General features: G+C 43.1%; 8 protein-coding genes across 11 annotated transcripts in view; 5 read left to right on the top strand and 3 right to left on the bottom strand.

Annotated features, from left to right (window-relative positions):
- Positions 1-7,892: 7,892 nt before the first annotated feature.
- Positions 7,893-23,836, bottom strand: cul4b (cullin 4B). The gene is made up of 21 exons (XM_055889397.1): positions 23,331-23,836; positions 22,524-22,940; positions 22,069-22,184; positions 21,417-21,520; positions 20,666-20,735; positions 20,459-20,532; positions 20,174-20,336; positions 19,656-19,745; positions 19,072-19,154; positions 18,774-18,841; positions 18,469-18,587; positions 17,870-18,062; positions 17,463-17,567; positions 17,233-17,343; positions 16,833-16,918; positions 16,544-16,642; positions 15,752-15,865; positions 14,102-14,207; positions 12,198-12,370; positions 11,364-11,516; positions 7,893-9,120 (listed from the first exon to the last, which is right to left on the bottom strand). Exons 1-21 carry the CDS (start codon positions 23,347-23,349, stop codon positions 9,025-9,027), a joined length of 2,559 nt encoding a protein of 852 aa, XP_055745372.1. The 5' UTR covers positions 23,350-23,836; the 3' UTR covers positions 7,893-9,024.
- A 71-nt stretch (positions 23,837-23,907) lies between these two features.
- Positions 23,908-39,783, top strand: mcts1 (MCTS1 re-initiation and release factor). Its single transcript, XM_055889403.1, is given in 6 exon segments — positions 23,908-24,517; positions 24,957-25,109; positions 26,262-26,359; positions 27,956-28,089; positions 32,547-32,614; positions 36,998-39,783. Coding segments are annotated over 6 exon segments (546 nt in total). The 5' UTR covers positions 23,908-24,506; the 3' UTR covers positions 37,080-39,783.
- A 23,702-nt stretch (positions 39,784-63,485) lies between these two features.
- Positions 63,486-66,550, bottom strand: c1galt1c1 (C1GALT1-specific chaperone 1). Its single transcript, XM_055889400.1, has 2 exons — positions 66,272-66,550; positions 63,486-64,953 (listed from the first exon to the last, which is right to left on the bottom strand). Exon 2 carries the CDS (start codon positions 64,929-64,931, stop codon positions 63,975-63,977), a length of 957 nt encoding a protein of 318 aa, XP_055745375.1. The 5' UTR covers positions 64,932-64,953; positions 66,272-66,550; the 3' UTR covers positions 63,486-63,974.
- Positions 66,551-73,350: 6,800 nt separating this feature from the next.
- On the top strand, positions 73,351-75,155 carry urp1 (urotensin-related peptide 1). The gene is made up of 5 exons (XM_055889404.1): positions 73,351-73,487; positions 73,949-74,080; positions 74,264-74,304; positions 74,436-74,541; positions 74,872-75,155. Exons 1-5 carry the CDS (start codon positions 73,385-73,387, stop codon positions 74,901-74,903), a joined length of 414 nt encoding a protein of 137 aa, XP_055745379.1. The 5' UTR covers positions 73,351-73,384; the 3' UTR covers positions 74,904-75,155.
- A 967-nt stretch (positions 75,156-76,122) lies between these two features.
- On the bottom strand, positions 76,123-81,439 carry clic2 (chloride intracellular channel 2). Its single transcript, XM_055889401.1, has 6 exons — positions 81,138-81,439; positions 78,928-79,037; positions 77,956-78,081; positions 77,767-77,870; positions 77,277-77,458; positions 76,123-77,008 (listed from the first exon to the last, which is right to left on the bottom strand). Exons 1-6 carry the CDS (start codon positions 81,189-81,191, stop codon positions 76,847-76,849), a joined length of 738 nt encoding a protein of 245 aa, XP_055745376.1. The 5' UTR covers positions 81,192-81,439; the 3' UTR covers positions 76,123-76,846.
- Positions 81,440-86,744: 5,305 nt separating this feature from the next.
- Positions 86,745-96,434, top strand: si:ch73-335m24.2 (protein eva-1 homolog C). 2 transcript variants are annotated; one of them, XM_055889398.1, is made up of 8 exons: positions 86,745-86,939; positions 93,259-93,461; positions 93,794-93,917; positions 94,170-94,322; positions 94,707-94,850; positions 95,033-95,110; positions 95,245-95,328; positions 95,639-96,434. In XM_055889398.1, exons 1-8 carry the CDS (start codon positions 86,828-86,830, stop codon positions 96,031-96,033), a joined length of 1,293 nt encoding a protein of 430 aa, XP_055745373.1. In that variant the 5' UTR covers positions 86,745-86,827; the 3' UTR covers positions 96,034-96,434. The 2 variants fall into 2 exon arrangements, with proteins under 2 accessions (XP_055745373.1, XP_055745374.1); XM_055889399.1 differs by lacking the exon at positions 95,245-95,328 and having other exon boundaries at positions 86,747-86,939.
- Positions 96,435-96,527: 93 nt separating this feature from the next.
- On the top strand, positions 96,528-134,222 carry ocrl (OCRL inositol polyphosphate-5-phosphatase). Of its 3 annotated transcripts, none has more exons than XM_055889395.1 (23): positions 96,528-98,419; positions 105,511-105,602; positions 106,005-106,043; positions 106,687-106,800; positions 111,885-112,121; positions 112,368-112,632; positions 113,801-113,962; positions 114,455-114,556; positions 114,965-115,079; positions 115,322-115,438; positions 116,002-116,183; positions 116,552-116,663; positions 117,053-117,162; positions 117,792-117,927; positions 118,230-118,340; positions 118,699-118,864; positions 119,493-119,728; positions 125,146-125,169; positions 131,832-131,951; positions 132,263-132,347; positions 132,870-132,997; positions 133,207-133,318; positions 133,679-134,222. In XM_055889395.1, coding segments are annotated over exons 1-23 (2,892 nt in total). In that variant the 5' UTR covers positions 96,528-98,417; the 3' UTR covers positions 133,804-134,222. The 3 variants fall into 3 exon arrangements, with proteins under 3 accessions (XP_055745370.1, XP_055745369.1, XP_055745371.1); XM_055889394.1 differs by having other exon boundaries at positions 112,365-112,632; XM_055889396.1 differs by lacking the exon at positions 125,146-125,169 and having other exon boundaries at positions 112,365-112,632.
- Positions 134,223-137,127: 2,905 nt separating this feature from the next.
- Positions 137,128-144,179, top strand: part of vimr2 (vimentin-related 2) — a 19,072-nt gene continuing 12,020 nt past the window's right edge. Inside the window, exons 1-5 of the mRNA XM_055889392.1 lie at positions 137,128-137,298; positions 138,097-138,241; positions 138,670-138,819; positions 138,989-139,108; positions 142,577-142,672. Coding sequence (XP_055745367.1) covers positions 137,183-137,298; positions 138,097-138,241; positions 138,670-138,819; positions 138,989-139,108; positions 142,577-142,672 — 627 coding nt within the window. The 5' untranslated portion in view covers positions 137,128-137,182. The remainder of the gene's footprint in view (positions 137,299-138,096; positions 138,242-138,669; positions 138,820-138,988; positions 139,109-142,576; positions 142,673-144,179) is intronic.

Raw genomic sequence — 144,179 nt, 5'->3', positions numbered from 1 at the left:
AATATCCTTGCCTGTGAAGCCCTTTTTGTTCAAAGCAATGATGACGGCACGTGTTTCCTTGCAGGTAACCATGGATGAAAGAGGAAGAACAATGATTTCAAGCACCACCCTCCTTTTGAAGCTTCCAGTCTGTTATTCGAACTCAATCAGCATGACAGAGTGATCTCCAGCCTTGTCCTTGTCAACACTCACACCTGTGTTAACGAGAGAATCACTGACATGATGTCGGCTGGTCCTTTTGTGGCAGGGCTGAAATGCAGTGGAAATGTTTTTGGGGGATTCAGTTCATTTGCATGACAAAGAGGGACTTTGCAATTAATTGCATTTCATCTGATCACTCTTCATAACATTCTGGAGTATATGCAAATTGCCATCATACAAACTGAGGCAGCAGACTTTGTGAAAATTAATATTTGTGTGATCTCAAAACTTTTGGCCACGACTATACGACTCTACTGAGTACTCCCAACACCACTTCAACATCGAAACATAGAATAGTTTTTTATTTTATTTTCTCCCCTTTTCTCCCCAATTTTCATGGTATCCAATCGCTAGTAATTACTATCTTGTCTCATCGCTACAACTCCCGTACGGGCTCGGGAGAGTCGAAGGTCGAAAGCCACGCATCCTCCGAAGCACAACCCAACCAAGCCGCACTGCTTCTTAACACAGCGCGCCTCCAACCCGGAAGCCAGCAGCACCAATGTGTCGGAGGAAACACCGTGCACCTGGCCTCTTGGTTAGCGCGCACTGTGCCCGGCCCGCCACAGGAGTCGCTGGAGCGCGATGAGACAAGGATATCCCTACCGGCCAAACCCTCCCTAACCCGGACGAAGCTAGGCCAATTGTGCGTCGCCCCACGGACCTCCCGGTCGCGGCCGGCTGCGACAGAGCCTGGGCGCGAACCCAGAGACTCTGGTGGCGCAGCTAGCACTGCGATGTAGTGCCCTAGACCACTGCGCCACCCGGGAGGCCCTATAGAATAGTTTTTGATCTATAAACCAATATGTAATTTATAAGTCTACACTGTATTTCATGGGGACCAATGGAATGGGTGGAGTAGAAAGTGCTTCTGGCTGGGTATTTAGATCATAGTCTTTTGTCTTTTCAGTTCGCTGCAGCTAGCCGACTGGAACGAGCTACAACAAACACTCAAACTGGATTGTTTTATCTCAATCTCTTCATTCAAAGACTCAATCATGGACACTCTTACTGACAGTTTTGTGATATATTGTTGTCTCTACCTTCATCCCCTTCGTGCTGTTGTCTGTGCCCAATAATGTTTGTACCATGTTTTGTGCTGCTACCATGTTATGCTGCTGCCATGTTGTTGTCATGTTGCTGCCATGCTATGTTGTTGTCTTAGGTCTCTCTTTATGTAGTGTTGTCTCTCTTGTCGTGATATGTGTTTTGTCCTATATTATAATTTTTTTTTTGACCATCCCTCGTCCCCGCAAGAGGCCTTTTGCCTTTTGGTAGGCTGTCATTGTAAATAAGATTTTTTTCTTAACTGACTTGCCTAGTTAAATAAAGGTTAAATAATACACAAAAAAACTAACAAGCGTTGACACCTCAGTTCCCATAACTTGTTTTCTTTCCACAGTGCAGTGCATTTCAAACGCTCCTTGCTTGATGCGTGCTCTGAGCGAATCCTTTGGTTCAACCTGCTTCAGCATGCTTCCACTTAGTATACCTGTCTTGGATGAAGGCCTTTTCTGTGTTAGCATTGGACCCAATACAGAACTTTCAACCTGGTAACCAAAATGCCAAATCTGCAGTAACCCAGTATTCCAGCCACTCTCTTCCGATGAACCAGTCGCTATTAAATGAAAGTTTTTGGACAGAAAACATACAACTAGCGTAGGATTCTAGGCTAACCTGGGCTCGCTCCTATGTTCGAAGATCGTCAGGAACAGGCAAAGGTGGAAGGGGCTGTGGAGCCATTATCCTAGTGGCACTTGGGGAAGGGGGGTAAGCTCTTCATGCAGAGCTAGCTAGGGCTCCGCAGCATCATCGCTGCTGGGTTTGGCGGTGGCCTCGGTGGTTTGATTTCTGATATCCATCATGGCAGTGGCAGATTATCTGGTTAAAGCTAAATTGGCCAATAACACTAACGCCTTTTACAGCTAGCTAAGGAGCTAACTAAACTCTGCAGTGATGGGGCGTGAGGCAGAGTTGAGTGAAGCAGCTTCAACTATAAACTTTAACCCGTCCTTATAAATCAAGATCAAATATTACAGGCACAGGTGTATTACGTTATTCACGTAGCCTCCCACAGATGATGTGCGTTTTATTTAAACTCAAAGGAGTCATACCTAACCACCCAGTGGCTTTCCACAGCCCCCCTACACACAAACATACACACACACACTACACGGTGTGCCCTGTCCATGGTGCTGATACAGTGCTGAGGAGATACAGATTTCATGCCAACCAGTCACTCAACCATTTTTAGCTATTTTTATATAGGGACATACAACTAAAACTGTGGTGGCACAAGTTTCAACTGAGGGGGCTAAGCCCCCTTTTGCCCACTCGCAGTGCTGAATACAAACTTAAACATGAACTCACTCATAAAAACAGCAGATCTTGGGCCTTCCGAGTGGCGCAGTGGTTTAAGGCACTGCACCGCAGTGGTAGCTGTGCCACTAGAGATCCTGGCTTGAGCCCATGCTCTGTCGCAGCCGGCCGCGACCGGGAGACCCATGGGGCGGCGCACAATTGGCCCAGCGGCGTCCGGGTTAGGGGAGGGTTTGGCCGGCCGGGATGTTCTTGTCCCATCGCGCTCTAGCGACTCCTGTGAAGGCTTGTCTGGGTCGTGTTTCAGAGGACGCACGGCTCTCGACCTTCACCTCTCCCGAGTCCGTACGGGAGTTACAGCGATGGGACAAGACTGGAACTATCAATTGGATACCATGAAATTGGGGATAAAAAGGGATAAAAAATAAAACAGCAGATTTTTGCTGTATCCTTTCACAGTCTCTCTTTGGTCATGGTTGTAAAAGCTATGAAATCTCAAGTAGGCTAGTATCACAACCAGCCTTCACAGTCTTATGTCAGAATTAGACGTTCATCCATGTTTCTCAAACATCAAATTTTGAAGTGTTTCGGGTTAAGTTTAGGCATTAATGCCGAAATCTTAAGATTAGGCATTAACTCCGAATGGTTAAGTTAAGGGTTAAGGTTTGGGAAAGCAAAAAAAAAAAAACGTTCTATCCCTGGATTCAAACTTGCAACCTTTGGAATTAGAGGCAGATGCCCGCCATCCCTGTCCACTATGCAAAACCAAACCACTGTCCACTATAGCAAAACCAAACCTACTTAAAGGTAACAGCGCTCACTGTTGCCCCCCCTAGTGGCCGATTTCCACATCATCTCCTGATGTCCTCAGACATGGATGGAAGTCGAATAGTGACTTTTCAAATTTGTCTTGCGCCATTGGCGGTAGGTGCACTTGATCCAGCTGCCATGCGCACCAAGTAGGCAAAGTCTTTCCATTTTCAACCATTTCATCTGAAGGGACAAACTCCGCCTACCTGGTGGATCCAGAGAGCTAAATCAAGTATGCCTACTGCTCTGGCCAATCCAATAGCTCAAATCACAGTACCTGCAGCTTCCGCTATCCCACAGCAAAGTAGACATCATGCAAGACTACAAATTCCTGCAAGCTCCTGCACAAAAGTGTCTCTAGCTGTCACTTTTGCTAACAGGTCTTGTTTCAATTTAAAACTTGCACAAGACAGTTCACAGAACTGTCTATTTAAAGAAATGTAGAAAATATATTCATTACTAAATTTAACTAACATTAGTTAATCCAGAGATTCTTATCTTTGCGTCGATTCGGTAGTCTCGCCCAGATCGTTATGGCATTTGTAGTTCTTTATGAAAGCCACATTAGCAGGTAATTAGCATTTAATTTGTGGGTGGTAAATACAGGTGAATATATTGATAAAAGTTACCTTGTCCGAGAGAGATTTACATGGTTATCGAATCGTCACGCCAGGGTAAGCCTACACGAAACACAGCCCTTATTTTAAGTGTTTCTAAAACTTCCCTCTGACAAATGTATGGCGGAAAAACAATTGGAACCATTTCCCTGTTTGACCGCTAGGTTTTATGGGTATTATGACTCTTCCACTGTGGGACTCTATTGGAATCGTCTAAATGCACATTATGTACTTTACCATTTAAAAGTTTGGGGTCACTTAGAAATGTCCTTCTTTTTGAAAGAAAAGCAAATTTTTTGTCCATTAAAATAACATCAAATTGATCAGAAATACTGTATAGACATTGTTAATGTTGTAAATGACTATTGTAGCTGGAAACGGCAGATCTTTTATGGAATATCTACAGAGGTGTACAGAAGCCCATTATCAGCAACCATCACTCCTGTGTTCCAATGGCACGTTGTGTTAGCTAATCCAAGTTTATCCTTTTAAAGGCTAATTGATCATAAGAAAACACTTTTGCAATTATGTTAGCACAGCTGAAAACTGTTGTACTGATTAAAGAAGCAATAAAACTGGCCTTCTTTAGACTAGTTGAGTATCTGGAGCATCAGCATTTGTGGGTTCGATTACAGGCTCAAAATGGCCACAAACAAAGAACTTTCTTCTGAAACTCGTTAGTCTATTCTTGTTCTCAGAAATGAAGGCTATTCCATGCAAGAAATTGCCAAGAAACTGAAGATCTCATACAACGCTGTGTACTACTCCCTTCACAGAACAGCGTAAACTGGCTCTAACCAGAATAGAAAGAGGAGTGGGAGTCCCCGGTGCAAAAATGAGCAAGAGGACAAGTACATTAGAGTGTCTAGTTTGAGAAACAGATGCCTCAACTGGCAGCTTCATTAAATAGTACCCGCAAAACACCAGTCTCAACGTCAACAGTGAAGAGGCAACTCCGGGATGCTGGCCTTCCAGGCAGGGTTGCAAAAAAAAAGCCATATCTCAGACTGGCCAATAAAAAGAAAAGATTAAGATAGGCAAAAGAACACAGACACTGGACAGAGGAAGTCTGCCTAGAAGGCCAGCATCCCGGAGTCACCTCTTCACTGTTGACGTCTGGAGTATAAATATACAGAACCAGTCAAAAGTTTGGACACACCTACTCAATCAAGGGTTTTTCTTTTACTATTTTCTACATTGTAGTGAAGACATCAAAACTATGAAATAACACATGGAATCATGTAGTAACCAAATGATTTATTTAGAATTCAAGGCACATTTAATCAGCATGGCTACCACAGCATTCTGCAGGGATACGCCATCCCATCTGGTTTGCGCTTAGTGGGATTATCATTTGTTTTTCAACAGGACAATGACCCAACACACCTCCAGGCTGTGTAAGGGCTATTTGACCAAGACGGAGAGCAATGGAGTCCTGCATCAGATGACCTGGCCTCCACAATCCCCCGACCTGAACACAATTGAGATGGTTTGGGATGAGTTGGACTGCAAAGTGAAGGAAAAGCAGCCAACAAGTGCTCAGCATATGTGGGAACTCCTTCAAGACTGTTGGAAAAGCATTCCAGGTGAAGCTGGTTGAGACAATGCCAAGAGTGTGCAAAGCAGTCATCAAGGCAAAGGGTGGCTACTTTGAAGAATCTAAAATATATTTTGATTTAACACTTTTTTTGGTTACTACATGATTCCATATGTGTTATTTCATAGTGTTGATGTCTTCACTATTATTCTACAACGTAGAAAATTGTAAAAATAAAGAAAAACCCTTGAATGAGTAGGTGTTTCCAAACTTTTGACAGGTACTGAATATCAACTCATCAAGAAAAGAAACGTCCCATTTTCAGGACCCTGTCTTTCAAAGATAATTCGTAAAAATCCAAAAAACTAAACAGATCTTCATTGTAAAGGGTTTAAACACGGTTTCCCATGCTTGTTCAATGAACCATAAGCAATTAATGAACATGCGCACCTGTGGAACGGTTGTTAAGACACTAACAGCTTACAGACGGTAGGCAATTAAGGTCACAGTTATGAAAACTTGGGACACTAAAGAGGCCTTTCTACTGACCCTGAAAAACACCAAAAGAAAGATGCCCAGGGTCCCTGCTCATCTGTGTGAACGTGCCATAGGCATGCTGCGTTACCTGTTGCTTGTTAGCTTCAGCTGGACACTAGTCTATATCCATATATATTATTACTTAATTTACATATTGCCCTGAGAACAGAACACTTTATACTTACACCTGGTATAGTATTAATGGGGTGTTATACAGATTATCTGTTCTATAAGACATATGTATTTCTGTTTCTGTCTAGACAATGAGAAGATTATCCATGTCATACTGCGATATGCAATGCTGGCTTAGCTTTGGCTGATGTCTATTCCACTTGTATGATGTGCATAGACTTAGAGCATGCCATTCAGGCTGTGGATTCCCCCTTCAGCTGCACGTATTGTGCTACTCTTGGCCCACACCTATGTGAAGCACAATTAGCTACGATGAAGGAGACCAATGCTAGAGGCTCTGGGAGCAGACTCAAGTGTAAACAACCCTCCTCAGTGGCGGGCCCGCCCACCAAGCAGTCCAAGGACATGAGACCTACTCTGGATGAGTTGAAGGCCCAGGCAGCCTCTTTGTCTTCGCAGCTCTGCTCTCTCAGCCCGACAGGCTCCGTTGAAGACAGGATCCTGATGCTATCTCCTTCTTTAATGGTAATGACCTAGACAAAAAGACCTCTGAGGCCAGTTCTAGGTCAGCCATGGCTCAGAGAGGGCTGAGCGTGAAGGGCCATTTTCATCAGCTGATATGCAGGAGCTCCGCTCTTGGGTTCTGAAAGCTCTGGATATTAATCCAGACCTGAAGAGCAGCCCAGGATGAGTGTACATTCCTCAGTGCCCCAAGTTTTTCAATGAACTGCGTCAAACCTTCCGGTTACTGGCCCAACGCTATAACCACTAGGCTACCTGCACTAGGCTACCTGCAGCCCTGAAGTACGAACCCCTCAGTCATCCTGATGAGTGTGGCCCCAGTATCGGCCGAGTCTTCCACACCCATCGGGTAAAGTGGGAGAAGCTTGTGGTGTCCCCTTTGGGTGCTGGACTCAGTACTAAAGAATTAACGTAGGATAGGAGAATTAGGTTAAGGTTAGCAAAAATGTTTTCTTAACCTTGCTACGAAAATCACTTTGGGCGAAGTAGTGTTCTTAGGGAATCCCATTTACTTTCTGCATCTACATCATATCGCTGACTTACTTAAAAATGTGATTTTAAACCTAACCACACTGGTAAATGTATTCCTAACCCTAACTTTAAATCAAGACAATATAACCAATTGTGACTGTGGTAACTATTGACAACCGTTCCAAATTGAATGCAATCAACACTAACCCGGTTCACCGGGGCATTAATAGACTCCCCTCCAATAAGTGACAAATTATGGAATTAATAGAAAACATGTAACCTATCATGTTCCAGCTTATTTTGTGACACACATCACCCAAACAATCCCTACTCTTTCCTCCTTGAGGAAAACACATTTAACATTACCGGTACATTGTGTGACAATCTGGATTACTTTTTGTAAAAAATATTTCCAGCTGGTAACCCAATATTATATATTGCATGCAAAACTCTCTCTCACTCTTGGGGAAATATATAAATAAGCCTTTGAGGTTAGTGAAAGAAAGGGGGGAAACATTTGTTGTACCTCTGATAATAGGAGTGTTAAAATGCTGATATTAATCTTCTATGGAATTTAAACTAGACAAATCTGTCCCGATGAGAAATCATAATTGATTCATCAAGACATTTCATCCTCTCATAATTTATTAGGATGTCAACTTTGCCTTGCATTGAGAGAAACTGCAAGAATGTCTAGGAAAATTAAGATGGGGGGGGGACGACGACATAGAAACACTGACAATTACTTTAATATGAAGCAAGAAAACAATTTATTCAGACACATGGCAAAGTCCAGTCAAGAATGATTTCTCAATAAACAAAGTATTTTTATCATTAGTGCCCAAACGCAAGGCCTGCCATAAGCCTTACAGAGAGGACTTACAAAGAATATAATGCTTGTAAATTGAGATATTATACTTGGAAACATGAGGGGTAACAGTGACTGATGTCGCTGTGCTTTTAGTAGTAGACCATCTCTAGGAGTTAAGAAAAAGACCTAAAGGCGAGGTGACTGTCAAAGTTCGTTTGCGCTTAAAATGTCAATGCATTTGTAAAGTCTTGTATATACAAAAAGCAAACATTGAAACAATCAGGGCAAAAGTGAAATGGAAAACTAAATGCATATAACATGTAAAAGTTAGTGTTTGGTTAGCAGCATTTACAACCCCTATAAGAAAAAAGTGCTCAATTTTTGGCACGTACTGTCAATTCCTCATAACATCGCCTAGCTACTTAATCGTCTCATTGATTGCTGTCGATGAACAGGAGTAGTTCGAGACTAATAGCTATGGAGAATAGTATGACTTGGCTGCAGGTGCCCACATCGGACACTGAAATCCACCACAGAAAAATAAAACCCTACTGTGAATGTTTATTCATGGGTCTCACATGCATTATTGAGACAAGCATCAGTTTTATTGTTTCGCTCTCTTCCAAGTATGGTAAGAGCAATGATATGCATTTGAACATTTGTGCATGGGATAGTACAGAGTGAATTAAAAATCAAAAGTAGTGACTTAAAAACAAGGTGCAGAACACCGATGGGGAAAGATCTACGTTTGAAAAGAAATACCACCCCCCCTCTGTAAAAAGAAAAAAAGAACTGAACATTGGTTTGTCTGTTTTTCTTCTTGTCCAAGGTAGCTAAGTCCAATTCCCACTGAGCGGCACTGAGAAAAGAATGGACGATATTCTTGTTTTAATGGGCATGCAGTCCACAGGAAAACAGGCCCCTGACAAAGTCCCGCAGAGCACTATCCATTCAGTTGTCGGTCGCTGGTTTGAAGAGGTTAACACTGACATCCAAGGGCCCGAGTGCTCAGAGAAGACTTCAGCCTGACTGGGCCACCATCCCCCCTCTTCTTCATCCCTCCCTCTTTAAGCCACATAGTTGTATTGGTTGGGGTTCTCCTTGTCGCGCTCCATGTAATCTCGGTCAATGAGAGACTCTATTCTCTTCTTTAGGTCAGCAGGCTGTTGAGAAGATGAGTGTTAGCAAACAGAAAAACATGAAACCTCAGTAACAGTCCACTATGAAGTGCTTGTGCAGTTTACATGCATCTTAATACAACGGATGGGTCTAATCCCGGATGCTGACTGGTTAAAATAGTGTTCCAGCTGATGTCTATTCCACAAGTTACCGCCGGCTAAGTCTATGACCTTGAAATGCCTATTGAGCATTCCACTGTCTCATCAGCCCAGCTAGGTAATTTATAAACTTGATCTCCACTGTAAGAAGCATCTAGACAATATCTCCCATTTGTTTTGGTTTTCAACAGCAGAGATTTGTATAAACCTTGCTGTCTCTCCGATATTTGCAACATTGTTTCAATATTGAAATTGGATCTCCAGCTGTTCCATAGTAATGAACAGGTCGGGAGTAGGAACGAGACAGACAGGCAGGTAGCTTTTCTCAGCCAGTCGAAATCATGAATTCGCATGATTTTTATGACAAATACATTTCAATAGAAAACTGGTCAAACACAAAAGCAGCCACTATGCTATTATTCTGGCTGCACTGTTTGACGTGACAATATTAGCTAGCAAGCAAGGGATAAGAACTGGCAACGGAACATTTACAACGAACAACTGGGTCGCATCCACAGATATAGAACTCAAGGCTTCACGACTATGGCAACCTAACCGATACAATGAACAAACTGCTGGCTTGAGTAGCAACCCTAGATTTGCATTGGGACTATATGTCGTGGAAGGATGAAACTGTATGAATAAATTCATCAAAATATCATTAATGAAAATATGTCAATCATTATTTCAATATATTGGTAACCCATTTTATAAAAGTAATAATGCCATCGAAGCCGGTGTTGGAGGATATTGGCACGGTTTGCGTCCCGAGACGAAACACCCGTGCCAATATATCCTCCAAACAATTACATAACACTTTACTCAGTACTTCGCTGAAGCACCTTTGGCAGTGATTATAGCCTCGAGTCTTCTTGGGTATGACGCTACAAGCTTGGCACACCTGTATTTGGGGAGTTCTCCCATTCTTCTCTGCATACCCTCTCGCTCTGTCAGGTAGGATAGGGAGTGTCGCTGCACAGCTCTGGGTGGGCCAATCAAGGAAATTCAGAGACTTGTCCAGAAGCTACTCCTGCATTGTCTTGACTGAGTGCTTAGGGTCATTATCCTGTTGGAAGGTGAACCTGTGCTCCAGTCCGAGGTCCTGAGCAGGTTTTCATCAAGGATCTCTGTACTTTGCTCCGTTCATCTTTCCCTCAATCCTTACTAGTCTCCCAGTCCCTGCCGCTGAAAAACATCCCCCCAGATAATCTTGTTTCTCATGGTCTGAGTCCTTTAAGTGCCTTTTGGCAAACTCCAAGCAGGCTGTCACGTGCCTTTTACTGAGGAGTGGCTTCCATCTGGCCATTCTACCATAAAGGCTTGATGGGTGGAGTTCTGCAGAAATGGTTGTCCTTCTGGAAGGCTCTCCCATCTCGACAGAAGACTCTGGAGCTCTGTCAGAGTGACCATTGGGTTCTTGGTCACCACCCTGACAAAGGCCCTTCTCCTCCGATTGCTTAGTTTGGCCGGGCAGTCAGCTCTAGGAAGAGTCTTGGTGGTTCCAATCTTCTTCCATTTAAGAATGATGGAGGCCACCGCATTCTTGGGGCCCTTCAATGCTGCAGAATTTTTTTGCTACCCATACCCAGATATGTGCCTCGACACAATCCTGTCTCGGAGCTCTATGGACAATTCCTTCGACCTCGTGGCTTGGTTTTTGCTCTGACATGCACTGCCAACTGTGGGACATTATAGAGACAGGTGTGTGCCTTTCCAAATCATGTCCAATCAATTGAATTAATCACAGGTGGACTCCAATCAAGTTGTAGAAACATCTCAAGGCTGATCAATGGGTCTGAATACTTATGTAAATAAGATGTCATTTATTATACATTTGCAAAAAATAAAAGGTTTTCCACTTTGTCATTATGGGGTATTGTGTGTAGATTGATTAATTGTTTTTATTTAATCAATTTTAGAATAAGGCTGTAACGTAACAAAATGTTGAAAAAGTCAAGGGGTCTGAATACTTTTCCGAATGCACTCTGTTGGACAGTCAGTTTGGGTCATCAAGATAAATAAAATACCACATTAGCAACAAAGCGTTTGGGAACCTCACCCGAGTGAATAGTTATCTGCTTGCACACAAGGTCATGTGTTTCAAACATGTTTGTTCCCCGTTTACTCACCTTGACGGGGAACTTGAGTTGGTTGTACACTTCCGACACCAAGAGATTATGGCTCAGAGTCTTCCTCATCTTCATGATCCGGACGATGGCGGCGTCGATCTGATACTGCCGGTCCTGGTAGACTCGTTCCGTGGTGCTGGCTTGCTCTTCCACCTACCAAGGACAATTCACCAAATGAATAAGTGGCTAATATTCACTTCTCCCTAGGTTTTTTTCTGCTTTATAGACGATAAAAATAAACCAGTAACCAGGTTTCCATCCACAACCTTCTTATGCGAGTAAAATGTTGGATAAACAAGGTCACGACATGGCCCCCGGAAACATAACCCACATGGCCACCCTACATCTTATCACGGAAGTCAGCCACACCAATGTGGAGGAAACACAGTTTGACTGACGGCCAAAGTCATTTTTATGTGCACTACGTCGTCACGCACAGACTTATCCACGACGACTCAATTTGATGGTAACACATCTCTGGTGGGAACATTTTATCTATGTGGATATTTGAATATTCGCATGAAAACCTGTTGCCAATTTAATGGAAACCTAACTATTGGAGGAGACTGATGAAGTGGGAACATATAGTGGAGAGTGACAGACTTGGTATTTGAACACCTGCCTCTAGAGGGCATTGGCTAGCTCTGTACCATCAGTGCTACAACTAGACTAGAACTCATATTCCTATTTGAAATGCACCAAAACTGGAACAGGTAGGGGCTACCTGGATCTGTCCAAAAAAATTAAATAAAAATAAAACTGCAGTCCAATAAAAACCTTTAAAAAAACAATTATCCTAACGAACACAACCCTGCTGTGAGTGAGAGAATTTACCGTTTCTTTCATCTGGATCTGGTTGATCTTGATCCTGAAGAGTTTGTGTTTGAAGTCATCGTTGCAGGAGAACTTGTCTCCGTCCTCCACGTCTTTGCTCTTGGGGACTTTGTGGATGACCCGTGCCTTGCCACACGCCAACGACTGCAGGGTCCGTCGCAGCTCGCCATCCTCTGCACATACACAGTGCCTTCAGAAAGTATTCATACCCTTGACTTATTCTACATTTTGTTGTGCTTCAGCCCAAATTCAAAATGGATTACAATACCACATAATGATAATGTGAAAACGTGTTTTAGGTATTTTAGCATATTTACTTGAAATACAGAAATCTCTCATTTACATAAGTATTCACTCTTCTGGGTCAATACTCTGTATAAGCACCTTTGGCAGCGATTACAGCTGTTAGTCTTTCTGGAATGTGCAATAATTGCACAATTCTTGAAGCTCTGTCAAATTGGTTGTTGACCATCTTCAGGTCTTGCCATAGATTTTCAAGTAGATTTAAGTCAAAAGTCTGACTTGGCGCGCTCAGGAACACTTACTTTCTTCTTGGTAAGCAACTCCAGTGTAGATTTGGTCTTGTGTTTTAGGTTATTGTTCTGCTGAAAGGTAAATTCATCTCCCAATGTCTAGTGGAAAGCAGACAACCAGGTTTTCCTCTAGGATTTTGCCTGTGCTTAGCTCCAATCCATTTAATTTCTATCAACAAAAAACCCCCCTCCCCAGCCCTTAACGATTACAAGCATAACCATAACATGATGCAGCCACCACTATGTTTGAAAATATGAAGAGTGATATTCAGTAATGTGTTGTATTGGATTTGCACCAAACATAAGACTGTATTCAGGACAAAATGTTATTTGCTTTTCCAATTTTTTGTTAGCAGTATTACTTTCGTGCCTTGTTACAAACAGGATGCATGTTTTGTGATATTTGTATTCTGTACAGGCTTCCTTCTTTTCACTGTGTCTTTTAGGTTAGTATTGTGGAATAACTACAATGTTGTTCATCCATCCTCAGTTTTTCTACTATGACAGGCATTAAACTCCAAATGTTTTAAAGTCCCCATTGGCCTCATGGTGAAATCTCTGAGCGGTTTCCTTCTTCTCTGGCAACTGAGTTAGGAAAGACGCCTGTATCTTTGTAGTGACCGGGTGTATTGATACACCCTCCAAAGTGTAATGCATAACTTCACCATACTCAAAAAGATAATTAAAATGTCTGCTTTTTTAAAATACATTTTTAGGTACCCTTTGTGAGGCATTGGAAAACCTCCATTGTATTTGTGGTTGAATCTGTGTTTGAAATTCATTACTCGACAGTGATCTTACAGATAATTGTAAGTGTGGGGTACAGAGATCAGGTCGTCATTCAAAAATTATGTTAAACACTATTATATGCAACTTATGTGACTTGTTTAGCACATTTTTACTCATGAACTTATTTAGGCATGCCATAACAAAGGGGTTGAAAACTTCTTGACTCTAGACATTTCAGCTTTTCATTTTTAATTAATTCGTAAGAATTTCAAAAAATATATTTCAATTTTGACATTATGGGGTATTGTGTGTAGGCCAGTGACAGAAAATCTAAATTTAATCAATTTTAAATTCAGGCTGTAACAAAAATGTATTTTTTAAAGTCAAGGGGTGTGAATACTTCCTATTGGCACTGCACGCACATCCCACTTTAGGTCAACACAAACTCAATCCAAAAGGACTTGGCAAAAGATTGTGGTTCTCACATCAAAACAAAAGATGATATTGATAATTTCTATTGTTTAAGCAAAATCTCTAAAAATAAATTGATCATCTTCAAGATGACTGGTATATTTGATCCATTATGATTTGCGTGATGACTGAGATATTCAGCAGAATGTGCTACATTGTGATCATACAAACCTATTCCTGTAGCTAGCTTGATCTCCTCCAAGGTGAGTTCCTCTCCTTCGTTGAACATGAGCAGCACTAGCGTCTGAAACAGGGACACTTGAAGCTCTTTTTTGCCCTATTTCGGAAACAACAAACAAGACAGGGATACAAAAGTTGTTGCTTTTTAATGTGGAAAAAAATTCTGCCTAAACATACTACACTGAACAAAAACAATGTAACATGTAGAGTGTTGGTACCATGTTTCATGAGCTGAAATAAAATGTTCCATACGCACAAAAACCTTATTTCGCTAACATCTTGTGCAAATTTGTTTACATCTGTTAGTGAGCATTTCTCCTTTGCCAAGATTATCCATCCAGCTGACAGGTGTGGCATATCAAGAAGCTGATTAAACAGCATGATCATTACATAGGTGCACCTTGTGCAGAGGGCAATTAAAAGGTCACTAAAATGTGCAGTTGTATCACACAACACAATGCAACAGATGTGAGATGAGGGAGCAAGCAATTGGCATGCTGACTGCAGGAATGTCCACCAGAGCTGTTTGCAGATAACCTAATGTTCTTTTCTCTACCATAAGCTGCCTCCGATGTCGTTTTAGAGAATTTGTCGGTACGTCCAACTGTTCTCAACGCAGACCACGTGTAACCACGCCTGCCCAGGACCTCCACATCCAGCTTTTTCACCTGTGGGATTGTCTGAGACCAGCTACCTGGACAGCTGATGAAACCATGGGTTTGCACAACCAAATAATTTCTACACAAACTGTCAGAAACAGTCTCAGGGAAGCTCAGCTCGTAGTCCTCACCAGGGTCTTGACCTGACCGTAGTTTGGCATCATAACGGACTTCAGTAGGCAAATGCTCACCTTCGATGGCCAGTGGCACGCTGGAGAAGTGTGCTATTCACAGATTAATCCCGTTTTCTACAGTACTAGGCAGATGGCGGATAACGTGTATGGCGTTAGGTTGGCGAGTGGTTGCTGAACCATGGCGGCCGTGGGGTTATGGTATGGGCAGGCATAAGCTACGGACAACGAACACAATTACATTTTATCGATGGCAATTTGAATGCACAGAGAACCATGACGAGATCCTGAGGCCCATTGTTGTGCCATTCATCCACTGACACCACTTCATGTTTCAGCAATATAATGCACGGCCCCATGTCGCAAGGATCTGTACACAATACCTGGAGGCTGAAAATGTCCCAGTTCTTCTATGGCCTACATACTCACCAGACATGTCACCTATTGAGCATGTTTGGGATGCTCTGGATCAACGTGTACGACAGCGTGTTCCAGTTCCCACCAATATCCAGCAACTTCGCACAGCCATTGAAAAGGAGTGGGACAATATTCCATAGGCCACAACCAGCCTGATCAACTCTATGCGGAAGAGATGTGTCGCACTTCATGAGGGAGATGTGTTGCACTTCATGAGGCAAATGGTGGTCACACCAGATACTGACTGGTTTTCTGATTCACGCCCCTACCTTTTTCTTAAGGTATCTGTGACCAACAGATGCATATTTGTATTCACAGTCACATTTCCTTATATGAACTGTAACTCAGTAAAATCTTTGAAATTGTTGTATGTTGGATTTATATTTTTGTTCAGTGTCAATGAGTGAAACATCATTCAAAAGATGGGTAGCTACCTCTTTAAATTCAGCTTTTAAAACACAATGGCCTAACGTCGACTGCCACTGTAGCTTCCTGCCGCTGTGCTTGCCCAGGTAAAATGTCTTGAAAATCTCCTGCAGTCGCACCATCTGGACAAGAGGGGCAGAAGTGTTAAACAATAAACATTGAGGACAGGGCTATAAAAAAAATGTATGACCTAGATAATAATTGAGGTGATGATTAGGCTTTGCTGTACCGTTGTTTCTGAGTGCCCTAGAGGGAAAAAAAGCGAGCACAGATTTGTTTTTTTCTTCCTATCGTGGATTGACGGGCCTCATTTTACAGGCCTTTCCAAAACCACTCGGGAGGGGGGGGGGGGGGGGCATTTGTTTACACCTCATTCAGTCATGTTGCCTCATTAGCTAGCTAGTTAACAACTTGTTAACTTCACCAATATATCCAAACATTTGGGGACACAGAAAGAAAGAGAAAAGGGATAGCTTTCTCCAGATGTCATCGCTCACAAAATTTATGTTCTTAAAGAAACAGTGTACAATTTTCCATGTCAATAGGTAGTGATTTTCCACAATATAGAAACCTAATATTCTACGACTTTGGAATTTCAATGATCTGATTTTTTTTGCATCAACATTTTTGCTTTTTATAATAAACCAATTCCTAATATAGTGTACTACTTTTGAGTCCTATGGGCCCTAGTCAAAAGTACAGTACTATAAAGGGAACAGGGTGCCACTTGGGATACCAACCAAATGTATTACATATCAGGTCATAAAACAAAAGAGCCTGAAAGGTTCGATATTTGTAACCTCTGCGGGCAGATGGACCTCCATTGGGATGTAGGTGGGCCAGTATCCCATGGTGAGGATGTTCACCGTCAGCTCAATGTTCCCAGGGATGTTTTGACACTGCATGTAATAGAGAAAAGGTAGAAAAAAAATACATAAAAATAACTTGAAATATTAGCCTGTCTACAACTACAAGCTTTACCCCCCTTACATATCTATAGCTGACTGCGTAATGTATTTGATATTGTTGCCCTACAACTGAGATATCACTACCGATGGTCTTTCCTATTCCAGAAGCATGTGTACGGACCTGTTTGAACTGCACCATGATGTCCTTGGAAAGCTCCATGTCCTTGAACATGCCTTCCAGCTTGCTGGTGAATGCTGCTCCACATTCTAAAGAAAGGACCAAGATTACAAGTTACTGGTCTCATTCAGTTGTATTTGTATAGTTTATAGTAGTAGCTAATGGCAGTGGTGTGTTCTGATGTAGACAGTGGTGGATGATTGTATGGGGCAGACCTTGGCTCAATACTATTAGAAATATTTATATTATTTTGAGCGTTTGATTGAGCCTGCCTCGAGTGTCAGACGGGTAGGGTTGGTGTTGCAATTATGGGACTATTCCATTGCATCAGTCAATCAAGCACAGCCATTTTGATAGAAAATGTATACTATTTGAGCCCAGGTCTGATGGGGAACACACTGACCATGTTTCAGTTTCGACAGCATGGACTTCTCGGCATCCACGGAGGCACTCTTTCCCACCAGCAACCTCTTGGCCAGATCTTTCTTGTAGAAGGCCTCAAAAACATCTTTGCCTATTCAAGAATCCAAAAGGGAAATATAAAAGTTCAAGTACAAAGACTGACTTCTAAGAGACCTGTCAAAGAGGAGAGAGTTAATTAGATGGTTGGCTGAATATATGGGACTACATTACCATAAATGAATCGGAAGATGATCATGATCTTGTCCAACATCTTCTCCAGCTCCTCGTCCGTCGCCTCCTTGTTACCCGCCCTAAGCTTTGAATCCACGTGTTTTGCTACAAAATATAACCATTTGTGTTGTTTTATTTAAATTTTTCGTAGTTCACTTATGAAAATTCACTTATGAAAATCTGGAAAATAAGTTTTGCTTAATAGCTTTGTAAGGTAGCTTTAAACTGACAGGAGCATAATACACACAAACATTATGAATGAAGACATGTTGAAAATGGGGAGCTCTCTTTCTGTCATTTTACGTAGTCGTGTCATAATTTCTCCCATAGCGATAGCAATAGATCTAGTTTCCTTCCTTCATGGAACCAAGATTACATTCATAAGATGATCATCATGCAATACCAACCTATGAGCTCAGCAGGTTTGTTTGGTCTCTTGTTGATGAAGGTCTCAAAAGCCTCCTTCATGGCATTGACAAACTTCTCGTTCTTTATGAAGCAGATGTCGATGATGTGGTCCACCTTGTCCTTGAAGTCCAGGAGCTCCTGTACCATGGTCTTGTCCTTCTCAGGGTTAATGACGATCGTACTTCCAAAGGCCTGTGAGAGGGTCGTAGAGGTGTCAAGGGTCACTTTTTTAAAAACTAGGCAAGTCAGTTAAGAACAAATTCTTATATACAATGACTGCCTACGCCGGGCCAAACCCGGACGACGCTGGGCCAATTGTGAGCTGCCCTACGGGACTCCCAATCATGGCCGGTTGTGATACAGCCTGGAATCGAACTAGGGTGTCTGTAGTGACGCCTCAAGCACTGAGTTGCAGTGCTTTAGACCGCCGCACCACCCGGGAGCCCCAATATACTGTACAAATTAATGATCCAATTTTTCTACTGTTTTGTACTTGGAAGGAGGTGTCCGCACACCTCAAATGTTAATTAGTAAGAGGAAATTACTGATTCGGGGGTGGAATTGCTGACCTAAAGACCATTGATCTTTTCAAGCATACCTTGATGTACTCGATCCAATGCTGTAGGAGGACTAGCACGCCCCCTCTCACGCGACTGAAAAGCTGATAGAGAAGACACAAGTCCTGGATTCTGTTCTCATCTAGCAGGTGATTCAAGCCTGGAGATGGAAAAATAGCAATTATTGTTCATGGTACTAAACAATAACAGTCCATCTTTGCTTTAAAAAAATATATATTTGATGTCCTCATGTGATGACAATAACATTGCTATTTTTACACTGTAGTCATGATTGTAAAGCAAATAAACGTCCCAGTGTGTCAAGTCGGTAGTTTCTGATATATACCTTTCTGCAGAGTTGAAGTGAGATGTTCACCCAGTAGTTGCTTCTCCACAGTGGCAATGAGAGGTTTTCTGAAGAAAATAAAAAGAGGGAGAAAATGAGGAGTCAATCGCTCTCTTTTCATCCTTTATATGTACACCGGTAGATCCTGTTGAGACCAGTGCCAAGAAGGCATCAAATCAAACATTCATTGCGTCAAATATAGAACTTAAAACAGAGGACCACAATACTCATGGGCTTTTGGAAGACTAACCCCATGTATTCTAAAAATGATCCAATCAAGTAAAAAAAAAATACTCACTGTGTGCTCTGGTCTAGATACGTGATGACTCTGTCCGCTTCCTCCTCTAAGCGTTTGTTGACGTGATGGAGATACTCTGGGACCTGAAGAGACATTAGTCATTTGTGATACGAAGCCAAACAGCAGCCTATCCTTACAGGGTGAAACAACCATCTAGTATATGTAAAATCACCTCACATATCATATCAATCCAAAATAACAAAGTAGTTCAAATCTTTTTTTTACCAGCAGCAACTATAGTAACTAAGTTGACTCAAGACTCAAAATGCAAACAGACCTAGTCCCAGATCGATTTGAGTCAAATCAAATCAAAGTTTTGATTTGCAGAAGTTATCGCAGGTGGAGTGAAATGCCTGTTTCTAGCACCAACAGTGCAGTAATATAATAGTAATGTGAAGATCATAGAAGTTGGCAAGAGAGCAATAACAGATCTTACCAACTCCTATGATCATTGTCAAGTTTGGCAGTAGTGTGTCATTTTTGGCTATACAGTACAAACAGATATGGGACCAGACTATCAAAATTCTGCCTCCAGTCAGACTCAGACAGTTAGCGGTGTTGCGCTTCCTGGAGGGATAAATCACCTCTCTCTCCTGCATCAGTCTCTGTCCCTCAGCAGCATACAGCCGATTAGTCTCCTCCAGAAAGCGCTGCTCAAAGGAGTCCTGATAAATCTGACAGGACAGGGGAGAACATTGGGTGTCATTAAAGCCATTTCTCAAGTGGCGGAGCTGAGATCACATCAACTCGAATCCAGATGCAGGTGCTGCTGATTGCATATAACAACTGACAAACACCCCTTTGCTTTGTCAGACTTGTATTTATTTCACTTTATTTAACTAGGCAAGTCAATCAAGAACAAATTCATAGACACAGCAGTGTTTGTATTACTGTATGGGAGTATTGAATGTGGAGTAGTACAATGAATTGGAGCCAAAGAACCAATTGCATGGTCCGGGATAAACCACCATTCCAATCCTTTCAGATCTACACAAGTGCATAGTGGGTAGGGGCTAAGGGGTGATTCTGGACCGGGCCAATAGAACAAGATATCCACTGAGTAGACTTTCCCCATGCCCTGTGTGAAGAGGCAGAGCCATACCTGCAGGTCAGAGAGCATGCTCAGTAGGCTCCGGAGCAGGCTGCGGTCGATGGTCTCGCCGCTGCGCTCCCTCTCGATGAGCAGCAGGATGCCGTAGATGGTCTTGCTCTGGACCTTCAGGTCGCTAATTATGTAAAACCTAAACAACTCTAGGCCCATGTCCCTGAAGAGAATAGGGGTGATATAAATAATAACCATAACCAATGACTATTTACATAATATGGCTAGAGATTACATTATCAATGTTTACTACACAGAATGTTTATTTGAGGAAGAGCAACTCACCAGATTGATGGGAGCATTGAGTTTTGTAAAACATAGGTGCGATCCAAGAACAAAAATATACTTCTAATCATGATCTGCAAAAAATATTTTACAAAAAAATAAGTATTTTAAGTAAAGAAATCATGTATACTCTCAATCATATTCATTGTAAATTCATTGAATAACACCTATAAAATTATATCCTGTCGAAGAGTCATAAAGCCATACCATTTGTCTACAGTGATCTTGCCAACAGTTGTCTATTTTCTTCAGGAAGAGGGTACTGTCCAGTACATCCGTGAGCACAGAGTCAAGGATGTAGCAGGTACATATGATTTAAAAGACATGCATTCAAGGGCCTCCTGAGTGGCGCAGGCGTCTCTACAGAGCCGGGTTCGATCCCAGGCTGTGTCACAACCGGCCGTGATCAGGAGTCCCATAGGGCGGCGCACAATTGGCCCACTGTTGTCCGGGTTTGGCCGGTGTAGGCCGTCATTGTAAATATGAATTTGTTCTTAACTGACTTGCCTAGTTAAATAAAGGTAAAAGAAAGGCTGACTTCGGTCATCAGTTGAACAGCGTTTCCTCCAACACATTGGTGCAGCTGGCTTCCGGGTTAAGCAGACAGGTGTTAAGAAGCACAGTTTGGAGGGTCATGTTTCGGAGGGCGCATGACTTGACCTTCGACTCCGGAGCCCGTTGGGGAGTTGCAGCGAAGAGACAAGATCGAAATTGGGGAGAAAATACCAACCAAAATAAACGTATAAAAAAAATGTAAAACTACAAAAAATAAACATGCATTCAATATCAAACTTTATAATGACATGATTTGAGTTCCTGTAGTTCAAATATAAAATAATTACTTCTCATAACAGCCTACATTGAGTGATCAAGGACTGAACAATGTCTAAACATATATTGAACTGTATTAAACATGTTATCTTTGTAGTACCACCTGTTTGCACACAGAAAAGGATATTCTCTGAATTGATCGATTTGTGCCTTGATGTGGTCTTCACAAACCACCCGCAGCTGTTTGTAGAGCCTGGCAGATATCTTATGGGAGCAGAGGTTCTCGACAGCCTAAACAACAAAAAGATAAGCACTATCAAGTTTATTGCATTTTAGGGCTAAAACACGGATTATCTATGCATGTCATATCCTACAGAAGACTACACTCACGTCATATAATCTAAACATCCCATAACCAAACACAGCTATTGAATAGTGCAGACATATCACGTGAATTATTGTCAAGCTCTTTCACAAGATACTGGCCTAAAGTCATGGTGAAAAAAAAAAGGAGAGATTGTTTGTTCGGACTGTGTTTAGCTTACCAACTGCTAAATCACAGGGCTTGAATAAGAAGCCAAGGTCATGAAACTCACAGGGGAGGATGAAGACTTCCCATCTGTGGCCAATCATAATAATAACCACAACCACAGGGTCATATTCATCAGGGCACAAAGCACAAAACATTTAGCAACAGAAAACGAAAACAGGCAATTATTTTTTGGACATTCCAGGTTGCACCACCCTGTTTCAGTCTGTTTTCTTCTGTTTGGTGCCTAACGAACATGACCCAGGGCTGTTCTGAAGCGAAATGAGGCAGGTGCAGAATTGTCTGGTACCTGGTAGAGTTCCTCAAGATTGTACTTGATTGAAGTGCTGTTTTGAATGGCCTCGACCGCCTCCTTTAGTTTTTGCCAGGTCTCGTGTGTGTAGTTCTCTGGCAATTTGGGTTTTTCTGTGAAGAAAATTTGCGGGAAACCGTGTGAGAATGGTCATTTTCTATTGTGTCCTTTCAACTGTACTCCAGTTAATTTAAAACATAATTAGTTTAAGACAACATATCTAACTATAACAATATTCACACAAATGAGCTGCATCATGTCAGGCATTTAAATAGTGTATCATTGTGGATTTTACAGACTCACATTCACTTTAAACTTGCATAGCTAGATTAGCCAGACTAAAGCAGATATAATTTTAGGCAAAGTAATTAGCACCATTTTAGTGGAAACTTTCACTAGAAGGGACTAATGTGAATACTGCATGCACCACTTGAATGTTTTGAATATACTACCTTTAAAGTTCTTGATTACTAGTTTCTTTGCAGCTCCAGGTTTGCTGTTGGAGAAGGTAGTGGAGCCTGCAGTTTTCGTTAGCCCGTTTGCATGATGCCCAACAACCCCAGCCAAAAAAACTGTTTTCGTGTTGTTAGAACACGATGCAGATGACGACTCCTCAGCCATTTTCACATCCAGTCCTATGAAATCTGCTGAATCTCCGAACCTCAACTTCTTCTGGATTTGTTGCGAAGTGGAGGACGAAGAGGAACTGTGGGTTTTAGGGGATGACGATATTGAATCAATGTCTTCCCTCTCAGAACGGTTTATTTTCCTCTTCTTCGAATTCGTGATACTACTGCTGTCGTTATTTACATCTGAAGCTGTTGGTCTACCCTCTTGGGTTGGCGGTGGGGGATTAGGGGAAGGTAAACCTGTTGGAAACATGAAAAAATATAGAATATAGCCAGTCTACTAATCATAAACCTCCAGGTGTGCCGTGGGTGAACGAGTCGTGTTTCCAAGCTTTATCTTGCTATATTCCAAAATATGAACCCGGTCTTTAACAAGTAGCTATGAAACATACTATAAATTGCAAACTACAGCCACACTAAGATCCTCTCATTTCTTGTTATGGTTGGTGCTAGCAGAATAAAGATGGTTGATTACTGCTTCCTCTTGTCTTGGCCTCTCTCGAATATCCACGTTGTGGAGCTGTACTTAGTTTTATCGGCAACAAATAAAGTATGTTATTTCTAGGCGAAATATGTAATGTGGTAAATGGAAATAAAATAACAACTGAAAAGTTCAGTATCAAAACGTACCTTCTACATGCGATTCCATGACCTACCGGAAGTACTTTACCCAACGTTCCTGCTGAAAAAGTGCCTATGCTAGTTAGCAAGCGTTCTTTAGCTGCTCACTGTCATTTGCCGCGAGATGGCGCCAGTGACGGTGTAAATTCATCACCGTGTGAATCTCTCAAAACACCGATTTATTTATGTCATGGTCTAATAATGTGTTTTAATGCACCCAAGGATGTTTCACTGTCTAAAGTTTAGGATATATTTTCAACGTATTGAAAGGATAGAAAAAAAGGGAACGGAAGGACACATCGTAAATATTCTGGACCTTCGGTTCGGGGGTCATTGCTAGAAGGGATTCCGCTTTTGTCAAATTAACGACAAAAGTTGACATGTTTAGCATTTTAGCTAACCCTAACTATTTCCCCTAACCTGTTACGTTCATTCTCCCGCTACGAAAAAATCTAACGAATTTAACAAAAGATTAATTAAAGATTTTTATTAACTAAATCAAGATAGACCACCACCTGTCGTTTCTAATCGGAACAAACTAAAGCATAGTGGGCAGAACAAGTGCGTCATAGTGGGCAGAACAAGCAAGGAGATGGGCTGAGCCATGCACGAGCAAGCGACATCCTACAAGCCCGTTCTAGCATACATCTGCATATTTCCGTTAGGGAACGCCTACTCTGTGAAGTGCGCGTGTGCAATAACGTCTTTGCGCTCCTTCGAAACAAAGCGTTTTTTTTTTACAAAACATAGTCTATCTACTCTGTTCATAACCGATTCTAGTTTTGGGAACAGAAAACTGTACTGAGATCAAATGTTTCATCGATGAGATTTTTTTTAGAATGTCGACCAAAGTCCATCTTCTCCCACTGGGCTTTCTCTCACTACCATATTTCCTCTCACTGTGGAAACGCTAAGGGGATTCTTCACATGCATTCAGCTGGTGAAATATCTGTTCCATCTGTGGCTGGATCCCTTCTAGCCATGACCCGGTTGGGGTTCGGCGAATGTTTGTCGCAAGTGACGTCACTTGCTGCCAATAAACTGCGAAACTGACGTGGAAGGACTATTTAATTGATAGATGAATTACATCTTATTGGATTTTTGTTTATCAAACATCAAGCAACAAAATAGATTAAAAAGACTCGTCTAGGTAGAGAAGAAACACAGTGAGCGTGACCAACGAGGATGTTTAAAAAGTAGGTGTTGTGCATGATTTCCCTAGCAAGCTAGCATCGTTACCATGGGGACCGGCCCCAATCGCAACCTCAGATGGCTAGCTAGATAGTTAAGCAGCTAAATCAAATCAGATTTCATTGGTCACATACACATATTTAGTTAGCTAAATAAGCTAGTTCCGTGTGTGCACATCAACACCCACAAATTGTGCACTATATTCAGATGTAATATTGACAGTTTGTGGTTTACGTTACAGCTGGCCATGGTAGTTAACTAAACAAATAACATTACCAAGTTTAGGCTTGCCAACTACATGACCATGTAACTAGCTTCTTGGCTAGTTAGCTAACTATTCAATGTTGTTAGTCTTCCACGTAGACTTTAAGTAAACTCTTGATCAGCTTTCAATTGAGTGAAGAGTCACACTAACATGAATGTGTTTCCATTTTCTCATTTTAGATTTGATGAGAAGGAAAATGTTTCCAACTGTATTCAGTTGAAGACCTCGGTAATCAAAGGCATCAAAAACCAGCTGTTGGACCAGTTTCCAGACATTGAGTCATGGCTCAACCATATAATTCCAAAAAAGGACCCTGTCAAAATAGTGAGATGGTAAGTCAAGAAGCAAACATTTTCTCCCCTTCTCAATTCAATTTGCTTTATTGGCATGACGTAACAATGTACATATTGCCAAAGCTTACTTTGGATATTTACTATATGAAAATAATAAGAATCAAAATTGTCAACGTGACAACAGTAACAACAATAACCAAGGGTCAAAATAACCATACATTGAACAATAACAATAAGCATACAGTAGAGGACATGTGCAGGTTGATTGGTCTGTTAGACACTGTCCCTCAACCTATGTCAAGCAGCAATGTAGTTCGCTGCCAACCCACAGCTCTGCGTCCTCCCCCAACAGGACGGGTAGCCTACTCTCATCATAGAGGTCTTTGAAACCTTGGATAAGGGTTTCAAATTTGGGGAAATGACACTCAAATAGTTTTATATTTTTCACATTTTGTCAGGAAATGCAGCTCTGTCTCAGGTTCTGCTATTGTGCAGTGGCTGCACAGCCTTTCCTCTACAGGGAGCCAGGTTTTCCTGTGTCTACCCTTCTCAATGGCAAAGCTGTGCTCACTGAGCCTGTACTTTGTCAAGGTTTTTCTAAGGTTTTGATCAGTAACCATGGTCAAATAGTTAGCCACGGTGTACTGTCGATTTAGGGCCAGATAGCACTGCATTTTGCTTAGCACTGCATTTTGCTTAGCACTGCATTTTGCTTAGCACTGCATTTTCTTAGCACTGCATCTTCTCAGTGGCTGTGTTTGAGAGCGTCAAATCCATTACACTTGCTGTACACGGTTTTAACACAGTTGCAGCCGATAGCAGTTTTCTAGTTTCCTTCTTCCATTATACACAGGTGTTTGGAGATGCTGGTTAGCTTATTAGAAACAGTTGGTCGCCTTTCTCTTCCATATGTGAAAATATGGCCATCTGGGATCAGTTTTAAAAAGGTGTATAGTAATATAACTTTTTTTTTAAAATATATTTTTTTATAGATGATATGAAAGTAAAGTTCCAAAGGTTTACAAAACCATATTGCAAGTAATAACGTTTAGACAGCGTCGGGGCTATTGTACACATAGGCCGTGTCGCATTGCGTGCTTCGGCTGAGAACCCAAGAGGTCTGCGTATTGCCCCCCTTGGGTGAACGAGAGCAACTGTTTGACGTTTTGTGTTCCATCATCCAACCCACAGCCATGAACACATTGAAATCTTGACAGTGAATGGAGAATTGCTCTTCTTCAGACAAAGAGAAGGACCGTTCTACCCAACTCTCCGACTGCTGCATAAGTGTAAGACCTCTGCTCTCTTTGATGTGCAGGTACTGTGTCTGTGATTTGAATCCATTTGAAATCAATCACTTTTTGACAGCACCCCTTTTGATTTGAATGAAACTTACCATACATATTTGCCCATAGTAGAAGTGCTCAGGAAGTGACTTAATGCCAAAATGTTAACTTAAATGGGAAAATCTGTTTTAAAGTATACTGTCAATCCTCCTTAGGAAACCTATTGATCATAGAAATATAGATGATAGAATAAACATGTTAGCAGTTGATGTTACTCTTCAATAACACAGACCCCAAAGCAAATCAAGGGGAGAAAAATTGATTTATTCAAAGAGGACAAATCATAGATGTTATGCGAGAGGTAGATGTTCATTCTCCCCTGTCCTCAGTGATTCTTCCACAGAACAAATAGACAGGATGTCATTTAATACCCCCAAACCTAGTCTGCGGTTGACCAATTAGAATTCCTTGCAGTAAAATTGGGCCAATGGCCAGATTACAATTATCCTGTTTCAGACTCGATGTGTAGACCATTTGAACCAATGAAAACTTCACACACGTAGCTATGAGTCCAGGACTGACACTCCTACACATTCTAAACAGATGAACTGAAAAACAACTATTTCCATTGATCGTTTATTCCCTATTGACCTCTAGTCCTCTGCGTTGTGTATTATCTTAAAATATTCTGACAGACATGAACACTTAAGTTGATATTTGACGGTGGGTGGACCCGCGGCCCTCTTTGTGGTAGTAATTAGAAGTTAAAATTTCAAATCAATTGACATTTCAATGGTGTACCAGCTAAATTGCAGTGGTCTGAAGGGATAAGTCCGTTCAATTAATTATATTTCTGTTTATGAAATGCACATTGTTATATTTGGTAACACATTTTCCTTGACTCCAACCCCATTCACTGCACTGAACGGATGTGGATGGGCAATGTCTACATAAGGGTGCAATTAAAAACTCTGACGAAGGCCTTGAGGCTGATACGTAATACTAGCAAGAGCAGCGTGCAGGATCCTATTTTATCTCATATTATTGTAATGACACTCACCCTGTATTCAACTGCATGTTGTGTCTCAATCGAGGGCGGACACAACCTCAGATGATGTTAGGGTAGGGTCTAAGCTACAACACATGAATATTTACAACATATGCAAATAATATATATATATTTTAAAGGGATTTTTTTTTTTTTTTTGATCATTCATGTTTAAGGAAAATGTCAATTTCTGTGATTACATTTATTTTTTAAGGCTGTTATGAAATAGTTAGACAACCTTGTTTTGTAAGCTTTTAAATGTTATCAACTGTTTATTTTCCAGTGATGAAGACATGGATGTCTCATGGTATGGTGGGGTATGCAAAATGGGTCAACTTTGAGCACCTTTATCTCCTGAATGTTTTGGCATTCAGGTCTAAAAGTCACTTTCTGACCACTTCTTCCATGGCCAAACATGTATGGAAAGTTTTGATTAAATCAAAAGGGAGGCTGTCAAAAAAGTGAATTAATTCAAATGGATTTACCCTATGTGCTTTGTGTACTTGTACTGTTTGGTAAGTTGCTCTTTGCTTTCTGTTCGTATTTTACAGAGCCCTTTATTCTTCCACACCAACAAGTAGACAAAGGGGCCCTCAAGTTTGTCGTAAGTGGAGCCAATATCATGTGCCCTGGATTGATATCCCCAGGTGCCAAACTCTACCCCTCTGCCTCAGAAACAGTAGTTGTATCCTTCCTTTGACCGATATGCTGATCATGTACAGTGCCTTGAGAAAGTATTCATACACCTTGACTTATTTCACATTTTGTGTTACAGCCTGAATTCAAAATGGATTTAAATGCTTTTTTTTCTCAAATGTTTTGAAAATGCAATGGAGAAGTATCACATTTACGTAAGTATTCATAACCCTGAGTCAATGTGAGAATCACCTTTGGCAGTGATTACACCAGGATTGTTCAATATTTGCACATTCTTTTTAAACTTATTCAAGCTTTGTCAAGTTGGTTGTTGATCATTGCTAGACACCCATTTAAGTCTTGCCATAGATTTAAGTAGATTTAAGTCAAAATTGTTATTAGGCCACTCGGGAACATTCAATGTGATCTTGGTAAGCAACTCTAGTGTATATTTGGCATTGCTTTTTAGGTTATTGTCCTGCTGAAAGGTGAATTTTGTCACCCAGTGTCTGTTGGAAAGCAGACTGAACTAGGTTTTTCTCTAGGATTTTGTGCTTAGCTGTGCTTAGCTATATTCCATTTATTTGTATCCAAAATAAATCCCTTGTCCTTGCCGATGACAAGCATACTCATAACATGATGCAGCCACCACCATGCTTGAAAATATGAGGAGTGATACTCAGTGATGTGTTGTTGGATTTGCCCCAAACATAAAACATATTGCCCTTTGTGAGTCATTGGAAAATCTCCCTGGTCTTTGTGATTGAATTTGTGTTTGAAATCCACTGCTCGACTGAGGGACCTTACAGATAATTGTATGCGTGGGGTACAGAGATGAGGTAGTCATTCAAAAAGTCATATTGCACAAAGTGAGCCCATGCAACTTTTGTGACTTGTTAAGCACATTTTCACTCCTGAACTTATTTAGGCTTGCCATAACGAAGGGGTCGAATACTTAGACTCAAGACATTTCAGTTGAAAATAAAAAACAAAAACAGAATTCCATTTTGGGGGTACATTTTAAATACAGGCTGTAACACAACAAAATGTGGAAAAAGTCAAGGGGTGTGAATACTTCCTGAAAGCACTGTTTGTTCAGTACAACGTCTTACTTGGCCCGTTTTCTACATGGACGAGCCTTTAGGATCAGGCCCCGTCCATGTAATCATATTCATTATGGTCATGATGATGCTTTCAGAAACTCAGAGTTCCAGAGTTGGAAATAGCTTACTACTAGATCGGCCCTCAATAAATCTGAGTTCCAAGTGGGGAAACTCAGACCAGAATGTTAATACCCGAGTTTACGAGTTGTGACGTTTCTTCACTTACCTTTTAACTCTCGAACCAAAAGATTGTAAAACAAAGCCATTTTCAATGCAGTTTGACCCATACAGTATAGTACAGTGTATTCAGATCCCTTCCCTTTTTCCACATTTTGTTATGTTACAGCCTTATTCTAAAATTGATTAAATACATTTCTTCTACTCAATCTACACACCCCATAATGACTAACCAAAAACAGATGTAGAATTTTTAAAACAGATGCCTTACTTGCATAAGTATTCAAGACCCTTTGCTATGAGACTAGAAATTGAGCTCAGGTGCATCCTGTTTCCATTGATCATCCTTGATCTTTCTACAACTTGATTGCAGTCCACCTGTGGTAAATTCAATTGATTGGACATGATTTGGAAAGGCACACACCTGTCTATATAAGTTCCCACAGTTGACAGTGCATTTCAGAGGACAGTGTATGTTGCATTGATCTGATCTGTAATAGACTATGACAGTATAGTGTATAGTTCGGCAGCCCGGACATCTTTGGAAAGGCTAGCTATCATACAGGGGCAAGGACTCAGAATATGTAGTGGGACATTTCGGACATCCCCAGTGGCTGCACTACAGGTGGAGATGGGGGATATGTCATTGCAGATTAGGAGACAGCAGCTGGCAATTCATTATGGGGTTAACCTACAGGGACATGGGGTGTCTCATCCTGCAAAAGGGATTTTACATGGGAACATGCGCGAAGACAGAATACGAGCTTTGGGTGGGTGGGTAATATCCAGGCGAAGGAGATGGGACTGTATAGAAGGGAGTTTAGTCCAATGGTAGCTATTCCTGTGAATCCACCATGGCTACTCCCACCTCCAGTAGTTGATCTAGAAGCGTTGGAGAGACTACAGAAAGATAGGGAGGGTGATCCATCTGATTTGTTTAAGAGACGTCTGGATACTGTGTATCAGGATTTTGTGGCCAAATACACAGATAGTTCAAAAGATCCAAAGACAGGATGTACTGGGTCAGCATTTGGAGTGAAAGAATGTGGGGTGGAAGTCAGGAAACGTATTATAGATCATCTGGCTGTATATATGGCGGAGCTGATTGCCATACTGTTGGTCTTGCAGTGGGTGGAGGAAGTCAAAGCAGATGGAGTAATTATCTGACATAATATACCTTAATTAAGTACCACCGCATATGTTCAGTTGGTCGGATTACCAGAATATAGTTCATTTCCCCCCAACTTCTGATGTTCCCAGAATCTCTATGTTAACCAAAGGGGCTTTCTAATGTCACATCAGTAGGGAAGAGGAACGGGGGAGGGGGGAAAGAGGTATTTATGACTGTCATAAACCTACCCCCAGGCCAACGTCATGACATTGATGTTGTAGTTACAATGAGCAAGGCAGAGGCAAAAAGCCTGATATGGACCGTGATGGTGCAGAGATGGCAGGAGCAGTGGAATAGAGATGCTAAGGGCAGGCATTTATTTCAAGTACAGAGGAAAGTCAAGGAGGGAAGGATGGCAGGAATGGACAGAAGAAAGGAGGATATTTTTACAAGATTAAGGGTGGGAAACAGCCAGTTGAATAAGTCCTTAAATGTGATACGAAAGCATCCAACAGTAAAGTGTGATTAATTGCCAGGAAACCGAGATGTGGAGCAGGTATTGCTACAGTGTGGGCAGTTTAGAGGGAAAGAGAGGCTGAGATCTAGTATGAGGGAGAAGGCGATACAGGAAATTAGTTTAAAGAGGTATATTGAGTAGAACGTCATTAGATATAGTCTCAGATATTTTATATTTTTTAAGAGCAACAAGGCTGGCAGGTAGGATTTAGTTTCTCCCGGTCTCTGGCCCACACTCCAGTACAGTAGGTGGCGGTAATGCACCAAAACATTTCTGCAGCATCGAAGGTCCCCAAGAACACACTTCATTCTTAAATGGAAGAAGTTTGGATCCACCAAGACTCTTCCTAGAGCTGGTCGCCCTGACAAACTGAGCAATCGGGGTTGAAGGGCCTTGGTCAGGGAGGTGACCAAGAACCTGATGGTTACTCTGACAGAGCTCCAGAGTTCCTCTGTGGAAATAGGTGAAACTTCCAGAAAGACAACCATCTATGCAGCACTCCACCAATCAGGCCGTTATGGTAGAGTGGTCAGACGGAAGCCACTCCTCAGTAAAAGGCACATGACAGCCCACTTGGAGTTTGCCAAAGGCACCTAAAGACTCTCAGACCATGAGAAACAAGATTCTCTGGTCTGATGAAACCAAGATTGAACACTTTGGCCTGAATGCCAAGCGACACGTCTTGAGGAAACCTGGCACCATCCCTACGGTGAAGCATGGTGGTGGCAGCATGCTGTGGGGATGTTTTTCAGCGGCAGGGACTGGGAGACTAGTCAGGATCGAGGGGAAAAATGAACGGAGCAAAGTACAGAGATCCTTGATGAAATCCTGCTCCCGACTAGGGCAAAGGTTCACCTTCCAACAGGACAACGACCCTAAGCACATAGCCAAGACAACGCAGGAGTGGCTTCGGGACAAGTCTCTGAATGTACTTAAGTGGCCCAGCCAGAGCCCAGACTTGAACCTGATCGAACATCTCTGGAGAGACCTGAAAATAGCTGTGCAGCGACCATCCAACCTGACAGAGCTTGAGGATCTGCAGAGAACAATGGGAGAAACTCCCCAAATACAGGTGTGCCAAGCTTGAAGCGTCATACCCAAGAAGACTTGAGGCTGTAATTGCTGCCAAAGGTGCTTCAGCAAAGTACTGAGTAAAGGGTCTGAATAATTATGTAAATGTTTATTTTTAATACATTTCAAAAAATGCCGAAACCTGTTTTTGTTTTGTCATTATGGGGTATTGTGTGTATCTTGAAAGGGGGGGGGGGGTTAATCCATTATAGAACAAGGCTGTAACATAACAAAATGTGGAAAAAATCTAGGTCTGAATATTTCCCGAATGCACTGTTTTGACACATTGTCAATGTAATCAAGCAAAGTAATTTATTAATAGCTACATTAATCTTACTGGTTGAAAAGCACTAATGCATTCATGTCTTAGTTATGACTCACCAACTGGGAGTTAACGAGTTCCTGAAAACCTTCCGAAAGCACCATTATGTCAGCCTGTAATTGTCATACACCAACATTGGTGTTTTGACACTTCCTGTTGGTATCAAGTGCATGTGAGGTGGTGTTTCCTTGACAATTGGTTTCAGGCCATAATGGCGGAGAGCAAGCAATATGCGCTTTGTGTCGGAGTCATGAAGATGTCTGCAGAAAACATGTAATTATCAAATTACTTTTCCTATTTACACCACAGAAATGTACTTGTACACATACACTAATCACCAAAAGTATGTGGACACCCCTTCAAATTAGTGGATTTGGCTATTTCAGCAACACCAGTTGCTGACAGTATCAAATCGAGCACACAGCCATGCAATCTCCATAGACAAACATTGGCAGTAAAATGACCTTACTGAAGAGCTCAGTGACTTTCAACATGGCACCGTCATAGGATGCCACCTTTCCAACAAGTCAGTTTGTCAAATTTTTGACCTTGTAGAGTGGCCCGGTCAACTGTAAGTGCTGCTGTTGTGAAGTCTAAACGTCTAGGAGCAACAACGGCTCAGCCATGAAGTGACATGCCATGAAGCGCATAAAAATTGTCTGGCCTCGATTGCAACACTCACTATCGAGTTCCAAACTGCCTCTGGAAGCAATGTCAGCAAAATAACTGTTCGTTGGGAGCTTCATAAAATGGGTTTCCATGGTCGAGCAGCCGCACACAAGCCTAACACGGAACCCAAACCGGCTGCGCGCGTGCGCTATCGTGCATACATTTATTTTGTCCCCCTACACCAAATGCAATCACGACACGCAGGTTAAAATATCAAAACAAACTCTGAACCAGTTACATTAATTTGGGGACAGGTCGAAAGCATTAAACATCTATGGCAATTTAGCTAGTTAGCTTGCACTTGCTAGCTAATTTGTCCTATTTAGCTAGCTTGCTGTTGCTAGCTAATTTGTCCTGGGATATAAACATTGAGTTGTTATTTTACCTGAAATCCACAAGGTCCGACAATTAATCCACACATAAACCGACCAACCGAATCGTTTCTAGTCATCTTTCCTCATCTTTCCTCCGTCTAAGCTTTTTCATCTTTGAACTTATATGATGATCGGCATCTAAACTTTCATAGTATTACCACAACGACCGGCAACACAGTTCGTCTTTCAATCACCCACGTGGGTATAACCAATGAGGAGATGGCACGTGGGTACCTGCTTCTATAAACCCATGAGGAGATTGGAGAGGCAGGACTTTCAGCGCGATCTGCGTCAGAAATAGAAAGGAGTTTTGGCAACGCAGACGCTCGTTGGCGCAATAATTGAATAACATGGATCTCAAAATGTATTTTGCGACGCACGCGACATGTCCGGTCTGGTCAGCATGTAAGATCACAATGCGCAATGCCATGTGTCGGCTGGAGTGGTGTATAGCTCGCCGCCATTGGACTCTGAAGCAGGGGAAAGACGTTCTCTGGAGTTATGAATCATGCTTCACCATCCGGCAGTCCGACGGACGAATCTGGGTTTGGTGGATGCAAGGATAACACTACCTGCCCGAATGCATAGTGCCAACTGTAAAGTTTGGCGGAGGAGTACTAATTGTCTGTGGCTGTTTTTCATGGTTTGGGCTAGGTCCCTTTTAGTTCCAGTGAAGGGAAATCTTAATAATACAGCATACAATGACACGATTCTGTGCTTCCAACTTTGTGGCAACAGTTTGGGGAAGGCCCTTTCCTGTTTCAGCATGACAATGCTCCCGTGTACAAAGCGAGGTCCGTACGGAAAGGGTTTGTCAAGATTAGTGTGGAAGAACTTGACTGGCCTGCACAGAGCCCTGACCTCAACCCCATCGAATACCTTTGGGATGAATTGGAATGCAGACTGCGAGCCCGGCCTAATCGCCCAACATCAGTGCCTTACCGTGCTAATGCTCTTGTGGCTGAATGGAAGCAAGTCCCCTCAGCAATGTTCCAACATGTAGTGGAAGCCTTCCCAGAAGAGTGGAGGCTGTAATAGCCAATGTTCTCTCTAAGCTGCGCATGCGCAGCAGCCCGGAGACTACCGCGCAGCTCCTCCGGGACTGCAGAACAGAAATATCAGCCCACAGAGAGAAGCTCGAGATTGAACTTCAAACGATAAAGCCTTGTGTTCCTATTTTATTAGTTTTGGGCTGTTGGCGGTAAATGCATCCGATTCAGCTGCCCTGCGTGCCGAGTAGGCGAACTATTGCCATTTTGAACAATTTAATGTGTCTAAGGGTACAAACTCTGCATTCCCGGCAGGCCCAGAGAGCAAATCAAGTGTACAATAGGTCTACCGCTGGTCAATCGGATGGCTCAGAATACCGTGTCTGCAGTAATGTAGCAGGGATAAAAGAAAGACATTTTAAAACCATGACTAGAGAGAGACTGTCAACGAATACAGCATAGATATGTTTATTTTATGAGGGAGTTCATGTTTAAGTTCTTACTCAGCACTGTGAACACTTTGTATTCAACATTATTATAAGTCATAAGATGCGCGTTCTTCCTATTTCCACTCAGCGCCACAAACGCTGCAGCAGTAATGAATGCGTAGGAAAGTATCTATAGGCTTGCGTAATTTTTTGTTATTATTAGCAGCTTGGATCTTTTTTATATCGAGGAATATTTCACTTTCTCTGGTCATAGGAGAAACAACATGATTTGGCCATGATGCAGAAATAATGCAGTGACTCGAGTTTCGCCATCTGGAAGACGGTGTCCCTTTATTGGTCTGTGGAGGAAAGGGAGAGGGTGTTGATAGGCGGACCCCTAGTCTGCTGCTCTCTCCCTCCGTTGAGACTGACCATGAGATGCAGGCAACATCAGCCCAGTAAAATAAAATGATTTAAATGTATGCTCATTCAGCTGTGCTTCACAAGTAATACAACAACGGATCTATTACCGGTGTGATCATATAGCCTACCTCAAATTTAGAAATATAATTGGAGAAAAAAAAACGATGCATTGGTTGGGCAATTCAAGCAAAGCCTATATGCAGTGATAATGTATTGGGCCTTTAGCTTACTGCACAAACCTCATTGCTACAGTACTGTTTTAATTGGTTAATGTTGCATAGGCTTATGTTTAAGTCATGTTAAAAGCTGTAGACCTCTGCTTGCATTTTGACTCATAAGGGATCTTGACTCAAAAGGTTGGTGACCACTGTTCTAGAGTTTTCCCTGTTAACACTATCAATGTTTCCCTGCAACATACTGAAACAAAATGAACTATGCAATAGATTTTGTAGGCAGAAAGCATTTGGAGTAGGATTCTATTGCATTGACTTCAGCCCGTACTCTATACAGACCAGTGCTCCACCAGTGCTCCATAAACAATCGGAGCTGCGGTAGGCCTATATGCAAATAGACCATTGCCATATAATGATCTGTGGAAAACGCCGCGCACTGCTGCTCATGCTCCAGGTGATTTTATTTACAACACAACACTTCATCAGGCATCCATGAAGACCTACGGGTCGAAACGTTGTGTTGTAAATAAAATCACCTGGAGCATGAGCAGCAGTGCGCGGCGTTTTCCTTTCTGTTTTCCATGACTTTGCCTACAACTCCAGCACCTGCTGTAAGTGCCTGCATGTGCGTTTGTTCTTCAGCTTTCGTATATGGATCTGTGCCATTCACTATGAACTGGACTGTGTTAAGGCTAACGTATGAGCGGTGCGAGTTTTGAGATTAAAGCTAGAGCTGCATGTAGCCACGTGTGGACGTTTCGTTCATATGTTATTAGCCCAGTTATAGATCAATTGTAGTCAGCAATAGGGGAGTGATTGCTTCCTACAAGAGCACAAAGCGAATATATTTCTAGACATCTTTGAAAAGCGAGTCAGGTAAAATCTTTTTTTTGTTTTGTTTCAATGGGGCAGTGTTGTAATTTGACACAGTTTATTTTAAGCCTAAATAACCAACAGGCAGATGGTAGCATAATTGTTCTGATTCTCTGTAATAATGGTATGGGAATAATAATGCATTTTATTTTGTAAAGTGGTTTCTTGCCTAAAACAACACAACATTTTCAGTCACCTTATCTGAAGGACAAGTGGATAGACAGGGTAATGTTAGGCACATTTCCCCCCCAAAAGTCTCATGGAATGTAAACCTACATTGAACACCACACATTGGCTGAATGATAGAACAGCTATTTCCTTGTTAAAATGTTATGGAATACATTTTCTCTGTTGTTTTAGGCCACTCTGGTAGGCCTACATTATGATAAAATAGCCACAGTAGCCTACATGGCCATTGTTAAAACTGTAATTTAAAGTGGGTACAGCCTCAGTGTTCACAGTCAACACGTGCTGGAAGTTGCACTGAATTTTCACAACGTTCAATTTGGGCTCAGCAGACCTGAAATTTGCTCAATGCTGAAAAAATTAAAGGGAACATTTATTTAAGTAGCAAAGGGGGGACCAACTTCATATTTATTAATGCCCATGATTTTGGCACGAGATGTTAGAAAATAAGGTGTCCACTTTTGGTCATGTGTACTTGTATATACTACAGTATGCGTATAAACCTTCCTGACGCTCATTCCGCTTCACTTTTTGTGAACAGAGAGAAAGTCAACAAGGGAGTAGGAGTTGAAAATGTTCATTATCTTAATGACGGACTGTGGCACATGAAGACGTATAAGTGAGATGTCGTTACCCACCCCCTGGACAACATGGAGCTCTTGACAGCGAGGCTGCCAGTCAATTGTTTACACCAACGGACTTAGTTGCGTAACTAGCTGGAGGCTTTGAACCAACCTCCAATTGATGCACAAATAAAAACCTGCATTTAAAGTTATTTTCCATTCTTTTGCACTGCCTTTACATTTTATGGTTTCTTTGCTAAAGTTCTTGGGACTCACTTGCTACCAGGTGAAAAACATCTGAAATGGATTGTAGATCATAGTGCCATGTATATGCTGTTACATGTATTTATGACATGAAATCAATAAAGAATACTCTGGTGAGTTGGAGGCTAAAGAAAAAAGAATTCAGATTTTTTTAGGGGGGTCAGGTACATTCTCTCTTTGCAGTGAACATTTAATTGCCAAAGTTTTGGCACGCATGGCCTTCATTAGGTGTATGTATTTATGAAAACTAAAGTAATCTAGCAGACACTTCCATATGCCAGGATGTACAATGATGCTTGATGGGGCATGAATACAGACAGGCATCACTGGTAAACATTAGAAAAGAATGTCACATTCACAGTTTAATCAAATCATTTTTTATAAATGGCAACTCGAGTTGAGGATAGTTTGTTTGGAGCTCTGGGAGAATCAATTGTTTTTGCTCGGCGATTACGTTTTCTTCTCACCATGGAAACAAAACAATAATCAATAGGAAGGTACACGGAGAACAAGTATAGCCTACATAAAAAATACTCAAACGACAGTTGGGCTAGGGGTACAATAACACATAACATAAAGACCTTAAGGGATTTACAGTGCATTTGGAAATTATTCAGACCCCTTGACTTTCTACATTTTGTTACATTATAGCCTTATTCTAAAATTGATTAAATTGTTTCCCCATAATGCCAATGGAAAAGCAGTTTAGACATTTTTGCAACAAAAAAAATCAAATTTACATAAGTATTCAGACCCTTTACTCAGTACTTTGTTTAAGCACTTTTGGCAGCGATTACAGCCTCAAGTCTTGGGTATGACGCTACAAGCTTGGCACACCTGTATTTGGGGAGTTTCTCCCATTCTTCTCTGCAGGTCCTCTCAAGCTTTGTCAGGTTGGATGGGGAGCGTTGGTTCAAGTCCGGGCTCTGGCTGGGCCACTCAAGGACATTCAGAGACTTGTCCAGAAGCCACTCCTGCGTTGTCCTGTTGGAAGGTGAACCTTCACCCCAGTCTGAGGTCCTGAGCGCTCTGGAGCAGGTTTTCATCTAGGATCTCTGTACTTTGCTCCGTTCGGCTTTCCCTCGATCCTGACTAGTCTCCCAGTCCGTGAAAACATGATCCTGCCACCACCATGCTTCACCGTAGGGATGCTACCAGGTTTCCTCCAGAGGTGACGCTTGGCATTCAAGCCAAAGAGTTACATTTTGATTTCATCAGACCAGAGAATCTTGTTTCTCATGGTCAGAGTCCTTTAGGTGCCGTTTGGCAAACTCCAAGCGGGCTGTCATGTGCCTTTTACTGAGGAGTGGCTTCCGTCTGGCCACTACCATAAAGGCCTGATTGGTGGAGTGCTGCAAAGAGGGTTGTCCTTCTGGAAGGTTCTCCCATCTCCACAGAGGAACTCTGGAGCTCTGTCAGAGTGACCATCGGGTACTTGGTCACCTCCCTGACCAAGGCCCTTCTCCCCTGTTCTTGGGGACCGTCAATGCTGCAGACATTTTTTGGCACCCTTCCCCACACACTCCTGTCTCGGAGCTCTACGGACAATTCCTTCGACCTCATGGCATGGTTTTTGCTCTGACATGCACTGTCAATTATGGGACCGTATAAAGACAAGTGTGTGCCTTTCCAAATCATGTAAAATCAATTGAATTTACAAAAGGTGGACTCCAAGTCGTAGAAACATCAAGGATGATCAATAGAAACAGGATGCGCCTGAGCTCAATTTTGAGTCTCATAGCAAAGGGTCTGACTACTTATGTAAATAAGGTATCTGTTTTAAAAAAAAAAATAGTTTTGCAAAAATGTCTAAACCTGCTTGTTGCTTTGCCATTATGAGGTATTGTGTGTAGATTGAGGAACATTTTGTATTCAATCCTTTTTAGAATAAGTCTAACGTAACCAAATGTAGAAAAAGTCAAGAATACTTTTCCCAATGCACTGTACATTTATAATTCTAACCTCTTTTTGGTTGGTAGAGTATTTTTCTTAAAATACTGTTCAATTTCCTTTTGTAAGGTAAGAAAAAGTTGTTTAAAAAAAAAAAAATGAAAATGCAAAAATTAATTACATTGTCACGTTCCTGACCTGTTTCTGTTAGTTTTGTATGTGTTAGTTGGTCAGGACGTGAGTTTGGGTGGGCAGTCTATGTTTTCTGTTTCTATTTTTGTTTGTTTAAGGGTTGCCTGGTATGGCTCTCAATTAGAGGCAGGTGTTTGGCGTTTCCTCTAATTGAGAGTCATGTTAAGGTAGGTGTTTTCACACTGTTTGTTGTGGGTGGTTGTCTCCTGTGTCTGTGTCTATGTACATTGCGCCACACAGGACTGTTTTCGGTTTGTTTGGTTTTTTCGGTTTATGTAGTCTGTTCCTGTTTCATGCGTTCTTCGTTATATGTAAGTTCTTATGTTCAGGTGCGTATACGTCGTTTGTTGTTTTGTAGTTTGTTAAAGTGTTTTTCGTGTTTTTTCGTCTTTACTTTAATAAATATTATGTCTTCATACCTCGCTGCACATTGGTCTTCCGATCCCTCTCTCCTCTCCTCGTTCGAGGAGGAGGAAGAGCTAGAGCACCGTTACATACATAAAATTGTTTTCAGTTATTTTTTATTGTAGGTAAATAAACCAAGCAGTACATATCTCCATAATATAAATACAAGATCAATTATAAATCTACTGATGTCTTGCCACAGAGTCTTTACCATGAATACAATGCCCAAAAAATACATAACACTGTTTCTGGGTGGTCGTTACAAAAGGTACAATAACATCCAAACCTATGAAACGATTGCAATACGGCATGACATAAGGTATAGATATAACATCCTGTTGAAACAAGGCACATATAGCTCTATTGTTGTATGGTCCAAAATAAAAACAAATCTTTCCTACTGATGAATCAACAGGGGCAATAGAAGATATGCTCTGAGGGTCAGGTCTTGACACATTCCTGAATAATAAATCAACACCTGAGGAATGGCATCTAAAATGTTTGCAAAATCTTTAGGTGTTACAGTGATCAGAAATCCTCATAATTAAGTAAAAGATCCTCTGCATTTACAAGTTGGCTCACCAATAGAATACTTCGGAACAAATATTCTAAAAACAAAGATGTATTTTTATACAGGGTTAAAAATGTAGGAAGCCTCGACTTCTGATCCTTAGTATGGTTATGCCTAAATATGTAAGTTCTTTCACTGGATTACCCTAATATGAGGGTGTCACACAATCTTTGACAGCCATGAGTGTGCATTTATTAATGTTAAGACTTAGACCAGATGCTTTGGAAAAGGATTCTATCACAATGATTGATATGGGAATCTGACTGGCATCTTTCAAAAATAGTGTAGTATCGTGCTATAGTTATTTAGTAGCTGGCTATAGTCATTTACCAGCTATGGAAATACGTTGTACAGGACTTATTCACTTTTATTTTCATTCAATTTCACTTATAATTCACTTTGGTTTTAGAAGTGTGACCTGGCGGGGGTCTGGGTGTCCTCCCCCAGATTTTTTTGGGGGCAACTAAAGCTAATTTCCTGCATTTTTACACAATCCAATATGTTGTCTCCATTTAGAACAAAAAGTAAGCAAAAATACCCACTGTCATCAAGCTAGGTAAGAGATCATTATTAAAAATGTTTAAGTGATTAATAAGACTGAACTAGGTAAAAGGTCATTCAATAACAAATAGTGTTGCACCGTTAACCAGTAGCCGAACAAATGAACCACTCTTTAAAAAATACAAAAATAAGACTTCATTGTCTTTATTAAGACATCCTCTATATCAAATTTCAACCAGACCAACCAGCCAGCCCGAGCCTCCTGTAAACCCAATCTCCACCAGTCTAGTCAATAACTAAATTCTCTCCCAACACAATTTCCTTCCCAGTTCACACCTTGATTTCTTTTTTTTTTTATTCCCAAGGGAAAGGTTTGGGGAAAAAACACAAAACAAACACATGCACCTCAAATACACTGCTCAAAAAAATAAAGGGAACACTTAAACAACACAATGTAACTCCAAGTCAATCACACTTCTGTGAAATCAAACTGTCCACTTAGGAAGCAACACTGATTGACAATACATTTCACATGCTGTTGTGCAAATGGAATAGACAAAAGGTGGAAATTATAGGCAATTAGCAAGACACCTCCCAAAACAGGAGTGATTCTGCAGGTGGTGACCACAGACCACTTCTCAGTTCCTATGCTTCCTGGCTGATGTTTTGGTCACTTTTGAATGCTGGCGGTGCTCTCACTCTAATGGTAGCATGAGACGGAGTCTACAACCCACACAAGTGGCTCAGGTAGTGCAGTTCATCCAGGATGGCACATCAATGCGAACTGTGGCAAAAAGGTTTGCTGTGTCTGTCAGCGTAGTGTCCAGAGCATGCAGGCGCTACCAGGAGACAGGCCAGTACATCAGGAGACGTGGAGGAGGCCGTAGGAGGGCAACAACCCAGCAGCAGGACCGCTACCTCCGCCTTTGTGCAAGGAGGTGCACTGCCAGAGCCCTGCAAAATGACCTCCAGCAGGCCACAAATGTGCATGTGTCAGCATATGGTCTCACAAGGGGTCTGAGAATCTCATCTCGGTACCTAATGGCAGTCAGGCTACCTCTGGCGAGCACATGGAGGGCTGTGCGGCCCCACAAAGAAATGCCACCCCACACCATGACTGACCCATCGCCAAACCGGTCATGCTGGAGGATGTTGCAGGCAGCAGAACGTTCTCCACGGCGTCTCCAGACTCTGTCACGTCTGTCACATGTGCTCATGTGCTCAGTGTGAACCTGCTTTCATCTGTGAAGAGCACAGGGCGCCAGTGGCGAATTTACCAATGTTGGTGTTCTCTGGCAAATGCCAAACGTCCTGCACGGTGTTGGGCTGTAAGCACAACCCCCACCTGTGGACGTCGGGCCCTCATACCACCCTCATGGAGTCTGTTTCTGACCGTTTGAGCAGACACATGCACATTTGTGGCCTGCTGGAGGTCATTTTGCAGGGCGCTGGCAGTGCACCTCCTTGCACAAAGGCGGAGGTAGCGGTCCTGCTGCTGGGTTGTTGCCCTCCTACGGCCTCCTCCACGTCTCCTGATGTACTGGTCTGTCTCCTGGTAGCGCCTGCATGCTCTGGACACTACGCTGACAGACACAGCAAACCTTTTTGCCACAGTTCGCATTGATGTGCCATCCTGGATGAACTGCACTACCTGAGCCACTTGTGTGGGTTGTAGACTCCGTCTCATGCTACCACTAGAGTGAGAGCACCGCCAGCATTCAAAAGTGACCAAAACATCAGCCAGGAAGCATAGGAACTGAGAAGTGGTCTGTGGTCACCACCTGCAGAATCACTCCTGTTTTGGGGGGTGTCTTGCTAATTGCCTATAATTTCCACCTTTTGTCTATTCCATTTGCACAACAGCATGTGAAATGTATTGTCAATCAGTGTTGCTTCCTAAGTGGACAGTGTGATTTCACAGAAGTGTGATTGACTTGGAGTTACATTGTGTTGTTTAAGTGTTCCCTTTATTTTTTTGAGCAGTGTATATATCAACACACAGAAACTGCAAATCCTCCATATAATTAATCTCATAGGACTAATGGTAGTGTAGAGCTCTTTTTAGTTGCATACAATATAACTGTGTCGACCTCATTCTGTCCCTAGGGGTCTAACACCCTACAGCTCCCCAACCCAACACCCCACCCCTGCTTTAGGATCTTAGTTAAACATTCATTATTGGTTTTGGGTGTGTTAGGCCAATGCCAGAGTGACAACCCACAGGACGGAAGACCACCAGGGCCAGGACTGAGCAGCCCAGCAGCTAGGGATTGCCTAAATGGGCATCTCCCCTGACGTGAGCACGTTTTCAATACAGATATCTTTAGTCATACTGTATTTCATATAAGGCATCCAGACCTTATGGAAGTTGCCCAATATACCCTTAATCTAGTAATACATAACTTGACATTGTGGGAGGATAACCAACCTTCCGATTTAAATGCTTGGTTACACAGTTTCTTTAGATAAGTCTCCAGTATCAACATTTCCAAGCAAACAAAACAAGGAGAAGGGAGATTCTGTAGACATGCTGAGATAAAAGAACACACTATTTGGCAGAATTTAGCCAGCCTTCATAAGACCAAAACACATGCAAATATGTCCCCTTTTGTGTTTTACACCTCTGGCATAGGAATGACATGAGTGCATGGAATTCAGTTTCACTGGCATATAGTACGTTCTATGGATGGCCTTAAACTGCAGTCATTTATGTCTGAGATGATACGAAGACGACTGGACATTCAAACACATCTGTATCCATTCATCATCATCAATAGCTTCTAACAGGTCTTCCTCACATCTTTGTTTTACATGTTTTGTGTCATCAATAAAAGCTTCTATCAACCCTTGATGCAGTTTGGAAATCAACTTTGGAGGTTTGCCAGACTGCCTTAAAATAGCATCTGGCTTGTCCTTGTCCAGTGTTTACTGCACATAGAGAATAAAGTATTGTATCTGGAAAACTGTATCTCACCTCTGTCAAAGACTGGTCTTCGCTAACTGCCTGACCCTGCTGAGACCCCTGTCACCATCTGATACTCCTAAAATGAGGCATGACAAGGAATTACCTTGGTGTACATTTATACATCACATTATCCAAGAATAGAACCAATGGTTGAATAATTGAAATCACCATTATTCCCAGATCCCAGACTGTAGCTTTAAACTTAATCCACTGTCCTGTAGCTACTGTAGGTCTACCCATCAATTCAAGATGGAACTTTGTATCATTCACTGATATTGTTAATATACTGCAAAATTCACCTGAGCTCTGTAGACTGGTCTGAGCATGCTGAGACCCCAGTCACCATCTGATCCTGCTAAGGCATGATGAGCATAGATTTGTGTACTGACTGCACAAGAGGGCTGCATTCCCGTGGGATGCTTGTGTAACAGGGTTGGTTATGTTTCCACTTGCCTCTAAAGAAAGGTGTGTTTAATGTTCAAGCATTATTGCACTCTCCTTCCAGACTTATCCTTCTCCGCTGTGCAATCCGGTTTCCGAGCTGGTCATGGGTGCACCTCAGCCACGCTCAAGGTACTAAACGATATCATAACTGCCATCGATAAAAGACAGTACTGTGCACCCGTCTTCATCGACCTGGCCAAGGCTTTCGACTCTGTCAATCACCGTATTCTTATCGGTAGACTCAACAGCCTTGGTTTCTCAAATGACTGCCTCGCCTGGTTCAACAACTACTTCGCATACAGACTTCAGTGTGTCAAATCGGAGGGCCTGTTGTCCGGATCTCTGGCAGTCTCTATAGGGGTACCACAGGGTTCAATTCTCGGGCCGACTCTTTTCTCTGTATATATCAACGATGTCGCTCTTGCTGCGGGTGATTCCCTGATCCACCTCTACGCAGAAGACACCATTCTGTATACATCTGGCCCTTCTTTGGACACTGTGTTAACTAACCTCCAAACGAGCTTCAATGCCATACAACACTCCTTCCGTGGCCTCCAACTGCTCTTAAACGCTAGTAAAACCAAATGCATGCTTTTCAACCGTTCGCTGCCCGCACCCGCCCGCCCGACTAGCATCACTACTCTGGACGGTTCTGACCTAGAATATGTGGACAACTACAAATACCTAGTTGTCTGGCTAGACTGTATACTCCTTCCAGACTTATATCAAACATCTCCAATCCAAAATCAAATCTAGAATAGGCTTAATATTTTGCAACAAAGCGTCCTTCACTCACGCCGCCAAACTTACTCTAGTAAAACTGACTATACTACCTATCCTCAACTTCGGCGATGTCATCTACAAAATAGCTTCCAATACTCTACTCAGCAAACTGGATGCAGTCTATCACAGTGCCATCCGTTTTGTTACCAAAGCCCCTTATACCACCCACCACTGCGACCTATATGCTCTAGTCGGCTGGCCCTCGCTACATATTCGTTGCCAGACCCACTGGCTCCAGGTCCTCTATAAGTCTATGCTAGGTAAAGCTCCGCCTTACCTCAGCTCACTGGTCACGATAACATCACCCACCCGTAGCACGCACTCCAGCAGGTATATCTCACTGGCCATCCCCAAAGCCAGAACCTCCTTTGCCTGCCTTTCCTTACAGTTCTCTGCTGCCAGTGACTGGAACGAATTGCAAAAATCGCTGAAGCTGGAGACTTACATTTCCCTCACTAACTTTAAACATCAGCTATCTGAGCAGCTAACCAATCGCTGCAGCTGTACATAGTCCATCTGTAAATAGCCCACCCAATCTACCTACCTCATCCCCATATTGTTTTTATTTACTTTTCTGCTCTTTTGCACACCAGTATCACTACTTGCACATCATCATCTGCTCATCTATCACTCCAGTGTTAATCTGCTCAATTGTAATTACTTTGCTACTATGGCCTATTTATTGCCTTACCTCTTCACGCCATTTGCACACACTGTATATAGACTTTCTTTTCTTCTATTGTGTTATTGACTGTACACTTGTTTATTCCATGTGTAACTCTGTGTTGTTGTTTGTGTCGCACTGCTTTGCTTTATCTTGGCCAGGTCGCAGTTGTAAATGAGAACTTGTTCTCAACTGGCCTACCTGGTTAAATATTATTATTATTATTTTTTTTTTAACTTTAAACAATCGGTTGGTTCAATTCTGATGACAATAAGGCATGTTGTTATTGGCCCGCTTGCAGAAAGGGGGAGATCGCGAACGTCAGGTCTCCCCATTATGAAAATGTGATGCAAGGGGTAGGTCACATTCTGAATACTATTTTATATTTTTATATTTTACAATGTGTACAAGTTTGCTGTACATTGCTGATTTATACATATGGTAACTGTTAGGGATTGAGGGGCTTTCTGGGATGTGCTTTGGTATATGATTGCTGTATATAAGTGTGTTAGCTAGCATGCACCGATGTAATGGTCACATAAACTCACTGCTAACACAGTTGCTTTCATGCTACAGATTTTACCATCGACAGCCATCAACATCATTAAGCCCTACACAACTAATGTGCTGTTTCCTATTTAACAACAGGTATTTACACATGTTATATTTTGTATTGTATTTTTGTATTTTGTTTATGCCCCAGTATGAAAATGTGATTCAAGGTATTTTACCATCGACAGCCATCAACATCTCTAAATCCTGCACAACTATCGTGCTGTTTCCTATTCAACAACAGATAATAAATCATGTTCAACTGGGACCACTGGCTGGGGTGATTTATTTGGACAAAACACAACGCAAGGAGAGTACGATTAACATCTGTTACCCTTGCAGGACCTGCGTTTCATGCTACTGGCAGTCAGACAGCCGATTTTGGGATAAAACATTTTTTGGTGTCCACAGATTATTTGGAAACTATCCTCTTTCTGCATTGTATGCGTTGGCCTACCTATTGTATTAAAAGCATTTTTTTTCTTCATTATTCACACACAGAATTGGCAGCTTCAACTTCAGTAGCCTACATCTCCTAGTTGGGCGTGAGAGTTCAAGTGCGCCTAGTATGTCTGATCTCTTTGAAATAGAGTAGGTTGCCTATATGGACGGAGAATCACGTGGCAGTTAACTTGAATATGAAATTAACGTAAATATGATTAGACTGTAGTTTACTACTGTGTCTGTATATAAATATTGATAATGGAAAAAGTGGAGGGCGCTCAAACAACGTGAGTTGAAGTGCAATCAAAAAATGTAATTGTGCCCACTTAACCTTAGACCATTGTGCCACTCGGGAGGCCTCACAATCAATTTCAAGAGAAAGTTTGCAAAAATAGATAAGATTCTGCAACCATGGAGAGGTAAATACTTGTCTATTTTTGGAAAAATCACATTGATGAACTATTTGGTCCTATCACAGTTTACTTACTTACTAATGTGTATTGATGTGTGCTGAGAGTCGGGAAGCAAGTTCATGGAGTGAGAGTTTTAATAAATAAATGAAACAAGACACACGGACAACACAGACAGGAAACAGAAACAATGACGCCTGGGGAAGGAACCAAAGGGAGTGACATATATAGGGAAGGAATAATTCAGACATAACTGTAAGGAATAAGTCATTGTTCTACCCCAGTTGGCATGAGAGGAATATTGACTTTGTTCTTGATATTTCTGACAACAAGGGTAATATTCTCACATATGAACAATTTCTAACATTGAAAGAGTTTCCAATACCTTTCAGAGAGTTTATTTCTGTGATCAAAGCCGTTCCCAGTGGTCTAACTACACTTATGAAAAGTCATCTTAATTTTGGGAATGATCACAAAGTTTATCCAGAATCAATCAATCAAGTTTATTTTATATAGCCCTTCGTACATCAGCTAATATCTCGAAGTGCTGTACAGAAACCCAGCCTAAAACCCCAAACAGCTAGTAATGCAGGTGTAGAAGCACGGTGGCTAGGAAAAACTCCCTAGAAAGGCCAAAACCTAGGAAGAAACCTAGAGAGGAACCAGGCTATGAGGGGTGGCCAGTCCTCTTCTGGCTGTGCCGGGTGGAGATTATAACAGAACTATGCCAAGATGTTCAAAAATGTTCATAAGTGACAAGCATGGTCAAATAATAATCATGAATAATTTTCAGTTGGCTTTTCATAGCCGATCATTAAGAGTTGAAAAACAACAGGTCTGGGACAGGTGGCGGTTCCATAACCGCAGGCAGAACAGCTGAAACCGGAACAGCAGCAAGGCCAGGCGGACTGGGGACAGCAAGGAGCCACCACGCCCGGCAGTCCCGACGTATGGTCCCAGGGCTCAGGTCCTCCGAGAGAAAGAAAGAGAGAAGGAGAAAATTAGAGAGAGCCAAGATTTTCAAATCCAGAACTCAGATTGGAAGGCGTGGGCTTACTTGAGAGATCTTGTAATAAATATACAAGACAAATTCTTCATTCACAAAACCAACTTACACTGAGAGGAAAGTTTTTCTGGAACATGCTTATTCCTGACATTGTCTGGAAAAATGCATGGTTAAGGCCTTACAAATACTGTATACCAAACAAAGTTAAGGAAGTGCACTTCAAAATTTTACATAAGATATATCCATGTAATTCTATGATTTCCAAATGTGTGGCTATTGATAATATCTGCGTTTTCTGTGAAAAAGAAGGTGAAAATCTGTCTCAGTTGTTTTTTTAATGTAAATTTGTGTCAGAATTTTGGGAAAACCTTGCAAAGTACTTATTTACCATTATGAACACTACCTATATTTTTAACATAAAATATATAATATGTTACTATTGCAATGATAACAAAACCACTGAAATGATTGTTAATTTTTATATTCTTGTTGCCAAATACTTTATACACAAACAAAGACTCCAAAATTCTATACCAAATTTTTCTGATTGAATTTAATTATCTTATTAAAACATTAACCCTAGTGAATAACAACAAGAACAACATCTTCATTAATCATTATAATAAGATCTTTTCAGAGTGAATATAATTGCACTTAAATTGTTTATTTTTTGTATTATTTCATTTTTATTGATATTGTAATGACCTGACTAGATCATAAAAGAACAACTGTCCAGACAGAGGATTGAGTTTACGAATGGACGGTTTATTAAACCAACTTTACACAGGCTACTGTTTGGCCGTAGCCCACGCCAAATAAATGAAAGATAACCCACAAGCCAATCGTGACCTTCTCTTGTGAAGCCCAGACGTAAGAGAGAGAACAAAGGCGAAACCTGGTCTTAACTTCCAATGCTCCATCCCCCTGCCCAACCCCCCCTCCACGCCACTCCGCCAACCGCCAGGATGCCCGGCATCAGAACATTCCAGGCATTCCCGTGATTGGCAGATAGCAGGTTGATTGACATGTCGGACCCCGCGAACACTGGGTACTGGTCAGTACAACACAACCACCTACTAGCCTAACACATAACACACAGCTGTCTGTGCGGGTCGCTACACAGCCCCCCCACCACAAAGTCCCTCGTCCCCGAGGGAACAAACAAAGTCTCTGAAGCGACCCGGAGGTCTCCTTTGCCTGCGTGGCCGTGATGGTCGCAGAGTGCCCCTCTGGGAACCAGGGGATGAAGGCAGGGATATGGGGGACAAGGAAGCGGGAACGGGTAATACAGTCCGTGGCTCTGGGGAACCACGCGGTGACACAGGGGGGGAGACAGGGGGAGTGGGCTGTCTGGAGCCTTGTCTGCGGCACCTGGGGGTGGGTGCCTGGAGAATGGCATTGCCAGAGAGGGTAATTGTGGGGGTTCCTGGGGTTTGGGGAGAAGAGGCCCCTCTGTATGGGGCTAACCTGTCCCGGTGCAGTGCCACCTTTCTCCCCCTGGGAGGAAGCTGCACCCGGTAAACAACCTCCCCTACCCTCTCCAGGACACTGCAGAGTCCCACCCAGTGACTGTCCAACTTGGGGCATCTGCCTTTTTTCCTTAGCGGGCTGTAGACCCAGACCAGCTCCCCAGCCACAAAGTGCCTTCCCCGGGTGTGCACGTCATAGTTCCTCTTCTGCCTCACACCTGCATTCACCAGCTGCTCTCTGGCGAAGGTGTGGGCTGTCTCCAGGCGGTCCTGGAGTCTCCGGGCATACTCCGGCCCCGGGGGAACATGAGGGCTATCCAGGGGCCGACCAAACGCCATCTCCGCAGGGGTGCGGATCTCTCTCCCCAGCATGAGGAGGGCAGGCGTGCAGGAGGTGGAGTCTTGGACAGCGGAGCGGCATCCCATGAGGACCATAGGCAGGTGCTTGTCCCAGTCACGCTGGTGTTTGGAAGAGACGATGGCCAGCTGCTGTCCAAGCGTTTTGTTGAAGCGCTCCACAAGGCCATCACTTTGAGGATGGACAGGAGTAGTGCGGGTCTTGTGCATACCCAGCCTCTCACACATGGTGGCGAACACACGGGACTCAAAGTTTCTGCCCTGGTCGCTGTGGATGGACTCTGCAGCTCCAAACCTGCTGAACATCCCCGCTGTCAGGGCGTCGACGATGGTCTCTGCCTCCTGGTCAGGCAGAGCATAGGCCTCGGGCCATTTTGTGAAATAGTCCATGGCCGTGAGCACCCAGCGGTTTCCACTGTCTGTGGTGGGGAACGGCCCAACTACATCCACTCCCACCCTCTCCATGGGAGCCCCCACTGGGAACTGTTGGAGCTGAGCATGAGAGCGGCCTTGGGGGCCCTTTCTCGCTGTGCAGTTGTCACAGCGGCGACAAAAGTCCTCCACATCCCTCTTGTGCTGCCCCCAGTAGAAGCCCTGACGGAGACGGCGCAGTGTTTTTGTGACCCCAAAGTGTCCAGTCCCCACCCCGCCATGAGTACTCTGGAGCACAGCCTCCCGCAATGCTTTTGGGACCACCACCTGCCACCTCTCCTCTCCCGTAGCTGACTCCTTCCATGCCCGCTGTAGCACGCCATCAGCCAGCCGCAGTCTCTCAAACTTTGACCACAACCCTTTGGTCGCGATCGAGAGCGCTGTCACCTCTTCCCATGGTGGCCTCACCTGCGCCTCTACCCACTGTAGCACTGGCTGTAGGTCTGTGTCCCGTCCCTGCTGCTGCCGCCATTCAGCCACGTCGACAGTCTGCAGCTCACAGCAGACAGGCCCGCTTGTCCGACACACTGTGGCACAGACCCCCTCTGCACACAGCTCTCTCTCCCGTCCCTCTCTCCGTTCACAGTGGCGGCAGCCGTCTGCAGTACAGGGCCGACGGGACATGGCGTCGGCGTTGGAGTGGCGTGCCCCTGCCCTGTGCACCACCGTGAAGTCATACGGCTGAAGCTCCTCCAACCAGCGTGCCACCTGCCCCTCTGGCTCTCTGAAAGACATGAGCCACTGGAGAGCAGAGTGGTCAGTCCTTACAGTAAAGGGCAGACCACCCAGGTAGTACTTGAAGTGTTTGACGGAAGCCACAACAGCCAAGAGCTCCCGCCGGGTGACACAGTAGCGGCGCTCATGTTTGTCAAATGTTTTGCTGAAGTACGCCACCACTCTCTCCCCCTCTGACCCCACCTGGGCCAGCACCCCACCCATGCCCACATTGCTCGCGTCTGTGTCCAGGATAAAGGGCAAGGTGAGGTCAGGGGGGGCGAGCACGGGGGCCTCGATCAGTGCACGTTTGAGGGTGTTGAACGCCTCCTCACACTCCGCTGTCCAAGTGAAAGCCTTGTCCTTCGGCAGCAGGCGGTTCAGTGGAGCAGCAACGCTTGAGAAGCCCCGTACAAACCTCCTGTAGTACGAGGCCAGGCCCAGGAAGCTCTTCAGCTGACGCTGGTCGGTGGGGGTGGGCCAGTCTCTGACAGCCCCTACCTTGTCCTCCATGGTACTGATCCCCTCCTTCCCCACTCGGTGGCCCAAGAAGGACACCTCTCTCCTCATGAAGTGGCACTTCTCGGGGTGGAGCTTCAGACCTGCGGCAGCCACCCTCTCCAGCACACGCCGTAGCGCCCCCAGGGCTGACTGGAAGGAGCTGCCATGGGCCAGGATGTCATCGAGGTATACCAGACACTGCTGTCTGGGGATGCCATCCAGCACCCTGTCCATCAAACGCTCAAAAGTAGCTGGAGCGTTGCACAGGCCAAAGCACAGGACCTTGAACTGCCAGTGTCCTCTGTTAGTGGAGAATGCAGTTTTGGCTCTGGCCTCTGGGGAGAGGGGCACCTGCCAGTAGCCACTGCGGAGGTCTAGTGAGGAGAACCAGGAGGACCCCCTAACCAGGTCCAGCGACTCATCGATACGTGGTATGGGGTATGAGTCCTTCCTGGTTACCTCATTCAGCCGCCTGTAGTCCGCACAGAACCTCAGCTTGCCCCCCTTCTTCGGAACCATGACGACTGGCGCCGCCCAGGGGCTGTCTGAGGGCTCAATGAAGTCTGCCCGCTGCATCTCCAACACGGCCTTGTCTGCCGCCTCCTGGCGTGCCAGCGGGATACGGCGGGGACGCATCTTGATGGGTCGAGCATCACCTGTGTCGATCTCATGCTGCACCAGATGAGTCTGACCCACCTCTTCCTCACTCAGCGCAAAGCTGTCTCTGAATTCAAACAGCAACTGCCACAACCGTTCCTGCTGCTCGGGGTCAAGACCAACACAGTTCCTCCCCCATATCTCCCTCACTGCAGACAGTGTCCTCTCCTCTCCCATCTGGGGTAGCTGGGCTGGGGGGGCGCGGCCTGGGCTCACAGAGGGCTGTGTCATGGAGGTAGCTGGGGGAATGTAACACACCGCCGTAGGTGACAGGGGGGCTGGGGAAAAGTCACACACAGCTGTGGGGGAGGGGGGGCAGCCATGAGTCTCTGCTGCTTTAACTGTTGGAGTAAAGGGTTTGTTGGGTTGAGTGATTGTGACATTAGGGGGGGCCATGGTGACTTCCGGCCCTCCCTGGAAGCTTAGTGTGCCCCTATTTAGGTCTAACTGGCAGCCTGTGCTCCTAAGAAAGTCCAACCCCAGGATACAAGGGTCCTGCACAGCCGCCACCCACACAGGATGACGCACAGTCCTGCCCCCTACTATCAGAGTCATTATTCCCTTCCCTTTCATGGGTGCCAGCTCACCTGTGACTGTGCGGAGCTGCACAGTTGTAGGCTCACACTGAGTCCAACCTGGCACAATATCCGGCCTCACCAGGGTTACTGTGGACCCAGTGTCTACCAGGGCGGAGCAGGGCACCCCCTCCACAGTGACAGGGACATGACAAAAGTCCCCAACACAGGTCCGGCCCACCACAACAACAGGCTCCATCCGCTTGCTCTCGTCTGCTTCTGGGGGAAGTGGAGCCTTGCTTCCCCGTCTCTGCCGGTGGGCTCCTCCTGAAGATGATGGTGGTTGGGATAGAAAGCCAGGGGTCCGCACTACCCGGTCTATGCGGACCCCGAGCCGTTTCCCTGAGCTCTGGGGGACATGGGGCAATTTCGGCGCAGATGGCCTGGCTGGCCACAACCCCAGCAGACCCTGGGACCAGGGTGTGTGTTTCGTGCCGCCTGTAGCGACACAGCACAAATGAGTTCTGTCATTTCAGCCACCCATGCAGGCTTTTCCGGCTCCGGGCTGCTCTGCCCCCCAGCTCGCACAGAGGGTGTGTCTCTCTGCACCCCCACCAAAGCCCCAGCTGAAGCCCCAGCCCACACCAGCTCCCTCTCCAAAGCCATCTCCAAGGCTATCTGCAATGACTCAGGATGAGCCAGCTGGGTCTGTATGCGCAGCTCCGTAGGAGAGAGCGCCTGTATGAACTGGTCCCGTGCTAGCTCGCTCTGCACGGAGGGGGGCATGTGAGCATATGCCCGCCGAGAGAGGCTCTCAATGTCATTAGCTAGCACCCGTAGAGGCTCTCCAGGCTGCCTGCGTCTATTACTCAGTTCGGAGCGCAGTAGCCCGGGCTGTACACACTGTCCATAGCGCCTCCTCAGTGCTCCCACTAAAGCACCATAATCATGTCTGTCCTCGGGGCTAATCAATATCAAACAGGCCAGAGCTTCATCCGTGAGGCATAAAGCCAACTGCAGTGCCCTTTCTTCATCCGACCACCCCCTAAAATGAGCTAACAGTTCAAACTGAGCATGAAAAGCTTCCCAATCCGCCTTACCGGAATAGTTCGGGGTCTTAACAGATACGGACGCAGCCGGGGACTGGGCGCCGCCATGTTTGTTTACATCCTGAGCCCCAGATTCCTCGTCCCGCCGCGTCGACGTCACCACTTCGGCCCGCCCACCAGAATCGGCGCGAAACACAGTCGACGAAGCACTCATGCCCGCTTCAGCCGCCATCACTCTAACGTCCTCCCTCAAGCGGCCTCTGGGCTCCGACGCCCTGGCGATCTCCTCAGCCAGAACCCCCGACGTCCATGCACACGCACCTCCTTGGCCATAATCGTCCCCTACCTCCACCTTCACTTTCGGATTCCCTCGAAGCATTTTCAACCCCCGTTCTCACCTACGGTAGCTAGCCACAGAAGTCAGCTAGCTAGCTGGCTAACTTTTATCAACGTTTTTACTTCTGACACCAATGTAATGACCTGACTAGATCATAAAAGAACAACTGTCCAGACAGAGGATTGAGTTTACGAATGGACGGTTTATTAAACCAACTTTACACAAGCTACTGTTTGGCCGTAGCCCACGCCAAATAAATGAAAGATAACCCACAAGCCAATCGTGACCTTCTCTTGTGAAGCCCAGACGTAAGAGAGAGAACAAAGGCGAAACCTGGTCTTAACTTCCAATGCTCCATCCCCCTGCCCAACCCCCCTCCACGCCACTCCGCCAACCGCCAGGATGCCCGGCATCAGAACATTCCAGGCATTCCCGTGATTGGCAGATAGCAGGTTGATTGACATGTCGGACCCCGCGAACACTGGGTACTGGTCAGTACAACACAACCACCTACTAGCCTAACACATAACACACAGCTGTCTGTGCGGGTCGCTACAATATTGATATTTTTTGTATGTTTGAGTATTGTTAATACCCGTGTTTGGTTTGCTAGACATGTTTGATGTAGCAATGTAAGTTGATTTTTGTATTATAAATTTTAATTAAAATAAAATAAAAGAATAATAATAAAAAAAATTAAAAAAACACCATTTTGCAATGTGAAAAAAAAAAGTATAATACATTTTTTTATTAAAAATAACATATAAAGTATTGCCCTTTCTTAAACATGCCATACAAAGCTGGTTACAATTTCAGTTTTTCCTCCAGAAAAGAGAGAACAAATATTACAACAAATGTTATGGTTAAACTTAAATATACTGATTAATTTAAAAAACATTCTTTATGGATAACATTTTTTTAAATGGTATTATATTTATTAATGATATTATGAATATAAACGGAGGAGTTATGTCACATATGCAGCTATTGAAAATATATGGGAATGTCTGCTCAATCCAACCTTACAACCAAATGAATGCAACATTACCACAAAAATGGAGGCAAGTGGAGAAGGTAGGGAACTTTGTTGCCTGTCATATCTTAAAGATACAAATTGGCTGAAAGAAATTGGCAAAAATGGAGAAAGAAATACTAGTTTAATTTTAGGACAAAAATGTTGACAGCTGCGCCATACAGGTTGCAAAATAAATGGGAAGCGATTTCCGATGTACCGATTCCATGGCACAAGGTTTATGAACTGGTACAAAACGCAATTCAACACTTAGAGTTTTTCAATTTCAATTTTTATACAAAATTCTTGAAATTAACAGAATGCTATATATATGGGGCATACAACAATCTCAGCTATGTAGATTTTGCTGCGAAGAGACAGAATCATGAGAACATTTATTCTGCTATTGCCCCTATGTAGCTCGTTTCTGGTCACAGGTTCAGGAAAGGTTAAAAAAATCACAACATTCACTTAAACTTTACCTTACAAATAACAGTGTTTGGAAAGCCACAGTTAGTCAATAAATAATATAATAATAATCGGAGGAAAGGTTTATCTTTAGCTCAAAATCTGTGGATACTATATGATTAGAAAGGTTAAACATTTATGTAAAACATCACAGCACAATTGAGAAATGTGGCACATGGGACACCAAACGAGGGTGGTCTATGGTGATAGGTGGGATGGGCTGAGAGTGGCTGAGGGGTGGGATTGTTTGGCAATGGATTATTGTTATGCGACTGCTTTACATAAAAGTACCATGTATGCAAAATCTGTGTGTAAAAGTCAAAAGTTTGGACACACTGTAACGGTTGTCCTCCTCCTCTTCGGATGAAGAGGAGGAGTATGGATTGGACCAAAGCGCAGCGTTGTGATACGACATGATATTTATTAAACAAGACGAAAACTAAACACACTTGAGAATTTACAAAATAATAAACAAAGTCAACAGACCTGAACAAAACGAACTTACATATACACGAAGAACGCATGAACAGGTACAGACGACACAAACGAACGAACAAACGAAACAGTCCCGTGTGGTGCACAGACACGGAAGACAACCACCCACAACAAACAATGTGAAACAACCTACCTATATATGGTTCTCAATCAGAGGAAAACGTAAACCACCTGCCTCTGATTGAGAGCCATACAAGGTCAATTAACACTGACACTTAACATAGAACAAACACAGACTGCCCACCCAGCTCACGTCCTGACCCACTAAACACAACTATACAAAAGGAAAACAAGGTCAGGAACGTCAAACACACCTACTCATTCAAGGGTTTTCCTTTATTTGTCCTATTTTCTTCATTGTAGAATAATAGTGAAGACATCAAAACTATAAAATAACACATATGGAATCATGTAATAACCAAAAAAGTGTTAAACAAACCAAAATACATTTTATATTTGAGATTTCTTCAAAGTAGCCACCCTTTGCCTTGATGACAGCTCTGTACACTCTTGGCATTCTCTCAACCAGCTTCACCTGGAATGCTTTTCCAACAGTCTTGAAGGAGTTCCCACATATGCTGAGTACTTGTTGGCTGCTTTTCCTTCACTCTGCGTTCCAACTCATCCCAAACCATCTCAATTGGGTTGAGGTTGGGCGATTGTAGAGGCTAGGTCATCTGATGCAGCACTCCATCACTCTCCTTCTTGGTCAAATAGCCCTTACACAGCCTGGAGGTGTGTTTTGGGGTCATTGTCCTGTTGACAAACAAATGATAGTCTCACTACGCACAAACCAGATAGGATGGCATATCGCCAGTGGTGTAAAGTTCTTAAGTAAAAATACTTTTGGGGTATCTGTATTTTACTATTTTTGGCTACTTTTACTTCACTACATTCCTAAAGAAAATAATGTACTATTTACTCCATACATTTTCCCTGACACCCAAAAGTACTCATTACATTTTGACAGGAAAATGGTCCAATTCACACACTTCTCAAAAGAACATCCCTTGTCATCCCTACTGCCTCTGATCTGGCGTACTCACTAAACACAAATGCTTAGTTTGTAAATTATGTCTGAGTGTTGGAGTTTGCCCCTGGCTGTCTGTCAATAAAAATAAATACAAAATTGTGTTGTCTGGTTTGCTTAATATAAGTTACTTGAAATTCTTTATACTTTTACTTTTTATACTTAGGTACATTTTAGCAATTCCATTTAGTTTTGATACTTAAGTATATTTAAAACCAAATACTTTTCGACTTTTACTCAAGTAGTATTTTACTGGGTGACTCACTTTTACTTGAGTCATTTTCTATTAAGGTATCTTTACTTTTACTCAAGTGTGACAAATGAGTACTTTTTTCACCACTAGGTATCGCTGCAAAATGCTGTGGTAGCCATGCTGGTTAAGTGTGCCTTGAATTCTAAATAAATCAGACAGTGTCACCAGCAAAGCTCACCCACACTATCATACCTCCTGCTCCATGCTGGCAACCACACATGCGCAGATCATCCGTTCACCTACTCTGCGTCTCACAAAGACACGGCGGTTGGAACCAAAAATCTCAAATTTGGACTCATCAGACCAAAGGACAGATTTCCACCGGTCTAATGTCCACTGCTTGTGTTTCTTGGCCAAAGCAAGTCTTCTTCTTATTGGTGTCCTTTAGTAGTGGTTTCTTTGCAGCAATTCGACCATGAATGCCTGATTCACAGTCTCCTCTGAACAGTTGATGTTGAGATGTGTCTGTTACTTGAACTCTGTAAAGCATTTATTTGGGCTACAATTTCTGATGCTGGTAACTCTAATGAACTTATCCCCTGCAGCAGAGGTAACTCTGGGTCTTCCTTTCCTGTGGCAGACTGTCACGATCGTGTGGCGGATTAACGGACCAAAATGCAGCAGTTGGAAAATATGCCATCTTCTTTTATTTTAACACGAAGATGAACACGACACAAAAACACTTTAACAAAACAACAAAATAACAAAACGACCGTGAAGCTACAAACGTTGTGCACAAACATACAGGCTACTAACGTTCTTACATAGACAATGCTAAACATCTACACTCAACACAAAACCATATACTACACCCATTAACCCCTTTACCAAATAAACACCCAAAACAACAAAACATAAACATTCCCCATGTCACACCCTGACCTAACTAAAATAATAAAGAAAACAAAGAATAATAAGGCCAGGGCGTGACATAACCCCCCCCTTGAGGCGCGAACTCCGGGCGCACCCTACACAGTCTAGGGGAGGGTCTGGGTGGGCTCCCCTCCACGGTGGCGGCTCCGGCTCTGGTCGTAGTCCCCTCGTCACCACAGTACCTAACCACCTCCTAGGCTTTCTCCAAACGACCCCCCTCCACATTAACCCCATTGCATTAAGAGGCAGTTCCGGACTAAAGGACAGTACCAGGGTAAGGGACAGTACCAGGATAAGGGGCAGTACCAGGATAAGGGGCAGTACCAGGGTAAGGGGCAGCACCAGGGTAAGGGGCAGCACCAGGGTAAGGGGCAGCACCAGGGTAAGGGGCAGCACCAGGGTAAGGGGCAGCTCCAGGGTAAGGGGCAGCTCCGGACTGAGGAATGGCAGCTCCGGACTGAGGGACTGCAGCTCCGGACTGAGGGACTGCAGCTCCGGACTGAGGGACGGCCCATGGCTGGCTGACAGATCTGGCTGCTCATGGCTGGCTAACGGATCTGGCTGCTCATGGCTGGCTAACTGATCTGGCTGCTCATGGCTGGCTGACTGATCTGGCTGCTCATGGCTGGCTGACGGATCTGGCTGCTCATGGCTGGCTGACGGATCTGGCTGCTCATGGCTGGCTGACGGATCTGGCTGCTCATGGCTAGCTGACGGATCTGGCTGCTCATGGCTAGCTGACGGATCTGGCTGCTCATGGCTAGCTGACGGATCTGGCTGCTCATGGCTAGCTGACGGATCTGGCTGCTCATGGCTAGCTGACGGATCTGGCTGCTCATGGCTAGCTGACGGATCTGGCTGCTCATGGCTAACTGACGGATCTGGCTGCTCATGGCTAGCTGACGGATCTGGCTGCTCATGGCTAGCTGACGGATCTGGCTGCTCATGGCTAGCTGACGGATCTGGCTGCTCATGGCTAGCTGACGGATCTGGCTGCTCATGGCTGGCTGACTGATCTGGCTGCTCCTGTCTGGTTGGCGGCTCTGGCAGATCCTGTCTGGTTGGCGGCTCTGGCAGATCCTGTCTGACGGACGGCTCTAGCGGCTCCTGTCTGGCTGGCGGCTCTAGCGGCTCCTGTCTGGCGGACGGCTCAGTGGGCTCATGGCAGACGGGCGGCTTTGCAGGCTCATGGCAGACGGGCGGCTTTGCAGGCTCATTGCAGACGGATGGCTCAGATGGCGCTGGGGAGACGGATGGCTCAGATGGCGCTGGGGAGACGGATGGCTCAGATGGCGCTTGGCAGACGGGCAGTTCAGTCATTGCAGTGCAGACAGCAGACTCCTGCCGGCTGAGGCGCACTGTAGGCCTGGTGCGTGGTGCCGGGACTGGTGGCACCGGGCTGGGGACACGCATCTCAGGGCTAGTGCGGGGAGCAGCAACAGGACGCACAGGACTCTGGGGACACACAGGAGGCTTGGTGCGTGGTTTAGACACTGGTGGTAAAGGGCTGGAGACACGCACCATATAGCTAGTGCGTGGAGGAGGCACTGGTGGTACTGGATTGGGGCGGGGAGGTGGCGCCGGAAATACCGGACCGTGCAGGCGTACTGGCTCCCTTGAACGCCGAGCCTGCCCAACCTTACCTGGTTCTATGCTCCCCGTCGCCTGACCAGTGCGGGGAGGTGGAATAACCCGCACCGGCCTATGTAGGCGAACCGGGGACACCATGCGTAAGGCTGGTGCCATGTACGCCGGCCCGAGGAGACGCACTGGTGACCAGATGCGTTGGGCCGGCTTCATGACATACGGCTCAACGCTCAGTCTAGCCCGGCCGATACGTGGAGCTGAAATGTACCGAACCGGGCTATGCACGCGTACAGGAGACACCGTGCGCTCTACTGCGTAACACGGTGTCTGCCCGTACTCCCGCTCTCCACGGTAAGTACAGGGAGTAGGCGCAGGTTTCCTACCTGACTTCGCCACACTCCCTTTAAGGCCCCCCCCAAGAAATTTTTGGGGTGTACTCACGGGTTTCCAGCCTTGTCTCCGTGCTGCCTCCTCATATCGCCTCCTCTCGGCTTTCGCTGCCTCCAGCTCTTCACGAGAGAGGCGATATTCTCCAGGTTGATCCCAAGGCCCCTTACCATCCAGTATCTCCTCCCATGTCCAGAAATCCTTTGTGGGTAGGTCCTGTTGCCGCCTTCCATGCCGCTTGGTCCTATGGTGGGTAATTCTGTCACGATCGTGTGGCGGATTAACGGACCAAAATGCAGCAGTTGGAAAATATGCCATCTTCTTTTATTTTAACACGAAGATGAACACGACACAAAAACACTTTAACAAAACAACAAAATAACAAAACGACCGTGAAGCTACAAACGTTGTGCACAAACATACAGGCTACTAACGTTCTTACATAGACAATGCTAAACATCTACACTCAACACAAAACCATATACTACACCCATTAACCCCTTTACCAAATAAACACCCAAAACAACAAAACATAAACATTCCCCATGTCACACCCTGACCTAACTAAAATAATAAAGAAAACAAAGAATAATAAGGCCAGGGCGTGACACAGACCTCATGAGAGCCAGTTTCATCATAGTGCTTGAGGTTTTTGCGACTGCACTTGCAGAAACATTCAAAGTTCTTGAAATTGTACAGATTGACTGACCGTCATGTCTTAAAGTAATGATGGACTGTTGTTTCTCTTTGCTTATTTGAGCGGTTCTTGCCATAATATGGACTTGGTCTTTTACCAAATAGGGCTATCTTCTGTATACCACCCCTACCTTGTCACAACACAACTTATTGGCTCAATTGGCTTTACAATTGGCTCATTCATCCCCCTCCTCTCCCCTGTAACTATTCCCCAGGTCGTTGCTGCAAATGAGAACGTGTTCTCAGTCAACTTACCTGGTAAAATAACGGTAAAATAAAAATAAATAAAAAAACGCATTAAGAAAGAAAGAAATTCCACAAATAAATTTTCAAGAAGGCACACCTGTTAATTGAAATGCATTCCAGGTGACTACCTCATGAAGCTGGTTGAGATAATACCAAGAGTGTGCAAAGCTATCATCAAGACAAAGGGTGGCTATTTGAAGAATCTCAAATATAAAACATATTTTGATTTAACACTTTTTTGGTTATTACATGATCCCATGTTTATTAAAATGGGTGGGTGGGGGGGTTATACAATAAAAGGGATCACAGCTTTCTCCTTGTCAGTCATTCATGGAAAAAGCAGGTGTTCCTAATGTTTTGTACACTGTGTATAAAGATAATACTGTATCTCTATCATTCTCTTTGTTTACCACATATGACTGGGAAAATCTATTTGAACTGGTAATTACTAGTTGGAAACTCTTCTATTTTAACCATATTACATTAGTCCCAAAAAGTGTGTGTAAGTGTGCGTGTGTAATATATACACTGCTCAAAAAAATAAAGGGAACACTTAAACACATTGTAACTCCAAGTCAATCACACTTTTGTGAAATCAAACTGTCCACTTAGGAAGCAACACTGATTGACAATAAATTGCACATGCTGTTGTGCAAATGGGATAGACAAAAGGTGGAAATTATAGGCAATTAGCAAGAGACCCCCAATAAAGGAGTGATTCTGCAGGTGGTGACCACTGACCACTTCTCAGTTCCTATGCTTCCTGGCTGATGTTTTGGTCACTTTTGAATGCTGTCGGTGCTTTCACTCTAGTGGTAGCATGGGACGGAGTCTACAACCCACACAAGTGGCTCAGGTAGTGCAGCTCATCCAGGATGGCACATCAATGCGAGCTGTGGCAAGAAGGTTTGCTGTGTCTGTCAGCATAGTGTCCAAAGCATGGAGGCGCTACCAGGAGACAAGCCAGTACATCAGGAGACGTGGAGGAGGCCGTAGGAGGGCAACAACCCAGCAGCAGGACCGCTACCTTCGCCTTTGTGCAAGGAGTAGCACTGCCAGAGCCCTGCAAAATGACCTCCAGCAGGCCATAAATGTGCATGTGTCAGCATATGGTCTCACAAGGGCTCTGAGGATCTCATCTCGGTACCTAATGGCAGTCAGGCTACCTCTGGCGAGCACATGGAGGGCTGTGCGGCCCCACAAAGAAATGCCACACCACACCATGACTGGCCCACCGCCAAACCGGTCATACTGGAGGATGTTGCAGGCAGCAGAACGTTCTCCACGGCGTCTCCAGACTCTGTCACGTCTGTCACATGTGCTCAGTGTGAACCTGCTTTCATCTGTGAAGAGCACAGGGCGCCAGTGGCGAATTTGCCAATATTGGTGTTCTCTGGCAAATGCCAAACGTCCTGCACGGTGTTGGGCTGTAAGCACAACCCCCACCTGTGGACGTCGGGCCCTCATACCACCCTCATGGAGTCTGTTTCTGACCGTTTGAGCAGACACATGCACATTTGTGGCCTGCTGGAGGTCATTTTGCAGGGCTCTGGCAGTGCTACTCCTTGCACAAAGGCGGAGGTAGCGGCCCTGCTGCTGGGTTGTTGCCCTCCTACGGCCTCCTCCACGTCTCCTGATGTACTGGCCTGTCTCCTGGTAGCGCCTCTATGCTCTGGACACTACGCTGACAGACACAGCAAACCTTCTTGCCACAGCTCGCATTGATGTGCCATCCTGGATGAGCTGCACTACCTGAGCCACTTGTGTGGGTTGTAGACTCCGTCTCATGCTACCACTTGAGTGAGAGCTCCGCCAGCATTCAAAAGTGACCAAAACATCAGCCAGGAAGCATAGGAACTGAGAAGTGGTCTGTGGTCACCACCTGCAGAATCACTCCTTTTTTGGGGGGGGTGTCTTCCTAATTGCCTATAATTTCTACCTTTTGTCTATTCCATTTGCACAACAGCATGTGCAATTTATTGTCAATCAGTGTTGCTTCCTAAGTGGACAGTATGATTTCACAGAAGTGTGATTGACTTGGAGTTACATTGTGTTGTTTAAGTGTTCCCTTTATTTTTTTGAGCAGTGTATATATATTTTTATCTTATCAATAACAAGGGGTAAAATGCTTCACTATGAGCAAGGCCTATTTTGCTTTACAGTGCTCTATATTTGGTTTTGCACTTTTTATAATTAAGAACTATGATTTCCCACTATGACTGAATGCAGCAACAGAACAGTCTCAGGACACAATTCATTTCATTTAGTTGTTGGTATTAGGAGGATAAACATGGCTGTCAATTTCAGGCAATTTTTATTTCACCTGGTTTTCCAAGTGGGTAAAATAGTTACAAAATAAACAAATCCACCAACATTAATTTCATTACAATGACAACAATCATGTGTAGCAAACTATTTCTTTACAGACTTTTAGTCATCTCAATACTTGATGAATTTCACCAAATGTTCACTCCATGTGGCCTTGTATTAGCCTAATTAAACCAAATCAGCCACAGATACCAATGAGAAAAAAAACGAATTGTGTGAAAGAATTAGATATATTTCTTCATAGCACTGCGTTAAGCCTACATTCCTCACAACCACAATTGTATTGTGCAGAGTGCAAATTTCAAAAGGTATAAAAAGACTAAGACTAATGATTTTGCCACCCTCCCTCGTATACAAACTGAATAAGAAAACGGTCTTTATTCAACAGTTAGACTTGACATCACACAGCAGCAGTCTTTTTAATTCCATGTCTGGCCCAAAGGGGGAAGCCTTGTACTTTAGTCATTGTCAGAGCCCTCGGGGGGCAGGAATATCAAGGAATCATGGAAGTTGTGCCCATACGGGCGTAGTCTGTAAACCCCAAACATCATGACCTGCATCTGGTTAGGTGACATTCCGCTAAAGGTGATGGCTAAGTCAGAGCAACAGCCCTCCACCACATCCAAAGAGTTTTTGGACATGCCGTCTTCGATGAGTGAACCCACACTCTTACTGTTGAACAGCCCCTTGCCCTGTGTGTCCTCACCATTCTCTGCAAAGACCCCAGTGTACTTCAGACACATGGCCAGCTGTTTCTCCTCGCTTAGCTTCCACAGGGCTCTGCCTCGCTCTGGACACTTCTCCTCGTCTTTGAACACGTTCACCAGCCTTCTGAGGGCCTCGTAGCTCAGCACGATGCCGCTCTCGTACTCCACGTACTCCAGCTCGCCCGATTTCATGGTGTGACCGATGTAAAAGGGCTCGTTGGGGTCTTTGGCCAGAACGAGGTACTTGAGGTTCTCAATAATGGCAAAGGTGGTAGGCCGCGCCACAAAGAACCAGCGCAGGTCACCGGAATTGTCATACGCGTGCTTCAGGGCCTTGTGCAGCTTGGCCCACTCGTCCTGTTCGTTAAGGTCCACGGCTTCCAGAGCTTTGGCTGACTCGGAGCTGTAGAATACGGCCTGGTCGCAGTGTTTACCCCAGGTGTCCTTGGCTGTGGCCCAATACACTAGGACCTTGGGCTGAACCATGATGACGCAATAGACTCGCACCTTCTGGCTCAGCCCCAACATCTGGGGCTCGGACAGGCTCTGTAGCTCGTCGTTGGTGGGAGCCTTGATGTGGTGGTGGTGGTGCTGGTCCTCTGGGCTAGACTGCATGCCTGGTGTGAAGCTCCCTAACAGGGACAACAACAGGCAGAATATGCCTCCCAGGGCCATCCCCTTCATGAAGGAGCTGCCTTCTGACAACATGTTCGTTTGTCAGCAGCACACACTGTGAAAGTAGGAAACAAACATTAATTTGCCATATTACTAATCAAATGGATACTCATGGTGGTGGTCATGGATCAAAATAAAGAAGCTAGCTAGCTACATAACAAGTGACTGTCATTTCATGTTAGTTGAGTGTAAAAAACTATACTGAACAAAAATATTAAATGCAACATGCAACAATTTTAACGATTTTACTGAGTTACAGTTCATTTAATGAAATCTGTCAATTGAAATAAATAAATTAGGCACTAATCTATGGATTTCACATGACTGGGCAAGGACTCAGCCATGGGTGGGCCTGGGAGGGCATAGGCCTAACACTTGAGACTGGCCCACCCACTGGGGAGCAAGGCCTAACCTATCAGAATTAGTTTTTCCTTACAAAAAAGCTTTATCACAGACAGAAATACTACTCAGTTTCATCAGCAGGTGAATAAGCCGGATGCGGAGGTTCTGGGCTGGCGTTGATACACGTGGTCTGCGGTTGCGAGGCCAGTTGGACTTACTGACAAATTCTCTAAAACGACATTGGAGGTGGGTAATGGAAGAGAAATTAACATTGAATTCTCTGTCAACAGCTCTGGTGGACAATCCTTAGTCAGCGTGCCAATTGCACATTCCCTAGACTTGAGAGATCTGTGGCATTGTGTTGTGTGACACAACTGCACATTTTAGTGGCCTTTTATTTCTGGGATATTTTTTTTCAGCTCATGAAATCATGGGACTTTACATATTGCGTTCGTGTTTTTTTCAGTGTAGTTCACTTTTTACTATCAGAATCAAGTTAGTAAAGGACAAACTTGTCAGTGCAAAATGAACAATTTCATGGCTAACTGGCTATGAAACTTGACAAACAGGTTTACAAGTAAAGGGTGTATCAGAGTGCCAAACGTATACGCACGCGTAAACACTGCAGTGTTCTAAAATATTGGACCATTTCTCCGCGCAGCTCTAGCAGTTTATCAAACTGTCAACACATTCAAATGAATAGAGGACGTATACCGGGGGACGCGTTGGTTGGGAATTGTGGGAAGGTGCGCGTTCGGACTGTGCATCCCCCGAGAATGGTGGTCATAGTGGTGGTCTATGAGCAGCGTACTAATGTTACAAAGGGACGCCGTACTATCGCGTCTCAGCGTCTGTGGACTATGATTTACGCTTAATGAAGCTGTCGAACTACCGTTAGTATAATCTTGTTAGCTCGTTAGCTTGCTTGTTAGGTAACATTACAGATAGCTAGCTACCTTAGCTATAATCACAAAACGGCAAATATCTCATTAAGACAAACGTTTCAACCAAAACATCAAGAAAACACTTACCTACAAACGAATAACGCTGACAAAGAATTCCCACCCTTATTTTTAGTTTCCACTCCTGTCGAGAGAGTTGTCAGGTATGCTGTGGCAGATCAAGGGGCTAGGGTTCCTGTCTAGAAGCACGATTTCGATGGCTCCTACAGTTTTGCATCGGTACTGCAGTTTAACTGACGCTCGGCCCAGAAAGACAATTTCCACATAGAAAAGTCAGATTTGAAAATTCCTAACAAGACACATTGGTCATCACCTTTGTGCACAAAACATCAACTGAATTATTCAATCATTGTTGCTCACAGTTGAAGATGTTAACATTTTATACAACGGGTGGGTCAAATCCTGAATGCTGATTGGTTAAAACCTCATTCCAGACAGTTCCACAAATTGCCACCAAGTCTAATAAACCTTGCTGTCTCTCTGACATTTGCAACATTGTTTCAATATTCAAATTCGATCTCCTACTGTCCCATAGTGTCGGGACGCATAGTGTCGGGACGAGACAGACAGGCAGCGTTTCTCAGCCAGTCGAAATCATTAATCAGTTGGCATAATTTTTATGGATATATACAAAAAAATGTAAATTGAAAAAAGGTTAAACAAAACGCAGCTAATTTGCATCCTTTCCAGCTTCAGTTTGAAGTCATTGTGTTAATGTAGATGTGTTGTTCCTGACGAGTGAGCACATTTTCTATGCCAGGCGAAATCGCGCCTCATTGGCTCATTGTTAATGATGTTTCCAAATAAATGTCACTAGAAAACAGCTTAAACAAATGCAGCTACTTTGCTGTTATTATGTCTTCACCTTTTGACGTGACTGTAAGTTAACTGTAGTTGGCTAGCTAGCAAGCAAGGGATAAGAACGTTGCCAGCCAGTATGGCAATGGAACATTTAGAACGAACGACTGGGTCGGGTCCATAGACACAGAACAAATAGACTGAACGACTGGGTCGTGTCTCTTGCAAGATTTGTGTCGCGACTATATCTTGTGGAAGGATGAAATAGTATGAATAAATGAATCAAAATAAACATTTTAATGACAATATGTCAATCATTTTTTTAATATGTTGGTAACCCGTTGTATAAAGTAATAACGCCCTCAAGGCGGTGTTTGGAGGGTATATTCTAACTACACCCGTGCCAATATATCCTCCAAACACCGGCTTCTCGTGCATTATTAATTAATTATTATGAGAGAAGGCCAAGAGTGTGCAAAGCTGTTTAAGGCAAACGGTGGCTGCTTTGAAGAATCTCAAATATATTTTGATTTGTTTAACACGTTTCTGGTGTCTACATGATTCCATATGTGTTATTTCATAGTTTTGATGTCTTCACTATTATTCTACAATGTAGAGAATAGTAAAAATAAAGAAAAACCTTGAATGTGTCCAAACTTTTGACTGGTTCTGTATATCTGTTTTCTATAAATCTCAGATACAGATACACTGGGGTATTATCAAGACTAGCAATTTAGCTTATTTCCCCATTCTTTTGGACAATAGCCAATTTCTCCTTGTTTCCATTGCCATTAGATTCAAGTTCACCATCCGCTTCCGCCATCGTCCTCGAGTCCATCATTCACCAGGCTGCATCACCGCTTGAAATGGCAACTGCTCGGGGCCGAACTATCTGCCATCTAGGACCTCTATACCAGGCGGTGTCAGAGGAAGGCCCTAAAAATTGTCAGACTCCAACCACCCAAGTCATAGACTGTTCTCTCTGCTACGGCACGGCAAGCGATACCGGAGCACCAAGTCTGTGACCAGAAGGCACCTGAGCAGCTCCTACCCCCAAGCCATAAGACTGCTTAATCAAATGGCTACCTGGACAATTTACTTTACACTGACCCCCTCTAATATTTATGCTCATAAGCATTTCATTGTAAAGTCTACACCTGTTGTATTTGATGCATGTGACCAATACAATTTGATTTGATTTAGTCCTCCACTCCATAGTCATTCAGTTCATCCTGCTCTTGGAATCCTCTTGATAGCTCATATCTGTGGCTGGGGGACCATTGATTCATGAAAAATATAACTTATAATTGCCACATGATCTTAGTTCAACTGTACCTCATCAGAACCTAAAATATAAGCTTGATTTACTCCAGTGTTTGTATCAAAGTAAATGTAAACAAACACTATATAGCCTCAAAAGATGGTTAAAGCTATCATTTAGATATCATGGATGGTCAGTCCTTGCATCCAATTGCTCTGTCTATGAATTTGAGAGTGGTTGCATTTCTCCAGCCCCATCCCTCAGCTTTTTACCGAAATGGGGTAAGGGAGAAAGCTTAGTTATTGTTTCAACTGCTGATTACCGCTTTAAACTATGTGTGTGACTATAGTAAATTTCACTTATTTTGACACGAACCAGATACAATGCCATTGTACAAACTTTGAAATGGATGTCATCACCATAACTCATCATATAATATTTTATTTTGTATAACCTAATGTTGAAATTAGATTTTGACACATCATAATTGTTTTTTTCATTTTGAAATTGAGTAATACAATATTCTATGATGGAAGTCTAGTCCTGCTTTTTTTCATCACGATTTTTCACCTAAGAAGGAGCAGATGAGATGATGTATAGAGGTAAGATCAAGACACCAGATTGTTTTCAACAGCAATTTCTGAAACCTGTAGACAACCATATGACAACCTTATAAATCACCTACAACAGTCTGGGCCTTTTGATCATACTCCTATTTCCTGTTATTAAAAACCTTTCATTTTGACAAAGAGACCTTAAACCTAGAGCATTGACACACCATATACTACGTCATACTTTGTACCCTATTGAACTTTTCTCTGATCTTTTTTCAGGAATCACTAAGGTTATATATGATCAAGGTTGTGTGAAATGTAAATGATAGGATGGTTTTGCAAATACATATATAATACTTCATTTTTTATGTATAACATTCAACAGACTTCCCGTATAAACTGATATTAGGAAAGCAGGGCACACAATTGTCTTTGTCAATAGCTTCATGTTCGGACAATGAGAAATGGCTGAAGACCACCCAGTGAGTAATTTCCCTGAAGCTTGCCTAATGATGGTCTCTAAACACAACATTATGTATTCTTGGTTTAGAATTGTACTTAACGGGGTACAAACATTTGTCAATGTAGTGGCACCCTGTATGGTACGCCCATTGTACCTTTAGTTATAGGTGCATAATTATACCCTTGCAGTTCATACCGTGGAAGAGCAAATAGTGTACCTTAGGGGATGAGTTAGTAGGCTACCTTTCTTACATATAGTCCACGGGTGTCACGTTCCTGACCTGTTTCTGTTAGTTTTGTATGTGTTAGTTGGTCAGGACGTGAGTTTGGGTGGGCAGTCTATGTTTTCTGTTTCTATGTTTGTTTAAGGGTTGCCTGGTATGGCTCTCAATTAGAGGCAGGTGTTTGGCGTTTCCTCTAATTGAGAGTCATATTAAGGTAGGTTGTTTCACATTGTTTGTTTGTGGGTGGTTGTCTCCTGTGTTAGTGTTTGTTGCACCATACGGGACTGTTTCGTGCGTTCTTCGTTTTATGTAGTCATTTTTCCTGTTGTGCGTTCTTCGTGTTTTATGTAAGTTCGTATGTTCAGGTTTGTCTACATTCGTTTTGTTATTTTGTTAATTATTCAAGTGTTTTCGTTTTGTGTTTTTCCCGTCTTATTTTAATTTAATATGTCATTTCAAAACGCTGCAGTTTGGTTCAATCCCTGATCCTCCTCTTCGGATGAAGAGGAGGAGGAACACCGTTACAACGGGTACAAAAGTGCACCTTTAGAAAATGTACAATTTGCCTTTTTAGGGTACCACCAGAGTGACATCCGTTTCTTTTAAGTGGCAAAAATGTACCTCTAAAAAGCTTTGCAAAGCCTTATTTGCATATTTCCCAAGGTACCTTTCAAGTGAAATTTACAGTACTACCCATGACTGCTAGTGACAGAGACATGGTTTTTGCATTCGAAGACACTCCGTTCTGTTACCTTCATCAAGTGGGTAAATCTTTCTGACAATATATTACGTACACTGAGTATACAAAGGATTAAGAGCACCTGTTCTTTCCATGACAGAGACTGACCAGGTGAATCCAGGTGAAGGCTATGATCCTTTATTGATGTCACTTGTTAAATCCACTTCAAGCAGTGTAGATGAAGTGGAGGAGACCAGTTAAAGGATTTTTTTAGTCTTGAGACATGGATTGTGTATGTGTGCCATTCAGAGGGTGTATGGGCAAGACAAAACATGTAAGTGCCTTTCAACGGGGTATGGTAGTAAACTCAGCAAAAAAAGAAACGTCCTCTCGCTGTCAACTGCGTTTATTTTCAGCAAATTTAACGTGTAAATATTTGTATGAACATAAGATTCAACAACTGAGACATAAACTGAACAGGTTCCACAGACGTGACTAACAGAAATTGAATAATGTGTCCCTGAACAAATGGGGGGTCAAAATTAAGTAACAAATGTAACAGTCAGTATCTGGTGTGGCCACCAGCTGCATTAAGTACTGCAGTGCATCTCCTCATGGACTGCACCAGATTTTCCAGTTCTTGCTGTGAGTCGTTACCCCACTCTTCCACCAAGGTATCTGCAAGTTCCCTGACATTTCTGGGGGGAATGGCCCTAGCCCTCACCTTCCGATCAAACAGGTCCCAGACATGCTCAATGGGATTGAGATCCGGGCTCTGCGCTGGCCATGGCAGGACACTGACATTCCTCACTTGCAGGAAATCACGCACAGAATGAGCAGTATGGCTGGTGGCATTGTCATGCTGGAAGGTCATGTTAAGGATGAGCCTGCAGGAAGGGTACCACATGAGGGAGGAGGATGTCTTCCCTATAACGCACAGCGTTGAGATTGCCTGCAATGACAACAAGCTCAGTCCGATGATGCTGTGACACACCGCCCCAGACCATGACAGACCCTCCACCTCCAAATCGATCCCACTCCAGAGTACAGGCCTCGGTGTAACACTCATGCTTCGACGATAAACGCAAATCTGACTATCACCCCTGGTGAGACAAAACCGCGACTCGTCAGTGAAGAGCACTTTTTGCCAGTCCTGTCTGGTCCAGCGACAGTGGGTTTGTGCCCATAGGCAACGTTGTTTCCGGTGATGTCTGGTGAGGACCTGCCTTACAACAAGCCTACAAGCCCTCAGTCCAGCCTCTCTCAGCCTATTGCAGACAGTCTGAACACTGATGGAGGGATTGTACATTCCTGGTTTAACTCGGGCAGTTGCCATCCTGTACCTGTCCCGCAGGTGTGATGTTCGGATGTACCGATTCTGTGCAGGTGTTGTTACACATGGTCTGCCACTGCGAGGACGATCAGCTGTCCGTCCTGTCTCCCGTAGCGCTGTCTTAGGCTTCTCACAGTATGGACATTACAATTTATTTCCCTGGCCACATCTGCAGTCCTCATGCCTCCTTGCAGCATGCCTTGCATCTTTCTTTTTGTGTTTTCCAGAGTCAGTAGAAAGGCCTCTTTAGTGTCCCAAGTTTTCATAACTGTGACCTTAATTGCCTACCGTCTGTAAGCTCTTAGTGTCTTAACAACTTTTCCACAGGTGCATTTTCATTAATGGTTTATGGTTCATTGAACAAGCATGAGAAACAGTGTTTAAACCCTTTACAATGAAGATATGGGAAGTTATTTGGATTTTTACAAATTATCTTTGAAAGACAGAGTCCTGAAAAAGGGACGTTTCTTTTTTTGCTGAGTTTAGGTGCCACGTGCGTCAAGAACTGCAATGCTTCTGAATTCTTCATGCTCAACAGTTTCTCACGTGTATTAAAAATGGTCCACCACCCAAAGGACATCCAGCCAACTTGACACAACTGTAGGAAGCATTGGAGTCAAAATGGGCCCTGATATACTCAATGTATATCATAACGCCATACTTTGACAGGCTTGTTTTACCCCAACATAGTGGTCAGAAACTCCTGGTTTGCAGGCCACATTAAACAAGTCCCATTATGCTGGCTTGCAAAGTGAAATGTACTTTTAATCACCCACAACGTGTATGTTACGAATCGGGAAGCAAGTACAGGGAGTGAATTGAATAAATAATAGAACAAACCAAGGATCACGAGTAGAGTACAGACATAAAACACAGAAACTATAACACCTGGGGAAAGAACCAAAGGGAGAGACAGATATAGGGGAGGTAATCAGGAAGGTGATGGAGTCCAGGTGAGTCTCATGAGGCTCAGGCTCTCATAACGATGGTGGCAGGTGTGGGTAATAATGAGTAAACTGGCAACATCGAGCGCCGGGGAGCGGGAGTAAACATAACAGCAACCTGCATTTAGAATGACTGCCAAGGTAGGGAAAATGTATAAATGAGACTACCTAAACCATTTATACAGGAAGGACTACTTTCATATTGGATTAGTTCATTTCATGTAGCATAAGATCAATCAATCAATGTGCATGCAAAAACACAACATTCTAAAAATCAACCTGCAATAGAGCTTGCTGGGACATATGATAATGATCAATGTGTTTTTGTGTGTGTTATGATTGTACAGAAATGTACTATTATACTAGATGATTCGCAATGTAGGCCTACCCTAAAAGGTACCAAACAGTACAAGATTATATGTGTATCTCTGAAGGTACATTGTGTATTTTGATCTATTTGTACCCCAGGGAACAATACTGTACCCTAACCATAGCCTTTTGTTTGGAGAGTGTATGACTACAAGGGTAAGACAAAAAAAGAAACAGAGTCTCTGTGCGTAGAAGGGGCTGTGATTAGAACAGTGAATCATGTTGTCTGTGATAGGATGAACAACCCATTGGAACAAGAAAATGGTGTTAGTCAGACATAAAGAATCTGAGGATGCTGACTGGCCTCTGATTGCTATTGGAGAGTAAACATTTGTTAGGGCCCTCTGAACAAGCAGAGATAGGCCCTAGATGCATTGACAGAATCCCCGAATTGTGTCTATGACGATGGGGCCATTACATCAAAACCATTTAGACTGAGACTGGGTGACATGATAATGTATTGATCCCGTCATGATGGATGGTTGAGGAAGATATAAAAGTGAACTTCCCAGTCAGGGTAAGATAGTACAGTCCATAGCCACCTAAGCTATTGTCATCATGCTGTCCTTAGCACTGTTCTACATTTTAGCTGTTATTTGCTCTGCCAGACGGACGCATGCTCTACCACTGTATCCAGACGCAAGCTTGGAACCTCAAGAAGGTATGCAAGAGAATCTGTGGTGTTTTTGATTTCCCTTAATTTGATCATTTCTGAATAGTCTATGTCTATAATGTTCTATTTTAGAGCATGTCTTGCTGAACCTTATGAGACAATTAAGGTCTCATCTTTTCTTGGTGGAATTGATAGTGTTCAGGTTTCTGATGTTCATTCTTAGATCCCTACGCAAAAGGTTGTGAGGGCGATGTTGAACTCTGAAATTCTTTGTCTGTTGACAGAGAATTTTCTATGACCATGTAGGTCTACCGTAGATGGCAAAGGGGATAGATTTCTCCTCTGAGAACATTGAAGGCAATAGCTATTTTGACAGTTAAGTTCAGGGTTTGAGTCTGGATTAGGGTGACATAATTGGGTTCACTGGAACTTTCAACAATGGTGCGGGTCTCAGTATTGATGGTGGTGATAATACTGTTTGATAATTGAGAGCTGTTTTGTCTGAGCAGAGCTGATCCAGAAGTTGGTGGCGGAGGTGGAGGATGGAGAGAACGCTGAGCTGACTGACCAGAGAGAGATGAAGAATCTCTACCCTCTCCTGATGCAGCGCAATGGCGCCAGAGATACATGGAATAAAGCAGGTGAGGAGAGATGAAACCTAGAGTCAAGACACCAAGGATTGGACATGAATGTTCTGATATCCCATAACTCTTTGCCATATCTTAATCAAAAGGACAATTGGTTTTTATTCTAAACAGCTAGTCACCCATGTAACATGACTATGTCTTTATTCAATTGGGTTTATTTTCTCAATTTTCCTTCAGGAGCTAAAGATTCTGTGCAGCAGGATAAATTTGTCAACATGGTAAGAGTGTTAGAAATGTTTATTGAATGTGTAATACAGAAGAACCCTCTAGGAAAAGCCATTATATTCTGTTCTGCTATATTTGGTTCTATTTTGCTCCATGTGTCATAAAATATATTGGGCTTTTTTAGGTTGACGATCTGAAGGCGGTGGTCTTGAAGCTCGCTGCAGCCGACAAGCTTCGCTCTCAGGGCTTCCTTCGGTCTGAGCAGAATTTGCCGAAAACCAACAAGAGAGGTGAGTAAGAAGAGCGTTATCCTGGACCGACTCTGTTGCCATACCTTCCTTTATGTTCCTTATGTACATAGTAAGAACAGATGTTTGCTGAGGACAATCAAAAACACAGTGTTGCGTCAACAACAGAAGAAAATATATCTATGAAGGCATATTTGCAATGTAGTAGTGTTTGGTAAGGATGTTTAACTAAGGATTGTTCCATGGAAGGTGAGATGGAGTAACTATAGTATTGCAGGATACAAACAGGATATGATAGGACTCATGAAAGCAGAACTGATGCACATAATCTTGACATTTGTCTTTATCTTTGTCTCTTTCTTCCCTGGATAGCATGCTTCTGGAAATACTGTGTGACAAACTAGAAGCTGTGTGCTGGAGGAGAATAAGATAATTTTGGACGATACCTGGACAAGAACACCTTGTCTCACCACCCTCACCCCAAGCTGTGTCTCTTATTAAATATTCAAATTACAGCCCCAAGACAATGGGTACATTGTTCATACATAGAAACCTAGAGTAAATGATTGGTAGGAAATATATTTTTTAATCCAGTTGAAAATGGCCTTGCATTGAGGCTGGCTGACAATAAAATGAAATATACAGTATAATGTGAATTGAATGGAACAACTTTGTTTTTGAGACCAACACTGTGTCAGATTGCATATACATTTCTACACAAATACACAGCGTACATGTTTAGAACCGAAAAGAAGTCAACAACATTACAGTTTAAGACAGTAAAAAAATGTATCATAAGGAATGAGGTTTTGAAGTGTCTGTCGTATGTCTAGGAGATATAAAAAAGCTCAGGAAATATATATATTTTACACATATTTAACCCCTTATTTTTTGGGGCACAAACTACAACCATACTTCCATTTGTACCTTACAATCATCGTGAGAGTCTCCTCTTTTCAAAGTGGGGTCATATTAGTTTGTAGCTTAAACAGATCGGACACAACAGACAGAAGTTGGCACGTCAGTGTTACCGAATTCAGACGAGTCCCGTGACACTTGTGGGGGTCGTAGAGCAAAATGGAAAACTCCTTCGTGAGTGTCTCCCCTTTCTATAGAGTGGTCATAATAGTTTTATAGGCCAAACCGGTCGGATGCTACAGACGATTTCACAAGAAGACCGATTTTTCGGGAGGTCTTATGGTCTGACAAACACTGCTTTACAGTAGCTCGGCCACCTTCCACCGCAGATGTGGAAGGCCGATATCGGTGGATGCGGTGGATTGCGATGCAGCCCATGCAAAAAAAAAGATATCTCTAGCTTAAACAGACCGATTTTGATGGGGATATGTTTTATTATGTTACTTAGATTGACGCACGGGTGTGTCAATAGACTTAAGGATTAAACACAAAAATTAGCTGTCAACTTATTTAAATTGACAAATTTAGAAATGCACAGTAAATAAATATTTAGGGTAATCATGCAACATAAATCAGATATGACTACATACAGTATATATGGGTTTCTTTGACATGATCAGCAATGGTTTCTGTGTTTCCTTTTAACACCCACAAGGGAGCAGCAGAGTCCTAGAGATTTACACACACACACACACACTCTCTCTCTCGAGGGTCAGACTCGTGAAATAGATTTTATTTTAGTTCACATCATAGTTTGAAAAAACTAGAATCGGGCAGGTGTAATGTATTATGGTAAAACATTTGACCTTAACTTATTTACATGATAATTGACTATTCTTTATGGTAATCATGAGCAACTGTTAAAATATATTTTATATCACTCCATTCAATCACACATAAACAGAATTAGAATACACTCTTATAGTCTTATACATTCTAATATTATGGGTGTTCAGGTCATAAACAACATGTGAAAAAAATATACATATTTACACTATGGACAAAGAAACACTTAATTTGATAAACAGTCAAATTGCACACTTGGCCTATTTAGTGTGGTATATAATGGGAATTGGCAGTTTAATTACTTGAAATTAACATCATACATAAACCTTAGTTACTGTAGCATTCTATTAGTAAATTGTCTGTAAAACACAAGGCATTGCAGTTAATTTTGTAAATAATGCACTTTTTAACATAATGCACTTTAAGTGGGTGTGAACTTCTGTACTGATTTGATTCCTAGAATGCCTATCGATTTCAAAGGCATCCTGATGCAGGATTGATTTGAGATACTTTGATAATGATTGCTGTGGCCTCCCCAAAAAAGGTGTTATATTTTTGGGGGTGAATGAGTTACCATTTCCATGTAAGGTAATAGTAAAAGAGGACATGTTGTGTAATGGTTGGTTAAAGGTTGGTTATAGGTTTACAGCCTCTTATTGGTCACGTCCAGGTAAGCCTTCTCGATCTCGATGTTGGCAGGGCAGGTCTGACTGAACTCCTCCCTCTCGTAGGCATTGTTCAGGTACCTCCATACTCCGGTGAACTGGACCGGGATGTCAAAGTCACAGTACTTCTTGGCAGCAATCTATCATATAAAACAGAATACATGGGAAAACGGTTGAATTGTGAGACACTATCAACCGTAATAGTCATATTACACTATTTAAATAATGAAGACTGGAGAATATGGACGGAGAACGTCTATTCCCAATGGTTAAAAATGAAGTTACACTTCTCCCAAGATTAGAAAGTAAGGATGGGCCCTGTCATTGCATAGGTTGTGTACTACACTTCATAAGACATGCTGAATACCAGAAAATAATCTGTTTATGTTATAGGCCTATTTGTCTCACCTTGATGACATGCAGCTTGGGCAGCAGGTTGCAATCTGCCAGGGTGAGATGGTTGCCATCCAGGAACTTTCTCTTGGAGAGGGCGATGTTTTCTCTGGAGTTGTGGTCAATCTCGTCAGGGACGGGGGAGTTCAGGTAGTGATCCAGCCGCTTGAACTCCCGCAGCAGCGCCTTCTCGTGGACTATGGATTGAGAGAGACACAGGCATATATTATATATCTATAGCTTTAGAGGTGTTCCTTATGGGCGCCTTTCCCAGACCCAGATTAAGCTTATAGATTGGGTGAAAAAGCGCTTTCCATTGAGATTCTCCATTGAGCATGCTTTTCAGTCCAGGATTAGGCATGGTCTGGTCCCTAAAATTCACATCAAACCAGCATTTCATGAAGGCATACGCCCATAGTGTGTATTCCGTTGAGTACTTTTTTCCCCATTGCCTCATAAGACATGGTCTAATACATGAATGTGGACTGACTGTAACTTCACTTACAAGTAGTGTTGGCTGGGTTGTTCTTGATGAAAGCGGAGAACTTGGCGAAAATGTCCGCACCCACGTCAAAGGACTCTTTGTTGCGTGGGCTAAGGTGTGGATACCTGAAGGGAGGGAGATGAGTCTGAGTATTAATTTGTTTGAAGACGGTCAGTGCCTTTCACTTTCTTTAATATAATAACACTATACCTGGGAGGGGCCAGTGTTTGCTCCAGAAACTCCTCGATCTTGATAAAGTCTGTCTTGAGGGTGCCATTGTACAGTAGGAATGGAGGGTTGGTCCCTGGTGCCAAATCCTTCAGCTCTGCTGGCTTCCTAGAGTGTACCAGGGCAGGGTTGGGTGGAGAGGTGGGTTAAGGGGAGGGAGAAAGGGAGTAGACAGGGTCATATATGTGATCATTCCAGCTTTATATCAATAGATACGATGACGATCATTCAGCGACACAATCACAACGAACACAATGGTTATCAAGCCATGTCAAAATCCAGTGTTGGCATTCTCGATTAAGGATTCCAACAATGCCCATGATTCAGTAAGTATGGGAGTGGCATGGGAGTGGCTAGCTCAAAGGGTGGGAGTGGCATGGGAGTGGCTAGCTCAAAGGGTGCATGTTGTGTGTTTTCTTAATCACTCAGATATCAGCATCCTTTCAACGTTTCCTGATCTTATTAGCTGGGCCTGAGAAATTCACACGGGTTAGATTAAGAAAATATGTTTGTTCAATAACACACTGACCATTCTGCTATTGCTTTAGCCTTGCAAGCACCGCCCTCTATCCCCTCTCTGTATCACACCCCATTGAGTGCTACTTTTACCCTATTAAACGGTTTGGTTTCTGAAAAACATCCTTGTTCTCCCTCAACTCTTAATAGAGCCCTGCGTGAGTGAGGGTTTCGTCTAGAAGGGATACAGTTTATGTCAAAATTGACTTTTCGTAGCAGGGTAGGACAACTCATGCAGTTGGTTAGGAGAATTAATATAGCAAGTTAGGATAATTAGGTTAAGATTAGGGAAACGGTTGGGGTTAAGGTTAAGGTTAGCTAAAAGGCTAAATAATTACATTTTTGAAGTCAATTTTACATAATCTAGACATGACCCTGTGTAAGGGGACTTTTAAACAGATGCACAGGAAGTGGAAGGGTGGGGGGCGGGGTGCTTACTTCCTCATGTCGACGGTGGTCACGGTGAACTTGACTCCTTTCAGCCACAGGACCATGAAGAGCCTCTGGCAGAATGGGCAGTTGCCCACGTTCTCTCCATCGTGGCCAGCCTGAAGGACAAGCAGCATTAATAATTGGGTTTAGGTTTGGTTATAGCCTGGTTCTGTTTGTGCTGTATTGCCAACTCCTTTGGTCATTGTCATACCAAACAATGACCATAGGCGTTGTGGCGGAAGGGTAGCCTAGTGGTTAGAGCGTTGGATTTGTAACCGTAAGGTTGCAAGATCGAATCCCGAGCTGACAAGGTAAAAATCTGTCGTTCTGCCCCTGAACAAGGCAGTTAACCCACTCTTCCAAGGCCGTCATTGAAAATAAGAATTTGTTCTTAACTGACATGCCTAGTTAGAAAAAGGTAAAATAAAAAGTTGTCAAGACAATATTAAAATGTCTGGGACCAGGTTAGTTTACCAGTAGTATATTTAATGGACAACAATATATGAGTACTGCCTCAAACACAGAAGACTCAGTGCCCTTTCCAAATTCCAATGGCTTTATGTTGACATTGTCCATGTTATCCATTACAGTAAGTCCTGATCTCCGACCGTTCATGGAGAGCCAGCCCTATCCTGCAATTCATATTAATCTCATGACAAAAGACACAAATATACACACTTGTAGTGGTGGGAGTGGCTGGGGTATTTTAGGAGCTGCTACTTGATAGAAAAGGCAGACATTGTGTTGGAGAGGAAGATAACGGTAGATAACGGCCTCTGGTATTGAAAAACAAATTGAATTGTTCACTCACTGTTGTACGCACTTTGATTGTGTGTGTGTGTGTCTTAAGAAACGCCCCCCACACAACCTGACAGAGCTTGAGAGGATCTGCAGAGAAAAATTGTAGAAACTCCCTAAATACAGGTGTGACAAGCTTGTAGCGTTGTACCCAAGAAGACTCAAGGCTTTAATCGCTGCCAAAGTTGCTTCGACAAAGTACTGAGTAAAGGGTATGAATAGTTATGTAAATATGAAATGTAAAAAATAAACTATTATTGCTTTGTCGTTATGGGGTGTTGTGTGTAGATATAAATATTAAAAAAGTCATCCATTTTACAATAAGGCTGTAACGTAACAAAATGTGGAAAAGGTCAAGGGGTCTGAATGCTTTCTGAATGCACCGTGGCTTCACCTCCCTTTTACAAAAAAATCGTTGTCTCACAGACACCCTTCGGCTCCCCCTCCAAAGGAAGTAGGGATATATGGGACTCGAAGGGAAGAAAGTGGACATGCCCAGAGTTGCCGAAAACAAACACCCTGAGATTTGACGTGTCCCCTCAGGCGGAAAAGGGGGGATCTGGCGCCGAAGGGGTGGATTACGTTTCTGGGATATGACTTCACATAGAAACATACATTTATTGTATGTGACTACTTATTTGCTATTTTTGTGTGAATGTGCGTATGTGTAATAGAGCACGTGCATATGTGTCAGTGTGTGGGCGTGTCTGTCTCATCGGGGGCCAGGGGTTCCCAGCGTCCTGCCAGCTCCTCCTGGGCGTGTGGTGATAAGGTGGCCTCCAGTGTCTGGCGTCACAGGGATAAAGGCCACTCTCACTGTCACTGAGGAGTGTATGCTCAGACACACACACACACACACACACACACACACACACACACACACACACACACACACACACACACACACACACACACACACACACACACACACACACACACACACACACACACACACACACACACACACACACACACACCAGCCTCCAAGGCTTTACGTAACCCTAGATGACGACCGTTCATGGAGAGCCAACCTCGGATTGATGGTGCCCATAATGTAGATCTCTGCCCCTCTACAATGCTGAGTGCTGATAAGTGAACTACAAATCTTGGTCACATTCCAGTTTTTACCAATCCTGAACACAACACTACAAGTATTGAGCCCTTATTTGAAACAGAGGCTATGGCTGAAGTGACTGAAGCTTACATTACAGCTTGATTTTGTACATTTAATTTGCTTTCACATGAAACACTTTTGAGTTATTTATTTTTTTGTATTTCAATCATCACGTAATTTACATATTTTTACATATTGTTGAAATAATAGACATTCATAGGCGGTTTGTTTGAATTAATACAAATTATTATTTTCTTATTCTAAACTAACGGAAACACAATACTAAACTAAACACAATACTGACCTTTATGAAGAGTTCAATAGTCGGGTCTTTGTCGGAGTTCTGTCGCAGTGCCATTTTGTCCAAAAGTCGTGTTGTGTGGTGCCAAGTTCAGAAACGTTTTTTTCCAACAAGTGTCCTCAGACCCAACCAAAACCTCTTAACGCTGAAGACTCCAAGTCCACTGAAGTAAAACCTCACTACGCCCTTGAGTCTGCTATATATCTGTGTGCTCTAGTGTGCTGGTTTATATATGGATCTTAGGAGGCAGTGTAAGACCCTTGTGGCTGGCATGCTTTGTCTGAGGGCTTCATGAGGCTATCACTGTGAAAAGTCAGAGGAGGGGGTGGGTCCAGAGGATGGGCGTGGTCCTCCCTTATATAAACAGTGCCAAGCTCTCTCTATGAGGAGAGCCTAAAATAGGTCCTATTATTTGTCAGTTGATAACGGTTAATCAAACAATGTTGAGATATAGTTTCACCATGTGACAAAAAACCTGATGGCTATCATATTCCTCATACTGACAGTATAGCCATATTGAATACACTATTTTGATGATTTGTCACACTAGTAACAGTGTACACTTTATACTTTTTGGCTCGCTCCTTACAAAGCATGTACTGTGTTGGAATATACTGGGAACCATTAACACCTCCTTTGATTTGGAAATGTTCAAATGCAAGTGGCTCTCAGTTTCACAAGTGGCTCTCATCTGTTGGACCAAGTGATTGCTTTGGTAACTGGACTTCCAGATGAGGATATTTTGTGATGAGACCCAATTGAGCATGAGTAACAAATATATATATCACACATTGTTGATGCTGTGTTATGGTAAGGATTTCTGGGGAAAAAGTCTGACATTTGCCCAGAATTGCCAGTAACCTTTAATTAAGACTACACGATTAGCTACCTTAAATAAAACTAAGATCTACGACTGTTATCCCTGTAAAAATAAATCTGTGATAAAGCGTTTATTTAATTACATTTTGTAATATGTCAGGAATGCATTATATCTTGCCAGCAGTAGAAACTGGCTGGCATGATTTTAGTGAAATCACATGGGTGTTTGTGGTTAATGTTGGTACTTGGTGAGTCACAGGGGAGGTGGAGGCACGGGTCATTGTGTCATGATGGGAGAATCCCCAGGCTACATCCCTTGGGTAGAGGGAATGGAGCATATGAGTTTTGCTTTCAGTTACCATCTGAGGGTACAGTGGTGGAGGGGGGGAATTTAAGAAAACCAAAAGGGTTTGTCCATAATCCATAAATAGGCACAAGCTGCTCTAAGGAAGACGGTTTGTCACGAGTCCTTAGCTCATCGATTAAAGCAACGATCTAATCAAATCAAATCAAAGCTTATTTGTCATTCATTGAATTCATTTGATGTGATTGCCACTTTACACCTCCCTGGAGACAAGGTTTTAGTTCTCTTTTCACTGAAGTGTGTGCATCTGTGAGAGATCAGTTGGCAGTTGCAACATCTGCAGGGGAATTTAGTTGCTCAAGCTGTACATACGTAAACCCAGTATAAATAAGTCTCGGGGGGAGTTCACCGGTTTCTGACATCTTTCAGCAGTGTGGAGACGGTTCAAGAAACACATGCCTTCCGAGGGGCTAAAACCTTGATAAGACAAGGAGTCCAGGGACACATGACTGAACAATATGGACCTCTGCTCAGTGTACTTCTAGTCTCAGATATATAGTATCTGCCGCCCCCAGGGTCTGATGAGTATTTCCATCACGGAGGGGCGAGGATAAAAAGCAAACGCTCGACATGGAAACTCCCAACAAATCCTGGAAATGAAACAAATAACCCGCAGCCAGAACAGGAAATTAGCCAGCAGGGAGAGTAACAAAGCATCCTCCTCCAATGAAGAAAGAATAGGAGGTTATACCATAGACATCAGTAGAGGCTGCGGAGGAGAGGACGGCTCATAATAATGGCTGGAACGGAGCGAATGGAATGGCACCAAACCATGTGCTTGATGTATTTGATACCATTCCACTCATTCCGCTCCAGCCATTACCACGAGCGTGCCCTCCCCAATTAAGATGCCACCAACCTCCTCTGATAGACATAGGCGGAGTTCCCTACAGGACTTAGTCACCACATTGACACTCATTGGGAGGTGTTCTGGATTTCAGTGGTGCGTATGTTGGATCACTTGTCATGTTAAAATAACTTAATCATGATTAAGGGAAAGGTGGTAAGGGAAAGTTGGAAATGTGGGATCAATATGTTTTCTCAATAGGATCAAAAAGCAGGGATGTGTATCTATCCAAGCCCCTATGAATTCCATCTGAATGACTGTATCGCTCCAAGAGTGTCCAAGAGTGTGACTCATCTTGGAATTGGTTGACCTTTAGAGCAGGGTTCACCAACTGGCGGCCAGCGGGCCGAATTTGGGCCAGGGATGGTTTCATTTGGTCCTCCCAAGTTTTCCTGAGCAAAAAAAAAAGATTTTTACATTTTCATTGTTGGACATAAATGACTGTAAAAACACCAGGATATCAGCTCCAAGTGATTTCAATTAAATTAATGAAATCTGTTCCAATTATTCCCACGCATAATAGAGAGACATGTGATCGTATACAAATGTAAGCAAGGTTTGAAATTATTATGTTTTAGTCAAACATTATATCGATTTGGGCTTCTTGCAGTCAATTTGCAGTCTACAAATGATTTGTAATTATGTTCCGATCTCCTACACGATAAACAACTATCTGATCTTATCCGAGAGAAGCCAATCAACTCTCACTGATCCTCACTCTAGTTGGCGCAGTTGTGAACCTACGTACCAACTGAGTTCACTCGTTTTATGAATTGATCAATGTTTGGTTGCTATGACAACTGCATTGAGTGGCGCTGATAGCTCAGTTGAAGCGTGATGGGTTTGGTTCCCATGTGCATCACATCTATTAAACATACAGGTCAGTGGAGGCTGCTGAGGGGAGGACGGCTCACAATAAAGGTTGGAACGGAGTGAATGGAAGTAAGGTGCCACCAACCTCCTGTTGGCATGCATTTCAGTTGCCATGAATAAACCTGTCTTCGTAAAAAAACTATAATTGTCCATTAATGTGTTTGCAACACTACTGTTATTTGATATACTACTTACTATTTAATTTCATCCTTTCTTACATTTGAACAGCTGAAGCAAGCACACAACTTTTCTTCAGGTAATGTACCTTTCCTAGTAAATCATTTTTTTTGGACTAGAATAAGAAAAATGGAAACAACAGATGGGTCACAAACTTATGGAGCAATGAAACAAGTATTAACGTAAACATTGTGACAATTAAGTGTGATATCTGGAGTGTTACTGGAAAAGCAGAGCTGGCTGGAAATGTGTTACTTGCCATTGACCTCTCTCTTCCCTTTCCACAGAGCAGAGGAAAAGAAAAGGCCTATCTCAGGGAGACAGACTAGCCATATCTCCATTAGACACACAGCATCTGGAAGTGAGCCCCTCTGGAAAACCACCTCTTTGTGGAAGTCCCAAATGGCACCCTGTTGCCTATATAGTGCACTAATTTCGACCAGGACTCATTACAAGTAGTGCACTATAAAGGGATTAGGGTTCCATTTGGACAGAGGTGTAAAGTAACTAATTACAGCTACTCTCGTTACTGTAATTGACTAGCTTTTCCGAGTACTTATACTTTGAGTATTTTTGAAAGTCAGTAATTTTACTTATACTTGAGGAAAATTGCATTATAGTAACAGTACTTCTAGTTGAGTAGGATATTTCAGTACTTTTAAAAGATACATTTTGTGAGTGAGGGACTGAGTGAGTGAAGGAAAGAGTGTGAATGGGGGAGTGAGTGAATATCAGCCGGTCCCCTGGACAAGTAACAAGTAACAGAGGGGGTAATGAGTGATTGAAGAAGTGAAAGAATTAGACATGTTTATGTATGGAGTCTGTATATAGAAGTACTGTATATTGAAGTCTGGCAACTTTGTTTATGAACTTTATTTTGTATATATTTTTTACCAATACATCTTCATTGCTTTGAAAGTTTAAGTTGACAAATGTTAATAGTATATTTTTGACAAATCCTTCGTTTTCACATGTAGATGCGCCTTGCTGCAACTCATAAAATAAAATAAAAACGTAGTTCCTACTGTACATACATTTCCTCTCATGTGTAATGACGTTCCGGTAACCTTAGCGAAATTAGCTAATTATCAAGGTCAATGTTTTTATTTTAAATTACTTTTGCTCTGAGTACTTTTAAATTAGTTACTTTTACATTTTAATGTATAAAAAAAAAAAATGTACACCTGTGCTGCCATCCTGTTAACAGATTATTTTATTACAATGGTTAAGATGGATTTTCATTGTGTTCCATGGTGTTATTTGCCCCCTTCTGGTACTTAGAATGTACGCAAACAGGAAGGAGAGAATTCGTTCTACATGCATAGAAGCAGCTAAAAACAACGCTACAGTGCAGGTCTTTCAGTGTAGTTATTTCTTGTCACGCTTCAGCCTCGGAAAATATTTGTTTGTAAGTTCGATTCAAGCATTTAGCTAGTGATGATAATCTTGTTATTGATAGAGTTGTTTACATATCAATGTTGGTTGGTTGCATTTACTCACACAAATTGCAACGCTTTTCATGTATGCCGTTAGCTGTATTGCTTTGCTCGTGCGTCATGCAAACGAATTGTAAAATATACAATACTGTAGTTTTGTTACCGATTCTAGTGTAATATGCTTTGTTATTCTACATAGATGGTTGTACATTATTAGAGTAATGAAAGGAGTTAGTCAATTACCATATGAGTAACAATTAGCTATATGGTTTGGCATCATGCCAGATGCATGGTACCTTAGCACGTGCTTTGTATTCATGCAACTTCAAATGTATAACGTACAGCTACAGTATGTCGGTCTGAATTGAATACTAAAGTATATTCTTTTCTGTATTTTGCAGTTTTACAACATAAACGTTTTCAATATATTCATTCAAGAAAAGTCACGCCTTGGGAGTTTTATTGAAGACTTAGTTGTTAGCTATCTGTCTAGTTTTGCATGGGAACGCAACTCAAGGGCAGAATAACACCAGTAATTTTACCTCTACTTGAGTAAAATGTAATTAAAGAAACAATAGTCCTACTTGAGTAGGATATTTCACTACTCTTACCACCCCTGCATTTGGAATGCAGATACCCTCTTTGTCTATATGAACAGGACCCTCCATGTTGACCAGTGGGATGCTGGGGGTCTTGATTCGGCCGTTACACACGCAGGGTCAATACATGTTATCACACTAAACAAAGAAGGTATCCATGTGTACCTAATAGCTGTGTTGAGCTTATTTATTTTCACCTCAATAACATTGGTCTCTTCTTATATATACAGTTGGTCTATAGTTCTCACACCTTGGATGGTAGATGATAAACACACAAGTGGACAAAAATGCTTGCATGCACACCCACAAGCACATGCATGCACACATGCACGCACAATTGTATGTACGTACACACACACACACGCACACACGCACACACACACACACACACACACACACACACACACACACACACACACACACGCACACACACACTAAACGGTCAGCTGATCCTTTTGACCGTGAAAAGGGGGACTGTTCGACAGTCAAGACAATGGGTATCATTGACCACTCACGGTCAGTAAACAGCCAGGCAGCATCGCATAGTGATAAACCCCACTGGTGGTGTGTAATATAGGATGGGAACCATGACAGTCCCATGGAGCTTCTGGAGGTCCTGCTGGTCTCTTTCCCTCTTCCTCATCCTGGCTCTGAACACACACAGCGCATGGTCCTCTCCAGATTTCTCCGGTAAGTGTGTTTTTGGCCTTTGTTATTGCTGTTATAGAGAAAAAGTGGGGGAAATAGATACTGGTATGGCTCACTCAGCACTACAGGGTTCTGGTCGAAGTTGTGCACTATATAGGGAATAGGGTGTCATTTGGGACGGTACATTCCCTGATTTATCTCCTGGACATCCTGTGCCAGCAAACAGCGGCAGCGGTTCACTGTGAGAAACAAGAGTCAGGGTTACAGGGTTCAAGCACCCTGTCCTCCTCATTAACAATGTCATCATTATAATAATCATTATAATGCTGAAAATATCTTTCTTGTTTAATTCTCCACATATCACTGATAATGGCCATACACAATTGTCTGTTTCAATACACATATCAAGCAAACAGAATTTACAATTATAGGCCTGAGTAATAGTATTTTTTTGTACTTAAATAAGAATGACATTGACACCCGTTTGAGATGATATACAGTGATATACACTCAATGGTTTGCTCATACAGACTATATATATATATATATATATGTGCTATATAAAGCAGGCAGAGAGGCATCAAGGCATTCAGTTACTGTTTATTTGAACGTTAGAATGGGCAAAACGAGTCACCTAAGCGACTTTCAGCGTGGTATGATCGTCGGTGCCAGGCGTGCCAGGCATGCCGGTTCCAGCATCTCAGAAATGGCCGGCTTCCTGTGCTTTTCACCCGCGACAGTGTCTAGGGTTTACAGAGAATGGTGCCACAAACAAAAAGCATTCAGTCAGCGGCAATCTTGTGGGCGTCAACAGCTCATTGATAAGAGGTTTAAGGAGAATGGTAAGAATGGTGCAAGCTAACAGGCGGGCCACAAACATAGAAATAACGGCGCTGTGCAACAGTGTTGTGCAGAACGACATCTCGGGAAACACACAACTCGTCGGTCTTTGCCGCGGGATAGGCTAATTGCTACACACCACACACCACACCGGATTCCATTCCTATCAGCTAAAAACAAGAAGAAGCAGCTCCAGTGGGAACGCAATCAATAAGACAGAACAATTGAGGAGTGGAAAAACATTGCCTTGTACGACAAATCCCGGGTTCCTGTTGCGTCATGCTGATGGCAGTCAGGATTTAGCGTAAGCAGCATCAGTCCATGGCCCTATCTTGCCTGGTATCAGTAGTACAGGCTGGTGGCGGTGGTGTAATGGTGTCGGGAAGGTTTTCCTGGCACATGTTAGGTCCCTTGATATGAATTGAGCAATGTTTCCATGCCCTGAAGAATTCAGGCTGTTCTGGAGGCAAAGGGGGGTCCAACCTGGAACTAGATGGATGTACCTAATAAAATGGCCAGTGAGTGTATTTGTGTTGTCCTGGTTGCATATTCATTGATGAATGTCAGACACTTCAGCATGACAACAAACAGAGATGTTACATGATGATTTGTTTGGACAAGCTAGACAGCCAGTCCATGCAGGGTGACCACTACTGACCAGTGTTGCCTTTGTCTGGGGCTTGTCATTGTCACTCCATCTCTATATCTGACCATTACAGGGATCAACATCTGTGTATGGGTGTGAGCAATGAGCTGCTCTAAGAATAGCACATTGTGAGTGAGTGACTGGTACTGCCCTACCGTGGCTCTGCAGAGCTGCATGCCATTGGGGAACACAAAACAGACCCAGCCAGACAGTGGCCAGGGCATAGAAAAAGAATGACTAGAAAGGATATTCATTTTATTCATTCTATTTCTATGGCCCAGGAAATCGCTGTGACAATAAGATGAGTCCAAATCCAACAATAGAATAAGAATCACTAGAACAGATAATTTCCCTTTAAGTCAACATTTTGTCCGTTCTAGGAATTCTATTTCTATGGATCCAACTCTGTTATGAACTCTGTTATCCTATGTGTTTGTGTATCATAGCACAACACTGCTCAGGAGAGCTACTCCCAATGTTTGGGACACAACCCTCTTGTAACCAGGGCTGGGTGACCATGAGTACAATGACACAGGACACAGAATGTGCAATGTGTCAAACTGTTGCTTCACAGATGAAGCCTAGTCCTCAATTTAAGAAGCATTTTCAATCAATGGAGATTCTCCATTAAAAGGGCTTTTTCAGGTAAATCGGCCAAGATGGTTTATCAAATCACATTTATTTATAAAGCCCTTCTTACATCAGCTGATATCTCAAAGTGCTAAAACCCCAAACAGCAAGCAATGCAGGTGTAGAAGCACCTGCATTACATGAGATGTAATGTAATTTCATTGTTAAAAGATGATGACTTAGGAAAAACAAACTCATTCTGTGTTTAGTCGATTATTTTATTTGTGTGGCAATTGATTTATTACTAACTCAAATGTATCAAGCCCTATATGGCTTCTTGAATGTGAGGTCATCTTTTATTTCTTAAAAAATGTGTAATAAACTCTGAACAGCTTGTCAACTAGTAAAAAGCTGATTAAAACCACTCCCAGAAGATTAGATACAGACTTCAGAAAGTACACTACATACACAAAAGTATTTGGACACCCCTTCAAATTAGTTGATACGGCTATTTCGGCCACACCCGTTGTTGACAGGTGTATAAAATCGAGCACACAGCCATGCAGTCTCCATAGACAAATATTGGCAGTAGAATGGCCTTGCTGAAGAGCTCAGTGACTTCAAACATGGCACCGTAATAGGATGCCACCTTTCCAACAAGTCAGTTTGTCAAATTTCTGCCCTGCTAGAGCTTCCCCGGTCAACAGTAAGTGTTGTTATTGTGAAGTGGAAACATCTAGGAGCAACAACAGCTCTGCCACGAAGTAGTAGGCCACACAAACTCACAGAACTGGACCGCCGAGTGCTGAAGCGCGTAACGAGTAAAAATCGTCTGTCCTCGGTTGCAACACTCACTACCGAGTTCCAAACTGCCTCTGGAAGCAATGTCAGCACAAGAACTGTTAGTCGGGAGCTCATGAAATGGGTTTCCATGGCCGAGCAGCCGCACACAAGCCTAAAATCACAATGCGCAATGTCAAGTGTTGACTGGAGTGGTGTAAAGCTTGCCGCCATTGGACTCTGGAGCAGTGGAAATTAGTTCTCTGGAGTGATAAATCATGATTTACCATCTGGAAGTCCGATGGACAAATCTGGGTTTGGCGGATGCAAGCAGAACGCTACCTGCCCCAATGCACAGTGCCAACTGTGAAGTTTGGTGAAGGAGGAATAATGGTCTGTGGCTGTTTTTCATGGTTCGGGCTAGACCCCTTAGTTCCAGTGAAGGGAAATCTTAATGCTACAGCATACAATGCATCTAGACAATTCTGTGTTTCCAACTTTGTGGCAACAGTTTGGGGAAGGCCCTTTCCTGTTTCAGCATGGCAATGCCCCCGTGCACAGAGCGTGATCCATACAGAAATGGTCTGTTGAGATTGGTGTGGAAGAACTTGACTGGCCTGCACAGAGCCCTGACCTCAAACACCTTTGGTTATGAATTGGAACGCCGACTGCGAGCCAGGCCTAATCGCCCAAGATCAGTGTCCGACGCTCTTGTGGCTGAATAGAAGCAAATCCCTGCAGAAATGTTCCAACATCTAGTGGAAAGCCTTTCCAGAAGAGTGGAGGCTGTAATAGCAGCAAAGGGGGGACCAACTCCATATTAATACCCATGATTTTGGAATTAAATGTTTGACGAGCACGTACTTTTGGTCATGTAGTTTATTCACACCCCTTGACCTTTTCCACATTTTGTTGTGTTACAGCCTGAATTTGAAATTGATTCAATTTAGATTTTTTTTTTACACTGGTCTACACATAATACCCCGTAATGTCAAAAGTAATTCTGTTACTAGGAATGTTAACAAATTCATTAAAAATGAAAAGCTCAAACGTCTGGAGGAGTCAGTATTCAACCCCTAAATTGAGGAGGATACAGTTATCTGTAAGGCCCCTTAGTGGAGCCTTACTCCAAAACATGCATCCTGTTTGCAACAAGGCAGTAAAGTAATACAGCAAAACATTTGGCAAAGCAATTCACTTTTTGTGCTGAATACAAAGTGTTATGTTTCAGGCAAATCCAAAACAGCACATTATTGAGTACCACTCTCAATATTTTCAAGCATAGTAGTGGCTGCATCATGTTATGGGTATGCTTGTATTCGTTAAGGACTGGGTAGTTTTTTAAGTTTAAAAAATAAACGGAATGGAATAACCTAAAACACAAGGCCAAATCTAGAGTTGCTTAACAAGAAGACAGTGAATGTTCCTGAGTGGGGGAGTTACAGTTTTGTCTTAAATCTGCTTGTAAATCTATGGGAAGACTTGAACATGGTTGTCTAGCAATGATCAAGGACCAATTTGATAGAGCTTGAAGGATTTTCTAAAGACCAACGTTTGAATATTGTACAATCCAGGTGTGCAAATCTCTTAGAGACTTACCCTGTCACGCCCTGATCTGTTTCACCTGTCCTTGTGCTTGTCTCCACCCCCTTCCAGTTGTCGCTAATCTTCCCCATTATCCCCTGGGTACTTATGCCTGTGTTTTCTGTCTGTTTGTTGCCAGTTCATCTTGTTTGTTCAAGCCTACCAGCGGGTTGTTTCAGCTCCTGTTTACCCTAGTCTCTCTTTTGCTCGTCCTCCTGGTTTTTGGCCTTTGCCTGTCTTGACCCTGTAGCCGCCCGCCTGTCTCTGAGCCTGCCTGCCGTCCTGTACCTTGGGCTCTGCTCTAGATAATCGACCCCTGCCTGCCTTGACCTGTCGTTTGCCTGCCTCTGTGGTTACAATAAACATTGTTACTTCACACAGTCTGCACTTGGGTCTTACCTTGATTCCTGATATACCCAGAAAGGCTCACAGCTGTAATCGCTGCCAAAGGTGATTCTAACATGTACAGTATTGACTCAGAGGTGTGAATACTTATATTAATTAGATATTTTTGTATTTCATTTTCAATAAATTTGCAAAAATGTCTAAAAACATATTTTCACTTTGACATTATGGGCATTGTCTATAGATGGGTAATACATACAAATAAATTCAACCCATCTCAGGCTGTAACACAACAAAATGTGGAATAAGTCAAATCAGATCAAATATTATTTGTCACATACACATGGTTAGCAGATGTTAATGCGAGTGTAGCGAAATGCTTGTGCTTCTAGTTCTGACAGTGCAGTAATAACTAACAAGTAATCTAACAATTCCACAACAATTTCCTCATACACACAAATGTAAATGGATGGAATAAGAATATGTACATATAAATATATGGAGGAGCGATAGCCGAGTTGCATAGGTAAGATGCAATAGATGGAATAAAATACAGTATATAGATATGAGATGAGTAATGTAAGATATGTAAACATTATTAAAGTGGTATTATTTAAAATGACCAGTGATCCATTTATTAAAGTGGTCAATGATTTGAGTCTGTATGTAGGCAGCAGCTTCTGTGTTAGTGATGGCTGTTTAACAGTCTGATGGCCTTGAGATAGAAGCTGTTCTTCAGTCTCTCAGTCCCAGCTTTGATGCACCTGTACTGACCTCGCCTTCTGGATGGTAGCGAGGTGAACAGGCAGTGGCTCGGGTGGTTGTTGTCCTTGAGGATATTTTTGGCCTTCCTGTGACATCGGGTGGTGTAGGTGTCCTGGAGGGCAGATAGTTTTTCCCCGGTGATGCGTTGTGCAGACCGCACCACCCTCTGGAGAGCCTTGCGGTTGATGGCGGTGCAGTTACCATACCAGGCAGTGATACAGCCAAACAGGATGCTCTCGATTGTGCATCTGTAAAAGTTTGTGAGGGTTTTAGGTGCCAAGTCAAATTTCTTCAGCCTCCTGAGGTTGAAGAGACGCTGTTGCGCCTTCTTCACCACACTGTCTGTGTGGGTGGACCATTTAAATTTGTCCGTGATGTGTATGCCAAGGACCTTAAAACTTTACACCTTCTCCACTACTGTCCCGTCGATGTGGTTAGGGGGTGCTCCCTCTGCTGTTTCCTGAAGTGAACGATCATCTCCTTTGTTTTGTTGACGTTAAGTGAGAGGTTGTTTTCCTGACACCACACTCCAGTCAAGGGGTATGAATGCTTTCTGAAGGCACTGCATGACAGGGTGTTTGTTTGAACAGTGTTATATTGTACTGTTGGCATTGCCTGCCTTTTAAATGTAAAATCAATTACAGTACAATATTTTGGCATAATAATCCCCGTCCTTGCTTTATAGGGCCTTTTTATTTGAATCATTTTCTATATGCATTTTTTGCTCCATTTTTTGAGAGGTGGCGAATTTGATCAAAGGCATTGACAGTTGTCAGTTCGGTCTTTGAGGTCTAAGTCTTATCTCCATGCATACCATATGTTCCTTTTCAGTGTACCTCCACACAATACTAAGAAACCACACTGCTCATGCCTGTGATGGAGACACCCTTTCTATCAAGTGTCCCTCCAGAACCTCTGTGTCCGTCCTGTCAGCATTCTACGGACGCCGTGTCCCCAGCAAGAACTTATGTCCCCCTGCAAACACAAACATGACCGAGGACAACACTGGATGCACTTCCTCTGTCGCTATCCAGGTACAGTATAGTAATTAGCCCCACAGAGTTGTCCTCTATTACTGACAGCAAAACAGAAGCCAACTTATCAGCAGTTATCAGCAGTTTGCTCCACAAGTTGATAACTTAAGAACATTTTACTCTTCACCTAAATAATATTAATCACATACTGTTAGGAATTACTACAGCAGTGATTTAATACGTTTTGGGTTTGAACCTAGGTCTCCGGTATGCCTCAAGACTGTCTGCTGAGCTAAAGCCTTTTGATGAGTAACCTTGCCTGAGACCTAAGGACTTGCATGTAAATGTGCATATTTTTCTCACACTCAGACATTGTTGTATTGTCCCTGCAGAAAGTGGTGTCGGAGTGTCAGGACCGGCGTTCCTGTCATATACCTGTCATTAGCCCAGTGTTTGGTCAGGACCCCTGTCCCCTCACCAGCAAGTACCTCATAGTGTCCTACAAGTGTCGCCCAGGTGAGACTAGTCCACAGGGTTTGATTGTGTGAGGGTAACACAAACTGTCATAAACTGTGGTTGTGAATTTAGGAGACAAAAGATCTTGAATAGTACTCCACAACTGGATACATCAGGAAATGTATTATCGGACACTGAATTAAATGTGTCCGTTTCTATTCAACTGAATAGAATAACATCTAGTTCTATTGAAATATACAGTATTATACAGTAAGTTTGTCAGTGATCGATACTGCTGTTTTTGTCTTTCAGAGCACCACCGTACTAGGTTGGTGTGTGAAAACGAGAGACTGAGGCTGGTGTGTAAGAATAACACTGTCCTGGCTATCTACTCAGCGACATTTGGCCACCTGCTGCACGGGAGTCCCAACTGTCCTCAGGAAACTGCACCACAGCCTGACATGGGTCTGAAACCATAGTCATTGGTGTGAAACAGGGAACTAAAGTGTCATCTAGTGGTCAAATACTAGGATAACAAATCATGTGCATGTATCAATACATAATCAATAGTACTATGTTACTTACTACAGATGAGTAACACATGAGTAGGTACATGGATATACCCTTGACTTATGCATGTTTTCAACCTCTATAGCCTACTGTATATCAGAGTCAGACCAGGATCAAATACCTATTTTAAATACTTGTGCTTGATTAAGGTTGGAGTTTTTACTTTTGGACTAGTCCTTTTGCTTGTTTGTATCCGACTATATCAAGCACAGCTCAAGTATTTGAAAGTATTTGACTTATTTGACCCACATCTCATCAGAGTGTACATTTATCCTTCAGAGTGTCTGTCACCATCTGCCCTGAGGAAGGTGTCACGCAGGTGTCATGGCCGAGCCAACTGCTCAGTGCTGGCTGACACACACAACTTTGGGGACCCGTGTTTTCCGGGCACCAGGAAGCACCTGAGAGTGTCCTTTACATGTGGTATGTGACTAGAAGTCAAAGAGCCACAACCATGTGAGAGACACAAACATCATGGTGTCTATAACCCACAGTTGAAGAAATAGTTTTCATATCATCTTGCCCTGTTTTCATGGTCTCACCAGATTACTGAGAAAATGTTTCAGGAGAAATTGATCAAAATGAACCCTCTTTTGCCTCACCAGTTCCTCGATATCTCTTGGAGGATGTGGGACGGAGCGGATCAACATCAGACCCTTTCTTGATCTCAGACTACACACATGGTAAGACACCTACAAATACATGTATCCAAGTAAATGTAGCTTTAGCTCAGCTACTAGCTGTGCAATTCGGTCGGAGGACAATATGATTTGCAGCCATTGGGCAGAAGGCACAGTAAGTCCATTCTCATCTGCAGGAGGCTGGTACACTGGCCCCGGCGTCATCAGGCCTCAAAACGTGCTTTATACCAACTCTCTGGAAATTTTTGACAAAATACTGGGTAGGTCTATTGTTTTCTGTGTGCATGTAGGCTGGTTACTCATTAGCAGGGACTCTTTGTACTTTATATATTATGTCTTGTCTTACTTAATGATCAGCAGGCACCCATCATTAGCCTGGTCCCAGATCTGTTTGTTTTGTATAGATGTAGGATTTGGCAAGACAGCACAAGCAGATGTGGGACCAGGCCAACCAATTGTAACTACCTGATTGTATAGCTGTCAATATAGGCTTTGTCTTCTATCTATTTCTCATTGAGCAATATCATGCTAGTTTCACCCCAGACTAGTGTATCATCCCTCCACCCACAGGTCTTCCAGAGAGAGTGGCCCTCTACTTTGTCTCAGGGATCTGCGCTGGTCTAGTCTTCCTGCTCTGTCTGTTCGGCCTGCGCTCCACCGTGGTGAGGGACGTCAAGGACTTGGCAAGAGAGCTGGGGGATGAGCTCAAGGCCAGCCGCAGACCCCGCCGGGAAGTCATGGAGGACCAGTATGACGACGACACCTCTGATGCCTCCTCCTTCCGCCGCCTCACCCAGTCTTACCGTGCGGCGGATATCTTCAGTCCAGTGACCATGACGGTGGAGATGGTGGAGAGGGAGGGAGAGGAGAAGGAGATGCCCAAGTTCGGAGACATCTGGCCCCACAGGGACTCCAGCCCATACGCCATCCATAAGATAATAGGGAATAGAATAGAATATCCATAAAATAAAAGCCTGCAGTGCCCGAGAATCCACATTAGTAGAGTAGAATAGAATCAAATTGAATAGACATAAGATAAAGGCCAGCAGTGTCTGAATATCTATAGGTATTCTATTGTATTCTATACTATACATAAAATAAAATAAAAGGCCTGCAATGCTTGAGAATCCACAGGAAAGCTTGTGGGAATAGACAGCAGCAACACATTAATCATAGACTGAAAATGAATATTTAGTAGACATTATTTTCTTGTAATTTCATGTTATCTATCTTTCCTTAATGTACGTTTTATATGATATGGTGTCCTAACCTCATTATATTCATTATATTCAGACAAACATAATAACAAGTTCAACATGTTTTTGGTTGGTGGGTTTCAATAAACGTAATAACTTTTTGCCTAGAAGTTTTGGGAAATGGTAAGACAATTTCAATTGCACTGAGTCAAATCAAATGTTTCTTTGATTTAGGCCTTTTTTGTACCATTAAATTCCATAAATTCATAATTCTTCGATCTTCATGTAGCCTACAGTAAACTGTCCAGTAGATGACGCCATCCTCAAGCATAGTGTAGGTCCAGCTCAGGCTATACAGACCTCCATTGTTCTCACTGTTTTTCTCACCCACGTTATTGATAATCTTAGTCCAGGTAAGAGATTAGTAGATGGAAACATTTTTGAATACATGGATCCAAGAGCTTTGTCAATGTAGTCCCTAATTAGGTACTGTATTGGTCTAATACAGTGTACAGGGCCTAAAGGGTTTTCGTGGGCTCATTCCTTATGGTATGATCAATTCGCACACACGAACAGGCTTTATGATTATCATAATGATATTCAATTGACTGTTCTGATGTAGCCTGTTTACTTTTGCCGTATGACCTCGTCCCTACTGCTCTGAAGAAAGTATCCATGCGCAAATGCTGCGAAGCAGGGAAGTTCACATGAGTAAATCTGTAACCAAATGTTGTACACAAATGGTCGCAACGCAAGTGCCGAGTTTATGTAGCCGCTGGATGGCTAGCTAGCCTGCCATTGAAGAGGAGAGAAGACAGCACTGCAGACAAGGTGCCACGGTGGAGGAGTTACTAGCAATATAATGACATTATTATCAAAGCTAGGTAGCTAATTATGCCTCCGGCATTTTGATTAGCACAGCTAGCACACATTCTTTGTGTCCGTGTGGATAACACATTTTAAGCCAGGACCAGTCTAGCAATATGAACATAGCATGCAGCCTACCTCTTGCAACAAATTATTGAACCAGCTAAGCTCTAGATAACTAGCTTGGTAACTACACGGCACTGGCTGTCAAGTGGTTGATGGTGGAATTAGCTAGCTAACGTTACCTAACGCGTTAGCTAGCTAGCCTATTGCAAGCCTAGCATTGCCCCCCGCCCGCAGCTGTCACCCGGAAGGCCGCTGGTCAGGGGTGGGCCCGGGGATTGAACAACTTTCCTTGTCTAAAACGTCTGGATGGACCGAGTAAATATAGCTAGTTGTCTATAACTACCATACGTGTGTGTATATATATATATATATATATATATATATCGCTGAGAATGGATTCCTCTTTGGCCTTCGGACGTGACGAGCAGTGTTTGGCAATATCCTTTTAAAAGTCTGTGCCATTTTTTTGTTTTGCTTTTAAAACCTTGCTAGCATAATGGTAACTAGCTAACGTTAGCTTCCTTAATATTGTCTAAATGTTTAGGTTTGCTTGCATTTTAATGTAAATAAACAGTACCGTTTATGTAGTTAATACTGTCTTGCAGGTCAAACATTTGGGTGTGTTACTCTGAATATTTCAGATGTTTATTGATTTGATAACCTATTTAGCCTAGTTACTAAACTAGTTCGATTGGAATGCTATGTTCAGAATTGCATGCCATTGTTGGTGGAATGGCAACAGCCTAACGTAACTAACGCTTGCTTTTTGCTTCTGTTTCCAAAACAATGTAGCTATCAATGTAACCAAATAACCCATTGCTTGGCCCATACAATCTATGGTCATGATGCCTTACTCTTTGAGGCTTGTGCAAATGTACTAACTTTAGTTAAACAACATTTTGTTTCTTGAATAATACCACAAGCATTAGATACATTTGAAGAATTTCACAACAGCCTTGAATAGACAACAGTCTTAAGTAGTTAGTGGGTAAAATATTTGTTCACAAAATCATAGTCAATATTCTGTACACTAGGCCTATTTATAGTTTTATGTTCAAGCAGGGACACAGACTAGTCTGCCCTAGTCTGTGTCCCTGCCCTCTCATGATTGCTGCTGGTTCCTTAATAGTGATGTTCAAACTGTAAGAGGACAGGAGCTAAGGCTGTCTGGTCAGAAGGAGCCCAGGCTATTGTCGCTGATTGAGTGCTCTGGGGAGTTTATGTAAGTACTAACAATAGAGAACTCATTGTCTGAAATGTAATGTAAATTCATATCTAGGGCTGTTGTGGTGATCGTATTACCGACCGCCACACCGGCAGTCATGAGTCATGACCGTAGTCAAATTCCACGTAACTGTTGAGTCATGGTAATCTCCTTTTACGCACTCTGGACATGCGTTAGTAGTACCCAACTCTGTAGTACTGTCAGGTCACTAATGGCCTGGTACTCGGCACTATATTGTCCCTCTAACCCACAGGTGTCAAACTCATTCCACGGAGGGCCGAGTGTCTGCGGGTTTTCGCTCCTCCCTTGTACTTGATTGATGAATTAACATCACTAATTAGTTAGGAACTCCCCACACCTGGTTGTCTAGGGCTTTATTGAAAGGAAAAACCAAAAACCTGCAGACACAAGGCCCTCCGTGGAATGAGTTTGACACCCCTGCTCTAACCACTCTCACAATGCAAATGCAATTGAAAATCACAACAAACACTTGTCATCAAAACAGTACCATGCTTTTAAAACTCACCTACTGTTATTGATCAATTTGAAGAAAGAAATTCAACAACAGGTTGAAGCTGAGTGGAAAACATGGTCGTGTTTTCTAAGCCAAACGCAAAGAAATGGACAGCGCTTTCTAAGGTGATGATTCATTCTGAACACCAAAGCGCATGGGCCTATATATGACCCCCAGATCTGAAAAAAAAAAAAAAACGGAATTAAAATAATGATTGTGGCATTATACAATACATAGCCTAATATCCTACCACATATTACGCACCGCAGAAAAAAACTGATTTAAGATGTCTTTGGTACATAATTGGTCTAGCCTCTACTGCAAAATTAAACAAATTCTAGTAATCGCCTTTGAGCGGACTGTATTATGCATACTGGATGGACTGGTTACCTTATGCTACAGTCGAAACTTTCTATCCATGAGCCTGTAGGCGATGCTGTTGGATCATTGATGGTGCAGGGCAGCTTAGAGTTAAGCCCAAATCAATCAAAAGCGGTTTATTTGGTTCTTAAAAAAAAAAAAAGAACACCTGGAATTAGAATGCACTGGAGTGACCGAGAGAACAGACGGCCACGACCATCAACGGCGTTAGCTCGTCAAATTAGAAAGCAAGTCTATTTTTCTAGCAGTTTTGGGTTGTAAGCTAAGGTTTATCAGTTAAATAGGCTACATAGGCTGCAATTGTTTTCAAATATCTGTGTTTGGCATTTTTTTATATTTTCATAGTGACTAGGCTGACACCTTTAGCTAAAGAATATCTCACCACCGAGTGTTTCTATCTCCTCCTCTGTTCTTCATTCCTTTCTCGAGCATGCAGAGTGAGTGGCTGTCAACAGTTAAATGAAATATGTTTCGTTGTGAAAACATGTTATTATAGATGTTCCCGAACAGATTTCACTTGGTTTCCCAAATGTAACCACTGGGTAGCTGCTGGAACAGGGTTGGAGAGTCCATGGCATACAGAGTTTGGGTGGAATATCCCCTGCCACGCAGAGAGAGGCTGCATACTACTCAAACAGTGGTTGATGCCTTAAAACTTCTTATGGCTGCATCCCGCTAACGGGATCGATATGACAACAGCCAGTGAAAGTGCAGGGCGCCAAATTCAAACAACAGAAATCTCATAATTAAAATTCCTCAAACATACATGTGTTTTATATCATTTTAAAGGTAATCTTGTTGTTAATCCTACCAAAGTGTCCGATTTCAAATATGCTTTTCAGCGAAAGCACTACAAACGATTATGTTAGGTCACCACCAAACCACAATAAGCACAGCCATTTTTCCAGCGAAATATAGCAGTCACAAAAAGCAGAAATAGAGATAAAATGAATCACTAACCTTTGATGATCTTCATCAGATGACACTCATAGGACTTCATGTTACACAATACATGCATGTTTTGTTTGATAAAGTTTTTACAAAGAGTTTACATTGGCGCGTTACATTCACTAGTTCCAAAAACATCAAGGGATTTTGCATAGCCACATCGTTTCAACAGAAATACTCATCATAAATGTAGATGATAATACATACACATGGAATTATAGATATACCTCTCCTTAATGCAACCGCTGTGTCAGATTTCAAAAAAACTTTACGGAAAAAGCAAATCATGCAATAATCTGAGACGTCGCTCAGAACAATAGCCAAATTAGCCGCCATGTTGGAGTCAACAGAAACCAGAGAATACATGATAAATGTTTCCTTACCTTTGATGAACTTCATCAGAACGCAGTCCTAGGAATCCCAGGTCCACAATAAATGCTTGATTTGTTCGATAATGTCTGTTATTTATGTCCAATTAGCTACTTTGGTTAGCACGTTTGGTAAACAATTCCAAAGTCACAAAGCGTGTCCACTATAACGTGGCGAAATGTCCAAAAGTTCCGTAACAGTCAGTAGAAAGATGTCAAACGATGTACTGAATCAATCTTTAGAATGTTGTTAACATACATCTTGAATAACGTTCCAACCGGAGAACTAGATTGACTTCAGTTGAGCGATGGAACGGAGCTGCCTATCACGTGAACGCGCGTGGTCAGCTTGTGGCAGTGGTGACTAATTCCTGTCTCCTTCGGCCCCCCTTCACATTAGAGTCATCAGACAAAGTTCTATTAACTGTTGACATCTAGTGGAAGCCGTAGGAAAACTCATCAATATCTCGCTGTAATTTCAATGAGAGCTTGGTTGAAAATCTGGCACCTCAGAAAAAATCCAAACAGGAAGTGGAACTTCAGGTTTTTGCCTGCCATATGAGTTCTGTTATACTCACAGACATAATTCAAACAGTTTTAGAAACTTCAGTGTTTTTTATCCAATACTAATAATAATATGCAAATATTAGCAACTATGACTAAGGAGCAGGCCGTTTACTCTGGGCACCTCTGTGCACCTTTCATCCAAGCTACTCAATACTGCCCCTGCAGCCATAAGAAGTTAAGGTATTCCTAATGTTTTGTACACTCAGTGTAGTCGCGTCATGCAGCCCATATATGCTTTGATTTCTAAGACATTCTAAGGTTTGTATCGTTCACAACTAAAGTTGTCAAATAACTCTAAATCTAGCATATAGGACCTTTTACGCTCAATGTAGCCACTTCATATGTGCACTCGCTCTGGAATGGTGAAAATATCATTTCTATCTTATTCAGCTAAGTTAAATTATATCCTTCTTACTATAAAATCATATAATATATAATAATGGCACAGGACTTATAAGCATCTTGTCTGCTAATTGAAGTAGCCTACAGCCTATGGCATGGCACATAGTCAGATAACAAACAGACTCATATTTTGTTGTTATGAAATTAATTTTCTTCATATCATGTTTCTTTAGACCTAAAATAAATAATGGATTTATTGTGACGGTGTATACTAAAAGGCTTGGAGATGCTAAAGTGTTAACATTAATTAACATTCAATTACCGTTAGACCGGCAGTAACTTGCATGACAATTACCGTCTGACAAATTTTCATGACCACCAAAGGCCTATTCATCAAATTAAAATCAAATTTATTTATATAGCCCTTCGTACATCAGCTGATATCTCAAAGTGCTGTACAGAAACCCAGCCTAAAACTCCCAATCTGCCTTTCTCACACAGACTGGTTCGACAAACATGGACATAATGATGAGTTGTGGTCAGGTTTATTTTTGTCAAGCTGTGGTGTACAATTTAAGATGACACATTGCATTGCAAAACCTCTTCCGCTCCGACTGCTAATTTCGCAATGGCATTTTGCTTTTGTGAACCATCTCTACAAGACTATCTGCAGAACCACCATACCAATGATGGCTGTGGTGCTGTGTATACTGTAGTCTACCTTGAATAACGAGGTTGCGTCGTTACAATTTTAGCAGCGTGATGTTTGAGGTGGAGCGACAATTCCCAGGTATGCCTCTAGAGAGAAACAGTGCAGCACTACAGCATAAAGCAATAGACCTCAGTGCATCCGCTGTGTCCTGATGGGAGTTCACTGTCAAATGCACGCATGCCATTTATTACAGATCTCGGATATCCTAGTGGTTTTCACGTCAGAATCTCACGTTGATGTCGTCTGCTGCCGAAGTGGCTTTTCCTGCAGTCAGATGTTTCAGTATAAAAGTGAAAAGTACTGAACTCATGTTGTTTCTGAGTCCTTAATATGGACAGTCAGGAGCAAGCAGAACAGCCACAGTCTCAATGTTAGGCCCACTGTTTACAGCACCAATCTTGGCTTCACACGAGGAGATTCTCAGCCTGCAGCTCAAGCACATGGTTGCTTGTCGGATGTTTTTGTTTAGCGAGCAGTACGACTCAGGAACATTACATCTGGTGTGTGGCAGAGAGAGGGCAATTAGCCCCAGTACCAGCCACTGTATTATACCTGCATTCCACCACCATGTCCTAGATTCTAATGAGACTGGCATGAGAGCTACCTAAATGCATCAAAACTGTACATACTGAGCTAAGACCTGCTCTAGTCTGAGTAGTAGGCCTATGCTATGCTCTCATAAGCTGAGAGAGGTCCCAGGCCCTCTGTATGACTAGCCTATAGTTAGTTACCAACTTGGAGGAAACGTGCTGAAAGTGCTCGTAAGGCAGTGATTGCAAGGAGAGGTGCCAGGAGGGGAGGATGTCGGTCTTTTTTCAATTATGTCGCGTATTGAATTGATCGTTTCTTGCTGGAATAATGGTGAGGGACACGGGTTGTCATGGTAATAGAGGCCTACTTGTTGATGTTAAATGTAGCCTAAATTACGAGGGGATAAAACATTGTGATTTGATATACACTGCTCAAAAAAATAAAGGGAACACTAAAATAACACATCCTAGATCTGAATGAATGAAATATTCTTATTAAATACTTTTTTCTTTACATAGTTGAATGTGCTGACAACAAAATCACACAAAAATTATCAATGTAAATCAAATTTATCAACCCATGGAGGTCTGGATTTGGAGTCACACTCAAAATGAAAGTGGAAAACCACACTACAAGCTGATCCAACTTTGATGTAATGTCCTTAAAACAAGTCAAAATGAGGCTCAGTAGTGTGTGTGGCCTCCACGTGCCTGTATGACCTCCCTACAACGCCTGGGCATGCTCCTGATGAGGTGGCGGATGGTCTCCTGAGGGATCTCCTCCCAGACCTGGACTAAAGCATCCGCCAACTCCTGGACAGTCTGTGGTGCAACGTGGTGTTGGTGGATGGAGCGAGACATGATGTCCCAGATGTGCTCAATTGGATTCAGGTCTGGGGAACGGGCGGGCCAGTCCATAGCATCAATGATTTCCTCTTGCAGGAACTGCTGACACACTCCAGCCACATGAGGTCTAGCATTGTCTTGCATTAGGAGGAACCCAGAGCCAACCGCACCAGCATATGGTCTCACAAGGGGTCTGAGTATCTCATCTCGGTACCTAATGGCAGTCAGGCTACCTCTGGCGAGCACATGGAGGGCTGTGCGGCCCCCCAAAGAAATGCCACCCCACACCATGACTGACCCACCGCCAAACCGGTCATGCTGGAGGATGTTGCAGGCAGCAGAATGTTCTCCACGGCGTCTCCAGACTCTGTCACGTCTGTCACATGTGCTCAGTGTGAACCTGCTTTCATCTGTGAAGAGCACAGGGCGCCAGTGGTAAATTTGCCAATCTTGGTGTTCTCTGGCAAATGCCAAACTTCCTGCACGGTGTTGGGCTGTAAGCACAACCCCCACCTGTGGACGTCGGGCCTTCATACCACCCTAATGGAGTCTGTTTCTGACCGTTTGAGCAGACACATGCACATTTGTGGCCTGCTGGAGGTCAATTTGCAGGCCTCTGGCAGTGCTCCTCCTTGCACAAAGGCGGAGGTAGCGGTCCTGCTGCTGGGTTGTTGCCCTCCTACGGCCTCCTCCACGTCTCCTGATGTACTGGCCTGTCTCCTGGCAGCGCCTCCATGCTCTGGACACTACGCTGACAGACACAGCAAACCTTCTTGCCACAGCTCGCATTGATGTGCAATCCTGGATGAGCTGCACTACCTGAGCCACTTGTGTGGGTTGTAGACTCCGTCTCATGCTACCACTAGAGTGAAAGCACCGCCAGCATTCAAAAGTGACCAAAACATCAGCCAGGAAGCATAGGAACTGAGAAGTGGTCTGTGGTCACCACTTGCAGAACCACTCCTTTATTGGGGGTCTTGCTAATGGCCTATAATTTCCACCTTTTGTCTATTCCATTTGCACAACAGCATGTGAAATTTATTGTCAATCAGTGTTGCTTCCTAAGTGGACAGTTTGATTTCACAGAAGTGTGATTGACTTGGAGTTACATTGTGTTGTTTAAGTGTTCCCTTTATTTTTCTGAGCAGTGTATTTATTTTTTTAAGTTGGGTGTACTACTTACTGAGCGATCTCCAGCGAGCCTTTTTGGAAAAGAGTGTCTCGACTCGACACATTCCGACAAGCAGCCAGGGTTGAATCATTTTCCACAACTCCACAGTAATCACATTTCCTGGTTAGAGTTGAACGGATGTGTGGACATGTTCTGCCGAACCCGATGCCCTGGCTGCTGCTGTACAGTCATTGTTGGGGAGTGAAACATGACCGACATTAACCCACGTAACAGCTCGGGCAAACTCCATTTGATATGGATTTAAGCTCAGGCCTTGTAAGCATTTCATATGAGGTTAAGCTGTCTTCTATTTGAGTGTCTTGCATGGATTTCAATTGGAATCGACTTCAGTTCGCTGATGCTTTGGCTGTTGCGTTGTCATCATCAGGGAGAGAGAGATATATGACCCTATATTAACCCTAGCATCACTGCTCTGAAGCTCACACAAAAAGACCTAATCATTTACATTTCCTTTCATTGCACTTGCATTTGAATATCCTGCATGAAACTGCAAAAATTATTTAGAAATTGATTTTTTTCCTCCCTGTGACATTTTTTGGAGATGAGGTCCATGAAATTGCTATGACAAAACCTCTCGCTCACTGTATTGCGTGAAGTTTTATCCAAATTGGATCAAATTAAACTTTTTAGCTGAAAATCAACCATTTAGGGTGCTGTATCCAAATTTAATTTCCTCTTCTCCCTCCAGGTTAGGTGTTTTGGCTAACCCTGATGCTGTTGTGTCCTCTCCCGTACCTCAGTTGTCCATACCCATCAACAGTCATTTTCAGATAGTGCGACGTAAGTGAACATATGGTTTGTCTAAGTTCTCCTTTGAGACTGAATTCCATGCAGTTTGTAATGCAGCCTAAGTAAATGATTTGGAAATGAACTTCCGACAGGCTAGTTTTCCGAGATTTTTATATGATATTGTTGTGCTTCCAGTCACGAATCAGTTATTTGTGATGCAGAGCCCCTCTCTCCTCAAAATCCTGCAGGCATTTCACTTCACATTCCTTAACTCCTTACCACGGGAGCAGTATTTACTCAAGGTTATTGCTTGTCGTAGTGTGCAACAAGTCCAAAGCGCTTTCTTTCCTCTTGCTAGACAGCATTAAAAGTCAACAGCTAGTAGCAAGAGCCTATTGGAACCTTCTCACGACATAATCCCCCCCCCCCCTCTTTTTAACCGCTTTATTTCAGAGGCCGAAGAAGCGCTGTTCATTGACTTACCATTAAAAAGTAAGTATTTTCTCCTCATACTTCCATTAAAAAAAAAAAATGTGCATCCGTCTTGATAGGAATTGTTTCTAATGGAGATTTACTGTAAACAACGGATTAGGTTGTTTCTACCCTTTTTATAATACGAGCATATGTGCAAGACCAGTGTTGTGGCAACAATACTACAATAAAAACATTTCAGTCTGTTGTTACAGCACTCTACATTCAATTTGGCTACATTTTTAGAGCATGCAATGCCCTGAGCTCCATGTCTGGATGTGTCTGCAGCATTATTTGGTTGCAAAAGTTGGCCGTGAGTTGCCTATGGCAATGGTGCAATCTGCACTCGGTTGAAGTGGGTCACTGTTTCCAAAATCACTGTTTACCTCATTTTGTGCTTAGTGGGTAGACATGCATGTAGACGTGGGTATTGTCTCCATGGTTGTGGTGAGTGAGTCAATGGTATATTTGTGGCGACTGGAACTCATTTATCCATGTGTTGTCTGCATGTCACTCCTGCCCGTGTCACACACTATGTCCAGCAATAATTGCCCCTTGGGAATAAAGTGTTTTGAATTGAATGGGTCTGTGGTGGCCGTAAGGTGAGTCCAATGGTGAATGTGTGTTTGTTTGAATGAATCTGTCTTTCTCCCTGCACCTGCAGCTTGCATTAGGATTCGTGTCAGAGGGGAGAAAGCCCCAGAGCTGGTGCTGGAGTTACAGGACGATGAGCGCAGCCAGTCTTTCTTCTCCCAGGTGAAGAGAGCCAAGCAACAAGGTGAGCCAGTCTCTCTCTTTTTCTCCTCTCTCACACTGCTCAACATTACCGAACTTACGTCCCTACTCCCTTGGGCATGTATTATTCACTTGCACTGCTTCATGTTACTGATATATCTCTACATTCTCTTCTCTCACGTCGAACCCATGCCTGCCTGTGACATTCCTCAGATATGTTTAAGCTCTGGGGAAGAGTCTACCAAGGGGATGGGGCGGGGGCAGAAAGGGGCGGTTACCTTCGGTCGCACAGCCTTAGCCATTATAAATGCAGGTTCTGGAGCAGTTTGGCTAGATGGGCGATAGTAACTGTTCAATATGACAACCTGCCCTTTAAGTTTTGAACAGTTCCTGTCCGTGTCAATGGTTGCCTTGGCATCGCTGGTTAATAATTGAGAAAGCCCACTGTAATGAGGTCACACTGATACATTGTCCCAAATGGCACCTTATTCCCTATATAGTGCACTGGTTTTGACTTGGGCCCATAGGCTGGACTATGTAAGGAGTAAGGGTCCCGTTTGGGACGGCGTGTCACAGCGAGCTTGTAAAAATATAGCAACACAGCCTCTTACATCAACCAGCTCCTTCATAGTGGCCATAGTTTCAAGATACCACCCAAACTGCCCACGCGCTGTCTGTCTGACTGTCTCAAGTGGCACCCTATTCCATGCACAAATTTTGACAAATTTTGACCACTGGATCCCCATTAGCTTTTGCAGAAGCAGCAGCTACTCTTGCTGTCCACAAAAAACACAGAACATGGAAAGTAACAAAACACTGATGGACCGATAGACAAGGAATGTCACACAAATTAACCTCAAATTACCCCTTTTTCCCCCCAATTTCGTGGTATCCAATTGTCCCTTCACTGCAAACTCCCGTATGGACTCGGGAGAGGTGAAGGTCGAGAGCCGTGCGTCCTACGAAACATGACCCAGCCAAGCCGCACTGCTTCTTGACACAATGCCCGCGCTTAACCCGGAAGCCAGCCGCACCAATGTGTCGGAGGAAACACCGTACACCTGGCGACCGTGTCAGCGTGCACTGCGCCCGGCCCGCCACAGGAGTCGTTAGAGCGCGATGGGACAAGTACATTCCGGCCGGCCAAACCCTCCCCTAATCCGGACGACGCTGGGCCAATTGTGCGCCGCCCCATGGGTCTCCCGGTCACGGCCGGCTGCAACAGAGCCTGGACTCAAACCAGGATCTCTAGTGGCACAGCTAGCACTGCGAGGCAGTGCCTTAGACCACTGCACCACTCGGGAGGCGTAATACATTTTTTTTAAAGGTAATTGTTCTGTTTGCTTGAGTAATTGGAAGGGAGTTCCATGCAATCATAGCTCTGTATAAAACTGTGCGTTTCTGTGAATTTGTTTTGGACTTGGACTGTGAAGAGACCCCTGGTTGCATGTCTTATGTTTTGGTATCTGAGCTGAATGTTATTTGAGTTTGCAGACAATCTGGAATTTGTCACAGTAACATTTCTCATGTTGTTGATATTAGTTCTTTATGTGCAGTTAAGGGCAAGGCGTTCTGCTCTGTTTTGAGCTAGCTGCAGCGTTGCTTGGTCTTTCGTTGCAGCACTTGACAATATTACAGGACAGTAATCGAGTTGGGACAAGATCAGCGCCTGAACAACTAGTACAGTTGATTTTTGTGTCAAAACGCAGAACATCTTTTTATAACAGACACCCCTCCCCATCTTCACAACAACTTTGTCAGTGTGAGTTGCCTATGACAATTGGCCATCCAATGATATACTTAGGAGTTTAAGTCAGTGCAGTACAAGTACAAGCCCTTCTCTAAATGCATGCTGAAAGTCAGTAGTTAACTTGTGCCTTGAAAAATTGCAGGCAGCAAACTGATTGGGTGGCTGTTAGAGCCAGCAAAAAGTGCTTTACTTTTTTTAGGCAGTGGAATTCCTTTAGCTTCCTTCCAGGCCTGTGGATACACACACTTCTTTAGGCTTTGGTTAAAAATATAGCAAATAGTGATGGTTAAAAATATAGCAAATAGTGATGGCAATACAGTCTGCTACCATTCTCAATAGTTGCCCATCAAGGTTGTCTATACCTGGTGCCTTATCATTATTGATTGATAACAATAGTTTTTCGACATGTGCCACACTAACTTGACCAAATTCAAAACAGCAATCCTTCTCTTTCATTATTCAATCTTTTACCGTAGAACTTAAATTTAAGTTTTATTCGCGCTTAAATCACTGAACCCAACAGGCTTTTATTTGAGTCAGGCTTTTTTTTCATAAAGCACACAGCTTTTGCTCATTTGCATAGTACATGTTTTAATTCCATCAATTACAGTTTCTCTTCCAGCATTTAAATGACTTTCTTAATTTCCTGCAATAATGTGTTGTCATTTACACATTGTCAGGTTTATTTTGTCTCTTTCGGGAAGATACATTTTCTTCCTTGACAGAATAATTATTCTCATGTTTGACTGCATTTTTCCCAGCTGATTTTCTGGGTCTGTACTCCCGAAGTTGTTGACTGTTTTTGTGTTGGCCAGTTAGCTACATGTCTATGGCTAGCTATCAGTTCTCAGCTGTTAGCAGCGAATGGCTAGCGGTTTCTTACTGGTGATAGAAATGGATGATTGACATTTTTCTGTTGGCATTACTGAATTATTTAATGTAACAAATCAAACCTTAAACCTCGTCAACAATTTGTTTAGACTCACCGTTTATTTGAAACGGCCGTTTATTTACTGAGATGTGTGCCGTTGCACGGCAATTTAAAGGTCAGGTGGCTATTTGAGACTGCGTTTAATTGAAGTTTTACAGTGTACGAAAATATGATGGTTCACTGTAACATTGTAATTTCACTTTACTAGTGATATAGTAATTGAAATGATTGACAATATAGAAATATTTTGTTATAAATGACCCGTGAACTTAATTTCGGGTACTCCAAAGTGTTTCTCTGTTGTGTTTTATGTAATTTATCTTTGTTTTGTCATGTCATTTCTCAATTTACAGTATATCACTCCATCAGCTGAGCAGCCTGACTTTTTTTGCCACCTCTTTTGCATCATGTTCTTTGAACCAATTTTTCAATTCATCATCAATCCAGGGAGCTTTAACAGTTCTCACTGCTAGTTTCTTAACAGGTGCATGCTTGTCAACAATAGGCATTAATCATTTGACAAATACTTCCAGTGCTGCATCTGGATTCACTTGATACTTCCAGTGCTGCATCTGGATTCACTTGATACTTCCAGTGCTGCATCTGGATTCACTTGATACTTCCAGTGCTGCATCTGGATTCACTTGATACTTCCAGTGCTGCATCTGGATTCACTTGATACTTCCAGTGCTGCATCTGGATTCACTTGATACTTCCAGTGCTGCATCTGGATTCACTTGATACTTCCAGTGCTGCATCTGGATTCACTTGATACTTCCAGTGCTGCATCTGGATTCACTTGATACTTCCAGTGCTGCATCTGGATTCACTTCATACTTCCAGTTCTGCATCTGGATTCACTTCATACTTCCAGTGCTACACCTGGATTCACTTCATTACACTTCAGACCAACAAACATTTTTCACATCTTCAACAAAAGAATCCTGAGAACATTTTGTATGATCTCTTTTAAATTACTTGAGGCCAAACCTTTGGTACTTTGGCTTTCCGTGTTATTGCCACAATGTTATGGTCACTCCAGCCAATGGAAACTGATATTGCTTTGAAGCAAAGCTCTGCAGATCAATAGAAGGGAATGTCACAGATCCAATATTGGTATGCACTCTAGTTTGTTGAGTGATAACCTGAGTCATATTACAGGCATTAGTCACAGTTAGACTCTTCCTCTTGAGAGGACAGCTAGTTGCTAACCAGTCAATGTTCATTTTACCCAGAAAATGGACCTCTCTTAACATCACACACATTATCCAAATATTGACTGTTAGCACTTGGTGGCCTATAACAGCACCCCAAAAGAAGAAGCTTTAGATGAGGCAGGTGAACTGCAACCACAACACTTGAACAACATTCAACATGAGATCCTCTCTAAGCTTTACAAGAATATTGCTCTGAACATATCTAGCGACATCTCCCCCATAGGCATTCCTGTCTTTTCTGTAGATGTTATATCTTTGTATTGCTAATGCTGTATCATCAAAGGAATTATTTGAGTTTCAGAGATGGCTAGTATATGAATGTTATCCAGTGTCAGCAAGTTATTGATTTCATGAACCTTATTTCTAAGGCTGCATATATGGGCCTTAGCACTCCTTGGTAGTTAATCGGAGCTAGACATAATACGGAGAGAAAATACATTTGTTTGGCTCTCTCATTCTTCCCAGGCCTTTGGTGAGGGAGGGTGGACAATGAGCATGTCTTTGTCAATGTAAGCAATGTTCCCATGCTCACTGGCAGCTTTCTTAGCTGGGATAAGTTATTTCCGCCTCTGGTGCACAGCTTCAGAGAAGTCCTGGTTGAGGAAGATGTTGGTTCCTCTCAAGATCTTGGCTCTCCCCAGAACAGCCATTTTGTCTTTATACCTCAGGAACTTGACCACTATTGGCATGGGTCTGTCACCTAGGCTGGACCTGTAAGCGCGCTCCACTTCAATCTTCGTATGATCCATCTGCAGCTTTTCACTGAGCATTTTTCTTCATACGGCCCAGTTCTCATATGAAGACTCTGGAATGCCATCCACAACGATCTTATTCCTCCTGGATTGTCCCTCAAGATAGTCTGTTTTCCCAGTCATTGTAATAATGATTCACAGAAACTGCTGATGTCAGCTTGAGATGGTCAATAGAAACAAGATGGCAAATTTCATAGAAAAATGGTTTGGATCCTTTTGAAGGGAGTAGTGATATTGCTATTGCATTTCTCCTTAGATCCACTATCCACTAAACTACATTTACTGTACTCTGAGGTCATTCTTGGAACTATACACATTTGAAAGACTACACTTATTGGTACTATGAAGGTTGCAACTTGTACAGAAATGCTGTCTTATGTAAGTCAGAACATTTATCTCTTAAGTGATCCAGCGTTGCCGTCAAACCCAAGGTTCTCTTTTTTTAATGTAATTATGTTTTTTATTTTTTTCTTCCAGTGGAGTCCAAAAGCACACAAATCAAAGTGATGGATCCCATCGTACCGGCTCCCATAATGTCGTCTCCTCGCAAAGTTTTTGCCCCAGTCCCACCCATCCCTCCACAAAGAGGGATCCACAAAGCTGTCAACTCTCATACCAAGCCCACCGGCGTACCGCCACCGCCACCGCCTCCCAACCTCAACAATAGCTCTTCAGCTAACCAGACCTGCACAGCTATGGATACAACCTGCACAGGTATGGATACATGGATAATTTAGTTTAAATTGAATGCATTTATGTAGCGCTTTTCCAGCTGCTCAAAGCGCTTGACATTGTATAGGGTAAACTCACCTTGTCCCCCACTTATGTCTAGCACCCACCTGGGTGATGGTGCTGCAGCCATTCTACATCAGCACACAATACAGTGAAGAGGTCAGGAGTGAATCAATACTTGTTGAATGTCACAGGGTTTCTCACATCTGAATCTTTCCATCTGAGCAGATAGACAGGACACAGCTCTCTCCCTGGCCACGGACTTTGGCTTTGAGGACAACTTCAACCACTCCCTCAAAGTGGAGGAGAAGAAGAACCAGCAGAATCGCATTGTGCCCCCCCGGGAAGCCCCTCCAGTTCCCCCTCTACCTCCACGTAAAGGCTCGTACACTCCCTCCAATCCTCTCCCCCCTGTTCCCATCCCCACCACCAAAGACAGAGCCTCGTCCATACAGGCTAAAGATGCTGCCTTCGTTACGCCTGCCAAAACAGAGTGAGTGGAACCAGTAGGACCGTCCCATAGTATGCCCATCCTGTTGGAGATATTTTCCCGCCTACAGAACTGTATTTGGCTTCTATTGGTGTCAGAGGGCCTCTATTTATTTCTAGAGGGCCTAGATCAGTGGTCACCAACCTCATTGAGTCAAGATCCCTTTCTGATTCTAAAATAAACGTGACTTAAAAAACATAGGCATCTGCAACATTAACCTATTAAAAAAACGTTCTGTAGCAATAATGTTTGTGCTGTAGGCTATAGGCCCAATACATTATCACTGCATATTGGCTATACTTGAATTGCCTTGCCAATGTTGTTCTTCTCAGACCATTTTGAAATTATATTGCGAAATGTTTCGTATTTGATCACACTGGTAATAGATCATTTGTTCTATTACTTGTGAGGCAAAGCTGAGCGAGCATAATAATGGGCTTTTTGTTTTGTTTTACTGGACTGGTGGCTTGCATCTGATTGTCAGTCTGAGGGGAGGGAGGGAGAGAGCAGCGGTAAGGCTGTCTCTCACCCGACTCACCGTCTCTCCACTCTCCCTCCCTTCGCTGAGGAAAAGGGGACACAGTCTTCCTTCCAGCTGATGGTCGAAATTCAAGTCGCACTGCATTATTTCTGCCTCATGCACCAATTCATGTTGTTATTCCTATGACCAGAGAAAGTCATATTTCTCGAATATATCCCCCCAAAAAAGACAAGCCGTTAATGATAACACAAGCTTATGGAAACATTTTGATATACTCATTAATTGCAGCTGTAGTGCTGGTTGTAGCGTGAGTGGAAGTAAGCAGAATGGCTTATAGAAAGTGTAAAGTGTTTACAGTGCTGAATAACTTAAACATGAACGTATGCCAAGTTCTGCCTTAAGACATATGAAATGGTTCACAATGGGAACACTTTACCTTCCTGGCCCTAAGGCTGCTGAATCAAGTGCACCTACCTCCAACAGTGCAAAACAAAAAAATAGGAACACAAGGCTTTATTGTTGGCTTTTCTATAGAAATGTTTGGTGATCGCCTACAAATGCCTTGGAGATCTCTCGATCGATCGGTTGGTGACCACTGGCCTAGTTGTTGATGTGTAGGCTCTACACCCTGCTTGGAAAATAATGATGTGGAAATACTGTGGTGATGACTTAGCTCATTTGATCTTGCAGTCTTAGGACTGCAGTGGACCGGCCCACCTCGTGGAACGACAGCCCCACCACCAACAGCATGCGGAATGCCATGTTCTCCACGCAGGCCGGCCAGAGAGAGTACCTCATTAAACACCGCCTGGGCAAGAAGGAGAAGGAGTATGTGGACATCAAGGACTTCAGGTGAGTGCCCGTTGGTTTGTGGAGGTGTTTGACCGACTGGGTTCGAACCCGGGTCTCCTGTGTGCCACAAGCGAAACACTAGGCATTACCTTGGAGAGCTAATCCGAGTATTGAGGTCTCGGCAAGGTAACATCACACAAGCGTGATTCATTGAGCCAGCTCCATTACATGTGCTCCACTGCAGTAGCCAGTTGTGATTCTGGACAGAACATTGAGGAGATCGATTGAAAGTGGTTTATAGCAGCATCACGCTTTTTAAATTCCATTCTGGTGAGATTTAATCAAATGCGCCTATTTAGTTATTATTCATTTTTCTGGAGGCTGTAGTGGGCAGGATCCTGCATTGAACAAAAAAGTACCTTCACTCACTGAACCATTGTCCCTATTCTTACCTGCAACCCTTATCAGCCAACACCCAAGCACTTAACTCACTTGTGTGTCTGTCCACTTAAGCATGTGAATGTCAATATAAGACTGTTGTGTGTGTTTCAGATTGTTTACCGGAACGTGGAATGTGAACGGCCAGTCCCCAGACAGCAGTCTAGAGCCCTGGCTGTGTTGTAACCAAGAACCTCCTGACGTCTACGCTCTGGGGTCAGTGACATGTCTATCTGAGTATCCAATGTCTTCTACACAGAATGTATGAGTGAATGAACCTGTTGTATTCATCAGTGCACACCGTTGCAAAATGTTTTGCTACGGAAAACAGAAACAAGCAACACGCTTTTCTTATCGGACAACCTCAGGTATTCCCTCCCTGCTTCAGTCTGTTTTCTTCCGTTTGGGGCCTAGTAAATACAACCCAGAATTGTGCAAATAACATACTTTTCGGAAACGGATCCTCTGAATGCCACATCATTAATGATGGATGGACTTAGTTATAACCTAAATTTCATTGCATACTCTAAAGAGTGTTTTTGTGCACTTTCCCATGCATGAGTGCTGATTGCACTTTCCGAAGCATTGAAACACTGACTTCCCTGTGCATTCTGGGTGCTGTAGTTTCCAGGAGCTCGACCTGAGCACAGAGGCCTTCTTCTATCTGGACTCGTCGAAGGAGCAGCTGTGGGTGGAGGCTGTGGAGAGAAGTCTTCACCCCAAAGCCAAGTACAAAAGGGTGAGTCAGCGAGAGGTCTCTTCTCATCTTCAGTGTAAAACAGGAATGGTTCGATCAACTAAACTAAAAATAAACTGTTTCCTAGAACATTACATTCTTGTAATTACGTAAAATAATGACAGTAATCACACACTTATCAAGAGCAGCAGATGCCCTTATCAACCTATTTTGTTCATACACAAATAGACGTAATATTATTTGGATATGAATGTCGTCCCCAATGGATGCTTTTGTCCCCGCAGGTGCGCACCATCCGACTAGTGGGCATGATGCTGGTGGTGTATGTCAACAAGGTGCACAAGAATCACATCAAAGAAGTGGCTGCAGAGCAAGTGGGAACTGGCATCATGGGAAAAATGGTACGAATGAGTCAAGTCAACCAAGAGGAAGTGTTTGTGTTCTCCTATTTCTCTAATCAACTTTATAACTTTATACCATTTTATAGGTAGGTATACAGAACATATACACTGTATTTGTGCGCAAATGTAAATGAACAGATATTTTAATGCAATATGAAATGCACTGAACAAAAATATAAACGCAATATGTAAAGTGTTCGTCCCATGTTTCATGAGCTGAAATAAAAGATCCCAGAAATGTTCTTTACGCACAAAAAGCTTATTTTGCTCAAATTCTGCGCACAAATGTGTTTGCCATCCCTGTTAGTGAGCATTTTTCATTTGCCAAGATAATCCATCCACCTGACATGTGTGGCATATCAAGAAGCTGATTAAACATCCTGATCATTACACAGGTGCACCTTGTGCTGGGAACAACTAAAGGCCACTCTAAAATGTGCAGTTTTGTCACCACACAACGTCACAGATGTCTTAAGTTTTGATGGGCTGAGCGTCTGTTGCGGGACACTTTACTGAACAAACAAATCAGTCAATCAACATGCAATGCTTTCTTTTCCCATTAGGGGAACAAGGGAGGCGTGGCGGTGCGCTTTGTGTTCCACAACACCAGCTTCTGCTTTGTCAACTCCCACCTGGCGGCCCACGTGGAGGACTTTGAGAGGAGGAACCAGGACTACAAAGACATCTGTGCCCGCATGAGCTTCCACCTGCTAGACCACCCTCCCCTCACCATCGTCAAACACGAGTCAGTCCCTTACAAGACCCATACTGTAAAGTCATAGGCATTGATCCAATGCCCACACTAACATACCACTTAGTATTTCAAGATCTAAGGGACTTACAGTAGTCGTCATTGCCCATAATACATGTAATTCTTTGAAGTAGTACTTACAAAGTGCCGTGGTGATTGTGTTATTGAATAAACAATTCTCAGGTAAAAATAATGTAATTCAACATAATTTCAAAGTAAATAGTGGACTGTAAAATAGTGTAACCATGTCACAGATTTATTTTCGTAGAGGTTTATGTTATGTGTAAACTTATGGCATTACTGTAAGACTTTACATTCTGTTGTGTTACAATGCATAACTCTTCATCCATTCTGTGGTCCAGTGTAGTGATCTGGGTAGGAGATCTGAACTACCGGTTGTTTGTGTACGATGCAGCCGAGGTCAAACAGCTCATCTCCCACAACGAACTAAGGAAGCTGCAGGAGTATGACCAGGTGAGAATATTTACACACACACACACATAATGGGTTTTTACAACTTGTTTATGCAAACAACCTAAAGTGTAAGGTTCAGCGCTGTCATAAATCGTTGACATTTAATTAAACAATACTGCACATCAATCATGTTGTCATTTAAAGTTCTGCACCGTGACAAATCGGTTACAAAAACAAAACAAAAAACAGCAACTTCGAAAAGAGTGACTAAATAAAAGTAAATATTTTTTGAGGAGTTAGGACTTCTGTATTCTGCAATAACTTTGGTGGAATCCCTCCTTGTTCTCTTTTTCTCTCTGGTTGTTTATGAGGGTTATAAATACAGGAGTTCCTCTGTCTGTCTCTAACCTTTGTTGTTGGTATATTTCTCCTCCTTCCTCTGTGTGAAGCTGAATATCCAGAGACAGACCAGGCGAGCCTTCACAGACTTCATTGAGGGAGAGATCAATTTCATGCCCACATATAAGTATGATGCCAAGACGGACCGTTGGGACTCTAGGTAAATGTACCACTGTTTCCTGATTCCTTTCCCTCCAAGTACGTACTTACAGTATATAATACCCAGAGAGTTTGGTATTTTGAGCCGTAAACTATTACTCCCCCCACCCAACAGAGTGCAAAGGAAATACCCTGTGTAGGATAGTCCTCATATGCCATAGCACCTTGGTTATTCATGATTATGTACCTAGTAAAGCCACCTTCCCAAACTTTCCGTCTCAGTAATGAAATGAGTCCTTACTCAAATATGCTGCTCAAAACAGCTGTTTGAGGCAATGTTTTTCCAGTATTGAATAGGCATGGTAGGCCCCCCTAACTAGCTTTGTTCCCCTCCTGCCTAAAATAATTTTAAGAGACCCAGGACGTTGCTTTGGGGGCCTTTGTGATTTACCTGGAAAACAATCTAAGGTATCTAGGGAGACACTGGGTTGTGTGGCATGCAACTGAACATGTTTGGAAAACATTTCAGCGGAAAGCGAAAATTACTGTTTCGTATTGGACGAGTCAACGTTGTCTATCACTGTTTCAATCTGCTGTCTTTCATTTAGTGCCCAAATGAACACGATCCTTGTGTAAGGTTAGCTGACCTTGTGCCTCTAACCACTGTCTCTGTCTGGGGTTCTCCTGCAGTGGTAAGTGTCGTGTCCCGGCGTGGTGCGACCGGATCCTGTGGAGGGGTAGTGACGTTAAGCAGCTCCACTACAGGAGCCACATGGAACTGAAGACCAGCGACCACAAGCCCGTCAGCTCCCTCTTCAGCGTAGGGGTAAGGATCATGGAGCCACTTACTCACTACATTGTCTGTCAGCGTCTGGAAATCACATCTGACTGATTGAGGTCGAGGCAATCAATGGAGGCCTCACATTCACAATAAACACATCTGCTAAGCCGAAGGAGTCCATTAAGTAAAATAGACATAAAAACCTTTAACATACTATACAGCTTATTGAGAATCATAATATAAATACATATACATTGGCTTAAAATGTGTTTATTCTCGAATAGCGTGCTTAGTTATGCTATAATGAATGAATCGGTGTTGATGGAAAATGAATCTGTGTGTAACAGGTGAAGGTGGTGAACGAGGCGCGCCACAAGAAGGTCTTTGAGGAGATTGTGCGCATGATGGACAGGATGGAGAACGAATTCCTCCCGTCTCTGTCACTGACCCACAGAGAGGTGAGTAGACAGAACATGCACACGTACAGAGCCATGACTCATCGTATTGATTTCCTGTCCAGCATGTCCTCCCCACTGACATGTTGATTCAGATAAATAATTCTCTGTTTTTGTCAGTAAGCAAGGTACATGGTCGTTTTGAATTGAATCAGGGACTTGTGCCAGGCAATTTTTTGGTCTGAATTTAAATCACTAAGAAAATTGATATAAGCCTGCCAAGATGCTTGAGTTACTTTGCACAGGTAGAATGGTATGGGCGTCTGTTTTTATTTTAAACAAATATTATTGCACTCTGGCTTACTGTGTGTCTGTCCTCTTCTCAACATCTCTCTCTTTCTCTCTCCCTCTTCTCCCGTAGTTCACCTTTAAGGACGTCAAGTTCCGCCAGCTTCAGCGGGAACGTTTTGTGATCTCCAACGACGGGCAGGTCCCCTGTCACTTTGCCTTCATTCCCAAGCTGAACGACTCGCAGTACTGCAAGAATTGGCTCCGCGCCGAGCCCAGCGAAGGCTTCCTAGAGCCCAGTGAGTCCACTTCACTTTCAGCCATGGCACCTACCTTCCACAGTGTGGGATACCTTCACACAATCCGGTGGGATACCTTCACACAATCCTTTACTCCTTCCTTGGTGGGATTTCACTGATCTGAGGATCTAATGATTCACTGATCAATCAGTTGAATAATCTCCTAGAGGAGGGAGAAGGAAGGCCTGTCCAGATACGACCTCTAGCCCCTACTCCTTAAATACGCTTTTGATACGTATACAATAAACAATATGTTGAAAGTCCTACCAAGTCTGTCAGAGGGCATGCTGCTACCATATTATTTATAGGCCTACCAATCAAATATTTTACACAAGGTGTCTAGGGGTTGTTTCGCAACTGGACCGAAGAATGCATTTGTATAGTATCTATACTCTGTCATAACCCATTGTGTGCATGTATTTTTTGTTCCCAGTGCTATCCCTCTTCAGTTAATATACCACTTGGGCTTTGTTCTTGAGGAACCAAAACAAAAGAGAACAGATTGAAACAAGGATTTTGGCCTACCTGGATTTGTTCAATAAGAAAAGCCCATGTCCACTTTCCATTGCAGAATGTTTTCCATCCCATACCCTAATGACCCCTCCCCCTCTTTGTCTCTCTTCACCAGACGAAACTTTAGAGATCTTCCTGGATGTGTATGTGAGCAAGGACTCGGTGACGCTGCTCAACTCAGGAGAGGACGCCATCGAGGACATTCTGGTGCTGCATCTGGACCGAGGCAAGGACTACTTCATCACCATCTCAGGCAACTACCTGCCCAGCTGCTTCGGTACCTCACTGGAGACCCTGTGCCGCATGAAGAAGCCCATCCGGGAGATCCCCATCACCAAGCTCATCGACCTGGTGAGTGGGACTAGTTAACGTGAAGTTACTGTAGCAACCAGGAAGGAATACTTTCGAAGTAGGTTAGGAGTGATGTACATATTGTTCCGTATTGAAGAGATGTTTGTTAAATGATATACACACACAGTACCAGTCAAAAGTTTGGACAAAACTACTCATTCAAGGGTTTTTCTTTATTTTTACTACTAGATCAAAACTATGAATTAACACAAATGGAATCATGTAGTAACCAAATAAGTGTTCAACAAATCAAAATATATTTTATGTTCTTCAAAGTAGCCACCCTTTGCCTTGATGACAGCTTTGCACACTCTTGGCATTCTCTCAACCAGCTTCATGAGGAATGCTTTTCCAACAGTCTTGAAGGAGTTCCCACATATGCTGAGCACTTGTTGGCTGCTTTTCCTTCACTCTGCAGTCCAACCCATCCCAAACCAGCTCAATTGGGTTGAGGTCAGGTGATTGTGGAGGCCAGGTCATCTGATGCAGCACTCTCATCTGATGCATCACTCTCCTTCTTGGTCATATAGCTCTTACACAGCCTGGAGGTGGGTTGGGTCATTGTCCTGTTGAAAAACAAATGATAGTCCCACTAAGCGTAAACCAGGTGGGATGGCGTATTGCTGCAGAGTGCTGTGGTAGCCATGCTGGTTAAGTGTGCCTTGAATTCTAAAAAAGCCAGACTACGGTTTGCAACTACACATGGGGACAAAGGTCGTACTTTTTGGAGGAATATCCTCTGGTCTGATGAAACAAAAATAGAACCGTAATGACCATCGTTATGTTTGGAGGAAAAAGGGGGAGGCTTGCAAGCCGAAGAACACCATCCCAACCGTAAAGCATGGGGGTGGCAGCATCATATTGTGGGAGTGCTTTGCTGCAGGAGAAACTGGTGCACTTCACAAAATAGATGGCATCACGAGGAAGGAAAATTATGTGGATATATTAAAGCAACATCTCAAGACATCAGTCAGGAAGTTAAAGCTTGGTCGCAAATGGGTCTTCAAAATGGACAAGGACCCCAAGCATACTTCCAAAGTTGTGGCAAAATGGCTTAAGGACAACAAAGTCAAGGTATTGGAGTGGCCATCACAAAGCCCTGACCTCAATACCATAGAACATTTGTGGGCAGAACTGAAAAAGCGTGTGCGAGCAAGGAGGCCTACAAACCTGACTCATTTACACCAGCTGTGTCAGGAGGAATGGGCCAAAATTCACCCAACTTATTGTGGGAAGCTTGTGGAAGGCTACCCAAAGCGTTTGACCCAAGTTAAACAATTTAAAGGCAATGCTACCAAATACTTATTGAGTGTATGTATACTTCTGACCCACTGGGAATGTGAGGAAAGAAATAAAATCTGAAGTAAATCATTCTCTCTGCTATTATTCTGACATTCCGCATTCTTAAAATAAAGTGGGGACCCTAACTGGCCTAAGACAGGGCATTTTTACTGGGATTACATGTCAGGAATTGTGAAAAACTGAGTTTAAATGTATTTGGCGAAGGTGTAAGTAAACTTCCAACTTCAACTGTAACTCTGGGTCTTCCATTCCTGTGGCGGTCCTCATGAGAGCCGGTTTCATCATAGCGCTTGATGGTTTTTGCGACTGCACTTGAAGAAACTTTAAAAGTTCTTGAAATGTTCCTCATTGACTGACATTCATGTCTTAAAGTAATGATGGACTGTCGTTTCTCTTTGCTTATTTGAGCTCTTCTAGCCATAATATGGACTTGGTCTTTCACCAAATAGGACTATCTTCTGTATACCACTCCTACCTTGACACAACACAACTGATTAGCTCAAACGTTTGAGAGAAGGCCAAGAGTGTGCAAAGCTGTCATCAAGGCAAAGGTGACTACTTTGAAGAATCTCAAATGTAATATGACACTTTTTTTGGTTACTACATGATTCCATATGTGTTATTTCATAGTTTTGATGTCCTCACTATTATTCTACAATGTAGAAAATAGTAATACATTTCTTTTTTAAACCTTGAATGAGTAGGTGTGTCCAAACCTTTGACTGGTACTGTGTTGATTTTTTAAATATTGTTATTTTTTGTTTTACCTTTATTTCACTAGCTAAGTCAGTTAAGAACAAATTCTTATTTACAATGGTGGCCTACCGAAAGTCAAAAGGCTTCCTGCGGGGACTGGGGCTGGGATTGAAAATATAGGACAAAACACACATCACGAAGAGAGACAACACGACATAAAGAGAGGCCTAAAATAACAACACAACATACATATAGTATTCATTGCCAGATTAGGTGAACTGTCAATGCAACAGCTTATTCTTTGTATATACAGCACTTCAGTCATTGAAGGAACTGAAGGCAGCAATGGCAGGTAGTTGTTTTTCTCCATGACACTTTTGGAAAAGAGATTCTGCTAAAGTTGGTTTCCCTAATCCTAAGCCATATAAAAGTGTAAGACATGAAAAGCAGCCAACACTGCATCTATGTGCTCTTCAACACCAACCTTTGAGCCCTCAAAGGTTGGTTTTGAAGAGCACATAGATTTGCTCTAGATCGTCCTCCATTGGCCCCTCATTTTTTCAAAAGTCTCTTCAGAAAGTGATATCTGGCAGGGACACTTGAAGGCTTGTTTGTCCACTCCTTTAAGGGATTGTAAGAGTCTCCACTAGGGCTGTTGCGGTGACCGTATTACCGCCATATCGGCGGTCATGAAGGCAGTCAAATTCCACGTGACCGTTTAGTCACGGTAATTAGGTTTCTCCAAGCTTTGATGCTGCTGATGGTCATAAGTAGCCTACCAAACATGCTAAATGCCTTGTACTCAGCTCTCTACTGTCCCTCTAATCACTTGACAATTCAAATGTAATCGAAAAGTTAATCAAACACTTCATAACAGCTATTTGGCTATGCAATTGCACGAGAAAACAGTGATGGCCTCTACTAAAAAGAGGAGGATCCCATCAGCTTTCTAAAGGCTAGGCCTACTATATTTATTTCTCAACTTTCATAATATTATGCACATTGCTTATCTTTACAACAGGAGTATAGCCTACCTGGCTGGCATGAAAATGAACCACGGGAAAAGCGTCCTCCATTCGCAATTTAAGTGCATATGTATTCAAGACAAGTGCATGATAATGGTCCATTCTAAATCAAAACAAATTTCTCACACATTATTTAGTAAAGACAAGATTAAATTAAGAATAGTCTGATGGGTGACAATATTAGCCTGAATTATATATTATCACTTGTGAATGATGCCCAGCATAAGAAACAATGCCTTAAAAAAAATAACATCTAATCATAGTCAAACACCACATGTAGCCTAGCCCATAGTTTATATGTTTTGATAAGGTTTGTATCACAACTAAATTCGCCAAATAACTTCTTAAAATGAAGCACATTAATCCGCTTTACAAGGGGTGTAGAGCCTAACTGGCATACATAAGCAGCGTGTGAGTTTCAAGTTTGGGGAAGATCATTTATAATAAAAGCATTACATGCATAATCACAATTGCGGTCACTTTTAATAACGGTGTTTTCCAGCTAATAAAACATTCACACTTATAGCCTACTGCAATGTGCACATTGCTGCGCTTATAATGTGAAGAAATAGCCTAATTTATCAACGTTTTAAGCTAAATGTTCTGCTCTGTTTCGTCAGCCACATTGCGAGATAAAGGTTTTTGTATATTAGTGGTTGTATTAATTTGGGATCTATCGCATCCCACAACTGTCCCAGACTGTTTCGGAATATTTATTTCTCGCACAGAATAGAATAGGTTGACTTTTGTACTATGGGATATAGTAGATTGACATAGGCTAGTGCTTTTGCTGTTCGGTAGGCCTACTCATCTTGTTTGCTGATGAAAAGTAAATGTGGACAGTTCTTCCAATATCTTTAATATGCACCTCGGAATTAGATAAGGACGTGCGCAGTTGCATCCCAGATGTCTGTCTTCACTTGTAGCCTGTGAGAAAGACCCGATCACGTGATGGAGAGCCATGTGAGTAAGAGGTGCTTCGGAGCGCACAGGACTCCGGGAGAAGGGCACAACACAGCACTCCTGGCTAAGGGCACAACGGCCACTGGCCGCAAAAGGCATGGATTTTTTTTAGGGTACATTACGGCCACACAAAGGGGAGGCCGCTGTGAAATTCAAGGCATTATGAAATGCTTGTCAAATTGGGAATGAGATACTGATGAAGTGTGTACAGCCTGCACAAAAAAGCAAAGCCGAGTTCATGCCTTTCAAGTAACTTTTTTCAAATCATCATTAGTCTCATCATGCACCCTTACAGTGCATTAAAAAATCAAAATATATATAGCCCAACGTTTGTAGAACAACTAAAGTTGCATAAATAACTCTAAATTAAGCATATAGGAGTACCTATTTCTTTGTTAACCGCTCAACACAGAATAGCCGCACACCCTCAAATTTCCATTCTATTCAGCTTTGTTCAATTGTATTCTTCATAATATAAAATAATGCCATGGAATTCTAAGCAAATCTGGTCTACTAAATGAACTGGTGTAGCCCAAATCCATTTGGAATAGCCAGATCAGGACCTAACATAAAGACAACTCAGAGTATGCTATTCTGTTCCTTTGAAATAGACTACATTTTCTTTTTTATCATGTATCATGTTTATGTTAATTAACGGTCAATTGCCATGAGACCGGCAGTTATTTGCTTGACAATCACCGGCTGACAAAGTTTAGTGACCACCACAGTCCAAATCTCCACAGTCTGTCGAGTGCAGCGAGAATGTTTCAACCTGTGCCATTGTTTAGAATCTCCAAAGGAATAAGGAAGTGGCACATGGTGTGTACAAATGACAGAAGGGCTTTCCTGAAATGCTGGGATCATTGACTAGTCTAGGCTAGTCATATACCCTGGTCTACTTTACAGTACAAATAGCCTGTCCATGCATTTCTATCTATATCCAACCTTGGCCACTAGTGTTAGATTAGTATGCTATGTTTATATGATCCATTGCATTGCAAATGATCTCTTGCTTCCACTGTTACTTTTCTACTGTCATTCTTTGCATGGGTACATTTGGGTGGAATCATACATTTTTAAAGGTGCAATCTGTAACTTCTTAAACCCCTGTAATGCTCAAGGAATCAGTGCTCAAACAAGAACACACACAAAACAAAACTCAATTTAGGCCAATCAGTGCTCGATACACTCTCAAAGACCATTTCCCCCAATCCTGCCGGCCTGGGACAATATTAAAAAAACAAACAGAAAGTAACCTACAGATTGCACCTTTTCAAACAGCATGTCATTATCTTACTCCCTTACTCCTCTGTGGTTACGCTTTATGTCCTATCTACAGTATCTTCTCTGTTCTCTATTCATCTTTCCTCATTGCGTTGATCATTCCTTTCCAACTCTTCACTGCTGTGCTGGTGGCTGCTGGGTGCTCAGGGAGAGGACAGCTACATGGAAAAGGTAAAGTCAACATGGTGTGCCCATTTTATAGAAATATATAATGATTAGAATCATTAAACATTTAAAAGCATTAAACATTCATAGCAATTTAGCTACTTAGCTTGCTGTTGCTAGCTAATTTGTCCTGGGATATAAACATTGAGTTGTTATTTTACCTGAAATGCACATGGTCTTCGACATCGGTCTACTGAATGGTCTACTGAATCGTTTCTAGTCATCTCTCCTCCTTCCAAGCTTTTTCATCTTTGAATTTGTGTGGTGATTGGCATCTAAACTTTCATAGTATTACTACGACAACCGGCAACACAGTTCGTCTTTCAATCACCCACGTGGGTGTAACCAATGAGGAGATGGCACGTGGGTACCTGTTTCTATAAACCAATGAGGAGATGGGAGAGGCAGGACTTGCAGCGTGATCTGCGTCAGAAATAGAAAGGACTTCTATTTTAGCCCTTGGCAACGCAGACGCGCGCAAGCAGTGGGTGCAATAATTGAATAACATAGATTTCTACATTTATTTTGCAACGTTCGCTCATGCGATGCGAGCGGTGTAGTCAGGGTATAAGGCTAGTCTGTTGCCCCGCTGTTGGTCAGCGAAATAGGCAACCCAGGTTCTAGTCTAGTAATGTTGCTTTCTAGATTTGACATAAAAACACCTTAGATTAACCAAATATACAGTACCTCATGTTCTGAATTAGGGAAGGACATTGGTTCAGACATGACCATGATCAAATATTCTGCTTTGGGATCCAATGCTAAAGTCTTAATTTACTCCAGCTCTAGACGCAGGGGTTGCATGTCCATCTCTGCCATAGCAGTACTAGCTGTAAGTGCTGAGTGAATAGTTGAATTGTGGTATTTTTCCATTTTCAAACAGCTAATTGACTGATGTTGGCTCAATTATTTGAATTCCTTTTTTGCTGTAAGCGCAGGTTCTCTAGAGAGTAATCCGATCAAGCCCCAACTGTGTGATATAGTAGGGCGTTTTAGTTTCCAACAGGCCAATATTCTATTTTGTCAGACAGCATAGGCAGCTGCTCTATAGAGATGATGACTCGGAATGAAATAATAAAGTCATCAACTAGGCCTAAAACAAATGTAATATACACAACTGAAATATTTTATTGAAGTAATGTGAATAAATTGTGGTTGATAAGCGATAAGCAGTAATGGGCAGTCACTACCATGGGACTTTTATTCTCTGTTACAGCATTCAATCCACATAATGGGTATTGCATTTAATGTCTACAAAAATATTTGAAATCGATAAAAAAAAGTCATTATTTTTTTAAATAATCGACCTAAAGACCTAATCTCTCACCACTACTTGCTGTACTAGTCTTCAATCTGAGATATTGGTGGCCCGCATAAGACCGTCATGAAATGTGCCTGAGTGCATATTATATGCTTTAAATATTTCAAATTATGCAAGCACTGGTTGAGATTGATAACCCTAAGGCAGTGATAGACCAGAGAGTAGAGCAGGGCGATATGGCCTAAAAATCATATCTCGTTTTTCCCCCCAAACTTTCACGATATACATCTCGATTGAATTAGTTTTTTTAAAAACATTTTCTCTAAGCTTTGTTGTACAGTTAAAGGTCAAATACACTGCATTTCAAACAGTCAGCAATAATCGAATGAATACAGGGCGTGTGAAATTAGGCTAAAAGCCCCACTGATAATGTAACTATTTATTAAAAATAGTTTAACCCGCTTTTTTGCAAACGTCTCTGATTTGTCTTTGATGTCTATGAAAATGCCCTCGTTATAAATGTAACCAGAACCATGCATAATGCACATTCACTAATAATGACTAACTTATTGTAGAAGGCATTAGAGAAAATGAACACAGGTCTCAACAACAATCTCTCAACCACAAGCCCACATGCTAGTGAGTAGCCAGCTAATCTTTATATTTCAAGTTTAGCCAACTTGGATATGTTTTGTAGCTAACACGGCAGAACAGTCGACTTGTTATGAAGACTACCTTCTATGCGTCTCCAACTGTTTGAACAGCATTCTAGCCTCTTTGTTCAGATGTTGAAATCAAGTGACCTACCGTATTTCTCCGAATGATAATAAGCATCCAATTCCTAATATAACTGTGTTTTATGCTTATTGCACATTTATAAAAGACTCGACAGCTGAGTCGTTGAGACATCTAAAGGATATCGTTAGACAGGTTAACTTCTACTATTGCAGTAAAATGTCTCAATGTGTTTGCGTGTCCATATGACCGATTCTGTTGGGCCGAACCTCAAATGCAAATCGAGAGGGAGAAGTGATCTCTCAACTTTGTTGGTGTGAGTTTCAGGGACTTGTGTATGTGTGAACAGAGGAAGAGGCGAAGTGAGGTTTCGCTCTCGTTAAAATCTGTCCAAAATTAGCCCAATGTGTTTCTATGGGCTTATTTTGGACCTAAGCTTGTCGCCTGCCTTCCCGCCTTTGGGACAACGACTCCTATTGTTAGGGCGGAGTCATGAGCATCTTGTCATTATATTCAGATCTCTGTTGTAAATGGGAAAGTGCACAGAAGGAGCGACACAGGCATTTAGAATATCGCGCAAAAACATACATTTGAATTCATCAAATTAATTTGATATATCGCCCAGCCCTACAAGAGAGGAGCCTGGTTTTCACACTTGCGTGCTTGTGTGTGCGATCATAGAAGTGACACCACATGTACTAGACTTCAAGCACGTCTCCACCGCAGTACACACGCATCACAACCGTCCCTCCACACACACATACAGTCCTTTTTCCGCACACCCAAGCTCATTTCACAGCAGGTCACTCTACAGTGCACAGGCCTTCACACACATGATTAAGGCTAATGAGAGTTTAGGGAGAAGCAGAGGGGGCCTGTGCTCAGTTAAGCAGCATCAGCTTCACCCATATAAAGCCTGATGTTAATCCCATCTTCACCTTCCGTATCTTGAGCAGCTCACCGGCCAGTGAAACTGAATCACTGCATGGCTAAACCCACTACAGATGGCACCATAAATAGGTAACTGCCAAAATAAAGGAAACACCAACATAGTGTTTTAATAGGGCGTTAAGCCACTACAAGCCACCAGAACAACTTCAATGTGCCTTGGCATATATTCTACGAGTGTCTGGAACCCTATTGGAGGGATTCAACACCATTATTCTACAATAAATTCCATAATTGGTGGAAACCGCTGTCTCCAGAATCTCCCGTAAGTGTTCAATTGGGTTGGGATCTGGTGACTGAGAGACACACACACACACACACACACACACACACACACACACACACACACACACACACACACACACACACACACACACACACCCTTTAAACCCCCTATGCTCCTTTGAGACCCCTCTTTAGAAGGCACTGAGATCCTTCTTCTAACCATGGTAGCCAAAATAATGTGCAACTGTGCATTTTTATACATGACCCTAAGCATGATGGGATGTTAGTTGCTAATTAACTCAGGAACTACCAGTAGTGATGCGTGGGATAAATCACTGGTGAAGCCAAGCCAGTAAAAAAAAAGCTGTATTACAACCTAAGTTGTGATAATTGCGTTGCGTGCTTTATAACTCATTCATTCATACGCCACTGTGATATACAGTACAATAAGGCCAAGACAACAAAAAGACAAGTCACGCAGAGGCGGAATAAATTCAACTACACTTTCGTAGGTTTCATGACAAAACTGGAGAGCGACATCTGTCCGGTGAAGTCCACAAAGCAAATATTAGATGTAACAAACAGTTATATGACCTGCAGCATGCTCCAGCAAGTTAATGTTTTCAACAGTTTAGTAAACAACTACTGATTTAGAACCACGGAGTTACTGCAGGTCAGCACAAAGACAACAGGAGCACTGCCTCTGCTATTCCAGCACCATTTACACTTAAACATCATCATATCAACTAGGCTTTAATACAGTGAAATCTAACTTAAAGATACCAAAAACGATTTAGTCCAATCAATGTTGCTAAATATAATGTGGCTGTCCATGGAACTGATTTCTGTGTGTTTGTTTGTGTGTGTGCGTATGCCCAAGTAAAACATTTTTTGGACTCACCCTACTTGTGACTAGTTGAACGCCAATGCCATGGCATTGTTTTTGTTGTCATACGCTAGCAAGCATTTTAGCTAGGTAGCCTAACTTCCTCGCATAGGCAACAATGGACCAGCTAAGTTAGCCAGATAGTTAACGTGTTATGGTGGGCCAGCAGCATACTGCCCTGCTTCCCACTTCTGGCTTGCTTTTGAAGCTAAGTAGGGTTGGCCCTGGTCGGTCACTAGATGGGAGACCAGAGGCTGCTGGAAGTGGTGTTGGAAGGCCATTAGGAGGCACTCTTTCCTCTAGTCTAAAATAACATCCCAATGCTCCAGGGCAGTGATTGTGGACATTGCCCTGTGTAGAGTGCTGTCTTTCGGATGCGACTTTAAATGGGTGTCCTGACTCTCTGTGGTCACTAAAGGTCCCATGGCACTTATCGTAGGAGTAGGGGTGTGAACCCCGGTTTCCTGGCTGAATTCCCAATCTGGCCCTCATACCATCATGGCCACCTAATAATCCCTCCAATTTTTTACAAGTTATTATTTATTTTTGGTTTCCTGACCTCAAAATTGGTCAAAATCCAGTTTTTGTAGTTTTTTGATAAAGTGTGATTTTGAGAGTGAAAAGCGGAAACCTAGAAAAATAAAACAGAATTTACCAAAATATAAAAAGGGCTCTTTAACTGTGGAGTGACTTAAAAATCTCTCACAAAAACACCCTTTTTGAGATTGCGCTGTTATTGAAGTCGTTTGTGGTGATGAGGGGTGTTGTACAAAACAAAGTCATCAGCGGTTGTATCGTCTCTATCCAAGCTTAGTATCAGATCCAATGACGAATTGTCAAACTGCCGGTTTACCCATGTGTGTTCTGTCTCTGGCCCAACCCATCGGTTTCTGTACCAATAAGATTGCTCTGAATATGTTCGCATTCGTTAAAGGGTTGGGGAGGTACTCTGATCCGTACTAATTGCGGTGAAGAAACTAACGTCCGTGGTGTTGCGTTTGGATGGAGCAGGGAGTCTGGGTAGCCCGGAAAATAGGGTATGTGCTCAGCCCTCAAATTAAATATAACATTTAAGTAATGTGAGCATCTGCTTTCCCAGGCCAGTATTCTTTTCATTCAGGTCAGTAGCTTTTAGTTGTCACTGGCCTGAATGTCGAGGCCTGCAATGGCATGTTACTTTAAAAGATGGCTAGTCTTTTAGCCTGGTTCTATGGAATGTAGGTACATTATGGGACACTGGTCAGGTAAAAAATTGGTGTGACCAAATCAAGTGTTGGTGCCATCAACTGAAAAAGTTGGTAGCACCAGTGGGAAAAGCCCTGCCCCACTCAAATCAACATCCAGGGCCTGATGTATTTGAGTTCTGTAAAAGCCTTTATTTCTGGTCACCTAACCATAGCCTAGGCTACATCTTTTGTAGAAGCTGCACTCCTAGAAGCGTAAGGAACAGTAACACTTTGAGAGTCTCTCTAGCTCTTGATGTTGTATATGGCTCTGCAGGCTATCACTGTGTCCCATTCGTGTGTGTGACCCCCATTGCCAGTGGTTATTTTTGGCCCGACTCTCCCTAGTTCTCAGGGATCCATTTGCAGCTAGACACAAAACAATGTGATCCACTTCCAGTAAAATGGCTCTCCTGCAAGCCGACCCGACATCCAACTCTTGCGTTAATCCACTCCTAATATGTTCCTTATACCTATAATGACAGGCAATGTGCCATGTGGAATCATCTTAGGAATGGAATCAACATTTTGATAAATGGGATACTTTTAAATTGTCTTATGTAATGGCACAGGATGAATCTAATCAAATCCTCCCTAGGGAATTAAGCAGTTCATAAGTTTATGAATCGACCGGGTAAACCTGGTGTCAGTCACATTACTAACAGAGACTTTATGTGTCAGAATCTGGTATGGTTATGCTCTGACGACGGTCTTTTTTGACCGAAAGTTGCGCTGAAATGCCAACTATTTTCTTCAGTATACTGTGGTTGTGTGTGTTGTGTCATTATGGTTTAGTATGCCGTTAACATGCTGTGGTTGTGTGTGTTCTCTCGGTCTAGTATCTATGTTTCTGACATCTTGTGGTGTTCTCTGTCTAGTATCTATGCTTCTGACATCTTGTGGTGTTCTCAGTATAAATCTATGTTTCTGACATCTTGTGGTGTTCTCTCAGTATATTATCTATGATTCTGACATCTTGTGGTGTTCAGTATATTATCTGTTTCTGACATCTTGTGGTGTTCTCAGTATATTATCTATGATTCTGGCATCTTGTGGTGTTCTCTCAGTATATTATCTATGATTCTGACATCTTGTCGTGTTCAGTATATTATCTGTTTCTGACATCTTGTGGTGTTCTCTCAGTATATTATCTATGTTTCTGACATCTTGTGGTGTTCTCAGTATATTATCTATGTTTCTGACATCTTGTGGTGTTCTCAGTATATTATCTATGTTTCTGACATCTTGTGGTGTTCTCTCAGTATATTATCTATGATTCTGACATCTTGTGGTGTTCTCTCAGTATAATATCTATGATTCTGACATCTTGTGGTGTTCTCTGTCTAGTATCTATGTTTCTGACATCTTGTGGTTGTGTGTGTTACTTCAGGAGAAGTCCAAGATGAGCTTCCTTATGGTGGACAGTGCTGGCACGGAGGACAAGCCTTTAAAAATCCCCAAGGAGGTGTGGCTGCTGGTGAACCACCTCTTTACCAAGTCCTGCCAACAGGTGAGAGGATAGTAAGGGGGAAATGTTCAAAGCGCTATTCTCAAGTGCTGTTGCAATGAATTAGGATATTCCTCACAGAGGGGTGACCTTGGTTAGTGTGGAATCCAAACGGAATATCGCTCCATTTCACTATTGTCACTTCAATGATTCTGTTTGGGCGGAGCGAAACAGCACAACATTTTGTTTGTATTCCAAGCGAACCTTTCCAAGCACTATTGTAGACTTAGCGTCTCCGCCTCTAAATTGTATTCTACCCTACCCTTATTCCAAGGAAAAACAAAATGGCTGTAAACTCCTTACCATTATTTCAGGAGGACCTGTTCCAGACACCGGGCCTGCAGGAGGAGCTGCAGAGTATCATTGACTGCCTGGACACCAGCATTCCTGACTCCATCCGTATCCTTGCTCATATGTCCCAAGTCATTCCAAACCCTTTGGCCCAGATCCACTAGTAGGCCCAGCCCTGTAACAGGAGACTGTGACTGAGATGCCACACAGCTATATGGGTCACTGTGATAAAGCGGCTGCTATACACAGACTGCTCCCAAGGTGCATGGGGTGGTAGTATTAAGAGGTGCTACATTCACGACATACGCTACATAGATTTGCTATGTGGATGAAAAATGATGTGTGTGATATTTGGGTTTTATGGTGTGCAATTCTTCCTGTCATCAGTGTTCCTGCCCATACTCATACACACAAACTCACAGACACACACACACAACCAGTGTGTTTGAGAGGATCAGTTTGAGCAAGGAGAGGCGCAAGATGGCTATTTTTCATCACATAATGGGTAGCTATTTTGAATTTGAGGTGATTTGCAGGTCAGTGATTCTGCACAGTATGACAGCAATGTAGTTCGCACACCGACCCTCGGCCACAAATCTGTGTGTTATTCCCTGACTGTGTGTGTATCAGCTGGTTGTAACCACTCGGTGGCCGAGGCCCTGTTGATATTTCTGGAAGCTCTGCCTGAGCCAGTAGTGTGTTACGAGCTCTACCAGCGTAGCCTGGACTGCTCCCACGACAGCCGCCTCTGCAAACAGGTGCAGTGAAATACATATTTCCACAAAAATGTATGCATGTGATACCATACGAATCATAATGGATACGAGTAGGAGTCATTGACTTCTATTGAATCTTCTATTGAATCGTTATCTGGTCATTGCATACCATGAGACATAGTTTGTCATCTATGCTCGAGAAGGGTCTGGTTGGGATTCTCATTTGTCTTTTCTCTGGGATGTTTTGACAGTTGATCTCCCAGCTGCCCCGGGCTCACCGCAACGTGTTCCGCTACCTGATGGCCTTCCTCAAGGAGCTGCTGAAATACGCCCACAACAACAACCTCACTGCCAACCTCATAGGTCAGTTCCCCATGGCCACATTCTCTCTGCTTTCCGGGGTTGAGTTCACTAGGGTTCAATGTAGGAAAACATTTGACAACAGAATGCAAATATCAGTGTTCTTATTGGACATGTTCAGGTAGAGTAGTTTGTCCCCACTTGACTCCAAAATGTATCCTCTCTACTGAACGCAACCCATATTTAGGGTCAATACCACTTCAATTCTGGAAATGAAATTCCCAAGTTTAGAATTGAAAAAAATATTCCGGAACTGGAATTCACTGAATCCTGACTGAATTGAAAGGAAACGGATCCAAACTGTTCCTCTGTTTCTAACATCTTCCTCTACCTCTCTCTCTCCTCCACTGTGCCCCATGCCAGCTACCCTCTTTGCCAGCTTGCTCATTCGGCCCCCGCCCAAAATGGTGGGCCGACAGACCCCGCAGGACCGACAGAGAGCCGTCATCTTCATCCTGGGCTTCCTCACGGGAGGGGACGACGAGTGAGGGGTTAAGAGTCAGGGGTCAGGGCTCAGACATCCTCCAGGCTGGACCTTTTGGTAACTGTTATAAGAGTGGAGTTTTGGTGCACACAAGGCGTGTGTGTGGGGGACCATGGTGTGACACCCCTGACGCCCCCTGGTGTGTTGGATCCTGTGGTGGGAGAACAAACAGTGTAGTTATATGGCACCCTCTCTTTTTATCACAGGCTCTTATCAATGCCCCAGCCCCCAGCCTTTGTAGTTCTGTGCTTCAGTCCCTCACAACCATCACTATAGTTTTCACCTCTGCTCATAGTGTAGCTGCAGGACCAGGAGTTTAGGTGTTGGTAGCTTGGAGTGACAGTGAACTGACTGATGCCTCTCTGCACTTTTTGCTGTACCAGAAGACCTGTATGCCCTGTCTATGGACCCCCCCCCCCCCCCCCCTCCAGGCGACCCCCAAGACCCCCATGCTTCATATAACATGTTCCATGCCAAAATGACTGCCTATACCTGATCTGAATCTGAACTCTGATTGAAAATACAATATGTGTGTATGTATGTGTGTATGTACGAACCCATAGATACTAAGATAATGATGAATTGCTAGTCCATGACACTAAAGATGGCCCACATGGGTGGTCGTCCAGAAGATTTGAATTGCAGCTACCCGATGGATACTTCTCTCGGGGGGAACTATTCAAACCATCAGTAGACAGTGATATTGGGCACAAAATACTTCTAGGGAACACAGAGAGACTGAGTGAATCCTTGCTTGTCGGGACAATCTGATAATGGAAGATTTCCATTGTTACAAGAGAACGATGACAGTGGGGAGAAGTCCCGTCTGGGTTCTTGTGATATTGGGAGATGTTAGAATGATCAGTGGGCTGTACTTTAAACTAATGTTATTTATTCTCTTTTTTTCCTTGCATTACTTTTTTTCACCATCTTTATAGTTTATTTCAACTTCATAATTATTTTTAATAGACCACATTTTGCATATTGTTTAATTGCCCTTGGTTGTTCAAACCCACCTTTTCGCTTCTGCCATTCTGAAACACGTGTCGTTCAATATCAGTGAGAGTACATTGCAACTCTGAACCCGTCACAATAGAGTGATCAGTCATCACGCCTGCATTTGTTTGCCATTTTTATGGGCCAGTTTTTCAGACCCAGAGATGAACATTCTCTATTGAGCATGCTTTTGTAAGTTCAAGAGTAGGCTTTTAAGATGAGTCCCAGAAACCAGCCCTACAGAACAGCAGAGGGAGAACACCTCTAGGGTATCGATGTCTCAACTGTTGTAAATAGTCCTCCTGTCCCCATTGTCCACGATGTTTGACTCTGCTGTCAACTCTTACTATGCTGGTGCAAACTGTGTGTTCTTGTGTTTTCAAAATGTATGTGCTGTGTGTTCGTCATGCAGGTGGTACCGTCGTTTTTAATGTCTGCCATGTGTCCTCATTTAGTTTTTTCTTTCCTTGCTTCAGCCTCACTATCTGCCTTCATGCTGATTTAGAGCTTCGTTGTTTTGGGCTTGTGTGCTCATGCAAGGGTATTTTTTGTCACTTTGTCTCCCGCAGTATATTCAGACAATATAATGTCCTGTTTTGCTTTCTGTGTGTCCCAAATGGCAGCCTATTCCCTTTATAGTGCTCCACTTTATTCCAGAGCTCTGATCAAAAGCACTGCACTACATAGGGTGCCATTTCGGACACACTCTTTTAGTTTTTTTCAGTGACTAAGCATTTTTTACAGTGCAGGTTGAACAGGATTTAGTTGTTCATTACACCCTGAGAAACGAAAATGGTTTTCCAGACACATGATCTTTTCCGGGCCACAAAGGAAATGTTTTTTCCCCAAACGCTGTCGTGGATTGTGTTATGGTTATGAAATGGGGAACTCCAATGCCGTGCAATTTCAACAGTGTTTCCTCCCTGTGTTTGACACTGTCTAGTAATTTTAGCAGTAATATGTCAAAATTTCTCCTGGTCGGCACTTTACAGGCCAGTTATGTGACACGGTTGGTACATGACACCCGTTTCCACTGGAACTGTAGCCCTGGCGTACGTCTCTAGTCAACTAATCATGCCAGAAAAGCCTGTTACTTAGTCAACAGACACTTCAAGACTAGCCTGGTTCCGTACACTGTATGTGGTGTAGCCAACCCCTCTGTTGTCATTCCATGCTAAGGTATGACATCGAGTATTGATTTGCCTACAGCATACACAGTATGGAACCTGGCTAATACAGGTCCAGGCTAATAAATACATTTCAAACAGTGTTTCAATGGGTTAAATAACATTATAGCTAACACACCGACAGTCTTGCCAGAAAAAGCCTGTACTTCGTAATCATGTTTAACAGGCATTGCTGGACCATTGCTACACCAGAAAATGCGTTCTGAGGCGGAAGCTTTTGTTTCAGTATGTTACGTAATCTTATAGCTTTAACACTGACAGTTCGTTAATCAAAGCACTTACCGGTTTCTATGTCAGTGTTAGCTCTGTACCTGAAAGGAGTTTGAGTGGAGTGGGCCTTGTGTACATTTCTGTGCCTCGCTGCAATCATCCCATACAGTATATTTCTACAATGGGCCAGGCATGCCTTTAGCATTCCTGAGAGTTGTCATAGACTTAATGGGCTTTGCTTAGCTTAGCCAAACCATGGCTGGCCCTGGATGGATTTGTCCTTCCGGTTGTCTCCGAGTCAAAAGAGGTTGAACGGGAAATCTGGTATTTTCATCTCATTCACAACACGAAGCTTTTACATCAGAAATAAGGCCAACCCAAGCTGAGGAGAGATTGTCAGGACTGAATAGTCATATTTGGGAGAGAAATCCACACTCGTGTTTCCTTATTTCTCTTCATCTGGCGCCTGTCTGTGTATTCATGTGTTGGTTTATGCGCTCTGCTCCTCTTCATGCCTCAAGTTTTGTAATGGTCTGTCTAGTAATAATGCTACATATGCGAAGGAAAACTTGCACAAATGTTTTCAATGTATATTTTGTGTGGTACTTTTAATTTATTTAACGGAAATAAAATAATGTACAAAAAGCATCCTATGTCTTAACTTTTTTCCTACGAAATACCCAATTGTTCACATGTGATACTCTAAGTAATCACAGTCCCCCCCTTTTGGAAATCCTAAGAAAACATTCAGATAAACAATATGGTGACGTCGTTGCTATGGCCCGACTTGTCTGCTCCGTGTGAAATGGCCAGCTGTTGGTGTGAGCCCCTATAGTTAGTCCAGTCAGCGGGCCGTGAGAGATCCATCGCCTGGATGCAACATTCCCCTTCATCTCCATGTATAAAGTCCTCAAACTGGACTCACTGTCATCCGTTTGCCATTATTTGTTACTGTAGCCCCAGACTGCAGTACGTGTCCCAGTATCAACCATGGCCATGCTGAGAGTGTCGTCCTACCGCCGGCAGTTTGAGGAGCAGAGGAGTCGGAATGGACGGTCCAGCGGTGGCTGTGGAGGGCAGTACCGCTCCTCAGCGGTCAAGGCCAGGTCAGTGTGTGGTTTCTTGGTAGCCCCCTCACCTCTTCATGGCTTAGAGGGCCTGGGTCCTATTCAGTAGGGGTGTGGAGCATTTAGAAACTGAGTGAAATGTGGAGGTACTACCTAAACTCAAGGATTTATGTTTCCTGTCTCAAAATGTTTTGCTAGGTAAGCCCTATCAAACATGACTCAACATGCATATGGACCACTGGAGATGGCCTTTATGGAGAACACCCTGTGCACTGAGGATGGTTTACTACAGTGTACCACAAGGCCGGCAAACTAGTGTCCTTTCTTCTTGGGGGACTGCTTAGATTAAAACTAGAACGTGTCAGACAACATCTATGGGACCAGATGTTCGTTTCCTTTCACTCCTGAAGTATTTCTAAATATTTATTGAATTGAATCGCAAGCAAATGTGTGGTAGCTTTGCATGGTTTTCATATGCAGTATTGAATGTCCCCCAGTTGGCTATTGTGTGTTTAGTGTTAGTTACGCACGTCGGTTACTTTAGTTGTCAGTCCCATGGGAAAAGTTTGAATGGTGTTGACAAATGCCTTTTGTACTTCCATCAGATGATGACGATATATTCCCCTCGGCTGTGTTCATTTACACAGATCTAATTTGGGAGGGGCAGCAATGCTATGCATTAAAGACTTTTTAGGGATTGCTATCTTTTGATTTTCTATGTACATGCACACAACTGATGCTGATACTTTTGTGAAATGTATTGTGCTAGTGTGTCTGTGTGTCTCTCCAGGGATTTTTACAAACTCAGGCTTCTCCTAAGCTGTGTGTCTCCCACAGGGGTGCGGCTGCTGAGGAGTGTACGTGTGACCAGCTGGACTTTGTGGCTGCCAAGACGCTCAATAAGGAGAGTCTGGTCCGATTCGCTAAAGACCGCAGCATCATTGCCGCCCTAAATGATCGCTTTGTCGCCCTCATCAACATGGTGAGCCCGGGATGGATTCAACCCTTGAAACGTTAATCTAAGGTTCTATAATGTTATATAAACTTGACACTTAAGAGTCACAATGAACACTAACTTGAGCACTGTGCTCAATTTTAGATTGACCAATAGACACAGTAGAACCAATGGGATAGTCCCAAAAGTTCAAAGGTATTATGTATTTGACCCAAGTCTATTCTACACAGATGCTCCAAGGAAGCAACCCCCAAAAATTCTGGTAACCTTCCCCAAATTCCCAGATTTTCCAGAAATCACATTTGGAATATTCCCGCAAATCAAGAAGGAATTCTAATAGTCAAACTGGGATTTCTGGAAAAACTGGATATTATGGGAAAATGCTCAGAATTTAGCAACCCTTAACGTTCATGTACTTTCCTATACCATTGTACATGCTGTGTGCGCCCTAATAGGCACGCTGCTTTGAGGAGGACAATGAGTCTCTGGAGGCCCAGATCTGTGAGCTGGAGGAGAGGATGACCGGCCAACAGACCACCTCCACTGCCGTAGCTGTCCCTGAATACAGCCTGGACGCCGTGGTGGAGAGACTGCGCAAGGAGAGGGTACATATTAACAATGCAGCAGAGTGGAGGCATTCATGTCACACGAATGCTAGGAGAAAAAGAACCTGTTGTCTAATGGTGGTTGGTTGGAGCTGGTTGGATGGGGCTGCCATAATCGACAGGTAGCCATTGTCACAGACCATTACCATTACCAATTGTGTGTGTCCAGGACCAGAGCCTGTTTGATGTGGAGGAGCTGAGGAGAGAGCTGGAGTGTCTGCAGGAGCAGTATGAGGAGACCGTTCAGCAGAGGACCCTCATCCAACTGGAGCAGGAAGACGTTGGCCTGGTAATGACCTCACTTTGTGCCATTTTAGTGTTATTGTTTAGTAATTGTGTTGAACTGGTGTTTTCGTGGGTAATTTATTCTCTAACAATAAGTAGACTTTTCATGTGTGCTACTGTCAATTTATAACATGTATAAAGACATAGATCTAACTTGTGGTAGCTCAACTTTTATACCCAATTTACCCAGTTTGATCATTCCTCAAAATGAAAGATTGATAATAGGCAAGGAAGGGTGGAAAGAAGCATGCATTATCTAAATATTCAAAGAAGGCCAATATCTCTTTAGGAGCACTAATATACTGACTGTACTAATGTATAACTACCACTAGACGGCACTGTTGCCATGATTTGCCAACACTGTTTTATTCTCTACGATTCAAAAAAACAAATTTCATAAGCTGTGTGGCTCAGCATAGCCCTGCTGCTCCTCTGTATCTCTACCCACAGGGTGTTGATTAATTATCAGTCCTACAGTCTGGGCCGGTGGCCACAACACAACCACAAAACCCCAGTCCTAACAAAACCTACTATCCCATTCCCTCTCATTCCCTCACTGCCTGCCACACCACACATGTCCCTGCCGTCACAGCCAATCTCCCCACTGCCAGCCCAGATGTGGGAGAAGCTGTTTACATGTCTCCTTATTGAGTCATTCAGTCTTTAATTTCTCCTATACAGATGTAATACAGACTGTACTGTAGTCGGTGCAGTAACGCTGCTGGCTGGCTTGCTGGCTGGCTCAGCTCCTGGCTCCGATTGGAAAGCAGCTGGAGCGTGGAGAGAGCTTAGAGTCGGTGGGAAACAAACAAACAGAAACAGGCAGGGAGAAGAGAGATTGAATGTGATTGTGAACCGGTGTTGGAAGCAGCTCCGCGAGAGGAGGCTGCAGCCTTTCTCAGTAGGCAAGCAGACAGACTTTGGAAGAGGCTTAAAACCAAGGCATGGCTGGGTATTTTAAAATCCAGCCTTGCCATTAGCTATTGATTAAGCCTGTTTGTATTTTGTGGTAAAGCTGCCCACATCTTGGACAACCTCCATGGTCTGTCTGTCCGTCTCTCTGCCAGCCAATTCTCTGAGTGTTCTTTTGAGCTTTTATCTGGGGCTGAGGCTTACGGTGTTTAAAAGGTTCAGCAGGCTCCCACCAAGGCTTCCCACAGTGGAAGAAGGCTGGAGGAGCTGGCTGGATCTCATCCAAATCCAAAGCGGAAGACGGTGCTATAAAGCACAGCTAGCCTGACGCGATGGATGGGGAACAAGAGAAGAGAAGGGTGACCTAGGGGGGATTTCTTTGGTCTTCACAGTCCATAGACTGTGAGTGCATGACTCTCCAATTTACGGCCTTGTGTTTGCCCAGAGATAACAGTAACAGACCGCCTGCCTTACGTGTGACGTCCATCAGGGACCCATGTGTTCAGGCAGCCACAGCAGGAAGGTTTCACCCGTGGACCCGTTTTGCATTCAGATACAAATGCTAGTACCAGGAGTAATTCAATTCATCACCAATTAATCAGGCACTTAAAAAGGGCTGGATAAACCCTGCCTCTGAATGGAATCGAGGACGAAGGCATTTTTAGCTAATTAGCCCCTCTTCCTCTGCATTGCGTTGTCTAGCTACCTGCTGGTTGAGGAAATAGTGTGTCATGGTACTTTTGTTCTGAATTTCAAATCGACCCCGTAGCCCCTACCACCCCAAGCCCTTGCCGCCTCCCTACCCCTTACCACCCCTAGCCCATACATCCTCCCTACCCCCTAGCCCCCTAACCCTAACCCTTACCCTCTCCCTACCCCTTACAACGCCTAGCCCCTTACCCTCCTCCCTACCACCCCTACCCCTTACCCCCCGTAGCCCTTTCCCCCTCCCTACCCCTTACCACCTCTAGCCCCTTACCCTCCTCCCAACCCCTTACATCCCCTGCCCCTTACCCTCCTCCCTACATTCGTGTTAGTGAGTATTTCTCCTTTGCCAAGATAATCCATCCACCTGACAAGAAGCCAATTTAAACAGCATGATCATTACACAGGTGCACCTTGTGCTGGGGACAATAAAAGGCTACTCTAAAATGTGCAGTTTTGTCACACAACACAATGCCACAGATGTCTAAAGTGTTGATGGAGCGTGCAATTGGAATGCTGACTGCAGGAATGTCCACCAGAGCTGTGGCCAGAGAATTGAATATTCATTTTTCTACCATAAGCCATTTCCAACGTCGTTTTAGAGAATTTGGCTGTACGTCCAACCAGCCTCACAACTGCAGACCACGCGTAACCATGCCAGCCCAGGACCTACACCTCCGGCTTCTTTACCTGCGTGATCGTCTGAGACCAGCTACCCGGACAGCTGATGAAAATGTGTGTTTGCACAATCAAAGAATTTCTGGGCAAACTGTCAGTAACCATCTCAGGGAGCTAATCTGCATGCTCATCGTCCTTACCAGGGTCTTGACCTGATTGCAGTTCGGCGTCGTAACTGGTTTGCTGATGTCAACATTGTGAACAGAGTGCCCCATGATGGCGGAGGGGTTATGGTATGGGCAGGCATAAGCTATGGACAACAAACACAATTGCATTTTATCGATGGCAATTTGAATGCACAGAGATACCGTGATGAGATCCTAAGGCCCATTGTCGTGCCATTCGTCCGCCGCTATCACCTCATGTTTCAGCATGACAATGCAAGGCTCCATGTCACAAGGATCTGTACACAATTCCTGGATGTTGAAAATGTCAAGGTTCTTCCATGGACTGCATACTCACCAGAGATGTCACCCATTTAAGCAAGTTTGGGATGCTCTGGATCGACGCGTATGACCGATTATTCCAGGTCCCGCCAATATCCAGCAACTTCACACACCAATTGAAGAAGAGTGGGACAACATTCCACAGGTTACAATCAACAGCCTGATCAACTCTATGCGAAGGAAACGTGTCGCGCTGCTCTAGGCAAATGGTGGTCACACCAGATACTGACTGGTTTTCTGATCCAGGCCCCTACCTTTTTTTAAGGTATCTGTGACCAACAGATGCATATCTGTATTCCCAGTCATGTGGAAGATTACGGCTAAATGAATGTATTGCAATTTACCTTCTTTTTATGAACTGTAACTCAGTAAAACATTTACAATTGTTGCATGTTGCGTTTTATGTTGTTCAGTGTAGGTATGATTGGATTGGTGTAAACCAGTGTTTCCCAATTATGGTTCTAGGGACCCAAAGGGGTAGACATTTTAGTTTTTGCCCTAGCACTAACACACCTGATTCAACTAAAGGCTTAGTTGAATCAAGCGTCTTAGTGCTAGGGGCAAAAACAAACATGTGCACCGCTTTGGGCCCCCAACACCAGGATTGGAAAACACTGGTGGAAGCAATCTTGTGAAAATGACATCTAGTATATCAGAAGACAAGCGGGAGCTTTCAACATACGAGTGCTTTCGGTTTTCTATTGACCTGGCTGTCTGCTACCCCTTTGTAGGAAGTGGATGTAGTGACCGCAGACTGTCTGGCCCTGAGGGAGCAGGTGAAAATCTATGAGGAACAACTGGCTCGCATGGAGGCACAGCATGAGACGGTAAGAGCGAAGGGACATATCCTAGATATGACTGGCTGGAGGGCAAACATTGATTATCCCACAGTATTAGTACACAAATGAGGAAAAGTGTACTACTCAATGGCTCTCTGGGTCATTACTTACAACTGTGACTGGGTTTGAACCCATATTTCATGCATGCCACAGACTGTTTGCCCACTGAGTCTTCACATCTCTGGCAAGGTTTGCTGAACCACCTTTACACAAGCAGCAAGCTTTTCTGTTTAGTCAAAGACACTAAAACTCCAGACAAAGGGCAGGTGTTGGAGAGATTCCCATTAGGGTTTGCCGGGGGCAACACGGTTCAGATGACCCTGGCCACCTTGTTGACCAGGTTTTTACCATGAACAGTAGTTATTTTACGAGGAACAATTGTGGTACTGAGGCAGGATTAGAGCACAGCAAAGCAGGGTAGAGCCAGAATAAGCCTTGCCAAGGATAGATCTCACAGGTGATATGACCAGTTGTTAAAGGACATTTCTAACATGTGAAGTTCATAAGAGCATATCAAGTAATGGCTTTAATTTCTGGTCAAACAGAGGGAAAGGGGGGTCTTAGAAAACATCTGCAAACAAAAAGTCTTAAAGGGTATTAGAAATTCATCAAAACACAAGTTGAAGTAAAGACCTCTGCCAACTAATATCAACACTTCTATTTTGTTTTGGAGAATTTTTTCCCCTTCTGTTATTTGAAGAAATATTGCCTTGTGCCTTGTAATTCCATTACCAAAACCCCACATATCTTTAAAGGCCCAGTGCAGTCAAAAACGTAATTGTCCTGTGTTTTCTATATATTTCCACACTATATATTTTTATTACACCGGATAGGTGCAGTGAAATGTATTGTTTGAGGTTGGAATAATACTGTGAAATCGTGAAAATAATTATGCCCTTTTAGTGTTTGAAAAGACTGCCGGAAATGTCTGTTTTAGCCTGCCTGGTGACATCACCAGGTGGTAAATGAGTTTATAGACCAATCATGTTATTTATTTTTTATTTTACCAGGTAAGTTGACTGAACACATTCTCATTTACAGCACAACCTGGGGAATAGTTACAGGGGAGAGGAGGAGGGATGAATGAGCAAATTGGAAGCTGGGGGTGATTAGGAGGTCATAATGGTTTGAGGGCCAGATTGGGAATTTAGCCAGGACACCGGGGTTAACACCCCTACTCTTATCATAAATGCCATGGGACCTTAAATGTCCACAGAGAGTCAGGGCACTCGTTTATCGTCCCACCCGAAAGACGGCACCCTACACAGGGCAATGTCAGCAGCATACCACCCTGCATCCCACTGTTGGCTTGCTTCTGAAGCTAAGTAGGGTTGGTCCTGGTTGGTGTCTGCATGGGAGACCAGATGCTGCTGGAAGTGGTGTTGGAGGGCCAGTAGGAAGCACCCTTTCCTCTGGTCTAATTTTTTTTTCCCAATGCCCCAGGGCAGTGATTGGGGACATTGCCCTGTGTTGGGTGCCGTCTTTCGGACGGGAC

This window comes from Salvelinus fontinalis, chromosome 29, assembly GCF_029448725.1.
Source record: "Salvelinus fontinalis isolate EN_2023a chromosome 29, ASM2944872v1, whole genome shotgun sequence".
In the NCBI taxonomy this organism is placed as follows: domain Eukaryota; kingdom Metazoa; phylum Chordata; class Actinopteri; order Salmoniformes; family Salmonidae; genus Salvelinus; species Salvelinus fontinalis.
Note: the sequence above shows the minus strand (reverse complement) of the source record. Positions and strands in the feature narration are given on the sequence as shown.

Bases quoted from the DNA above. Each gene is read 5' to 3' on its own strand.
- cul4b (XM_055889397.1), bottom strand. The intron at 17,568-17,869 runs GTTGGTATTGCA...TATATTTTGTAG, and splicing joins CAAACCTGCTGAGCTCATAG to CAAAACACGTGGATTCAAAG. The intron at 15,866-16,543 runs GTTACAAATATC...CCTCTTGTCCAG, and splicing joins AGGTCCATCTGCCCGCAGAG to ATGGTGCGACTGCAGGAGAT.
- c1galt1c1 (XM_055889400.1), bottom strand. From the start codon at position 64,931: ATGTTGTCAGAAGGCAGCTCCTTCATGAAGGGGATGGCCCTGGGAGGC.
- urp1 (XM_055889404.1), top strand. From the start codon at position 73,385: ATGCTGTCCTTAGCACTGTTCTACATTTTAGCTGTTATTTGCTCTGCC. The intron at 73,488-73,948 runs GTATGCAAGAGA...TTGTCTGAGCAG, and splicing joins AAGCTTGGAACCTCAAGAAG to AGCTGATCCAGAAGTTGGTG. The intron at 74,081-74,263 runs GTGAGGAGAGAT...ATTTTCCTTCAG, and splicing joins AGATACATGGAATAAAGCAG to GAGCTAAAGATTCTGTGCAG.
- clic2 (XM_055889401.1), bottom strand. From the start codon at position 81,191: ATGGCACTGCGACAGAACTCCGACAAAGACCCGACTATTGAACTCTTC. The intron at 78,082-78,927 runs GTAAGCACCCCG...GGTACACTCTAG, and splicing joins ACCACCGTCGACATGAGGAA to GAAGCCAGCAGAGCTGAAGG. The intron at 77,459-77,766 runs GTAAGTGAAGTT...CTCAATCCATAG, and splicing joins CAACCCAGCCAACACTACTT to TCCACGAGAAGGCGCTGCTG.
- si:ch73-335m24.2 (XM_055889398.1), top strand. From the start codon at position 86,828: ATGGGAACCATGACAGTCCCATGGAGCTTCTGGAGGTCCTGCTGGTCT. The intron at 86,940-93,258 runs GTAAGTGTGTTT...GTTCCTTTTCAG, and splicing joins GTCCTCTCCAGATTTCTCCG to TGTACCTCCACACAATACTA. The intron at 93,918-94,169 runs GTGAGACTAGTC...TTTGTCTTTCAG, and splicing joins GTCCTACAAGTGTCGCCCAG to AGCACCACCGTACTAGGTTG.
- ocrl (XM_055889394.1), top strand. The intron at 106,801-111,884 runs GTGAGCCAGTCT...TTTTTCTTCCAG, and splicing joins GAAGAGAGCCAAGCAACAAG to TGGAGTCCAAAAGCACACAA. The intron at 112,633-113,800 runs GTGAGTGGAACC...TTGATCTTGCAG, and splicing joins GTTACGCCTGCCAAAACAGA to TCTTAGGACTGCAGTGGACC.